This window comes from Rousettus aegyptiacus, unplaced genomic scaffold (genome assembly GCF_014176215.1).
Source record: "Rousettus aegyptiacus isolate mRouAeg1 unplaced genomic scaffold, mRouAeg1.p scaffold_m13_p_5, whole genome shotgun sequence".
Lineage (NCBI taxonomy): Eukaryota > Metazoa > Chordata > Mammalia > Chiroptera > Pteropodidae > Rousettus > Rousettus aegyptiacus.
Window position 1 is genome coordinate 119207813 of NW_023416308.1, and position 137324 is coordinate 119345136.

General features: G+C 62.3%; 3 protein-coding genes and 2 long non-coding RNA genes across 15 annotated transcripts in view; 4 read left to right on the plus strand and 1 right to left on the minus strand.

The window, feature by feature from the left end:
* Positions 1-23869: 23869 nt before the first annotated feature.
* LOC118602853 lies at positions 23870-28253 on the minus strand. The gene is made up of 2 exons (XR_004950910.1): positions 25989-28253; positions 23870-25687 (listed from the first exon to the last, which is right to left on the minus strand). It is a non-coding gene; the product is annotated as an uncharacterized LOC118602853 (long non-coding RNA).
* Positions 28254-29740: 1487 nt separating this feature from the next.
* On the plus strand, positions 29741-101693 carry ANO1 (anoctamin 1). Of its 2 annotated transcripts, XM_036221005.1 has the most exons (26): positions 29741-29913; positions 36280-36612; positions 47151-47249; positions 47951-48102; positions 49531-49585; positions 51656-51707; positions 53764-53829; positions 54327-54382; positions 57480-57521; positions 62716-62780; positions 63551-63685; positions 67608-67768; positions 75165-75247; positions 77199-77210; positions 77802-77873; positions 81044-81118; positions 84255-84456; positions 84626-84737; positions 85826-85883; positions 87506-87606; positions 88186-88331; positions 90321-90473; positions 94802-94854; positions 95707-95891; positions 98652-98757; positions 100444-101693. In XM_036221005.1, exons 1-26 carry the CDS (start codon positions 29806-29808, stop codon positions 100684-100686), a joined length of 2925 nt encoding a protein of 974 aa, XP_036076898.1. In that variant the 5' UTR covers positions 29741-29805; the 3' UTR covers positions 100687-101693. The 2 variants fall into 2 exon arrangements, with proteins under 2 accessions (XP_036076898.1, XP_015987047.2); XM_016131561.2 differs by lacking the exon at positions 53764-53829.
* A 5939-nt stretch (positions 101694-107632) lies between these two features.
* On the plus strand, positions 107633-113023 carry FADD (Fas associated via death domain). The gene is made up of 2 exons (XM_016131576.2): positions 107633-108062; positions 110522-113023. The coding sequence occupies exons 1-2, from the start codon at positions 107777-107779 to the stop codon at positions 110866-110868; spliced, it is 633 nt and encodes a 210-aa protein (XP_015987062.2). The 5' UTR covers positions 107633-107776; the 3' UTR covers positions 110869-113023.
* Positions 113024-124287: 11264 nt separating this feature from the next.
* On the plus strand, positions 124288-130766 carry LOC118602920. The gene is made up of 2 exons (XR_004950998.1): positions 124288-128190; positions 128414-130766. It is a non-coding gene; the product is annotated as an uncharacterized LOC118602920 (long non-coding RNA).
* A 3138-nt stretch (positions 130767-133904) lies between these two features.
* The window catches only part of PPFIA1 (PTPRF interacting protein alpha 1), a 73941-nt gene continuing 70521 nt past the window's right edge, over positions 133905-137324 (plus strand). For 3 of the 10 annotated variants that reach the window (XM_036220495.1, XM_036220492.1, XM_036220494.1), the window contains exons 1-2: positions 133907-134091; positions 135330-135593. In XM_036220495.1, coding sequence (XP_036076388.1) covers positions 135330-135593 — 264 coding nt within the window. In that variant the 5' untranslated portion in view covers positions 133907-134091. Of the gene's footprint in view, positions 134092-135329; positions 135594-137324 lie in introns of all 10 variants that reach the window. The other 7 variants (XM_036220489.1, XM_036220493.1, XM_036220491.1 and 4 more) reach the window with 6 other exon arrangements.

A 137324-nucleotide genomic window follows, 5' to 3' on the forward strand; every position in this document is an offset into this window, starting at 1 on the left:
ACGCTGAGCGTCAGCTCCGATTCGTTTATTTCCACGAGCAGCCGACCCCACCCACCACCGGCAGCAGCTTCATCCGAGGCCTCGCTGGGGAGCGGGTGAGCCGCCCCTCCTCTCATGCCCCTGCCATGCTCCTCCTCCCTCAGGCCCCCCAGTTTGAGCCCCCAGGCCCTCCAGGGCCAGGACCACCAGCCTAATGGTCTTCTGGCTCCCATCTGGGATGGGCGTTTGGAGCTGACTCTCTTGAGGATACTTGTATGGGTTTTTTAGACGCTGGTGTAGTGAACACATCCCACCTGGGCTCCTCACACCCACCCGGAGCGTCTGCAGCTGTTAGCACTACGCGGGGTCCCTTCACTCCTGGCCGGCTCCCCACTCCCCAAAGGCTCATTTCTGGTCCCTAGAACCTCTCTGACAGCCGTGCCCCCTCCGGCCCACATCCCTGTGGTTAGCAGCGGGCAGTGCCCACGCAGCACAGACCCCACCCCACTGCCCAGGGTCCTCCAGCCAGTCTGTCATCAGAGAGGCATTTGAAGCTCACGTTGGAGTCTGGTCCACCTTCCCCCAACCCCAGGGACCTGAGCCAAGCCCCGCGAGGGGTCTCCTTGAGTCCCCCCAGCCAAGTGAAGGAGGGACACCTCTTCGCTCAGACAGCTTTCCCCCAAGAAGCCCTTTCTCCCGGTCACTGTGACTTCATCCCCTCTCTACCCCGCGGAAGGTGTCTAAGCTGGTCTCCTCCTCAGCAAGCGACACCTGGCCGGGAGTCATCAGACCAAGTCAGAACGAGGCACAGAAACACATCATTGCTTGCGCATGAGAAGACATGACTATTTAAAGAGGCCAGGAGCTATCCGGATTAGGAAAGCGGGCTGGGTTATCATAATGGCGACAGCCGAGCCCGCGGCTCGGAGACGCAGAGCTGGGCATGGCGCCGAGTGCGTCCCTTACCGAGGTGTCCGTGGGAACCAGCGCGCGCTTCTCAGAGAGGCGAAGCCCTGCCCGAGCTCGCTGGGCCGCTCAGGGACAGCGGGACTCGAACGCCCACCTTCCCGATCCCAAAGGCTGTGCTTGTCCTCACCGCGTCACCGCGGAATCGTCTAGAAAAAAAACAAACAAAAATGCCGAGCTGCGCAAAGACGGAGAACGACGGGACGTCCACGTGTCGCAGGCTGTCACCCCTCGTCTGGGCTTCGTCGTGAACGGCAAGCTGCAATCTGCTCGTCCGTCCGACGAGCGTTCCCTGGGCCCCGTGTGCGCGGAGGACGGGGGTCGTCGTGGGGGGCCGTGTCGACCGACGCGTAGCCTCCCTCCCCCCTTTCTTCTTTTTTTAAACTATATTTAAATTTCAGTTTTTAGAATTAGGAGCGTTTCTTTCCTCTCTCTCTCTCTCTTTTTTTTTTTTTAAAGCTCTCTCAGAAGAGATTAAACAGACACAGAACGGAAAAGAAAGTGTATTTTTAAATAAACCAACGGCTCGGTTCGCATTCTCGCCGGAACCTGTGTCCGCTTAAAGCGCGGCTCATTCTGCCCGGTGCATCCGCTTTGCTGGCCCGCTCAGCTCTCTGCTTTTCCCATGTTAACCCCGTGGGAAACCCCGGCCAGCGGCTGCCCGAGGCCTCCGGAACCGGGCCCTAGAAGGCTCCGGCAACGGGAACCGAATCAGGAGGGCCCGAGTGTTTTAGACCCGCGATGCCATCACCTGAGAGCGTCTTCCCCCAAAAAGACGGAGTGGCAGAAAAAGCAAAAGCTGGGACCGAGGACAGGTGGGCCGCGCAGCGTTCTCGGCCACGCACGCAGGCTGAGCCGCCCCGGCCCCGGCCCCCCGACCTTGGCTCTGAGGCCCGACCGCCAGAGGAAGGTGAGGCTTTCAGAGACGGGGTCGAGGGTGCCCTCAGGGGAAGGGCACACGGCAGCTCGGCCTCGGGGATGCGTTCAGGCCGGAACCCGACGTCGCGTCTGGGCCCCTCGCTCTGAGTCAAAGACCCCGCGAGGGCAGGGCCTTGCTGTCCCTGCTGCTGTACCCATAGGTGCCCGCAGGGGCCTGGCACGCAGTCGGTGCTCGGTCAATACTGAGTGGACGGCTGCGTGAGCCAACGGCTCGTGCATCCTCTACTGGTTTCTGTCCCCCGCGTCGGGACGTGTTCCCACCGAGTCGGCGTGGCGGGCAGAAGGGCAGACCTCGTAGATGCCCGCACGCTGATCCCGGGACTGCGGCTGTCGGACCTCACACGTCGGGGGCGGTGAAGGTCACAGCGGGAACGAAGGCTGCCGACCTTGACCCGGGGAACTGAGCCCGGGCGACGAGGGAGAACCACAGGGTCGGGGTCAGAGGGCGTGTTTGACGGGAGCAGGGGCTGCCCTGACGCACTGCTGGCTCTGAGGGTGGCCAGGGGGCCGCCGACCAAGGCACCCAGATGCCCCTGGGAACTGGAGGCGGCCAGGAAATGGGTCGCCCCCAGGAGCTTCCGGAAGAAGCATCCGGCCCTCACCTCGAGTCCGGCCCACGTCAGACTGCTGGCTTCCAGCACGCAAGACAATAAATGTGTGTTATTTCAAGCCACCAAGTTTCTGGAACTTGTCACCGCAGCCCTGGGAAGCTCCTGCGGCCTCAGGAGTTGAGGGGAGAGGCTCCCAAAGGCTCCGTCGCCAGGAGCACGGCAGACCCAGGCCCTGCGCTCGGGAGCTCACTGGTTTGGGGCACCTGCCGTTCAATCACATCGAGTCGATCTTTCTTTTTTCCTTTTTCTTTTCTTTCTTTTTTGAGTCGGTTTCTTCACAATGTGTCTTCTCACCGCTGACATACACAGTGAAGGCCTGGGAGGAGGAGGCGTCAGGGCGAGGCGGGGGTCCCTTCGTTTCCCCCCGGGCGTGAGGCTGAACCGGGACTGAGCCCCCAACCTCAGGGTGAGGGGAGGTCACCTTGTGTTCTGCTCTGGTTGTGGAGTCACAGCCTCGCGCCCAGACTGCAAGACGACCCATCTGGGAAGATGTCAGTTTATTTTAAGAAATGCCAAATATTTAAACCCTCGCTAGATGGCTTACAATAATAAAGGCTCTGTTAGCGAGTTCACGCGGAGCCTCGCTTCCCAGAAGCGACCTAGGAGTGTGTGCCTGTCCCGGGCCATCCGGGGGCGGCCGGAAGGAAGATGAGGGGAAGGCGGCCCGCGCGTGAAGTGCCTGCTTCGCAGCTGGGCAGTCGCCACGCGGAGGCCGAACGGCGGACAGCAGCCGGGGCAGCGTCGCCCACGCGGGGCGGAGCTCGGGTTGTAAGTGGTGGGCAACCCGAGGCCGGCTTCCGGCACAGCCGGACCCAGGGGCCCCCGTCCCCACCGTTCGCTCCTTCACCACCTCTCGGCTCTGCTGTTCTTCGGCGTGGGTCCCCGCTCAGCCCCCCACCCCGCCCCTCCGGCCTCTGCCCTGAGCAGCCGCAGGGGACCGAGAGCACTCGTCCAGACTTGGGCCTGCGATCATCCCTAAGTGAGTCACCGTGGCCTGGGGGAGGCTAAGCCGTGACCGTCCAGAAGCAGGCTCCGTGGCCACTCCTGGAGCCCGGGGGCACCCACTGCCCCTGACCCTGCGGGTTGATAGGGGACGAAAGCGCCAACGGCGAGAGTCAGGGGGCAGCCGGGTCCGCCCCGCAGAAAACAGCATCGAGAAGCCCCTCGGACACGGACACGCCGGCCTTGCTTCCTCCTGGACGCCCCGCACCTGCTGCTCCCCTCGGACACGCCGGCCTTGCTTCCTCCTGGACGCCCCGCACCTGCTGCTCCCCTCGGACACGCCGGCCTTGCTTCCTCCTGGACGCCCTGCTCCCGCCGCTCCCCCTGCCCAGACTCGTCTCCTCGGTCAGCCGCGCGGCTCACGCCCTCCCCGCGTGCCGGTCTCTGCTCAAATGTCCCCCGACACGGCCACGCGTGACCGCAGCACCCCGATTTGCACCACCGGAGACGGGCCACGTGCCGTTCCTGCTCTCCGCCGCCCTCGTCACTCCGAGACAGGCGCATGGTGAGGGCCCTATCGTCTGCCGCCCCCACTAACTCGTCCGCCGCAGGAGGTGGGGACGCTGCTCCCTGGGCACGGCGAGCCCGCGGTCTGCGCTGAGTCCGGTTTTTAGGGCCTGGAAGCAAGGGCGCAGACAGACGGACGGCACCGCTGGGGTCCTACCCGTGGGGGGCGGACGTGCCCGGCGAGCACCACCGGGCGCGAGGGGGCCAGCAGCAGCGTCCGGCGGGAACCGTGCTCGCCGTCGGTCACACCGGTCGAACCGCCGGCACCGCCGCTCGCTTTTAAGTCACCGCGAGGAGCGCACCACGAGAACCCTGGCCTCTCTGCGTGGCGGCTCTCTGGCATCTGCGTTATTTCGAGTCATCTGGGCCTTGACCGTCTACGTTTTCCATGTGTATGTAAAGTGATGACGTTAAACGCATCCCTGGGGTTAAAGAAAAGGCCGAAAGCGTTTCTGTTTTCTTGGAAAATGGCTTGTTTCGTCGGAAGTTAAGGTCTTCCCCGGAGATTCCAGAGGCTCCAGAGGCGGAAGGAAGTGGGGTGAGGGGAAGGAGAGGAGACGAGGTCTGTCTCGCCTTCGGAGACGCTGGCCACGGCAGGGGTCCCGGGGTCTCTCAGTGCAGCCACATTGTCCCACCGGTAAAGCAGCAAACCAGCACACGTGCCAAAAAGTGCATAGTTCATTTCTTCCCCGGGATTCGTGCATTCGCCCATGAGGCGCAGACTTCCTGGGATTTTGAATAAAAATCTGACTGTTTTGGAAGAACCAAAAAAAAAAAAAAGTTAGGGTCCGGCGAACTTCTCTCAGAAGAAATGTGTCTGAATGACGCCGCTGTTCACCAGAGACAGTCGGGCATGCTGTGAGATCTGTCGGGTGTGAAAGGAAGTGTCTTGAACGGCAGGTCGGCCACGTTGGAGCCCTAACCACAGGGTGCCGTACAGTGCCCGGGCGTGAGGGGCACCAGCCCCCCTCTGAGGCCGCCATCTTTCTCTCGCTTCCAGATGCAAAGCTGAGCGGAAGGGCAGGTGTGCGTGCCCCGGGTGGTCAGTCGGACCACCACCGCTCACCAGTGGGGAAGCTCCGGTATGCACAGCCCCAGGCACCCCTCCTGGGGCTCAGGGCCCCAGCACCCTTCTCCAGGGCTTCCCAAAGCCGAGAGCACCCCAGGGTGGGGGCTCCAGGCGCTCCCGGGCTGGCGGCCGCATCCCTCCAGCTTCTGCATCCATCCGTGTCAAATCTCCCCCTCCTCTCTCTCATAAGGGCACGTGATGGCACTTGGGCTCATCTTCGTTTCAAGAGCCTTAACTTCATCCCATCTGCAAAGCGCCTTTGCCACATAAGGCGACGTATTCACAGGTCCCAGGGATTAGGACAGAGACATCCTTGGGGCCATTATCCAGCTGATTGCAACCACTGCTCCAGCTGGACAGGACCCGCTGGAGCAGAGAAGGGGGCACAGGCGGGAAAGGCCCTGTCGACAGCCCGGCTGGCGGGCACGGGCAGAGGCGGGTGGACGCGGGGTGTATCTGAGGGTCCGATCCACAGAACCTACCAGATTGGGGGCGGAGGGTCCGCAGGGCTCTCTGAGTTTCTGCTCCGCGGCACCGAGGGGGTCAGCTGACTCTGCGGCTTCTGCTTTTTCTGGAAAAAGAAGGAACAGTTTCAGGATCTCAACCCAGGGTGTCCATCCGGGAAGGAAGCAGTTGGCTTTTCTTTTTTCTAATTAGAAATCGGTGGGGGGCGGGGCGGGGGACGGGGTGCAGGCTCATGGTAAGAAAAAGAAAGAGGGAAGGGAAGGGAAAGGAAAGATGGAAGGAAGGAGGAGGGATGGAGAGCGAGGCAGAGAAACCGACCTACAGCATGCGTGCAGACTGCCGCCTTCCGGACTTTTCTCCGTGTCTACGCGAATACAAGCCGGGCCCTCTGAAGCCGTCTCCTCGTGTCTCCCACGCTCCGGCCCAGCATGCTGGACGTGGGGAAGGACGGAGACTCGGGCGACGTGCGCCCGGCGTCGGCCCTGGGCTCCGAGCCGGACTCCCCCACTCGCTCCTTCCCCTCGTCCCTGTCAGGGGACCCGACGCCCAAAATATTTACCATCTGGTCCTTTCCAGAAAATGATGGCCAACGCCTGAAATGGTGGTCTGGAAATAAGAAGAACACCCAACTCATGACAGATTCAAGGTAGACAGAGGCTCACGGCATCCGGGAGGGGCAGGCACGGTGTCTCAGGAGCTCCGAGTGCAGAGAGCTTCCTCCGGGCTGAGGGGTCCAGAAAGCCGCGCCCCCCCCCCCCGCCCCGGCCCTCGGTGCCTGCAGGATCCAGAGTCTGAGGGCCGTGGGAGGCAAGTGAGAATCAACCACGCCGTCAGCTGGGCACCGCCGGGCCCAGGGAGAGTCACCTTTCCCGCCCCTCCGATCGATGCCGTGTCCAAAACCAACATGAACTATGCATCGTGAAAGGCAAAGGATTCCTGTCCCCTCCCCTGGCAAGTCTCCTGTGACGGCCACAAGCTGGGGCGGTCTCACTGCGGGACAGGGGCTGCTGAGGCTCTGCGTTTATGGACAGACCGGACGAAGGGGCCACGTCAGAAGGGAAAAAAAGAAAAAAAAACTCAAGAAGTTGAGCAGGGAGCAAACATTCTTCCCAAACCGTATGCAGAGAAACGTTTTCGGCACGAGCAGTGGTTCGGAAGGTTAGGGCTTTCGCGTCGCCTGCGGGGCGAGTGTGAGGAGGTAACAGGGTGTGGAGCCCCGCGAGGCCGGGCCCAGCAGCCCGGGGCGGCTCGGTCAATATTTGCTAAGCTGACAAATGCGCCGTTCTTGCCACGTCCCAGGCCGGGACAGGCAGGATGACAGGGTCTGGTGGCCACACCTCCCCCTCCGCTCCCAAGCGGCCTAATGGCTTGGATGGTCTGTGACCAGGGGTCCAGCGGGGCCGGAGCCCATCGGCTGAGGCTCCTCGCAGAGAAGGGACGTGGGGCCCACCGTCCAGCCAGCAGGGGCTGTGCCCCACGCAGAGCCGCCGGGCACCTGGGTGGGAGCAAGTGTCCCAGGTCCTGCCCTCCACGAGGCTCGTGACCACTTCCCGTAGATTTTATCACTGCTGATGGCCGACTTGAGTCGGGAGAAGATTGAGGGCTGAGGACGAAGGGGAGACCACGAGGGCAAGTTCTTCTGCCCCTCGGGACCGTCTCACTGATGACGACCCCGCTGTCGGTGTCCTTGGGCGGCCGGAGCAGATGACCGCAAACCGAGGGGCTTAAAACCACAGAAGCGTATTCTCTCGTGTTGCTGGAGGCCCAAAGTCCGAAATCAAGGTGTGGGCAGGGCCTGGGGAGGTCCTTCCTGCCCCCTCCGGCTGCTGGGCGCTCCGGACGCTCTCAGGCTTGTGGCCACGTCACTCCAGCCTCTGCCTCCATGGCCACGTTGCCGTCCCCTCTTCTCCTGTGTCTGTCCTCTGCGTCTCCTGCAAGGCCACCTGTCATTCGATTAGGGCCCACCTGCCTAATGCAGGATGACCTTAGAGGGCCTTGCCTTAATCAGATCCTCAAAGACCCTCCGAATGAGGCCTTCGCAGGTCCCAGAGGTCAGGGCGTGGACGTATCTATTGCCCATACCATGCAACTCGGTTTTTAAGATGTTCTCTCTCTCCCAGAGGCCGCGAGCCACAGGTGAGGCGAGTTGGTGCCCCAGCTTCTAAGGTGGTGATCGGTGCTTTACAGGTTCTCGGGGAATGTCAGCTCAGGGCCCTGGGGAGGCGGGGGCTGCTCACAGGGCAGGTGGGCGTGGACACGGGGGGAGCCATGGGGGGCTCTGGAGAGGGGGCGCGCTGAACAAGAATTTGAATTTGGGGTAATTAACATATAGGGTGGTTAGGACAGTGGGCAAGAGGCGATGCCCCAGAGAGAACGTACAAGCGGAGGGTAAGGGGGCCAACCCCGGGGACACCCACAGCCAGGGCGCAGGCGGGAGGGGAGGGGCCGCGCATGCGTGACTCGGCGGCTTAACCTGGGGACACCCACAGTCGGGGCGCAGGCGGAGGGGCTGCGCATGCGTGACTTGGCGGCTTAGCCTGGGAACACCCACAGCCAGGGCGCAGGCGGGAGGGGAGGGGCCGCGCATGCGTGACTTGGTGACTTAACCTGGGGACACCCACAGTCGGGGCGCAGGCGGGAGGGGCCGCGCATGCGTGACTCTGCGGCCCAGTGGTGAGAGCGTGTCTTTTGGGGTGGAAGGAGCGTACGTGAGCCCCGCCTCCTCTGCAGGTTAGCTGTGGGGCCCTGGGAAATTTACATGCCCCCCACCGGACCCTGAGCCTATTTTAGCTTCTGAAAAGGGCGTCTGAAGACTTGGAACCACACACCCAAAGCTCATGGCAAAGCGGACGCCAGAGCCGCCCGACGCCGGCCCGCGGGGCGCTCGCTGGGCGCTGGAGGAGGGCCGGAGGGGGGCCGGGCGCTGCGGGGACGTGCTGCGGCCTGGCTCGACACCCCCTTTAGCCCCGGAGGAACACGGGCGCCCCCGTTTGCAGACGGGGAAACCGAGGCAGTCAGCGCCACGCAGAGGCAGGTCGAGGTCGCGGAGCGCATCCCGTAGCGAAGGCGCGGGTCCCAGCCCCACGGGAGAAAAATAGAACGTTGTGAGTTTATGGGGAGCAGGGGGAGCGTGAGGCAGAGAGGAAGGAAAGATTTTTCTTACAATTGAACATCAGACGGTAAATACAGCGGTAGCTAAAGCCACTATTGGTAGTGAACGGTCCATGGGGAACAGCGTTTGCACAGTCGTACGGCGTCTCCTGACCCACTTCTTGCTGATCACGAAGGAAAAACGAGTGACCGGCCTGTTTGATGACTGTCGAGACCAAGCATGGTGAGGACGGGCTGGGGAACCGGTCCGGATTGGACAGGACTAACGCAGTGTGACAGCTGAATGCGCGCTTGGTCTCCGATCGCGTCCGGGATCCGAGGGTGTGGAAAGCGAGTGACGACGTTGCTGGGACAGTGACCGGATCTGGACGTGGGCTGGGACGAGCTTAGTGGCATTGTGTCAACGCGGAGTGTCCTGGTGAGGGTAACCGTACCGTGGCTGTGCGAGACGACGTCTTCACTCTCAGGGACGCCGCCGGAAGTACGGAGTGTCCGCCTGACCTTCAGGTGGTTCAGGAGAGAAACGACTTGTAGATTAAAACGGATGGAAACAGATGGACGCAGGCAGAGACGGAGGGGACGGCATGGGTGGGCCCCAGCAGCGGTGACAGCGAGAGGGACAGCACACGGCTGTTCCTGCCACCACCCCTGCGACTTCTCCACCTGTTCGAAACTATCCAAAGTCGTTATTCTTATTTTCAAAATGAAGACGGCAGAATCCAACACGTTGGAGCTGGCCTTCCCTCTCTCATCCATGCCGGTTCGTCCCGAGCACACTCTGAAAGCAGAGTTTCTGAAACGGGCTGCATGCGAGGGGCTGCGTTCACGCGGGAGGAGCGCAGGCCAAAGGCGGTCCACGGTCCGCGGTCCGCAGCTGGGCTCGAAAACGTCACGACCGGAACACGGACGACGGCAGCCGAAGAATCAGCGACCGCGCGAGGCCAGGCCGCCCGGCAGGTGATCGGCCCGCCGGTCGACTGACGAAGCTGCTGATTCATCTGCCTGGGACTCACGCAGCGGGCTGGTTTCCCACATCGTGGAAGAGGGATGCGAACAGGAAGGACGCTGAGGCCTCGGGGACCGCTCCCTGCCACGCCCGCCCCTGTGCACAGGCGGTCCGGAAAAAGGCCTCCACCCCGCAGGAGCAGAACCACAGAGCCAGCAGACCACGGGCCGCAGCGGGCAGGGAGGCTCCACGGGGGTGACAGGGACATCGGGACAGATACGGAGGCAAAACGTGAGGTTTTCCCGCACCGGGGGACTGGCCTTCGGAGAAAGGAAGGCCCTAGAGTCTTGTCTTGTCCACGAAATGTGATGTCCGCTTAGATGATGCCCCTAGGGAGCCAGGGGCAGAGGCAGGGACGCCAGTCCCTGGATCGCTGCGACCCTCTCTGTGAGTCTGGCCACAGTGCAAACTAACGTTGCCGCACAGGGAGGAGCGGAAAGGCTCCGGTGCACGAGACAGGGCTGGTGGGTAACCGTGAGAGGAAGGGGGGCCACCGCCGGATTCAGCCACAAACACCCCGGGCTCGCCCCACCTGCCACGCCCACCTTCTGCCCTTTTAAATGACTGGGAAGCACAAGGGGTCCCCCCGCAGAGCAGGGCACAGAGTTTCTTTTTATTTATCCAAGTGTCAGCACACAGAGTGTAGGGGCGGCACATGGCGACTGACCGACACCCGACATCCATCCAAGACGCCGCGCATGTGGCTCGGGGACATCGTATCCCAGAGAACTTAGCAGAGATCCACCTGGGCAAGAACAGGCCAAGAATATCACAAAAGCAGATAGAACATCTGGAAGATGTAAACACAACATGGCTCGTGGGTATTTCTAGCTTTTCCGGAAATGTGGCAATTTAAGGGCCACGAGACGACCGGGAGGCCGGGAGAAACGGCGGGTTCTAGGTCCCGGGGCGCGGCAGAGCCTGGAGCAGCTGGCTGTGCACGCACAGCTCACGGGGTGGGTTGGGAAGTTCATGCACAGGGGCTCCTGTTGGCCAGAGATGAGGCCACTGGAGCATCAAAAATAAATAAATAAATAAAAATAATAAAAAGATGATGTCATATGGTGCCTTGGTGGGATCCTGAAATGGAAAAAGGAGGTTAAGCAAAAACTAAACACCCGGATGAAGTATTGACTCTAATAACAATGTGTCAATATCGGTTCATCGTAAAGAATGTCCCATACGAACGTCGGCTGCTGGTAATAGGGAAAATCAGGGGCCAGGAAGATGGGAACTCTGTCCGTACGACCTCTTCGGTTTTTCTGAAGAGCTAAAACTAGTCTTTAAACGTTTGATTCTATGGGGAAATAAGAATAATGGCCACAGTAGGCCGAAGCACATCAAACGTACGCGAACCTTGGAATGATCAGAGACAGAAAGCTGCCGCGCGAGGCCGAGCGAGACCCTACGGGGGCTGAAGAGGACAGCAGGACAGAGCGAAGGACTCTTGTTCTGCAGTTAGGGTGGAAGCGGAAAAAAGGACCAAGGAAAGACTCCATTAAGAATAACTTCTGTTTGCTTTTTGGGTCCCTGAAGGCGTTCTTCTCAACCGAAAACACAAGACAAAAGGCAAACTTTCCCGGAACAGTGGTTTGAATTACGATGACCTTTTTGGTCATTCGGCATTCCCAATGACACTCTTTAAAATCGTCATGAGGACTACGTCTACAAGCAGCCTCATTAGAAAGACCCAGGAAGAACTCAGACATGAAGGACTGGACCAAATCTGTGCCCTATGTGTAAAGGCACAGGACCTGCCTTTTTACCTGAGATCAAGTGGGCTGAATTGGGGAGGATGGAATTTCCCCCTAAGGCCTGGGGATTTTACAAGCAGCAGCTTTTACTGGCAGTTTCTGGCCAGTCTGACACTTTTTGAAACAAATCGTATCTGTGTGCAATGGATGTTTTAAATAATAACCAAAGCCAGTTTCCAGATATACTCCAGCCCACAGGATTCTACTGAGAGGTCCCTTGCAAAAGTCACATTGAGCCTAGGTATCCGCATTAAAAATAAAATCGCTTTTCCAAATATTTTGGTGAAAATAGAAACTTTCCGTTTTATGAGATATTATTTTTGTCTTCCATCTGTACTCAAAGTAAAACAAAATATTAAGGCTTAATTCCATTTTATTTCAACTGTTTAACTTTGCCCCTGAACTTTTAGCTAAACATTTACCCAATGGATGAACTGGTGGATTTGAATTTTTGAAGCATAGTAAACATTTTTCTATTTAATAATCTATCTAGTTTCTCTAAACTCTATCAATTTATTAGATGTTTCTGCTTCTTCTGAGGTTGAACAAAGTTTAAGGTTCACGCAGGATATTTTTTAAAGATTAGTTTATATTCTTTTGTCTCCCCTCTTACTTCAAAAATGGCTACAGAAGTCATCTCTGCGTGTGTTGAATCAACTTTTCGAGGTTAGGCGGCGAGGGGGGTGTGGTTTATTGATTAGATGTAAGACTGCATGTCAGGAAATCCGAGATTTGAAATAAACTCTGTCCTTGGATTTCATTTTGCTCCCCACCCCTCCCTCCCTCCGCCTCCCACCTCCCTCCCTCCCAGCCTCTCCCTCCCTTTCTCCCTCTGTCGTCTCAGAGGTGGGCACCCCATTACCTTTCGGGCTGCTGAGTGCACTTTAGTGCATGCTGTGGACCTCCAAATTGGCACTTGGTTCCTGCTCGGCAGGAAACGATATACCTGGGGACCTCGCGGCCACCCCAGAAAGTAGACGGACAGGATTCTGTGTTTGCCCGTGGCAAACAGGTTCTTCCTGAATGTCCAGGCCTAGGCCTTGTTTCTTCGGGTTTGGCTGTGTGTCCTGTGAGCCCCTGGGCATATGCTTCCCGGACCAGCAGGATGTATTTTCTTCCTGAATCAAGACTCTTTCTTACCGCAGTCGCCACCGAGCTGGCCTTCGCTTGATCGATTGCCAGAGGCTTACGCTGGGCGTCGGCTGCGACACCTTCGAGGTCCAGCAAGCGCCAAAAGCCCAGCTCAGCAGAGTCAGCCGCGACCTGGCATGAAATGGGGTCAGGGACCTCCGCCCGCTCTGCCTGTGCCCTCCACTGCTCCCCTGTCACCCAGCGGGGGCTGCAGCTGTCCTGGGTGGTTTTGCTTCCCTGTGCCTCGCCGTCCTCGTCTGTCAAATGGGGCTACGAGCCCCTGCCTGACGATTTTCTCAAAGGCGACCAAAACAACGGGTATAAAGTACAATGTTTGTCACATAGGGGTGCTTTGAGCACCTATGTGCCAGGCACTGTTACAGGTGCTGAGGGTGGATTTTCTTTGCCTCGCTAGACAAGTGCTAAAAGGTAGAGATCAGGATAACTATTCTGGAAAGTGAGGGAGTGAATGAATGAATGACTGAATGAGCAATACGCCCACCCCGTCTTCAGTCTGTGTTTTAAGCAACAGGGACGGCACGTGGGCTGCTTCACGGCTGGGTCCCCCATCCCTGCAGAAGGCAGACGGCATTCTGGGAAAATCACTTAATTTTCCTCCTGGCCCCGGTCCCTTAATGTGGAAACCAATATCGCACTTGGGGTGCAAGTTACATCATGACGAAGCTGGCCTGATCCCCAAACCCCAGCAGCTGTGACAACACGGCTCTTTCTCTACCTGTGACAGGTGAGGCCTCAATTGCATGACTGTTGACAAAGACTGCTGGGAAGCTCGGGCCTCGGGAGGCGGGGCCTGGCTCCTCCCCACTGTGGGGCAGCGCCCAGCGCAGCTGCCGGCCACCCCCGTATTCCAGCATTCCACGTGGCTCCTGCTGGGCCCTCACACGGCGCCCCCTTCCTCTGGTCCCTAGGCAGCCCCAAGCCCAGTCCTCTGCCTCCTCCTTCCAGAACCTTCTCTGACTCTCCACATCCCCAGTGCTTCACCTCTTTCTCTGGTGACCTCAGCCCATGCAGGGCGCCCTGGCGCCCACGTCTGCACCTTGCTTGGCCACCGCCGCCCCATCGTGTGGCCTGGGTCTTCTCTCCTGACGGCCGCAGAGTCCACCTGGCAGGACCCACCTTTCATTTCGGGAAACAGGAAGTGGGCGCCTCGCAGGTGCTTCGTGCTGAGATTGGCAGGTGCCCGAGGCTCACGGTTCTGGCTCCGCTCCAGGGGGTTTCAAAGGCAGAAGCCCCGAGTTGGCGTCCTGCGCCTCCATCACCAGCTGGGTGACCGTGGGCGAGTCCCTCGCGTCTCTGACCTCAGACTCCTCATCTGTGAAGTGGGGTCACTAGCATGGCCAGGGAGAGGCGGAGGGAGGGGACGTTATGGAAGTTCTTAGGGCGGAGAAGGCGTCGTCCGTGGCGGGTGACGGCCGCCAGCGTTACCCGGACCCCTTCGCGCTTCTGGAGCCCACCGCCGTCTTCCGCCCGTGTGTTTCTCGGGGGGATCACGTTCCATTGATACAGAGTTGGTATTAAACCGCACAGACCCCGAGCTCACGGTTGATGGATTCGTACCAAGTGGGCGCCCCTGGCGTCTGCCGCCCCGAAGCCCTTTGGCGACGCCCCCAGCCCCCGCCCCCAGCTGTACCTGTGCATTCAGGTCACCTGCCTCGGGACGCAGTGCAGCGTGGCTTCTGCTCAGTGTCACGTCTGCGAGATTCGCCCACGCCGTCGAACACGGCGGCGGTTCACGGTCCTCGCTCCGGAGCGTCCCGTAGTGCAAAGACACCCAGTTCTCCTGCCAGCGGGGAATCGTCATCTGCAGTCGGGGGTGGACGCACAGCGCCGCTGAGAGCACCCTGGGCCTGGGCTCCGGCGGACGCCCGCCCAGCCGCCTTCCTGGCGGGCTCCTCCTCGGAGAAGTGCGAGGTCGTTGGACACAGGGACATTCGGCTTCCGTCCTCACTGCCAGTTTCCCCAAGTGGTTGCTCCAGTCGGAACTGACATCGGCAGCCTGTGAGATGTCCGGGAGCCCCACACCTTGGTGCCACATGGAGTCGTGAGGCCTGCGGCTTTCGGGGTCGCTGCGCTGTGCTCTGAGCCGGTCTGGTGCGGGCACAGCGGACTCTCCCTGAGGTTTCCATTTGCGTCTCTCCGAGTGGGTGTGGCTCCCTGCCCCCCCCCCACACACACACACGGGCCCTGGGGAGAGCCCGTTTGGGGGAAGTGCTTGCACAACTCTCTCTAATTGGGCTGTTTGTCTTTTTTATTCCTTCGTAAGAGGCGAGTGCGTGTGTGAGTGTGTGTTTTAATTTTAGGTACAAGTCATTGGACACGTGTGTTGCAAACATGTTCTCCATGGCTCACCTTTGCACTGACTTAGTGCTGTCTTTTGATCAAGAGACGCTCTAAACTTCAACAGAGGCCCCCGTAGGAATCTTTTCCTTTACGGTCACTGTTTCCTGTGTCCTGTTTAGGAGACGTTTGTCCCTCTCAAGGTCACAAACGTCGTCTGCCGCGGTAGCTTCGAGAAGCTTTGCTCCCTCACTCACTTTCCGTGCTGGGAACTGGCCTGTGTACGGCGTGAGGTGGGAGGCCTTTCTCCCCAGGGCTGTCCACGCCGTTGCCGATGCCACTCCATATTGGCCAGGCGATCCCAGGGGACGCTTTGCGGTTAATGGAATAACAGCACGCACGTAGGTCTGTCACTGGACTCTCTGCCTTGCTGCGTTTGTCCTTGTACCTATCCATGCACATACGACACTGCTAACTTCTGAGACCACGCTGGGCCACGCCGGCTCCAGAGATCCTCAAACGCCCCCAGCCCACCTGCAGAGCCCACACGGCCTCCTCCCTGGGCTGCCCCTCAGAGGCGGAGAGCTCGGGCGAGCCGTGCAGGCCCCAGGGGTAGCAGAGGGGCAGCTGTCTGTAGGGTCCTTGTCAGAGCAGGATTGCACAGGCTTCCCGTGGTATGAGATGGGGCGGGGTGGCCACAGGGGGTGGGCACCATGTCCCCGTCACCCCGTCTGCTGGCACAGATCTGCAAGGAGTTTACGACCTCTGGATTTGAACCTTACCTTCTCTGTTGTGCGAAGGAATGCTTTTCAAAGTAGGAGGAGAGAAAACGTTTTGTATTTTGTTAGCTTGATGCACAACTTAAGTATTAGGTGTAAGGCACATGGCCGACTCTTGTTAGGGGCAGGCCTGGGTCTCGAAGGAAGTTTGTCCCTATCCTGAGTCTTTTCAAAGAACTAGCTTTTGGTTCTGTTCATTTCTCCGTGACATATTCGTTTTCTAAATCACAGACACACGCTCTTTCCTATTTGCTTCCTTCTACTTTGGGTTTGATGGGCTGGTTGTTGCCTTGCTCTGTGATTTGAGCACTTAAATCATTGGTTTTCAACCTTTCTCCTTTTTGATTTTGTGCTTCTGAGGCTCTGCAATTATCTTCAAGCACAGGTTTTGCTGTGTTAAGTAATACAACATGGTATGAGATATCTTTATCATGACCAGTTCAAAAAATCTGCAAATTCTCATGATTTCTTCTCCGATCTATAGATGATTTAGAAGACTTACACCTCACTTCACAATATTTGGGAATTTTTATGCTTGTCTTTTTGTTATTGGTCTTTATTTGTTTCCACTGTCATCAGAGTTTAGTCTTTTGAAACACGTGGAGACTTATTTTAAGGAGCAACGCAGTCGCTGGGGTCAATGGTTTACATGCACTTGAAAAGTATCTGTATTCTGTAATTTAAGGTTAGTTTTTTTCCTGCAATTCTACCATTTACTAAAAGACTCTTGTTGAATTTTAACATTTAAGATACACAACTGTGATGGAGGATTTATCTCTTATTTTAGCTCTGTTTTTGTTTTTTTCTTTTTTGAGGTAAGTATAATTTAGAATTCTTATGTCCTTCTGCTGAATTGCCAGACCATTATAAAACCTCCCTTTTATTCGCGGGGAAAACTTCTTACACCGAAATCTACCTTATTTGATATTAGCATATCGACACCAGCTTTCTTTCGATTGTGTTCGGGTGGTATGTATTTCTTCCGACCTCTACCATGTCACTATCCGGAGTCTTTGTATTAAAGTGTGTCTTCTATCAATAGTATAGAGTTAGTTTTAAAACTTCTAGTCTGATAACTTTGTCACTTAATTGGAGTAGTTAGGCACTCTATATTTAATATAACTAATATTTAATATAACTATGTTTATATATCTGGGTTTACACCCACCACCTTACTCTTTGTTTCTATTTGTCTCGTTTGTTTTTCGGATATTTTGACTTCTTTTTCTTTAATCGAACTTTTTAAAATTCAATTTCTCTTCTATTGTCCGGCTAGTTATACATTCCTTTATTATTCTCGCAGTGGTTAAACTAGAAATTATCCAATGCATCCCTGGCTTTTTAGAGCATGTCTTAACATAGTGCTTTTACCACTTTGGACGATGCGGGAAACCGTAAATGTCTTTCACGTCATCGAGCCCTCTTCCCTTCGGTCATACGTTAATTCTATTTATATCTTAATTGCCATGAGGCGTTATTGTTGCCATTCGGAACAATCAACATTCCTTTGGCTTTTCCCGCGTAGCTACCCTTTCATTCTGAAATATATTTTCTCTAGGGATAGACTCCCAAGCCAGCCGACACTTTCAGCACCTTAAACAGGCTCTTCTGTCGTCTTCGGCTCCCATCGTTTCCGCGGAAACGTCCACCGTTCGCCTTGCTAGTGTGTCTCTCTCCTCTCCCCCTCCCCCACCCCCGGCCGCGTTCAAGAGTCTTTTTTCTGGGCCTCCGTTTACACCCCCCCCTTCGCCGTGATGTGGCCACGTGCAGCTTTCCCGGTATGCGTCCCCTCGGGCTCCTCCCATCCGGGATCAAGCGCCGCCGGGGGTGTCTCGCGGGGGGTGGGGCGCCCTGGCTCACGCGCTTTTCGAATGCGGCGTCAGACCCCTTGCTCCCCCCGCCTCTCCCCAGACGCCCGTGGTGCGTCCTCTGGGCGCCCCCCGCCCCCCCCCAGACGCGCACGGCCCCCCCTGCTCCTCCGTGTCGACGTCTCTCTTTTCCTCTCTGCACTTCCAATCGAGCATTTTCCGCTAAACCGTCTTCCGGTGTACGGATCTCTTCCACGCGCTCTTATCCGCCGTCCTGCCCGCCTTTGGAAATTTTGGGTTCGGCTTTAGAATTTCCATTCGATTCTGTTTGTCGGCTCCAGCCCTCCAGGGAAAGTCTCCATCTTTTCATTTATTTTCTTCAGCAAACGAATGTATCTGTCCGACCCAGTAGCTGGGTCCGCTATCGGCCTGTTTCTATGGCCGTTCGTCTGGTTTTTATTCGTTCGTTTTACTCGAGTTTGAATTGTTGGACCCGGCTGCCTGGCGCTGGTGGTAATTTTTCACTGACTCGTGGATAGCGTGCGTGAAAAACGGGGCGGTTCTGGAGGATGCTCGCTTCTTCCCAAGAGCGATTTCGGTTTCTTTGGCCGGCAGGTTATGCACCGGGCGGCTTGCTTCTCTCGGGGTTGGAGATGATTTGAGGGTAGCCTTCAGGACTGGGGGGAAGGCGAGTCTCTGTCTGGAAGGCAGCTTTTCAGGGTTCTCCAGTGGAAGCTGGAGAGTTTCCCGGGAGCCCCCCGCCCGCTCCCTGGCGGGCCCCGAGCTCCTATGCGGGCTTCCCCAGCCGCTGGGGACTGAGCTCGCTTCCCTACAGCGAGGCCCCTCGGCGCCGGGGTCTCGGCCTTGTCCTTCCCACCCCCAGCTTCTTCCGTTTTTGTCTTTTTCCCGCCGTCTATAGTTGGTCTTGGCAGAGGGGGCGCCCTGCACAGTCGCCCCTCGGCCGTGGCTGGAGCGGGGTTCCCATCGTGCCTCCTGCAGACTCTGGGTGCCTGGGAGGGCGTGGCCGTGCGAGCTGGAGCTGCAGGTGCGCAGCGGAGGAAAAGCTCGCTCTCGCGGGTCTAGCCTTAGGGGACGGCCCTCACCTCTGCCGCTTCCACCCGCGGGGCCTGGAGGAAGCCGCCCGCCCTGCCGGGGCCTCGGTGTCCTCGCCCGCGAAGTGGGCCTCGCGGACTTCGTGGGAGGAGTCTCGAGGGACGGGCCGTGGAGGACGCAGCTGAGGGCGTGTGGAGAATGAGGAAGCGGCTTTTTGGTTTAACAAACGAGGTGCGATGGGCCCCAAATAGAGGGACAGCGTCAGAACAGAAGCCTTTTGCTCTGTGAAGATGCCACACCCCTGACGGACATTTACAAACATCTGCAAAGGATGGGCGTTTCCTGGGGGCCATCTTCCAGAAGACCCTACAGCCGACTCCCAGAGTGACAGCTGAGAATAACGCGTGTTCCGGAAGGTCAGAGGGTCGGAGTTACTCCCTGCGGAGCCGTGTCCAGCGTCAACCCCTGGGGGCGTCCGTGGACCCCCTGCCTGTCTCAACAAGGGGCACTGGGCCCGTGGCCCTGCAGTCACCTGTGCGCATGTGTCACCAACGGGGCGGGTCCCACACCCGGCCACCCTCGGAGTTCCTGGGGGTGGCGGGAGCCTCTGAGTGCGACACCCACATCTGCACTCTACACCTCCCGGGCGAAGCAGGGGCTGTCTGGACCTTCCTTTCATAAACATCGGCCAAGCTGCCGAACTTCCCGGGGTGGGAGACATCCACAGCCAGGAGAGTGGCTGGTGCTGTACCTCATCAAGCGAAGGGTCGGGGGGCGGAGGGGGCAGTGGCGGGCAGCGCACTACGAAAGCCGATCCCGGCTCCTGGGGCCCAGACCCCCCTCTGCGGCCAGTGGCCTCGGAGCTCCTGGCTAAGCCATTCCTGCCTTTCTCAGAGATAAGACTTAACGTATGTTCATGCAGGGCTTAGCCAGGCGGAACCGGCCTTCCCTGAGCATCTGGGTGGTAAGGACACCGGCCACTGGGGAGAATGCCGCCCCTCTTGCTCAGAAGGACAGGCATGCCACGCCCCACCCGCCCGGCCCCAGGACCCCGTTTGTTCCGGAGAAATCGACCCGGGTGTAGCGCGTCCCTTGCGGTCGGTTTCTGATGAGGGACAGTCAGGCCAGCACCAGCGACGTGACAGGGAGGGTGGAGAGTCAGCCCCCGGCGGACGCTTTTCCCAGAGACCCAGTTCTCGCCGGGACTCTCGGGTCTTTGCCTCCCTGGTTCTCTCGCTGCTCACGTCTTCCCTTCCCCGATTCCTCCTCTTCGTCCTCCCCCTGTGGGCGTGGACTGGTGGACGCGGTGGGGGCCGCAGTCCCCAGCGTCATTAGCTCCCACGTGGCCTCGCGGCGGGTCCGGCTCAGGCGATTCCCGAGATGGCCCGTCGAGGGAAGGGCACGGAAGCGTCAGGGCGTCCTGGGCACGGGGATGGGCAGAGGCCCAGCGCGCAGGGGTCGCTCTGGGGGGCGGGGGGCTCACGGCCAATGCGGAGCTGGCGCGAGTGACCTCGCGGCCTCTGCCCTCTTGGCCCCGGCCACATCTGTGGGACGGGGACAGCCCCATGTGTCTCTTTCAGTCCTGCCGCCTGCCCTGCCCTGACCCGGGTCCTCTGGCCTCAGCCTCACGGATGAAAAAGAAACTCTGCGACGGCCAGATGCTTATCTGAGAGACTGGCTCCTCGGCCCCCACGCGGCTCCGTTGCTCTGAACCATTTTCGCCTTTGTTCTTGGTCTTGTTTTTGCTCTGAAGAGATTTTGCAGATGGACGCCCTGGACTGAGGGGAGCTTTCAAATCACCCGTCAGGGATCGGACAGATGCCGAACCCCTCCCTGGCTGTGCCGGCCTCCGAAGCCAAGGTGGTGGCCAGTGGAGGGCTCCATCAGTCCAGGCAAGACCATGAAATCAAGGTTTTCCTTGTCCCCCATGCCTCTTCCTTCCTCTCTTTTCCTTTAACCGTGGGAGTTCTTTCCCTTTCTCCACTTACCCCATCTCCAGACGTCCGTGGGCCTGATGCTGTCCGCCAATCAGTGTTTGGGAGAAGAAAGTCATTTACACCTTAGCATAAATTAGACGAATGGTTTGCCTTTTCCTGAGATATTTGGTCTCTACGTCAAGGAAAAGTTAAGGACTGCGGTATGGACAGAGGCTGGTCTTGGAGGTCAGAACCAGAGGCTGACTCTCAATCTTTCGTTTTCGTTCTGAAGGAGTAATTCTTTGTGAAGCGCAGGAGCAGGGCCCGGTTTGTAGACGGGGGTCCCTTTGAGGCACGCAGAGCTGCCCCAGGGGCAATCAACTGCCCCCCACACACACACACAGAGGCAGTGAGGTCTCCGTCACAGCGGTTAGGGTCTCGTGGGGTCAGCCGTCACTACCGGAGGCCTCACATGTTGTCAGGGTTTGTGCTAGATCGGGTTCCTGGGGGGCCTTGGCTGAAACGCACTTCCCGGGCCCAGCCATCCTGCCCCCACTCGGTGTGGGACAGCCTGCCGACCCGTGCTTCCGGCCCCCGGCGGCCATCACACTCTGCCGTTCCCGTCTACCTGCCCCACTGTCTACCTGCCCCACCGGCAGGCCGGCTCGTGGGGGCGGGGACTTGTCCGCGGTGTTTGCTTCGGGTCTCCAGCACCTGCCCTGCCCTGTGCCCGGCACTCAGAAGTGCTCAGTGAGCAAATGAATGAGTGTCCGTCGCGTGAACCAATGAATGGCTGAGAGGCCAGGTGTGGGCGTGGCCGGCCCAGGTGTCCGAGGGTTCCTTCTGTGCCGGCCCCCTGCACCTGTGACAACGGCGCCCGCGTGGCAGCTGTGACGGGTGCGCGAGGCCCCTTCCCAGGGGCTCCCCTCGCGTCCCCCCGCCCTCCGGCCGCCCCACGCCTCCCTCCCCCAGGCCGCAGGCACCCGCGACTCCCGGCCTTCCCCCTCGTGGGAGCAGCCATCCCTCCCCTTCATCGTCCTGGTGGCCGACCCTCCAGGGTTCAGCTGTGAAGCCACTCCCTCTGGAGAACCTTCTGGAACCTACATTCCGCGTACCGTGGCCTGCTGGTTCGCTCACCTTCCCAGGCGGCTGTGCAGCCAGGCCTGCCTTCCCGTTGCGGCCGGCGGCTCACGGCTCAGTGGCCACGCAGAGTCAGGCCTTAGTCCACATGCTGGTTGCCAGGCGGAGGGGCAGACGCCCTCCTGCCTGGGGCACCCGCCCCCTCCCCCTCCCCACGAGTCAGAGGGGGCGTGGCGAGGGCGGGTCAAACAGGACCCAGCGGCCTCCCGAACTTTCTCCAGAGGCCCCATCAGCCGAAAAACGGCACAGTTCTCACTCCGAGTGGTAGGGGACCGTCCGCCTCCACCGGCTTTGCCTCCCCTCCCCCGCCCCCCCCCCCCCCGTGCCATCGGTTTCTGTGTTCCCCTTGCCTCCCTCTTGAAAATCGGGGCTCCGACGTCCTCCCCGAGGAAGGCCAGGGTGGGTGGGCCCCGTGAGTTCTGCAGACAGAGGAGGGGGAGGAGGGGCCTGAGGCTTCGTTGCGCTGCAGAGTCAGAGTCCAGTCGGTGGCCTCCCACCCGCCTGGCCGGAGTGGGGAGGGACAAGCAGCAGGGGCCAGGAAACTCAAGGCGACTGCGCCGAGAATCAAACCTGGAATAAAAACCAAGTCGTTCCGCCTCCCACCCTCCTGCTGCAGAGAGCGGGGAGGTGGGGGGAGGGAGGAGACATTAGGTTTTCTAGAAAGGCTGATTCTAGACCTGCTGGTTCCTGCGTAGGAAGCAGGGACCTGGACGCAGGGCAGCTCCGGGGCGTGGCCGGCGCCAGGCGGGGTGCGGAGTGGCCCACGGCCCGCAGACCTGTATGAACGGAAACCTCAGGTAATCTGGGCGGTGATGAGCTGTGTCCCTAGGTTCGCTTCTGGATGGATTTCGGGACCACAGATCATGTGTGCAGGAAGGAGAAGGGCACACTTTGGGTCCATTTTTAACCCTTTATGGATGAGTGTGCGTGTGTGCACACGCGTGTGTGCACGCGCGTGTGTACTTAGTCTGCAGGACGCAGGCCCTTTGGGTTTTGTCTGCGATTGGAAAGGCCGAGTTGACTCCCTGTCGGCTACGAATGCATTCTGCAAAGACAGACAGACTCCTCCCTCTCCCGCGCTCCCCTCCTCCAAATAGTTTACTTCTCGAGACGCGCAGGAACCCACATCTGTTGGATACCTGGCCCGATTCCGTGCCCTTTTCCCGCATCCCTACAGTTCGCTTCCGGTGTCATTTTCAGGCGTGACGATCTGGAGCCATCAAATCGCGACAAAACGGTCTGGAGCTGAAGTGGGCTGGGGTGGGGGTGGGGGTGGGGGTGGGGGCAGACGACAGTCCAGATAATGACGTGAATTCCGCGCCAGACGGAAGGCGGCAGTGTAGGGGGAAAAGCACAGCCGGGTGCGGGCAGGTCTGAGGGCGGGCAGAGGGCGCGAGGGGCTGAGTCCACGCGTGAGTGCGCGGCCGAGCAAACTGATGCGCGAGCGAATGAACGAGCAATGAGCGAATGAGCCAAGGAATGCGCGAGTGAGTGAGTGAGCGAATTAATGGGTTAACGAAGAAATGATGGGTAAGCAAGCGAATAAGGAAATGAACGAGTTAATGAATGAGTAAATGAATCGGGGGTGAGTGAATGAATGAACCCCACCCAACTAGCTGAAGATGTCTCCTCGGGCGTCCACCTGCTGGAGCGTCGGCCCGACCCCTGTGTCCAGGAGTTCTCGGGGGACACAGCTCGGCCAGACGCCTCACCGCATGCACGCGGCACGTCCTCCCGGACAGCCTGCCCGCTGCAGCTTCAGTGAGGCAGATGGTGGCGAACTCCTAACGCGGCCGCGACCCTCAGGGGGTCCAGGTGGCTGCCTTCTGGTCTCCAAGTAGAGAGCTCGCTCCCCACCTGCACTGAAAGCTCGCGTGACCAGCTGTGCCATCAGATAGCTGGAGACTGCTCGGTCAAAATGGTTTAGGGACATGCATCCGATTGGCCCGTGGGCAAAGGTGGTTTTCTCTAAACTGGTACCATATAGATAAAAATCCGATAACTTGGCCATTTTTCCTTAAACGATAAAAAGGTCTAATGCACGCCTGCAGTGCTTTCAATAATAGCCACCCTTTTCCTGATGGTAAAACTCACCTGTGTCGCTGCAGAAATCTCAGAGAACGCAGAGAAACATACAGCAGACAATAAAAGCCGTCCGGTCGGTGTTCCTCCGGTGTTGACAAAGGGCTCTGTGGCGAGGCCGTCCCGCCCGCTGTCCCTGGCCACGTGTGGCCCTTGAGACCTTGAGATGCGGCTCGTCTGACCTGGGGTGTGCCGTGAGTGTGATACACACCGATTTCGACTCCACAGCAGAAGAGAGAGAATGCAAACGACCTCGCCGATAATTTTTATTATCAGTGAGACAGATAACATTTTAGAATAGTAGGCCACGTAAAATAGTTTATTAATTCCACCTGATCACTCTGTAACGTGGTTGCCGGAATAGCTCTGATCGCCCGTGTGGTCACGGCCGTGCTGGGAGGTCCCCTCAAATGTCCCCTCAGGAGGGTGACGACTGAGGCGCACAGACTGGCAGACTCGAGGTTCTGACCCCAGCGCCGGGCCGGGAAGGTCCGCTGACTTGCTGGTGAGGTCCCGGTTCACCGGCTCCCTCATGTCTCCCACAAACCTCGGGCCGTTGCTTCGGGCTGGGTGCCCAGCGGGCAGGCCCTGGGAACACAGGACACAATGTCCCCCCGAGAGAAGCTGGCAGCCCAGCAGCTCGGCTGCAGGGCGGAGACCTGAGACCTGGCAGAAGCCCTGACACACACGGGACAGAAGCTGGCCCCGGGTCCGATGCACACAGGGCCCGAGTGAACGCCGAGGCTTCCAGACGAAGGCTGCCCACGGCCCCCCAACCCCCAGAAGAAGTGCTACCCCAGTTTTGGGGTCTCACGGGAAAGCGACAGGCTCTTGCCGTGACGATGCCTGAGCCTCGTTGTCTGACCCCGGAGCACAGGCTTCGCTCAGTCTCCGGGGAAGTTGCTTGAGGCCGCGCTGACGCAGCCGGGTCCCCTCAAGCAAGACACGGCTGCAGCCAGTGCGCGGGACGCAGAGTCTCCGGCCTCCTTGGAAGTGGACGTTTAGGGGAACTGAGGGCTGCTCACGGTCCCGGACTTCAGGGGAACAGTAATGCGGGCGTGGTGCGCGCACGCCCCACCTCCAACACGCGTGGGGGCTGCGGGGCCGGGAGCCGTGTGCTGAGAGCCACTTCATTTGTGTGCACAGTCTCCACCGGGCAGGGACCCAGGTGCCATCCTGGCTCTGAGCCTGGGGCCTCAAGGGGCCTCCAGCCGGAGGGCTGGTCCTGATCTGTCAGAGGCTCCTGGGCCAGGGGAAACAGCCCAGGGAGGCCCTGCCCCTGTGGGGTGGGCTGAGCCCAGAGGGCGGACACAGAAGTCCTTTGTTCTCCTGGGGGCCTGGATGAAAGGCGAGCGCTGAGTCTCAGAGCTGGGCAACCCTGAATTCTTTCATTCTGTCAAGCGCCTGGAAGAAGAATTAAACCAGCGGACAAGGCTTCCCTTTCGAGAAACGTGGAGTCAGCCGGCCGTGACGCAGACTCTCCACACTGTGCCGGGCAGGGTGGTCCAGACGCTGGCTCAGCCTTGTCCTGCTGCAGGGAGGCTGTCCCCGTCTCCCACCTCCATCCCCCGGGCTGGCGGGGTTTCTTTCTTAAGCGAGACCCCCACCCCCTGGGGATTGATGCTGTGATTCTCAAAGGGTCACTGGGGAGGAGGAAGCTGTTTGAGACACAGTCTGGACTTCTCCCCCTACCTCCAAAGAAGGGGCCCCCCCACCTCCGGGGTGGGGGGGGGTCTGTGTGAGGCCACTTGCAGACGGTGATAATCATCATGAGAACGTGAGTTAGAATGGCACGCTTAGCCCCATGCGGCCGGGGCAGGCGCCGTACCGCTGATGTTAAAAAAACAAACGGCAACGGGGAAGCGTGCAGTGTGCCAGGGCGGGAGGGGGCGCGGGGGGCAGGAGGGAGCCCGGCGGGGCCAGGAGCGGGGCCGCAGAGCAGACCCGAGTGACGCAACCCAGCCGGACCAGGAAGGCTTCCGGGAGGAGGTGGCGGTGGCCAAGCTGGCGGGCGTAGTCGACCCCGCGTGTTTGCTGAATTCTCAGGAATTCTCAGGAGGCGGGCCCCTGGCTAGGAAAACGCAGGGAAACCCTGGGATGGAAACGGCATCCGTAGCTTCTGTTGGGGGAGGGGGGAGCGAACAGCCCCCCAGACGGGGCGCTGTGCTTTGGCTGCGGTCCAGGAGGCCGGCCGGCGGTTTCCAAGCCCACAGAGTGTCCCCGGCCAGCCGCCGCTCACAGGCCTCTGCCCGGGCGCTGACATCATGCCGCGGAAGGAAATGAGTGGTCCCGCCGCCCGCCCACCCCCTGGGTTATAAATTCCCCGGGCGTGATGACGCCCCGCGTCCCTTTTAGCACGTGAGGTCACATACCTGTTTGGGGCTCGTTTCTTTCCGACACGCAGTGCCCACCGGAGACGCTCGGGGGTGCAGAGCCAGGGCGGGCGGCTGTTGGTGCTCGCGGCCACCCCAAGTCACGCGCTCCACGCTGCCTCCCCGCCCGGGGTGCCGCGGCGTCAACAGCATCACTGGGGAGAGCGCTGCCCTGTGCAGGGGGGCGGCCAGAACAGGGGGACAGGGCTGTGGCCCCTACCACGCCCTCCACCCCCTGCGGACAGCCCCGGGGCAGCTGTGTGCTTTATGATTCCGTGTGTGTGTGTGTGTGTGTGTGTGTGTGTGTGTGTGTGTGAGAGAGAGAGAGAGAGAGAGAGAGAGAGAGAGAGAGAGAGAGAGAGAGACAGGCACAGAACGAGCCCTGCTTTGGGGGAGCAGAGTTCAAGAGACCCAGGTTTACAGCCAGAGCTACCATCTCCAGACTGTGGCCTTAAGCCAAGCATGTCAGCTCTCTAGGCCTCGGCATTCTTATCTGAGAAATCCGGGGTGATAAGATCAGCCCCCCAGGTCTTCCCTGAGAGTGCAGGCCATTGTCCTCATGTGGCAGTATCTGGACACATTTTCTCACACAGGGAGGGGGAATTGCTCCCCTGCTGGAAGCCACAGGCCGGCCCCCAGGATACCTGCTGTCAACAGTGTGGGGGGCGGGAAGCCTCCAAGGTCACCGCAGGAAGAGAGACCACTGCCGGGGTAACCCTTGACCCTGGGCCACCAGGGCCGGGTGAGGAGGGCCTGGCCCTGCTGTGCTCTGCACGGCTTGATTTGTGGCCTTGTCACGAAGTCGCCGATAGCTCGGCGAGGGCCTCGCCACATTTCGTTGGGCAGGGAGCAAGGTGTTCTCTCTCGCGCACGCGCGGGCAGCCGAGGAGGTGAGACCGATGTGGAAAATACACCGCGGTTGGGAAGGGGCCCCTCCTGAGCCCGGACGAGGGTCGCTCACTCGCCTCCTGGGTCCCTCGTCACCCCGTGTCTGTCCTCCTGGTGAGTATTAGAATGTCGGCACAGGGACAGGAAAGGGTGGCAGAGTAGGGCCAGATGCGCGGCCCAGAACTTCCCGTCAACACCGTGCCGTTCAGACTAACGAGACCGGTTCTCACTCATTCACGTGCCAGGGATTCATCCCTCTGGTAAAATCTGTCCCTCTGCGTTTTTAGTGATGAGACTCATTGAGTCAAAAAGGAAATTCCGTCTTAAGGCAGCAGTGGATCTTCGGGGCCTGTTCACAGGCCGTTAGAGACTCAGAGGAGAGACAGGGTCCCGGCTCTGTCTGGTGGCCCACGCGAGACAGCCACAGTCACCACCGGGACGCAAGGGACGCTTTAAAGTCTTCCACTTGGGAAATACCTCAACACAGAAGAATCCTGTTCCCCCTCCTTGATTATTGGGGAATGTCGTTTTTGCGACCTTTTGTTCATCCCTGAGATCTCAGTACCCAGGAACCCCTGGCCCAGTGGCCTAGGGACAGAACCGAGCCTCACTGGCCCGTCCTTTCCCCTGCTCCGTGCAGAGGCCACCCCGCATGTCCCCTCCACTTGCTGAAGCATTTCCACTCTGTCCACCTGGGAAGGCTGGGGGAGGGGCCGGAGGAAGCAAAGGGCAGGGAAGGAGGGCAAAGCAAGGAAGTCTAGGGACATGTGGCCAAGAGAGCGTCGCCTCACAGGCAAGCAGATGTCTCGAACATCTGGCTAAGGCATCAATCACAGAAAAGGAGGAAGTAGGGAGCTGCCAGGCCCAAGAGACTGTCCCCCACCCCCTAGTCCCCCAAAGGGCTCAGGCACAGAGCCCCAGAGCCCGCTCAGGGTTGGAAGTCGAGTGTCACTTCCCAAACACTGGGGAACGCACCCAGAATTGGGGAATTACATATTTACTCTTTTTCACAGATTATACCTCGTAGATTCCTGCAAGACTCTGTTGCCGCTTGAAAATAAATTTTAAAAGATGACCGTAGGGTTCCACGATGTTGTTTACCAACAAGGGTCAGAGAAGAGCGTTGCACGGTCCTCTGTGTGTGTGTGTGTGTGTGCGCGCGCGCGCGTGTGTGCACATGTACGCTTTCAGGAGTGAGCTCTCCCTGGCACGGCACAGACCGTGGTCGGCCGTTTCCGGCGGGGACTTGGCCAGCCTAGCGCACTTCTCACTGTCCAAGGTGCAGACAAAGCGTCCTTTAGGGCCACTCGGCGCCTGCTGGCAAGGCCAGCCCAAGGACAGAGAAACCGTCCTGCACCGCTCCAAGTTCAAGAAATGCACAAACCTGAGCCTAAATGGGGGGGGGGAGGGGGGAAGGGAGGTCACGACAATGAGGAGATGACAGCAGTGGTAGCAGCGGCCACCACTGCCCAGCTCCCCCCCCCCACCCCCACCGTGCTGGGTGCTGAGCTGCGGTCCCACACGCTGGAGCTCAGGGGCTTCGGGCGCCTGGGGAGCCCCCGCCCCCCAAGGTCACGGGCCTGAGAAGTGCCTGAGCTGGGACCACACCTCGTCCCATCTCCCCCAGCCCATCCTGACCCTAGAATCCACCCTTGGCACCACGTCACGCTGAGGATATTATAACTGCCCCTGGAGGCCCGGGATGTTCGTCAGGGGCCACTCAACAAGCAGTTGCTGAATGTCAGCTGTTTGGACGCGCTGTGGAACAGGTTGGCATGAGGGAGGCACTGTATTTGACGTACAGGCAGGTTCTTGGGCCTGAGTGCTTGGGCGAGGTGAAATCCAGGGCAGCTTCCCGGAGGAGGCCTTTGGCTTGCAGAACAACAGGACGTCCAGAAGCAGAGGAAAGGGAGATCATTCCCATGTGTGGCCCCTGGGGACTAAACCTGGTGTGGCTGCCCCTGGAGACCTTCACCCTCTTCGCAGCAGGAGCAGAGGATTAAAACCTGTCCTGAAGAACCCCTGCCCTGTGCCCAGCCCCTACTGTGTGCTCCGCCCCTGCTATTCCTGGGAGGAGAGATCAAAGTCATGGCCCCTCCCTCAGGGAGGCAGTAGAGAGCCCCGCCAGGAGTGCGGGGGCGTGGACCTCACGCCCCCTCCTTGGCCTGGAAGCCCCCACCCCCTCCCACAAAGCGAGGGCCAGGCTGCGGGGTTACATGAGATGAGCTGTGTGAGGGACTCTGTTGGGGCCGGTGGCAGAACTCCAGGCATTCCAGAAGGGGGGCCGCTGGCAACATTAGGGGGCCTGGCGAGAAGCTGCGCCTGCACCAGGGCCCGGACGGGCCTGCAGCGAAAGCAGGGGAGGCTCCCCGGAGGAGGAGGCGGACCGAGTGACGGCGGGAGTAGCCAGCGGGCGGGCGCAGAGGCAGGGGCGGGGAGGCCGGGCCTGCCTGCATTCCCCGCAGCGGCGTCCCCTGCAAGGCCACGGCCACAGAGGTGCGGCGTCCGGAGACCTTTATTTAAGGTGGGGGCTGCTGGGAGTCTCCTCCCAAGTATGAACCCTAGGCCGCCCTCAAAAAAAAAAAAAAAAAATCCAAGGGGCACTTTCTCCGGATAAAAATAAAACTTGGAGGGGCCCGCCGGAACGCAATACTTTCTTCCTGTGTTTAAATTTCTACGGAAAGTCTGACCCGCGGCCGCCGCCCCCGCCCTGAGCGAGCGCGCGGCGCTGACAGCCCCGAGGCGGCGAGGCGGGCGGGCGGCCGGGCGGGGCGCGCGCGCGGGGCGCGGGGCGCGGGGCGCGGGGCCGGCGGGCGGGGCCGGGAGCGCGCCGCCCGCGCCAACGCTGCCCTGTCCGCTCGCAGAGGCGGCCGCGGCCGTGCATGGGGAGGGCGCGCCGCCCGGCGGCTCCGACGCACCGGCGGCCGCGATGAGGGTCAACGAGAAGTACTCGACGCTCCCGGCCGAGGACCGCAGCGTCCACATCATCAACATCTGCGCCATCGAGGACGTCGGTTACCTGCCGTCCGAGGGCACGGTGAGTGCGGGCGGCCGCGACCGGGCGGGAGGGCGGATCACCTGCGCCTCGCCCGAGGGGGGCGGCCCCGGGGGGCAGGGGGTGCCGGGGCGCGAAGCGGACGCCCACCCGCGCACGTGGAGCCCCGGGCGCCCCGGCTCGCACCGGGTCTGCGCTCTGCGCGTCCCGGGCGCGGCTCCCACCCACCAGCGCGGCGCCCCCGCCCTGGCCGGGAGCCCCACCTAGCCTGAGCCCACGGCTGGAGGTCGGCTCGGGCACACTGTTCCCGTGGGTGCCTGTTGGGGCAGCCGGGTTGAGGTGGGGGTGGGCAGTCTTGCTGAGGGAGGGTAGCAGCCTCCAGGCCCCACCGTGATTAGACTAATGAGCCACCCTCTGGCGACAGCTGCACGCCCCCTCCGCGGTTCAGCCCACCAGCCTCTCCCTCACCTGCCCAGGGCGCGGGAAGGAGTTCCCGGGGCGCGGAGTTCCCGGAGCGCAGAGTTCCCAGGGCGCGGCTGGCCGCACGGGAGTTCCCGAAGCCCCAGGCAGCAGGCAGACTCTGGTCCCTGTCCCAATCCAGCTCCCACACCCTATCTGGTGGTAGTTGGGCCACCTGGGCTAGCGCCTATCAGCCGCGTGGTGGAGGACTCCTATCTGGGTCCCCACTGGCCCCACTGCTCTCTCTCCCCCGGTCTCAGCGGTCAGAGGAATCCCCCAGGGGCAGAATTCGCCCATGAGGAGTTTGGCTTAACAGTTGGAACAAAGTTTGCCCAAAGAGGGAAGGGCTGAGACGGGTGCCCTCAGCTGGGGGAGCCCCGCAGCTGCTCACTCTGGGACCAGAGAGCAGACTCCCCATTCCCCCGCAGCCACTGCCAAGCCCCTCCCCAGGCGAAGCCAACGCCCCAGCCCAGTTGTCTGCCCTGACCCAGCGGGAGATAGCCCCGGCATGCCTCTCGCCTCCGGGCTGGGCACTGGCATCCAGGGACGTGCCTGCAGGGTGGGAACCATGCAGGACAGAGACCAGTCGAACTTGACCCCCCCCGGGGTCACGACTGAGGCTCCCTGTGGGCGTCTGGGGCCTCCTCTGCAGCTGGGGTGCACAAGGGTGCTGGGAGCATGGGAACCAGGGTTGATGGAGGGAGGCTCTGCTTGTGGTTGATGTCGGTGGCCTTGAGAGCTTCCGGGCCGTCATTTCGCAAACGCTGTGTGCCTGCCGTGTGCCGGGCGGGCCCTGCTGGGTCCTGGGCACCCCGCAGGAAGCCACACCCATCTGGGACTTAAAGACAGTGGTGGGGCCTCACCCAGGAGAGTGGCAAGGGACATTTCCAGAACCCCGGGCCCGTTGCTGTGTATTAGCTCATTTAAGCCTCACAGCTGTATGGGGTAGGTGGTCTTCCTCTAGACGAGAAACAGAGGCCAAGAGCGGACAGACGGCTTGTGTTTAGTCGCCTGCCAGCTGGGAGGAGAGCTAGAAGGAACCAAGACACAAAAGCGGGTGACCGCACGCAGCCCGAGGGAGGAGCGGACCTTCTGGAGAAGGTGTTAGTCATACCTGTGCTGGGATGTGGGGGGGGGGGCGGCTCTAAGAACTCAGTGTGTGAAGACCCGGGGGTGGGAACACGGATCCCCCGTTAGGAGCCGTGAGAGAAAGGCAGCCAAGGGCACGGAGAGAAGGGGCCACCCCGGAGGCAGGGCAGATGTGACCTGAAAGAAGAAATGGAACCTGGCTCAGGAGTCTTAGTTCGGGGACTCCTCGCTCATCCGGATTCCTGAACTGTCCCCCAAACCCCGGTGAGGGCCGCAGTGTCTGCGGAGTGGCCGCTCGGCCCTTCCCTCAAGGTCTTCGCTGTCCAGAAACGCCCCGAGGAGGAGGCTGCCGTTCCGCACACAGCTCTCACTACGGGCAGGTGTCAGCCGTGGGCTCGGAGGGTGTGAGGTGGGGGCTGTGCAGGGGGAGCGGTGGCCGCTGACCTCAGGGAGCGGCAGCACTGGGAACCGGGGGGGGCCTGTCTGTGCAGGGCAGGCAGCGAGCGTGACGGGAGAACCTTCCGGGCCGTCCCTGGCACAGCCGAAGCCAGTAATTGTTGCTCGGTCGTTAACCTGAGTCACCCAGCGACAGCGGCTCTGAGCCTGCAGAGGCCACAGGGCGTGGGCCGCTCGTCAGAAAGTTCCTATCCAGTTCCCAGACAGGCACTCCGTACCGCGGGGTGTCCCCGTCATTTACATCTGCCAGCAAAATGAGCCCGTCCCATGTAGGCTGCAGGTCCCCGCCCGCGTCTCGGGGCCTCTCCTCTCTCCACCATTCCCGGGTTCAAGGGTAAAAGTCATCTCGGGTTCTGTAGAAAGAGGTGTGAGAAGTGACCCGAAAGCCAGAGGCCAGGTTGGAAGCAACGGATTCCATTAGGTGTTGTGTGTGTGTGTGTGTGTGTGTGTGTGAATCTTTGAGTGTTTCCACTTTTCTTCCTTCAAACTAATGTGTGTCAGTGGCCCTGGATCCGTGTGCCCAACAAGCCCAGACACCCCAAAGAGGCACCTGACGCCGGGATCTGCCTGCCTGCAAGATAAGGTCCCTTCCCTGCTTATCTGCAGTTGGAGGCGTTCTCTCTGTAGAGCATGAATTACGCCCGATCATCAGGAATTCCTGTGTAGTGCTAGTGGTTAAATTTAATCCCCTTTATTGGAGGGGAGGAGGAGGGGATAAAATGAGGTCTGAGCGTGATGTGTCACTTGCGTCTGACATTCAGAACTGAAAGGAATTTCGCAGGTCACTGATTTCATTTCCCCCTTTGCAGAAACCAAAAAAAAAAAAAAAAAAAGAAAAGAAAAGAAAAAAAAAAAGTGAATGTAGGTGATTCCCCTGGGATGGTCACAGAGCCGTGCCTGACTTTGGCTATTTCACAAGAATGTGTGGCTTCAGCTCCTGAAGCGCCAACTGCCAGTTCAGAAGCCAAGTAAATGAACTCGCGGGGTCCCAGTTCAGCCCCCCGGGGGTGGACACAGGGTCCCGGTTCCCCGTCCTGCCCTTTTCTTGGGCTTTGAGGAGGGCGTCTAGGGAGGCTGCCCCCTCACTGTGTTGCTAGAGACAGGGTAGTCCCGCCCCGCGGGACCTCTGTCCCCTGACATCTTCTCATGGGACCTTGGGGCCCTTTCTCTTTCGCGCTTTTTCTGTCTTCCTCGGGAAAGCTCTCTCCGGAGCACTCTCCCCCCAAAGATTCTGGGGGCCGATCTTCAAAATCCTTTCAGGTCTCCCGGCACACTTTGTCCTCCCAAAGAGCGCTGTGACCCATGTCGAGGAGACGTTTTGCCCCTCATCTTGCTGATGGGAAAACTGAGGCTCGGAACTGGGGAGTGTCGTGTTTAGTTCGCTGGCCTGGCCGGGTCTCGGCTTCTGTATCCTTGATCTGGGGGCCCCCACCAGGAACAGACCTGGGGGCGAATGAACATGCCTGCCCTGTTCATTCATTCAGCCACAGTGCCCCGAGGGGTCTCCTGCCCCTTCCTTAAGGATGGGGACCTTTCTGAAGCTTTTCCAAGCCTTTGAAGTGGGAAGTTATGCACACAACCTAAGCCATATCCTGCCACTGCAAGTTAAATCCGCCGTTTCTCCTGTCCTGTGAGAGAAAGGCACCCACCACACTGCTCCCTGGAAGGGCCCAGAGTCACACGGCCCGCCGCCGCGTCCTCGTCAGCCTCGTCAGCCTCCGAGGTCCGCGTGGGGCGGCTGCCTCCCCAGCTCCCTCTAGCCCGGCTCAGCATTCCTCCCCAGAGGCCGAGGGCCTCCCAGCCCATGCCCAGAGTGGCGGGAAGCATCCCCGCGCTCTGTGTAAAGGTCGCTGACTCAGGTAGGGTCGCCCCCAGCTTGCCTGGGGTCATGCAAGAGTTCGGGGACAGGGCCAGGCCTGGCGGGGGAGGACCTGGGCCTCTCAGCGGGGCTGGGCGCTGCCCCCTGCTGTCCCAGCAGCTCATCCAGCTCCTTTTTGTAACTTTAAAATCTAGATCGGGCACTGCCACGGTCGGTCGCTCGCGGTCACTTCGACCGAGAGATTGTTCTTCCCTGTCCTCCCCTAGTTCCTTCTTTCTGCCATGTCTCTAATCCCAAGAAGAGCAAACTCCCGCCGAGGGTTCACCCCAGGCCAGGCCCTGCTGTAAAGTCTATATATAGTCACAAGTTTCACCCTTCCAGCGCCCCTGTGAGCGGGGGTCATAGCAGATGAGGGAGGTCTCGTTTTTCCCCGGGCCCCTGTCAGAGCGCGAGAGAGGACCATGCGGGTTGGGGGGACGCAGCTCGGGTTGGGGGGACGCAGCTCGCAGCTCGTGCTGGCTGGGCTTGGAACGCAGGCGGGAGAGCGCACACTCGCCCAGGCCTCTGCGCTCTCCCCCAGGGGGGAGGGGCTGTCAGGCCTTGAGGGTCCTCGGTCACACCCGAAGGGACAGAGTCCTCCTCGAGTGCTGAGCCTGGAAACCGCTTCCTGTCTTGAGTCGAGGGGCTGGGGCAGCGCCCCCCCAGGTCCGTTCCCTGCTCTCGGGCCTGACGGCCACTTTGAAGTACCCTTCCGCTCTCCAAGGGTTTGTGGGTCCGCCTTGTTGGGTGTCAGCCATTATTCCAGCCGGCCAGGGGCACCCATGGGGCCGCGCCAGGTGCCGAGCCCGCCGTGAGTGCAGCGGGGTCTGGGTGGAGGTGCGCCAGGCCTCGGGGGTCCTGCCGCCCAGCCCAGCGGCCCGTGTGCGTGGATGGGAGGTTCTCAGCACACAAGACCCGCACAGGCTTGAGTGGCCAGGGACCCCCGGGTCATGGAGGTCTGTGCCCTGCCCTGGAAGCAGGCAGGTAAGGTTACAAGGCACGGGGGGGGGGGGGCGTGCCAGTGGGGAGCGCAGCGTGTGCAGAGGGGAGGAGGATGTCAGCGAGGCCCGGGGAGGGGGCGGGGCGGGGCGCTGGAGCTGGGGGTGCAGGCAGGGCGTGAGGGTGACCGCTGGAGCCCTGGGAAGCCACGGCACCGGGCTCGGCTCAGACGCTTGCAGTCCCCCGTGGGGAAAGTAGGGCCGAGCCCCTTGTGGAGACGCTGAGAGTCTGGAGCGCCCGGGATGTGCCTCGCGCCCTACCCTGTTTCCCCCCTCCCCTTCATTCTGCCCCAAAGGCTGGAAACCCGATCACACAGGGTCCCCTGCTCCAGATGTCCGGGTGGCACTTCAGGCCGCCACTGGAGTGAGGGACTCCGGCCACTTCCCCTGAACAAGCACATGGCAATTCAGTGGCCCAGCGAGGCAGGGGACCTGGACGGGAGACTCTCCAGGCCAGCAAGGCCCCCCCGCACAGCTCTGCCTGCAGCCGTGGGGCTTAGGCCTGAGTCCAGCCCCAAGCCGGCCTCGCCCCCCTGGGGGATAGGGCCTCATCCTGGGCGACGGCTCGAGGACAGACTGCAGGAGCGGGGAGCACCGGGAGGGGTGGGGGCAGAAGCCAGGAGGTCAGGCGCAGGGCCGGGGCTCAGCTCTGCGGACTGTCCAGGGTGTGGAGTCGCTCCTTAGGCTGCTTCTCAGTGCGAATTTATTTATTTTCTCCAACTTCCGAAGACGGCGCGATGAGCCCCCACGGGCGGCTTGGGAATGCGAGCTTAGCGTTAGCAGAAGCCCAGGGTCACCGCAGCCGCCGGGGGTCTCGCTTTTCACCCGCCACCCCACACGCCTCCCTCGCCGGGTCCCCCAGGGTCCCGCGGCAGACAGGGAAACCGAGGCAGGGCCGTACACGCAGCAGCCCGCTCTGCTCCCCATCTCTGTCAGCCGCCCCCCACCTCACCCTCACTCTGCCCCCTGAGCGCACCTTCCAGATAAACCACTGAACCCCAGCGCTCGACTTGGGGTCCGCCCTGGGGAGAAGCCAAGCTACCCCGGCGCGTGCCCGGCCTCTGACCACGCCGCCGGTGGGTGGGTGGCAGACCCGGGCCCGGGTCTGCGGCCGCCTCGAGGCGACGTTGCAGGCGCGCTGGCCACCGGGGGCCGGGGCGCATCCCGAGCCCGCCCTGCCTGCCTGTGTCCTCGGCGCCCCGTGTGAAGGGCGCTCTCTGGGGGGCGGGGCCGGCCCCACAACCTTGCAGTGGCCCGTCCACGCCGCCCGGTCCCTCACCGTGTGTAGGACCAGGAGGCCTCCCCAGGGCCGAGTGTCCAGCTTGGCGCCTTCGCCCGTTGCCGGCAGCGACTCTCTCTCTCTCTCTCTCCAACGTCAGCGGCATGGGGGCCGGGCCGGCGTGCGGTGCCCTCACTGCCTCGGCCCCTGGCGGGCCTTCGGTGTTTGTCGCATGACTAAGGGAGCGCGGGACAAAGCGGTTGGCTGTGAAACGTGCCCCTCCCCGACGACGCGTCGGAGAGTGGCTTTTCCCTGTCTTCCCCCCTCAGCTGCTGAACTCCTTGTCCGTGGACCCTGACGCCGAATGCAAGTACGGCCTGTACTTCACGGACGGCAAGCGCAAGGTGGACTACGTCCTGGTGTACCACTACAAGCGGCCCTCGGGCAGCAGGACTCTGGCCAGAAGGGTCCCGCCCAGCGATGCCGCGCTGGCCGCCGCCCGCAGCGTCAAGCAGGACCAGCCGCTGCCCGGCCAGGGGCGCCCGGTGGGAGCGGACGAGCCCGAGCCCCCGGCCGACCTGCACGAGGACAAGCAGTCCCGCAGGGAGGAGTACGAGGGGAACCTCCTGGAGGCCGGCCTGGAGCTGGAGCACGACCTGGACGTAACTATCCCGCTCCCTGTGGCCGCGGGGCGGGGGGCGGGGCGGGGCGGGGCATGGGTTTCAGAAGGCTGGGCAGAGGGTCCGCGCTGTACCCTGTTCTTAGCTGTGGCAGAAGGGAATGCTGCTCGTTGGGTGGAGGTTGCTCCTCGATAGCTTTGGGGAGCACCAAGCCGGCCCCCTCGGTGGCCGTCTGCTCCCAGGCAGGGGCTGACCTCCTAGCAGTGACCTTTGGGGACAAGGCATTTCCTGCTCTGGTCGGTTCCTTCCCTGGTCAGAGGGACGGGGGACAGCTCTCCTGAGAGGCTTCCCGGTGGCCAACCTTGGCCCTTCTTGGAGGGAAGGGCTTGGGGGAGGAGCAGAGCGCCCCTCACCTGGCGGGCAGGGGCGCCCTGGGAGCCGAAGGCGCGGCGGTGTGGAGGGAAGGGCCAAGAGCCCTCGGTTTGCCGGTGCTGCCCCCGACCCCGAACCTCTCCGTGCACGGGGGTCCTGCCTTCCGCGAACGCTGGGGGACGGGCCCCTAGCGCGCAGAGCTGTCGCCGTGCGGGTTAAGGAGAACCGGCAAGTCTCCGCAGCATGCTGACGGCAACGTGGCGGGCTGGCGGGCGGGAAGCCAGCGGCCGCCGCGAGGGTTCACCGTAAAAGCTGGTGTTGCTTTGTTCTTTAACTGATGAGAACTGCCAGGTCCTTGAAAAATGAAAGCTTCGTGTCCGGCGACGGCTTTGGGGTGGATCACGGAGCCCGGGGGGTGTGGGGTCTGTTCCGTGACGAGTCCACAGCGCGAACGCACAGCGGGGCCGCGCTGTCCCCCGACCTCGTGGTCGTGGGGCCATGTGTTCAACACGGAGCGTCCCCCTGGTTCTCGGTCCCCTTCGGGGGTTGGGCCGCCTGCCTGGCAGGGTGGTGACTTCTGCCACAGGGACGCTGGCGTGTCGAGGGCACGCGAGGAGCCCTAGAGCACGCGAACGGTCTGGAAGCAACGCTTCGGTCCTGACGAGGTCGCGGAGAGCGTCCGTCCCCCACGGTGGGCCGCAGCGGCGGGCAGGGGTGCGCGGCGCGTCCGAGTCCCGGGACCCACTTTGTCTCGGACCTGAGCTGGGGCCACCCGGAGGAGAGCAGGCGGTTCTCGCCGACGTTTCGCAGGGTTTGTGGGGTCAGTGCTGCTGCTCGGCAGACCTGACCCCGACATGTCACTGTGTCCATGGAGGGAGATGTAGGCTCCACCGGAGGCAGGAGGTGCCCCTGGCGGGAGCTGGGGCATGCGGAGCCGTGATCCGGGGCCCGGTGCGACGTGTGCCTTGTCTGCTGACCAAGGGATTTACTATCTGTCGCTGTCATTCTTTCCTAAACACAACTATCGAAATCTCAGGCCTGACAGGGCCCCCGAGGCCTGGTGACTCGCGCCGACTCTGGTCGGGTCCTGGACCCTCCACCCGTCCTTTGCGAGATGTATTGAGCTGCTTAAGGCCTCGGTTTCCCTGTGTGTCAGATGGAAGTAACAGGAGTGTTCACGTCGCCGGGTTTTCGTGCGTAAAGTGCAGGGTGCGTAACTCGGGGTACGGCGTGCAGCCGTCCTCACCGGTGGCGCTGAGGTTCGATCCGACGTCCGTGTAGAAGTGGGAACAGCGCCGTGATGGGAAGGCAGGTCTCTCGGGAAACTTCCTGCCCTCCATCGTGACTTTGAGGTAGCAAGCAAACATAAAGACGTGGGCTGTTGTCACCAAAAAAAATCTAGTTTCCCCAGTAAGTGACCCCGAAACGCCATTGATAATTTGGCTCTGTAGCTAAAAGAGGCTTTTCAGCTGTTGACCGGGCTGTTTTTTAAGCAAAATGTTATGGTGACGTCGTCGAGACGGTTGAAGTTTTTCGGGCAGCTGAAGTGGAGTGTGTGCCGTCTTCCGGGGGAGTCCCCACGACAGACTATGTTTTACGGGGGGCCCTGTAATTCCGGACCTCTCACCTGGGGGAGCCAGGCCCAAGGCGGTTAGTGGAAGCTTTCGTGTGCTTTGGCCTGGTGCCCTCGCCTGGTCTCCCTGAGTCAGGCGGGACCAGAATCTACTCAGAGGCCGCCGGGGCACGCAGCATCGGGGTGTGTGCGGGCCCTGCCGGCGAGGTTAGAGGACACCCGGAGTCGTGTTTCTTTCAAGGGCAGAGACGCCTGTATGGTTAATCAGTGCCGGGCGCACCGTACACTCCGATTACAAAGAGCAAAAGGCTTTGAAATAAGATAGCGTCTGCCAGAGCCCAGTTGCACAATCTCACCCAATTCGATGCAGAACGCGGGGCTTACGTGTACTTTCCTGGGGGGGGAAATCCATGCAACCCATCAGAGACCCGAACACTCAGTGGCCCCAGACGGGGGGGGCTCGTTGCTTTAACCAGGTGTGCCCGACCTCGGCGCTGTCGGCGTTGATATTTAGTGGCCTCCCTGGTCTTCCTCTCTCTGGCCATTCGCACCCCAGGTCATGCCAGCCGAAGCGTCCCCTGGGGGCCCACACTGAGAGGCCCTGCTTTAAAGGCTGGTCAGGGGGACAAATATACAAGGCCTCCTGGCTGCCCCCTCCTGAACTGCCTGCTGGGCCAGCCTTCCGCAGCCGTGACCAGGCAGCTACGTGGCGGTCACCTGCCGTCGCTCCCAGAGGGGCCTGTGCTGAGCTGCTCCTGGCCCGCACGGACCGCGAGCCCTACACAGAGGGGGGCCCTCCGTGCCTTCCCCCCGAGTCAGGAGGTTTGTTGTGGTGAAAACATCCCGTGACGACGTGTGGAAGGCCAGCCCAGCTGCGGGCACAGTGGGGCCGGTTCTCAGGGACACTTCGTCTCCTGGGGCTGCCTTAACAAGTGGCCACAGACTGAGCTTAAACATCACCAGGTCCTTTTCTCCCAGTTCTGGAGGCCAAGAGGCTGTGACCAGGGTGTTGCGGGGTGCTGTCCCCAACCGAAGCCTCCAGGAGAGGGTCCTTCCTGCCTCTTCCATTCCTGCCTCTTCCAGGTTCTGGGGCCCCAGGAGTCCCTCGCCCGTGGCTGTGGCACTCCAGTCTCTGCCTCCGTCTTCGCACGGCCTTCTGTGTGCACCCCTTCTTCTTATAAATCACCAATCATTGGATTTAGGGCCCACCCCAACCTAGGATGACTTTCTCTTAACTTGGTGACAGCTACAAAGACCCTACTTCCAGTAAGATCCCATTTGGTCACAGATATGGGCAGTTAGGACACCGACATCTTTTTGGGGGAGACCCCACTCACACCCCCTACAACAGTGGTGATCTCAGGAGTGGGGTGGCTCACGCTGAGCCCCTGGAGGCCCCAGCAGTGGGTGGAGGAGGCGTGGTCCTTGGTTGGGTCCTCGGTGATCTGGGGGACGAGGGATCAGCCGTGGCCTCAGCACCCGGATGTGCCCAGGGGACCCCCACTCGGTGGGCCCAGGACGGTCTCCATCCTGCTCCCAGCGCGTGGGAGGCACGCAGGCCTTCTCCCCACGTGCCGGCAGAAGCACCGTCAGAGGAGGGCCCCCAACGTCCAAGCCCCCCATCCACTGTTTAATGCCCCAGAGGTGGCCCCGGACAGAGCCGCCCGCGCTGGCCGCCCTGGGCTGAGCACCTGCGCACGGGTGAGGGCGGGCGTCTAAGCAGCGTGCTGGCAGCTGGACGCTGAGGGACGACCCTCCTTCTGTGCCCCCCGGGGGACCCCCAGGCCAGCACGTGTGAGGGGCAGTGGCGGGAAGAGACGAGCGTGGAGCAGGAGGCCCGGGTGGTGCTCCCTGGGGAAAGCCCCCCACTCGGACCGCATGGGGTCAGCGTCCAGGGTTCCCATCACACGGACACAGCAGCCTGTGGCCAGCACGCCTCCTCACAACTGAAACCCATCAGCATTCTTCAAGTCCAGCCTCAAAGTCGGCTGGACGTTATTTATGTCCATGGGTCATTGCAGGGAAGGCCACACACTAAAATCCCGGCTGTGTGTGCCGCGGGGGGTGGCCACGGCCCACACTGCCCTGGGGTTGAACCCGACCTCAGCTTTGGCGGCCTCACGAGGGCCAGGGACGCTGGGACCCCATAAAGTCTGTTCGCTTTCATGCTGCCGTCCGGGTTCAGCCGAGCGCCTGGCCGCCCCTCCTCAGCCGCCTGCCCCAGGGAGAGGCGGGCGCCCTCGGCCCAGGCCGCCCCTCGCCGCTCCGTCCTTCCCGCCAGTCGGGATCAGAAGGCGGATCTGGGACGGGAAGGGTCTCCTTGCTGTGGAGACACCGCCAGGTGATGGAGCAGGAGGGGGAGGGGCAGGACTGCTGGACTCGTGGTCACAGGGAAGGGCACGTTTCCTGCATTTAGTTTCCAGCTGAGGCCTCGAGGGCGTGGGTAGGTGTCCCAGGCGGTTCTCGGCTGCCCGTGGCCATGAGCTTCGCCCTTAGCACTGGCGAGGATGGGGGCGGCCCTGCCTCACAGCCCTGGGTTTTGGGGGTGGGGACGTGGGGACGAGGGGTCTCGGACATGGAGGCACCTGAGATCCAATCCCGATATCTCCTTATGTAAGAACGAACTACCGACAGATGACAGACGTTCTCAGGGGACTCGGCGGTCTACCCCGCCCCACCCGTGCGGACGCCCGAACCCCGCCAGGAGTAGCTCCTGCAGGAATCAGATTCCTCTACAGGGAGAAAGAGAAGATCCGAGGCTCCGAGAGAGGGAGCAAGGAGACTGAGCCCGCAGGGCCTGAGGAGGGCGGGGCCAGCCCTGGAACCCTGGGGTCTCTAGCTCCCCCCAGCTCCACCCGCAGGCCAGGCCGAGCACCTGCCCAGTAGGTCTCTCATGTGACTGGACGTTAAGAGTTTCTAGTCTAGTTCTACAGCTGTCATTTCTCCACTCGTAATTCCACCATTACGCATTCATTTCTTTGGCACAAAAGGCTTTACGTCTCTTAAGTCTTCTGCCGAGGCTTTTACGCGCCCGCCTGACTTCCTCTGGGCCTGTCTCGGTTTGAGGAAACACTTCTTTGAAAGTGAATTCTGGACATTCTTTTTCAAGCCAAGTCTTGAAAGTCCCCCCGAAGACGGTCGCACAGCTCCGTGTGGGTCCCAGGTGTTCGGGGCGAAGTTCGTGTCCCTCCGGCTGTAGTTCTGCTGTCCTCGTGTGTCTCGGGCCCTGGTGCCCCAGAGCTGGCTCTCGCTGGCTCTTCAGGACTCTGCCAGCCGGCCGCTCGCACCACGGTCACCCGCAGTGGCCTTTACCCCGAGGCAATGGGCCGAAGCCCCGGCTGCAGAGCAGGTGGGTAGTTTTCTTCTCTCTGGACAGCGAGGTTACCAGTCTGCCCCCCGCCCTACCCCACGCTACGCCATCTCGGCTGAGTGTTTTCAAACGTGTGTTGAGTGTTTAACTCTCGTTATGACACGTTTTTATTTCTGGAAGTTCTGTCAGGTTCTTTTCCGAGTTGGCTGCGTCGTGTTTTAAAGGTTGCGTTCTTCGCGGACCTCTGTGTCTGTCCTCAGGTCTATTTCTGTAAACGAGGTTAACGTGGCTGAGTTATCGTCTGTCTTGTTCCCGCGGAAGCCCAAGGCCGAGGCTCACTCCTGGGCTTCTCCTCCCGCCGACTCAGGTCGTGGGGGACCTGGCTTGCCTGTCCATAGGTCTCTGCCCTCATATAACCCACAGAGGGGCTGCCAAAGCCTGGGGGCAAGGTGCCCTTGTCCAGAAAGACTTGGCCTTGTGGCCATCACACCTCTGAGGGCATTATAGATGGAACTGCCTTGAACCAAGGTCAAGGGCTGAAGTCCCCGGGCTCGCCGTGGCCATGGCCTTCGGGGGCCAGGACTCGCTGGGTGGTGGTCCTCAGCTCCTCTGCCTTCTGCTCTGCTCCTCCCCGGACCATCGCCCTGCCGTTCTCAGGGTCACCTGTCAGGGTCCTCTCCAGGGGGCCTGGCTCCCTGGGGGTCTCCTCTTAGACGCCCCGCCTTGGGTGGGCCTGGGGCTGAAACGTCCATCCCCCGCCCAAGTGGTGGCATCAGAAGACGCCCTGGGCCGCTGCCCGGGGCCTGGCAGTGTTCCTGCTGCCATCCCGGGTCCAGCATGGCGTTTGTGTTTTTACCTTTTAATTTTGTTTTATCCGGCGTTTTTTGTCGTTTTCCTCCGGAGGGCGCACCTGAGCAATCTCCCCGCCCAGCACAGAGCGGCCTGCGCATGCATGTTCTCTGCCGGTTTACCTGTCATTCTCTCTTCGACCAGACGGGCCTCGGGGCCGACTCTGTGCCGGGGGGCTGGGTGCGGACGCCGGCGGCCGGGGCCCCGCGTGTGCTCGGCCCCCCGCGGAGACCGCCTCCGCCGGGTCCCCGGTGCGCTTGAGCTGAGACACGAGGTTCGCTCGCGCGCTGCCGACGGCGTGGTGCTGGCGCCAGCGCACAGTGTGACCGCGTCCGGGCGATCGGAAGCCGCTCCTCCCGGGCGGTGTGGACGCGGCCGACCTGTCCACGCAGACCACGCCGTGCCCGGGAGTGTCTCCCGTCTCCCCCGGGCAGCCGTCTGGGTGGCAGGTGGCTGTGAGCCAGCCCCGGGGCTGACCGGCTGGCCTCCCCGGGGCCCTGGGCCTCGTGTGTGAACATGGGCACAGGAGGCCAGGGAGAGGACCGTGCGAGTGACCAAACGCCAGGGCCGCGCTTGGCCGGCACACAGCAGGTGCTCGGCAGGGGCTGTCCCTCTGCTCCCTTCGCGGCTCAGTCAGCAAATAGCACCTGCTCCACGCCAGGCTCTGTCCTGGGGACACACCGGTCAACTAAACAGACAGACCAGCCCCCAAGCCCGCACCCCTGGTCACAGCCGCGTGGGGAGCCAGCGCCAGCAGGAGGAGCGCGTCTGGCCGTGAGGAACCGACGCGGCACGAGGCACTGGGCGTCACGCGCCGTGAAAACCTGCCTGTGGCGGGAACACGGACCCTCCCAGAGGGCAGCGTCCAGAAGCGGGCCACGCCCTCCTCCTCTGGCCTCACGACGCTCCCGGGGGGTGACGGTGTCCTCATGGGCGCCGGGGAAGCTAGGGACAGGGAGCCGGTGGTTTGCCCCGCCCTGCAGTGGTCAGGGCTCCGGGTCCGAGCGCCCCCTGGGCTGCTTGCCACCTGCCTCAGGAAGGGTCCTCGCGTCCCTACCGTGTGCACAGCACATGCCCCGTGGCTCCCGCCTGACCGTAAACCAGGGCAGCTACGCCCCCCGGGACGCTGTCCAGGGAGGCCGGTCGCAGTGGCACCACGAACTCGGGGCCCCGAATCCCCTGAAAAGGCGCCCCCTGGGGTGCGAGGCGGCCTGTGGGGTGAGGGTGGGCAAGGAGGAAGTGCTGCTGGGTGCCTGGGAGCCCAGGGCCACCAGAAACGGCCACGCTCGGCCCGTACCGATGGCCGTTTCCAGGCCCATGCCTCCACCGCGGGAGGCAGCTGGGGGCAGAGGGAGGAGCGCGAGGTCCAGCCTGTGCCCTGGACGGTCCCGGCTGTCCGCGACGACCAGGAGTGCACCACATGGACGTTTGTTTGTTTCGCTGTTTCCCTTCTTCCTTCTGAAAGGAGGATGCTGGGAGCAGTTCCGGTGACACCAGCCTTTGTGAGGTGGGCTCGGGGTGGGGCTTAGACGACTTCGGTCTGTGCTGGGATGGCCGCACCCAGGGGAGCAGCCCCCCTTGGCCGGCCCTCCCACCCCTCTGGCTGCGGGCCATGTAGTCAGGACCCTGCCCCTGGGCCCTCACGGGGCCCCCACACCGCAGCTCCCGGCCCCGGCGGATCTGGGGCCTCCAGGACCCCAACGCCGGGCCTGGAGTCAGGGCAGGGCTCCCTGCCCTCCCATCCCCCACATCCCCCACCCCGGCTCCGGCCCCCTGAGTCCCACGGTTCCCCCCCGCCCCCGCGGGGGCGGGCTGCGATCATGCCGGGCACCCCACCCCCACTCCGGCCCCCGAAGTCCCACGGTTTCCTCCCGCGGGGGCGGGCTGCGATCATGCCGGGCACCGCGTTTGCGAACGTCCCGCGTGTGCCCCGCCCCCTGGTCCCATGACCCCTTTCCCAGGCCCGCCAGATGTTCCCTGGGAGAGACCCCGTCGCTCTCGTAAACAGAGCGGCCTGCGTTCCCAGGGAGGCCGCCCGGCACCAGCGCCGTGACCCGCGTCAGGAGACATCTCCATGGGCTCGGCGGGAGGTATTTTGGGTCCTTGCGTGCAGATGAGCAGCACTGGAAATAAACCTGGCCTGCGACAGGAAGAGGCGGGCTCTGCCGCGTGTGGGCTCAACTCTCCCTGCTCAGGGCGCCCCATGAGGGGTCCCATGCCTCAGCGCCCCCCAGGGCTCCCCAGGGCTGGGGAAGTGGCTTCCAGCCTCTTGGCCAAACGAGTTTGTGCACATCGTAGGAGTGGCCTCAGCTGCCTTACGGCCCCGGGGGAGAGGTGGTCCCAAGTAGGGGCAGCAGCCCCTCACCGACTGACCCCTCCTGCCCGCTGAGGGGCTGGGTACCAGCGGTCCCCCCGATTGTGAAGCGAGTCCTGTATTGCCCAGGTTTGCAGATGAGGATGTGGTGGTGTGTGTGTGTGTGTGGGGGGGGTGTGCTCAGAGAGGTTGAGCGACTCGCTCGAGACCACAGAGAAGCTGGGCAGGACCCCCACCCTGGCCACCCAGTCCCAAGGTCTCTGAGTCCTGTGGCCTCTCCCAGTGCCCTCGTGACCTGGGTGCCCCAGCCCCGGGCTGCTGTGTCAAGGCTCCAGGCCCCACAGCAGCCCGGCTCTGAGCCCTTGTCCATCGGGCCCCGTGCCTGAGCTGTCCCCCAGCAGCCTCGAGCCCCAGCTTCCACGGCAGCTTGGCTGGGCAGCCGGGCACAAGGCCCTGGGGGGCTGGGGCTGCAGCCTCGTGACGAGCATGGCTGTGGGAGGGAGCGTGGCCCTGTGGCGCCTCGGTCACAGGCCCCGGAACGGGGAGAGGACGCGTCTGCGTCGTTCACGCTGCCCCGCGTGTGGCCGTTGGTCACAGCAGCCCCCGGAGCCTCACACGACGCACTTGAGCGCGGTGCATCTCTGGGCCTCAGCTCCCTCAGCTCCGAGACGGGTCGGCAGAAGGACCGGCCTCACGGGCGAAATGAGCCGCCGTGTGCGCATGAACGCATAACGCGGGGCTGGCACGCGGCGCTCGGCGTCACCGTGATCATCGTCGTCATTGTCATCGTTGGCTTTCGTCCGCGCGCTCGACAGCGGGGTCTGGGGCCCTGGGAGAGGACAGCGCCCTGTCCCGTGGGGGACAGGCGTGGGGGGCCTCCGTGTCAGCGTCCTCAGAGGAGGGACGAGCCCGATCCACCCGGGAGGCGTGAATTTGCCTTTCTGTCTGAGACGGCGAGGAGGCCCCCGTGGAGCTTGGCGGCAGGGAGGGTCCCCTTCCCCAGCAGGCTTTGGGGTGGGGCTGCCCCCACCCGGGTTCGGGGGCTCCTGGGAAGGACGCTCTGCTGGGCTTCCGCTCGGGCTCACGCCGGGTGACTGCAATTGGCTCACTTAACTTTTTCTAAAAAGCTATCCCCAAGTGACTTTGGCTATGTTGCCTTGTGCCAAAACCCTGCAAAGAACCCACGTGCTGTGCCCGCGTTCTTAGGCCGGTGACGCGCCGTGGGGCCGGGAGTGAGTGGCCTGGCACTGAGTCCTGGGCGTGCCCCTGTGCTGGCCACACCCCCTCCCTTCCGGGGCCTGGCTTCCTTTGGCCAAAACCCTCTGTCAGTTCCTTCGTGCCTGGGCCTCGTGGGAAGGACAGGCAGAGGGGCCGCAGTCGGGGGGCCGGCCTGGGCGCCAAGCCCCTGGGGGTCCCCTCGAGGACCTTGGTGGACCGTGCGTCCCCCACCCCCACAGGGCAGTTCCGGGTGGGGACGCCCCGTGTTTGTCTGCTTTTGGCTACAGTGCCATGATGCTGCAGGGCACCCCAGTTATCTCAGGGCGAAAGTCTGTTGATGCTGCATTCGCCTTTGATGGGGAAACGCTGCTCGCTCGGCGAAGGGGCTCCCCGGCGCCCGAAATTCAAGGGAGGAAAATGAGAGTATAGGGTGGGCGGGGCCATCTCGGGCCTCACCCGCACTGCCCGCACTTGGATGTGGGCTCCCACGCCTGCTAGCGGTGAGATACGAGGGGTGCGGCCTGTCCCCCCCCCCCCCGGAAGCAGGATGCGTAGTGGGGCCCGCCGCACCATCACCCCTCGTCCCTGCTCAGTGACAACGGGGCACCCAGGTAGAGGCCTAAGGGCCTGGGCGCTGCGCTGTGAACGGTTCTCTTTTGTGTCCGGGCTGCTTTGGGGGCCCTCGGCTGAGCGCCTTGAAAATCTCTCAGGTGTTTTGGAGTCTGGGGCCTCCCTCCGGGCCCTTCTGCCTCTTCGCCCCTGAGGCTAAAGCCCCGAGCGCCCTCCGGCCATCTGCGCGGAGGGCGCTCGGGGCTCTGGCCATCTGCGCGGAGGGCGCTCGCCCCCCGCGAGCGGCCGCTCCTGGAACGTGGCAGCGGGCCCCGCAGGGGAGCACGGTTTCAGCCCGAGCGCCCGCCCTCGCTGACCGCGAACTCCTCTTGCAGACGAAGATCCACGGCGTGGGGTTCGTGAAGATCCACGCGCCCTGGAACGTGCTGTGCAGAGAGGCCGAGTTTCTGAAGCTGAAGATGCCGACCAAAAAGGTGGGTGGCGACGTGTCCGCGCCGAGGCGGGTCTCCGGGTGCGAGCGCCACGGGGACGCCACGGTCACGTGCCGTCAGGGGGCTCCGCGTTGCCATGACAGCCGGGGTGGGGTCGGAGCACCATGCAGACGCCATGGTCACGTGCCTGGAGCGGGGGCGGGGGGGGGGCCTCCGTGTTGCCATGGCAGCCGGGGGGTTGTGTGGGGAGTCACAACAACGTGTTGTAAATAGAAATACAGTCCAACCTCGTCCTCTGCAAGTTCGTCACTCGTTTTCCTTGCATTTCCGAGCTCGCCGGCGTTTCTTTAATCTCTGAAAATGTCTCAGCTCGGACGCGGTCTGACTGCGCGCTCCCCGAAGCTTAGCTGGGTGTGGGGCTCAGCTGCCGCGCACAGAGAGGAAAGCGGGGGGCTCGAGGCTGTGCCCGGCGCGGGTGGCCCTGGCTCCTCAGAGCCACCAGGATTCTTTGGATTACCTGTTTTGAAAACAAAGTGGCGTTCGGGGGAAGTTTTCTGGAACATGTTGTGATCACTTTTAGCTGGGCTTTCCTGAAACCACAGGGTTTGGGGGTTTATCTGGGACCCCGGGTGGGGAGAGGGGCGTCCTGGCCTGGCACCCTGTCCCCAGACTGTTCCGTCTCTGTGGGGCGGGACTGTTGGCTCAGCAGGTGACACGGATTGCCCATCGGGTCTCTTCTGCAGCTGTATCACATTCACGAAACCCGGGGCCTCCTGAAAAAGATCAACTCCGTGCTCCAGAAAATCACAGACCCCATCCAGCCCAAGGTGGCAGAGCACAGACCCCAGACCATGAAGAGGCTGTCGTACCCCTTCTCCCGGGAGAAGCAGCATCTGTAAGTGGGGACCCCCAGCCCCTCCCGGGGGGCCCCGCCATGTGGCGATCTCCTCTGTCCATCATCCATGGCGTGAGATATGCAGATCACGGGATGAAGTCCTCTGAGGCCAGAGGGACTCCCCACCCCCCAAAGACGTGGCCACGGCAGCCCCTGGAGCCTGACCTCACAGAGCGTGCCGTTCTCGAGCACAGAATGGAGAGACACTTTCCAAGGTCGCTGCCGACCGAGGGACTAAGGGGTCAAAGAGTCTTGTTCTTCCGCCAGGGGACACGGGAGAACAGCGCGGGCACAGGGGAGGCCAGGCGTGGGCCTCGGACTGCAGCCCTGGGGCCGCGGTCTGGACTCTCCCTCCGCGTCTCTGTCCGTGTGTCCGACGGGAGGGGCCAGTTCGTGGCCTCCCGAAGGCTCCGAGCTGCGGGAGGCAGTGACCATACACCAGCCCCAGTGCGTCCCGAGTCCCTGGCAGCGCTGCACCTGTTCTGGAACGTTCCCTCCTCCTCCCTCGCTCCCGGTCCCTCGGGGCAGCGGGGCGTAGCCACCTGGGTCAGTGGCTGCTGCGAGGCCTCCGTGGGGCCTCGCGGGGGAGAGCGAGACCGTGGGCAGCAGTGGGAAGGGAGAGCACGGGCTCCGGGCCACAGCGGGACTTTGCAGGCGAGCTCCTGGCCGCCCCGGGCCTCACGGGCTGTCGAGAACCGGGGTTCCGCCTGGCACACGTTAGTCACCGAGCAGAGGCCGTGCGCCTCACTCCAGTGTATTTCCTGATCCCACTGGAGATAAGAAGTAAGGGAGGAGAAAGTGGCCCCAGCGTACCTCCCTCACCAGTCCAGCCCCGTGACAGAGCTCTGGGCATTAGAAGGAGACCCCTCCTCCTCCTCCTAGGACCCCCGGGCCCCGGCCTCCCTCACCCTGCCCCGGCCAATCGCCTTGCACCCCACCTTGCCAGGCCAGGCTCGCCTCCAGGCCCCATGGGGCTGCACCTCCCTTGGAGCCACTCTCTCCAGCTCTACTTTGAGGAATGGGTCCCCTGTCCCACAGATGTTCCTTGTGTCCTCAGGAAGCCTTAGGCAACCTCTGCGTGGCCCCAGACCTCAGGACCGAGACTATTTGGAGGTTACAGGGAGATCGTCTTAGACGTTGGGCGTGCAATGGTGGCATGATACCCTCCCCACTCCTGAGACCAAAAGCCACCAAGGGTGTTTTCAGGAGGCAGCGTCCTGGAGGGGAGGTCTGAGCACAGTGCCCCTGAGGCCACGCCCCCCACCCCCCACCCCGGGGAGAAGAGACTGTTCCGAATGCCCGCGCCAGGTCACACCTGGCGGGCAGAGGCGTTTCGCGGACGTCAGTCACACTTGCTGCTCGTGGTTCCGAGGGCTTGGGACGACGGGAGAAGAACCGTGTCTCTTTCTCTTCCTGATGTTTCAACAGATTTGACCTGACCGACAAGGACTCCTTTTTCGACAGCAAAACCCGAAGCACAATAGTAAGTGTCGCGGGTGGGAATCGCTGGCTCCCCGGCAAGGTGGCCCCTGGGAAACGGATGACAGTTTCATTTCGGAGAAACTCCTCCGGGCAGAAGAGGCTCTAATTGTCTGTGACAGAAATAATTAGAATAATGAAGCAGAGAGAGCTGTGAGGACCCAGGGGGTGGCCCGGCCGGGCTTGGGGGGCGGGGGCGCAGGTGGAACAGGGGCGCAGCACAGGGCTCCCAGCCTGCTCGGTGACCGCTGTCGGCAGCACGTCTCCTCAGCCTGCCTGGAGCCTGCGCTGTGAGAATCTCCACACCCCCGACCGTGGCCCCCACCCGGAGGTCGCTCAGCAAGCAGGCGGGGCGGTGGGGACAGAGCCTGCGGGCTGGGGCGGACATTGGGACTTTGCTGAACAAACAAACCGAGGTTTTGAATGTGACCAGGCCGCCCTGCCCTAGTCAAGGTATGGGTTTAATGTTTATCCACGAGCCGCCAACCTGTCCTGTCCGCCAGCCAAGCCGGGCCGTGGTCGGCTCAGGACCCAACATTTATCTAAACAAGAAACTAACCTCACAGCCCAGCCACTGCCGCTGCTGCTGCCGCGTGCTCCTCCCGGCCCAGGAAGCCCGGCCTGGCGGGGAGAGGCGCAGGCCTTGACCTTGAGCAGATAACGGCCCCTCGCGGCCACATCCTGAGACTGGCAGGTCGTGGGTCGGGAGACAGCAGTGTGCAACCCACTAGCTCCGTGTACGAGTGGGTGAGAGTCAGGAACGGCAGCCCGTGTGCTGGTCCTGGGGCTTAGGCCTTCAGCCGCTGGGCACGAGGGAGCCACAGAAGGTCGTGGAGCAAAGTTTAAGGTGAAGTCAGATCCGTCAGCAGAGGCCGCTGCCAGGGGCCGGCCGTGGGAGGATAGGTGGGAAGTGGGCAGAGTCACAGCCGTGGTCGGGAGCAGCACTGTGACCGCACGTGGCCGGGAGGAGCTGGCGACGGGAGAGTCGGCGCGGTCAGGGAGAGGCCGCCAGTTAGATTTGGGGTGTGATGGGCAGGGAGCCAAGCGAGCGGGCCGTTCATTCATTTATTCATTCATTCAGTTCCTGAGCGCCTGGCTCATGCCCACGACCGGGGGGCGGGGGGAGGCCATAGGTGTCTATGATGGGGCAGGAGGTGGGGCGCACTCCAGGTCAAAGCTGCCGTTAGATGGCAGAGGGACGACAGGGTGCTCTGTGGCCTCTGCGGTCCCCCCGACTGATGATTTAGATCTGAGGGGATGCGCTTCTGGCAGAGGGAACAGCCAGGGTGCAGGCCCTGAGGCTGCAGATCAGGGTTTGCTGAGCGAGAGGAGAAGCCAAGAGGCCTGGGTAGCCGGGGCAGAGCAGGCTCGGACGGAGGGCCAGCGAGTCGGGCCCGGGGGCCACTGGGGGACTGTTGACCTTGCCCGAGCAAGTGGGAGCATGGAGGGTTTCGGGGGCATTGGCATGCTCTGACCTGTGCCTCTGGCATAGGGTCCATTATTTCCACCGCATTTGGCATGTGGGGAAACTGAGGCATGGGGGCATAAGGCAGTTTGCCCAAGGCCATACAGCTGGTGGTGCTGGGGCTCAGGCCCAAGCAGGCCCACCCCCGACCGGAGCTCCTGGGGCTGCCAAGCAAAATGTTTCGTTAGTAAAGGAGGCACAGAACTGGGGTGCTGTGGGCTCTGCAGGGGGGCTCCTGCCGGGCACCGCACGCTCCGCGGCCTCTTGGCACAGTGTGAGGTGGCATCCTGAGACTTGCCTAGCCTGGGACAGCGGTCCCGTGGGACCTCTGAGATCCGACTCGCCTCTCAGCCAGCGGGACAGGAACATGTCCCACAGGGCGCGTGGGACAGCCGCTCACCCCGAAGCCCAGCGTGACGTGGGGTCGGTGCTCACAGAGGGGACCCCTCCGCGACAGAGTCGCTTGTCCCTGAGGTCACCGGAGCCCTGTCACCGCTGACCGAGCCTCCTCAGGAACGCGCGGCTGTCCCCTCCTCGGCAGGCCCCCGACGGCGTCCGCGGGCCGAGCCGCCCTGAGTGACCGCCCGCCCCTTCTTGCCTCCGCACTAGGTCTACGAAATCCTGAAGAGAACGACGTGCGCCAAAGCCAAGTACAGCATGGGTGAGGACATTTTTGGGGCGCGGCTTTAGTGCTGTTTTTCCCGGCGGTAATCTCGCCTCAGCATCGGCACCGTGGGGGGCGGGCGGCCCCCCAGGGGGTGTCGTAGAGGGTTTTGATTTAGGCCTGTGTGACAGTTGCAGACAGCAGAGCCGGTCTGGGACCACGGGGCAGTGTGACGGCCCAGCGCTTTCCAGCTCCAAGGTCTCTTCTTTGTCTCGAGGCGTTTGGGGTGTCCTCGGGAGCCCCTCACCGCAGAGGCGGTAAATCTTGGCAGCTGGGAGCTGGAGGGCAATGAGCGGCCCCCACCCCCGGGACTCTCTGCAAACCTCCCTTGACCCTCGCAGTCCGGCAGGAAGCAGTTAGGTTTCCGGCCGGGGCGATGGCCTGCAGCAGCCAGACTCGGTCACAGCTCAGAGTGGAAGGCGTCCCTCAGGCCAGTGCAGCCCCACTCCAGGCCTTGCTGGAGGGCGCCCCCCTCGATGCACCCAGATTCCAGAGCCTGCCCCCCAGGGGCCCCCCGGCCCGCAGCTGCTGGAGTGGAGCATTCGGAGCAAAGCAGTGCCTTTGCTAGCCTTGCCCTTCCTCTCGAGCTGCGGTGTACCCTGCTGGGAACCGCGCTGACCAGTGTGCCCGGGAGCTCTAGGAGCCCCCGGGGGTGAGGCTGGGCCCAGTAAGGGCCGGAGTCTGTGCACGGGAGCCTTGCGTGCTCGGCGTCACGTGGAGGCGTGGAAAGGAAGTGGATCGCAGGAGTAGATGCTCGGCCGCTGAAGGCCCGGGACGGGCCCTGGGTGCGGGGAGGAGGGGGTGTTCCCTCCAGGGTCAGGCGGGCTGCACGTCCCCTAGCCGTGATGGCCGATGGCCAGTCACAGGGGCGCCCTTCCAGGCCTGATGTCTCAAAGCCACGTCCTAAGGCAGTGGGAGTGAGGCTCATTCAGGGGTCAAGAGAGCCCAGAGGAACTGTCCCCGGAGGCCTGGCCCACCTCCACCAGGGCGAGAGCCTCTCCCCAGAGTGGGGAGGAAGCATGTCCCAGGCCCCGTGCTGTGTCCCCGGGGTCCCCACCAGGCCCCTTGCCGAGGACATGCGCGCGGCTGCCGTGGAGGCTTGCAGAGAGTCCCGGAGGTGGGGGCTGCTTGCTGGAGCCGACACCTGCTCCGAGTGGTCCCTAGGGGTCGGCCCTCTGTCCGTCCCGGCCCGTTCTCTGGCAGAGGGGTCCCCAGCATCTGGCGACAGGGCAAGTAGATCTGGGGGCCTTCTCCACACCCCCATTTCATGTTGGCGCCTCCTCAGCACCCCTATTTCACATTGGCGCCTTCTCTGCGAGCTCGACAGGCCCCCGAGTCATTCAGCTTGCAGCGCGTGGTGGACTCCGTCGCCCACCACGCCTCGTCCTGGGGCTCGCTGCCCTCAGCCGTCTGTATCCGAGGGGAGATGGAGAGTGAAGAATCAGATGAACCAGGACACGATCTTGCCCTTGGAGGGGGATGGGGATTCTGCGGGGCAGGGGGCGGGGCGGGGGGGCGTGGGTAGCAGCAGGGATCTGAGAAAACCATGTGACAGAAGCCGGCCTGGAGGGCGGGGCGGGGGCAGGATGGGGCACCCCGACAGCTCCGTGCTGATAGCATCCGAAGCCCAGTGAGGGGCCGGCTGCCTGGACCAGACCTCATGGCCCTGCGCGTGTGCCCAGGCTCCTCGCTCACGGTGACGGTAGCCACGTGCCCTCTTGTTTGGATTGCTAAGCACCCCTCAGGCGGCCCGACCGTTCCAGGTCACCCCTCGAGGGGACGGCGTGTTTCTAAGTGGGTTTCATTCGGGAAGTCACCTGCCCTCCGGCCTCACGGTACTGCCTTCCAGGGCACCTCTAGGGCCCAGGGGGTGCGGGTGTGGTGCCGGTGGCGGCGGCGGCGATCACCCAGGGCAGGGCCTGGGGTCTGCAAACGAAGGCCTGGCACACGCCCACTGCCTGGGAGCCCTGGGCCCGGTGCGCGCTGCCCCCCAGATGCGGCTTCGACCCTTCCAGGCCCTTTTGCATGTAACTAATAGCCGATGTATGAACAGGCCAAGGAGGGGGAAGAAAGAAGGAGTCTGCCCTTTTAAGTAAAAGGCGGAAGTGTGGTAAACACGGTAAGTGCCCCGCCCACGCGGGCACGCGGGCCGAGGCCTCCTCCCGGCTTTCCCAATCAGCCTGAGACCTAATTCCAAATTGTATGTGTGTTTCTGACACCATCAATTTTCCCATCCACGTTTCTCTCGTGATTCAGCTTTTCTAACCCCTTAAAATCCGTCTTTCGGAGCTGCAGGCTTGCCCCCCTCCGGCAGGCGGGGTAGCTGGTGAATTGCAGGTTTGGGGGCTCCTCCTTCCTCTCGGAACTAACTTCCTCTGGGGGCTCCCTCCATGTCTTCCTAATTCTGCCAGTAGAGCATGATGATTGCGTCATCTAGTCGAACCCGGGGAGGAAACCCCAGGACGGCGGCCGGGCCTGGCGCAGCCGGGCGCGGTTGGCGTCGAGGAAATCCTGGGCGACGGAGACGGACGGTCCAGGGACGGCTGCGATGGGCCGCGGGGCCGCGTGCGGGCGCCATGCCCGGTCCGTGATCCTCTCTCTGCTTTTGTTTTTAAGGCATCACCAGCCTGCTGGCCAATGGCGTTTACGCAGCCGCCTACCCGCTGCACGATGTAAGTGACCTCGACACACACACACACACACACACACACACACAGTTCATCTCTGCGTCACTTGACTCCCCGAACCCCCCGCGGGCCGCACTCCCCCGGGGGAGCTCTGGTTACCCTGCGGTCTCACTTCCTGCTCCAGTTCTTTTAAATGTCAGCTGCGCACAGGCCTTCCCTGGTCCCCTGCGTGGGGACCAAGATGTCACACGCGGGCCGGCTTTTCTTGCAGAACGGTTATCCCCAAACTGGGGCGTTTGTGGCAGAAACTCTGCCCCAGCTTTCGCTGAACCCCCTCCCGGGCCCGCTGGTCCGCAAACTGCCGTCCCCAGCAAGTCTCTGCTGAGCGAGTGGCCAGCTTCCTGAGCCGAAGCTCCAAATCCCCCCGGGATCCCCCTGACAAATTTAGCTGTGGCCGCGGCCGCCTGTCCTCTTGGCTCGGGGCGGAGAGAGCGAGATGATGTTCTTCTTCTCGTCCCCATGGAAACAGGAACTAGAGTTCAGCAGGGCACTGGGAACAGGCCGTGCGGCCGGTGCAGTGTGGGAAGCCCGGACAGAGGGCCTCTGGAACTTTCCAGATGTGCAGAGACAAGGAGTCAAGGAGCCGGGGGAGAAAGGGAGGGCCCGGGGCCAGGGACCGAGCTCCTAGTCCTGGCCACTCATTTCTCTGTGTCGGCGGCCGGGGGGCTTCCCCTAGTTCTCTGCGAGGCTGTGTCCCCACCTGAGTCGGGGGTGGTACCTGCCCCACGTGCTGCCAGGGTCACAGCGGGTGGCAGAGGGGATGCGGAGCGGAAGGGCTTCCGGGGACGCTGGCCAGGACGGGCGGCGGTGCCGGGACGAGCCCTCCCCCCGCCACGGCGACCTGCTGCCGTCCCCCTCCCCCCCCCACTGCGGGAACCTGGGGCTGACGGACCGGCCCTCCCACCTCTGTGCCTCCGCCTGCGGTGCCCTTCCCACACCCTCCGCCCAGACCCTGCCCCCGCCCCGCCCCAGGGCAGACACGGCGCCGCGTCCCCTCCGAGCCCGCCTCGTCGCCCCTTCCCGGCACGGCGGCTGGCTTCCTGCCGCCTCTGGGCGTCCGACGCTCCCCGTTTGGCCACCGTTCATTGAGGATGCACCTCGTGGACACCCCACGCTCGCACCTAGTAGGTGCTTTTCGCCTACGGTGTGGCGTTGGGTTGGGTGGCGTCAGGCTGCCTCGGTGGCTGAACGCTTCCGGGGCGGGGTTCGCACCCTGGCCATCACTCCGGCCCCTCCCATAAAGTCCTGGGTCCCCGGGGGCCTCGCTCATGGCCCCTGTCACGCTGTCCAGCTGTGCCTCTTGGGGACGCTCAGTGTTCGGCCCCATGGGCACCGGGAACAGCCGTGCCCAGCGCCGGCCACCCCGTCAAGATGTCAGGAGACACGGAAGCTGAAATGTTTACCCCCCCTGCCTGCTTCGAGTCTTGAAAGAGAAAGGGGAAAAGTCAACATTTCTGTCCTCCTACTACGTGCAAAGAACTACGTGTAGTAAGAGCTTTATCTTATTGAATACAGGGCAGACCCAGAGACTCAGAGAGGTTTGGTAACTTCCCCGAGGTCACACGGCCCCTGGGGCGGCAGGGCCAGAAACCAGGCAGAGTAGACCCTGGGTCGTTTTGGGACCACCACCCCATTTCCTCTTGGAGGCAAAACGTTCCCCTCTTCCCAGTCTTCTTATGTCATTCGTACCTTACACAGCAGTGGGGCGCCGACGGGCATGGGTGGGGGGTATCTGTTCCCACTTTACAGATGGGAAACTGAGGCTGGGGATGCTCAAGCAACTTTCCAGGGGCACACGGCCAAGGAGTGGAGCCCAGATCCTGGGACTCCACTTTGGGGCTTCTGAGTCCGTGGACTCGGAGCACCTTGAGGGAACATGGACTTTTTCAAAGTCCGTTAATTTTCGTTGAACGGCACCCACCTCCTCGAGTCCCGAAGCTGATGTTTGAACAGCTGGGGAGACACCTGGCTCCTTGGGGCCCCGTGCACCCCGTGCTCTTGAGCAGAGACCACCGCCGGTGGCGAGCCCGGCCCCTGGCCCCCGGTCGGCGGCAGGCTCTCCGCGGCGTGCCGCGTGGCTCCAGCTCTGAATCTTTCATCGCCACTAAGTGGTCCGAGGTCAGCGCTCCCCTGGCCTCCGAGCTCGGCCTGTGGCGTCGCCGCCCCCTTCCGGGGCCCTGCTCGTTGCATTTGTTCGTTCCTTCATTCATTCGTTCAGGAAGGATGTCTGTCAGCGAGGCGAGGGTGCTGGGAAGCGTCCTCTGCCTTGAGCGGGACCCCCGGGGGGCTCTCCTGCAATTAGTGTGTCAACGACAGAAAAAGGGTCTTGACACCTCGGCCAGCCGTGGCCGCGCGGTGGTTTTAGGGTGTCCTTCCTGGTTGGCATCTACCCACCCTGAGGTCACCAGCAGACAACCGTGGGGTTGGCTCAGCCATGACAGGAAACACGGGAACGCTAGAAGCGTGGGCGTGGCCAGGGGCGGGTCCCCGAAGACGCGGAGGGAATTGGGTAACTGCTCTCAGAGGGTCTCCATTCTGAGACCGGGGTGTCGGGGTGTCAGGACCTGTGGCCGCGCCAGCCCCGCACAGAACCTCGCTTGTGGCTTCTGCTCAGTCGCTGGTGTACGGGCCGCACTTCAACCTTGAGATGCCCCCCGCGTCCCCTTCTCCTTTGGACTCGGGCCTGGGTCAGGTCCCGGCCCCAGCCCGAGTCAGCCCAGGTCCTGGGGAAAGGCAGTCAGTTAGCGTCTCGGGGCCTCGGTGTTTCACGGCATGGCCCAGGGGAGCCGGGCTCACTGATCTCTGTGAGGTCACTGTCACCCCTCCAGGGACACCGAGAGAGAAAGGGGCACCACCTGGACAGGGCACTGGGGACCCACACCCTGCGGATAGGGCTCCCCCAGCCCTAGAAGCCCCCCTTCCATGTCGCCGGTTCCCAGGGCCTGGCCTCGAATCCGGGGAGGGAGGCCCGGCCCCCCTCCCGCTCCGTGAGGTCTCGTGCCGGGACCTCGCGGAGGTCTGAGGTCCGCGTTGCTCGAAGGCCTCCTCGGATGGTAAAACGTCTGTCTTCTCCTTTGAACAGGGAGACTACGAAGGCGAGAGAGTGGAGTTCAACGACAGAAAGGTCAGTGGACGGGAGCGGAAGGCGCGGGCGGGGTCGGGCCGGGGGGCCCGGGGCCGGCGGGGGTGGGGGGGTCGGGGCCCACGACGGGACCGGGCGCCCGCGGCGGGCTGCGTGGGGACACCTGCCCCACGCCTTGGAGGCGGGGCGCTGGCCAGCTCATTTTGGTCCGTTTTGCTCCTTCTGATTCTCGGAAGTGTGTGGGGCGGGTTATGGGGAGTGCGTGGGAGGGCGGGCTCTGCATGCGCCGCCTGTCCGCCTGTCCGCCTGTCCGCCTGTCCGCCCTCCAGCGGGCCTGGCCGGGTCAGAGCCTGCGTCGTGGCTGCGATGGCTACTCGACCTCCAACGGTCTTTGCTGATCAGGCTGCTTAGCTGATCCTGGCCGGCCCCCGGGCAAACAAGTCTGGGAGCCGCTGTGGCGGCCGCAGCGGGAGCTGCGGACCCCAGGGGCACCCAGGGGCGGCTTGTTGGTCGGTGGCCCGCCCAGTGTTTCTCAAACTTACTTAACCTGGAACCCTTTCTACTGGAGCCGGTATCGAGCTGGTGTCCTGTGGGGTGCACTTTGGGGAACACTCAGCGTTCCTTCTGTTCTTCAGTGGCTGGTCCCGACTCCGCCCACCCAGGCTCCCCAGGAAGCTCCGTCCCCCCAACCCCACGTGAACACCCCCCACCACGGCCATTTCCCTCCCTCGCCAACGCACACTCAAGGAGGCGCCCGCGGCCGATCCCCGCCTGCTCCCTGCGTCCGCATCAGCCCCTCTCGATTCCCCTAGTGAACGCGGTCGGTCCTCCCCCGCCTCGGGGAGCAGCCCTCCCCGGGCCCCATGTCCACGTCGGCCCCCCTTCCTGCCCCTCGGCCCCACCAGGAGCAGATCCCCCCGAGGAGGGTGGCGCAGACGCTTCCCTGACAGCCTCGCAGGGTGTCCCTGTCTCAGACTGCAAGGCCGGGGACCACTGTGTCCAGAGTATTCTTCGTTGCCCCCGCCCGCAGACCCCCGAACGTGCTTCTGAACCTTCGGTACTTGACATGACTTGCCAGCTCGGGAGCCCAGCTGCGGACGCTGTCGGGTTAGCGCAGGACTCACGTGTTCGGTTACTGCGGGTGGAGCATCCGGCATCTGCCTGAGACCCCATAAACAGCCCCATCCCTGCCACGGGCCCGCCGAGCCAGCTCTTTGCGCCCCTCTGCCACTCATGGGTGCCCTTCCTCAGGGCACCAGGACCCCCCTCTGGCTCAGTTCAGTCCTCCGGGGCATAGCTCCCTGCACCCTACCCTGGCAGCTTCCCCCGCTGCTCCGGCCACGCTGGCCGCCTTGCTGACCCGAAGACCACTCCGCCGATGGTCTTGTCAGTGCCGGGACGATCCCATGCGGTGACGTTTGCAGGAGCTATTTCCTGGGCGCTACTGTGTGGCAGGCCCAGTGAACACAGCTCCAGGTCCATCCAGACCCATCCGTTCTGCCCAGAATGCCGCCCACCCTGTACCCACCCCCTTTTAATTTCATGTCCCAGTAGTGCACCCAAGGCCTGGCCCCTGGGGGTGCTCAGGGAGCATTGGGTGGGTGGATGGATGGACGGATGGATGGATGCATGGATAGGTAGATACACAGATGGGTGGATGGGTGGATGGAGTAAAGGGAAAGAGGGAGGGAGGAGAGGGAGAGAGAGGATGCCTGCTTCCTGACTCAGAGCCTCAGAGACCTTGTCATTCCCTCACGACGACCCCACCTTGAGTGAGCCAGTTCTGTGTGTTTTGCCTTTCTGATGACAAAACCTGTGGCAGGAGCTCCAGGGACCCGACGCACGGTCCCCCATGGGCAGAAACGGGAACACAGCCGAGCCAAGGCCGTCTTCCTGTGCGGGAGCGCAGGCAGGAATGTTTGAGCAAGAGGCAGGCCCGGCCGCCGTGGGGGGAGGGCGGGGAGACCGTCCCCTCCGAGCTGCGTCACCGCCTTTCCGTGTGGCCAGGAGCTGCCCCGTCCTGAGCCGGCCCGAGCGTCGCAGGCCCCGACCCATCATCCGTCCATGCATCCACCCCTTTGGCTGTTGCTTTCCTGTCCCCTGGCCCCGGCTGTGTTTGCAGTGTTGGGGGTAACACGGGCTGGACAAACCTGGTCCTCCTGGGGGGAGGCGGCGAGGGACGGGTGGGCGCGGTCGTGGAGGACGGGCTCAGGGCCGTGACGGTCTGCTCTGCTCTGCACGTGGGCCCGGGCAGGAGGGCTGGGCGGGCGGGCTGGGCGGGCGGAGCGCAAAGGGGTTGAGCCGAGACCCCGCCAAGGCGCGGGTGCCGGAAGGCTCCGGGTCCCTGGCACTGGTGCCCCAGCCCCCTGATGGGCCCACGCGGGGCCCCGGCCCCTCCCGCCCTGTGCGCGAGGCTGGGGTGCACCCTCGGAGTCCCGCCAGCTGAAGGCGGCTCGCGTCACACCGACAGCTGCAGGGTGGTTGACGCTCTGTTGGTGACGGAAGGAAAACCCCACCGAGGTGAGGCGGCTTCCGTGGAAGCCGGGCGAGCCGCCCTCTGTCATGCTCTCAGCAGGCGGTGGCCGGCCCGGCGTGGCCCGTCCCGCCGGCAGGCCCGGGAGCACGGCGACCAGCGTGTCATGGCCGCGTCTTCGACGGCCTCTCTCGTGGCTTCTCCTCCGTTTCTTCGCCCACCCCCCCCCCCCCGACACCCCTCCCCGCCGGCCCACAGCAGAAATCGGTGACTGGATTCCCGCTGGGGACAGGAAGCCGCCCAGGGCAGCGGGGACACCACGTAGCTTTTCCAGAGGTGCAATGTCGTCGGCATTCGCTGGCCAAGATCTCCGTTTGCAGAATAAAACTGTGGGCTTTTCGTTGTCTTCCGCATGAGTGGGCAGTGAGGCGCAAGGAGCCGCCAGCCCTGTGCCTTTCACGAAGCTCTGTGGCGGGCACGAGCCCGTCTGAGTTCACCCGGTGCCTGGCAGGGAGGGCAGCACCCTTCAGGGCGAAGGAGGCGATGGGGCTCAGAGGGGTGGGCCTGGCCCAGGTCACCCACGCAGGAAGGACTCAGGGGTCAAGGTCTGCCCACGACCACCCGCCAGGGGCTCAGAGAGGGAGCGTCGGCCCAGGATGCCCACCCCAGCCTGAGCAAGGCTAGAGTCCCAGCACGGGAGCCGAGCTCTCGTCCTGGACCCTCTCGCCTCCAAGACAGCACGGGAGGCCCTGTGTGTCCGGCTTTCTTAACCGGAAGCTGCGAAGGCTCACGTGCCAGCCGCAAGCCTTGCCGTTAGCCTGTCGGAACTTAGAATCCTGCTGAATACACGCCAACTGCAGAAGGACTTAAAATCTAAAGACAGCTGGAGACCGAGCCAGGCAAGACCCAGGGCTCTGACAGCAACGGGCACTTTGAGTTTATTGAGACTGCGTTTTGCTCCTCTGAGCTGCTGCTCTCGCTGCTTCTTGGAGGCGTGTGCGTCGTCGGCCTTTGACGAAGCCCAGTGCTCGTCTTCTTCTGAGCACGATTTCTCAGAGCTACAGAAGGAGCCCGAGGAAGTGGACTTCACCAGAGGGCCATTGCTGGGGACCCCTGACTCCCCGGTCTGTAGGAGCTAGACCCCACCCAGAGAGCCTCGTACACGTTTTTAATTTTCCGAGACTCACGTGACGACGCCCTTGGGCATGGATGTGCCAAGAGCCGGTGGAGGGGGCCGTGTTCGCTCAGGCCGCTGTGACAGGATGCGGCAGAAGGGGCGGTTTCAGCCACAGACCTTGAGTCCTCACGCTTCTCGAGGCCGGATGTCAAGGTCGGTGTGTCGGCCGGGTCGCCCCCTGGCGAAGGCTCGCGCTCTGGCCTGCAGACGGCCACCTTCTTGCCGAGTCCTCGCATGCCTTTCCTCCGTGAGCGCTCATGGAGAGAGCAAGCTCTCGTGTCTCTTCTTATGGGGGCACCAGGCCTGTCAGACCAAACCCCACCCTTATGGCCTCACGTAACCTTAATTCTGTGAAGGCCTCATCTCCACATAGTCACGCGGGGGGTTAAGGCTTCAGCACGAGCTTCGGAGACACAGACGTTCGGTTCCTGGCCTAGAGTGTTTGGGGTGATGATGTAAGATAGTGCATGTTTTTGCGGGGCCATAGTGGAGGCTGAGTATAGGGGACCCCCCCCAAAAAAAATGTTAAGTCCAGTGTTAAGGAATAAAGTCACCAAACAAGCCGCAGTGTGCGGAAGAGACCAGGTGACCCTGGGGAGTCCCCCCGGGCGTCCCCACTCCCGCCTCCTGCCCGTTTCTCGTCCGATCCAGCAGAGACAGGCGGCCGAGGCGCAGGAGGTCCCGGGTGGTCCCAGGCGGGTCCCAGCTCCCGTCCGGCCAGCTGCGACCTTAAGCTTTGAGTTCAGGCTTGTGAGACACCGATCGTCCACACGGTTCCGCCTTGAAACCGGCCGTCCCGACGCGGCGGCGTCTTCCCCGGGACACCTCCGCGTGCTCGCACGAGGCTTCCGGTCCGTCACGGGCGTTCGCAGCCCTGCCCCAAGCCCGGGGCCGGCGGGGTGTGCGTCGGTCGCGTTCATTTCGCCGAGCGCGTTAATCACACAGCCCACCTCAGCAGAGACGTGCCGAGCTTTCTGCATCCCGTGAGATTATGTTCAGTCTCGTCCCTCGTCTTTCTCGGCTCCAAACCCTCGTGGGTTCTGTCCTTTATAAAGATGGTTTAGTGTGTGACGGGGACAAGCGGGAGACCTGAGTGGTAGAGCCTTACGGCGTCAGGCCATTTTAGATCAAATCGGAACGAAATCGGGAAGGGCAAGGATTCCGGAACGATGCCAGAAGCTTCTTTCTCATCCCTACCTTCCCCTAAAAACAGAGGCGCGTTGTTGCTAGGGGAGCCCCCTCCACCCCGCCCCCCGACCTCCGGCAACAGCTTGGCTGCCACCGAGCGTGGTTCTTGGGGACCCTTACGAGAGCTGAAAGTGACCCAGTGTTTAGCAGCCATCTCCCCGACCAACACAGGGGCTCAGGGCTCATGGCCGCGTCCGCCAAGCTCACCTCTGAAAGCCCAGCGCCCGGCACAGTGCCTGGCACGCGGCCAGCTCTCAGTGTGTGTTTGTTGAACGACTGAGCGATGCCGCCGTGAACTGAGAACATCTGTCCGCCGGTGTGCCGGCAGCTCCGCGGTCTGGGGACAGAACGGGGTGCGTCACGCGCTCACCAGCCCCTCACCACTTCCTCTCTCGCAGCTTCTGTACGAAGAGTGGGCGAGTTACGGCGTCTTCTACAAGTACCAGCCCATCGACCTGGTCAGGTGAGGGGGGGGCCCCTGGTCGGACGTCGGCTGGATGAGTGCCCCCGTGTGTCTCACCTGTGCTGACTGCTCAGCACTTGGGGGCCTGTTTGAACTTGAAGAGACTGGGTAGGGGACCCCAGGTCACGGGGGCCCCGGGGGGGGACGGCATTCCGGGTCTTCCTGAGTTTAAGGCGTCCCTTCCGCCCTGTTCACTGTCCCCAAATCACTTCAGAGCCCACTTAACTCGGCATGGTGACGGGTGGTGTTCTGTGCCTTGCTGTGCTGACAGGAACAGGAAGCTGCCCCCCAAACCCGTTCTCTCCCCAGAGGACCTCTGTCCCAAGGGAAGGGGGGGCTGGCCAGAATAAGAATGGGGGCCCTGCGGGGACGTGCAGACCAGTGTGCAGCCCGTGAGCATTAGCCGAGGCTCATCTGGGCGCCAGGAACGCGTCCTGTATGAAGCACCTGGTTTTCCCAGCTGGAGTTCACGGCGGTTCTTGGCTGGACGGGACTCGCAGTGGAGCCGGCGGCCGCCCGGCCTGAGTGTCGCAGACGGAAGTCTCCTGCCTTCCCCGGGGCACGGAAGGGAGGGGGCAGGCTTAGGAAATGCAGAGGGCACTCCCAAACCTGATGGCCTGGGCTCGGAGGCCTCCCCCCCCCGAGTTTCTGCTTCTGGGTCTAGAGAACCGGTGGCCCCCATCTGAGCCGGGAGGGGACGTGGCGCAGGTCTGGCCACTGGAACAGAACGAAGTCAAACTGGTCTGTGTTCGGCTTCTCCCGAGCTGCAGGAAGTACTTCGGGGAGAAGATCGGCCTGTACTTTGCCTGGCTGGGCGTGTACACCCAGATGCTCATCCCCGCCTCCGTGGTCGGGGTCATCGTCTTCCTCTACGGATGCGTCACCGTCAATGAAAACATCCCCAGGTAGGTGGTCCCCGTCCGCACGGAGGAGCCACGTCCCTCTACACGGTCTCAGGCCTCCTGGGACTGGGGCCCCCGGCCCCTCCCTCACACACGGCGCTCGGGGCCACACGCCGGCAGGACGGGAGGCGTGGTGCGAGCGGCTCGATGGGCCCCTAAAGGCTGGGCATCCTTTTTGGGCTCATAGAAGGCATTTTGTTGTCGAAAGGAGACAAAGCAAACATCCAGCTCCTTTGCATTCTTTGAAGTTTTCTTCTCCTTTTCATCTTCAGTCATGATCTGACAAGAAAATGCGGTCAGGAAGTGAGGCAGAAATGTCTGGGGCCCTCGGGGCAGGGGACTCAGCCTGCCAGGTCTCCCCCCACGAAGCGCCCCTTGTCGCCAGGGCTCTGGGAAATGTGGCCGGGACAGCAGATCCAGGCCTCTGAACGCGGTCACCGGGGGTTGGGGCGGGTCTGGGGGCCCCGGGGAGGGAACGCTGAGACCCCGGAGGCAGCCTGGCCCCGGCGGGGCCGTGACTCTCCTGGATGGCAGCCAGGACACGGCCGTCCTCGGGGGGTAGAAGTCTGTTTATTCCCTGTACCTGCTGACAGTGACCCCGAGGCAGGGGTGCCGTGTGTTAGGGCCACCAGCCCCCGGGCCGACAGGCAAGCCGGTGGCCCTGCCACTCAGAAGCACGCAGTCTCTCGGGAAGGGTCTAGGACAGCCACCCAGATGTGTTTCTTACGACTCAGCCCGGTGTCTCTCGAGCAGAGCCGTGCATCGTCACCTGGTTCAGTAGAGCGAGCGAGTCTCTCCCTGGCGAGGACACCGGCTCCTTACGACCCTCAGTGCAGAAAGGCCACATCCGGCCAACTTCCGTGTGAATGATGTTTCAGTCCGTGAATCACACCTAAACTGTCCCACCCGCGGAGTCAGACATTAGCAGAACCTGGCTGTGTCCCCTCCAGGGCCGTTTTGGGCACAGGCAGGAGAGTGCGTGTTTCTTCGCTCACACAGCACGAGGTCTCGGTGCTTGAGTGTGACTGTGGGAAGGACCAAAGTGCCTATCCGGGTGGGAGTTTAACTCCAAGCCCCGAGGGACGTGGCCGGCCGAGCCCTCACGGTCCCCCTGGGAGGCAGCTGGGGACTTCTCCACCTTCCTTCCTCCCTCCCCTGGAGGGGACTCGGGCCAGCGGCCTCTGCCAGGAGGCCCTGCCAGGCGGGCGCGGATCCCCCGACAAGGGCTCCGAGACCCCTAGGCCAGGCCAGCGCCACCTCCTGCCGTCACACGGTCAGCGAGGCAGACGGCGCTGACTAGGAGCGCCCGAGGCCGGGCCCACCTTGGCTTCTGCCTGGTGGGTGCCTTGGCGAAGCCGACCTACCCCTTGGAGGCTGAGCCACCCCTCCGCCCACTGCAGAGAACAGGCCTTCCCGTTCCTTGTCTTTATTTTGGCTGAAGACGGTGAAGGGAGAGGCGGAGGGGTTGAAACTGGCAGAAAAGGCTTTTTGTCTGGCTGGTGTTTGTGCTGGCAGGGAGCAGGGCCGAGGCTGCCACGGGGTCACACAGGCCGTGGCCCTCCCCGGCCCCTGACCGCGGGGCTCCAGGCCCCGCCTTCAGGCTTGGTGGGCACTGTGGCACCCGGAGGCATGCTGGCAGTGGGGGCCCCTCTGTGGGCCAGGCCCCTGAGAGGGGCTCGAGTCATTCTCGGGGGGATGTCCTGCCCCTCACACAGTGGCTCCTTCTGCCTCCTAGGAGAGGCCCCCGGAAACCAGGGCGCTCAGGGAGGAGCAAGAAACGGACCCCTCCAGACGGCTCCTGTGCCTCCGTTAGAGTCGCCGTAGCCGCCTGGTGCCTGGTTATCTCGTAACAACGATAACGGGGCAGGAGCACGGTGTCACCCGCGCTCTGTCTGACCCTCTGGGCAGCTCGGTAACGCAGGCGCCCTTCACTCTCAGCAACCCCATTCTACAGACGAGGAACCTGAGCCCAAGGAATTTGGGTCCGCGCCTGAGGCCACACAGATCTCGGGTGGTAGAGCTGACGTGCAAACCCAGAGTTGGCGGCTCCGGGTCCACGCTGCCCAGCCACGTACATGTCCCCGGGCCTCATGCATGCTCAGGGCCGCACACGTACACGTGCAGGCAGCGGTACACATACACAGAGGTGCACACGCATGCACAGGCATGCATACATACATGTGTGTGCATGCACGTGTGCCCACAGGTACACATGTGCACACAGGTACACATGTGTGCATCTCCATGCACACACTCGTGCATACATGCACATGTGTGTGCACAAACACATGCATGTGTGCACACAGGTACGTGTGCGCACACATGCATGTACACTGCGCATGCATGCACACATGCACATGCGTGCACTCACACCTACATGCACACATGTGCATGTATGCGCACATGCACAGGTATGCACGTGCGTGCACGCACACGTAAACACTGCATACATGCACATTTGCACGTGTATACACGTGCATGTACACACACTTCCCCAGGCGCTTGGAGCCCACCGCCTCGGTCACCACCCATCTTTCCGGCCCCCGTGGCTGACACAGTGCCTGGCACCTACAGCATGTGCGCGACTTTTTAGTAGGCGTTTAGGGAGTAGGTGGAAGGGGAGGATTGAGGCAGAACGCCCACCGAGCCAGGCAGAGAAGGGCCCCTCGGGGCTCTCCAGCCGCTGTTGAAACACTGACTGCTGTGGGCCGGGCACGAGTCTGCGCACAAATTTGTGCGCATCAGAAATTAAGAACAAAAACCGAAAAGGGAGCCCCTCTCCAGGCTTCTCGCAGACGACCATCTCACCCTGGGAGTGAGAACTGCTGGTGTCCACGTATACGTCAGCATCTCGTCCGAGTTCGTGGGGAGAAGGGCCAGGAGAAGCAGTCCGAGGTGACTGCGGCTGAGCGAGGCCCCGCCCAGGCCTCCCAGTCTCGGCCGGAGCCCTGCCATGGCCTCTGGGCAGCGGGGGCGCTGGGCAGGGCACGGGCCTTGCAGATCGAGACCGCACGCGGCCCCCAGTCTGCCGTGGGGCCCTGAGCAAGTCACGTCCCCGCTCCGGGCTCCTTTCCTCGTCTTTGTTGATGGGGCTGGGCCAGTCTCCACCCGGTCCAGGCCAGGTGGACGCTCTGCGCGGGCCGGAGCCCGCCTTTAAATGCTGGCCTTTAAACGCTGGCGTCTTTCGGTGCCGGGGTGGAGGGGGCAGGCCGCTGGGCTCCCCAGCTCCCTCTCCCGCAGTCCACGGCAGTTCCGCCCTTGCCCCAACTCCACGTCTGCTCAGCAGAACCAAAGCCTGCCCTGAGCAGGACCCGCCACCCTGGCCAGACGCCCCTCGTCTCCTGGGCGAGCCCCACGTGGTGGGTCTCCCCCACCCCAGGCGGCTCGTGGATGTGTTCCCTCCGCACAGCGCCCCCACAGGGCCCAGTGGAGACCTGCACGGTGCCCGGCACGCAGCGGGGTCTTGGGGGGCCACACGTCGCCCTCTTCTTCTCGGTGTTCACCGTTAGCACCGGCAGAGGCTGGGGACCCTCGGCTTCTCCTAGGGGTGGCTGCGGCAAGGGCCGTGGGTGCCACCGGTGAAGGGTAGCCCCAGGGGTGGATACTCGCGTGCCCCTCTGCGGCCACCCCGCGGGCCCGGGTGGGAGTCCGCGGAGCCCAGAGGCCGCGGGCTGCAGAAATGGCCCTTGCCGTGCAGAATGAAACCGCGGGACTCATCCGACACGCTGAGAACTTTAAGGTGGCGCTAGCCAAGCGCGAAGCCCCGCACGGGGGCCCGTGCGCCAGCACGTGCCACATTCAGCGGGCCCCGGGGGGGGGGGGCGTGGCACGGGCCGGAGCCGGCCGGCGAGGGCCCCTCGCGCCCCGCCAGCCCCTGCCCGCCCGGCCGCCGGCCCCGCGCCCTCAGCGGCCCCCTCTCTTGCAGCATAGAGATGTGCGACCAGAGACACAACATCACCATGTGCCCGCTGTGCGACAAGACGTGCAGCTACTGGAAGATGAGCTCGGCGTGCGCCACGGCCCGGGCCAGCCACCTCTTCGACAACCCCGCCACCGTCTTCTTCTCCGTCTTCATGGCCCTCTGGGGTAAGCGGGGCGCCCAGCCCCGGCGGCCGGCGTGGGGCGGGGGCAGCTGGGGGCGGCTCCCCTCGCCCGGCAGCCTGGGCGGGCCACGGCCAGCGAGAGCGCCGGTGGGAATCACCCCCGCCCCACCCGCGGGCCCCCGTGTCGCAGAGGCGGGCGGGTTCTTCCGACCCAGCCCGCGGGGCGCCGCGCCGTTAGGAACAGGACCTCTTCCATGGGACCGGGATCGTGGCCCGGGAAGGCGGCCGCTTTAGCGTGGGCGGGGGGCAGGGGCTCCGCGCTCCCCCAACCCGGCCTGCCCCAGGGCACGTCCCGTGCGGCTCCCCATGTCCGTTTCACAGGTAAGGAAGCCAAGGCCCTGAGAGCTGGCGTGGTTGCCCGGGCCACTCGGGCCACCGAGCTCCTGGCCACCAAGGCGAGGATCGAATGCCAGGCCAGGCGCACCCCGCCCCGAGCCTGCGCCCCTCCACGCCCAGCTCCGCACTCTGGGCCCTGCCTCCATCTGTCCCCGCTCCTCACCCCAGGCTCCCAGGCCCTCCTCAGATCCCAGTCCGCTCAGCTTCCTCCGTCCCCCCACCCCAGTCTGGGCCCAGGAAGCTCCGGCTGAGGCCTCGGGGTCGCCCTGTCCTAGCGAGAGGCTCACCTGTCTGCACACTCCCGCCGGGCACACGCTGCCCGCCTGACGGTTCGGCCCGCTCGGCTATCTCAGCCGCAGTAGCTTCAGGCTCAGGTCCCAGCTGTCACCCACCAGCCGTGGGACCACGAGTGAGCTGCTTGCGCCCTCCGGGCCCGGGCTCCCCGTCCGCGAGGTGGGGCTCGTAGCAGCAGCCGCCCCGGACGGCTGCTGGGAGCCTCAGGTGAGTCGCTGCTGGCGACGCCGTCCTCTGTGCCCGGTGCCCCCCACCACGTCGAGCTCGCTGGCGCCTCGGTTCAGCGAGCACTGGCGTTTGGAAGCGAGAGCTCAGCTCTAACGTGCCCCCCGTGCTTGGGGCCGCTCCGAGTCACGTCACCGCATCTTCTTCAGAAAGGGACGCGAGCTCCCGTGAGCCGGGCCCCGCCGCGGGCCAGGCACTGCTCTAAGCGTCCTGGGTGCGGTGGTCCCTTCCTTCCCCCTGATGACAGCAGGGGACGAATGTCCTCATCACCCATCCGGCCGATGAGCACCCTGAGGCGGCCTTCCCAGCCGACACCACCAGTGCGAGGCTCCCCGCCCCCAGTGCCCCAGTGGGCCCCGCTCCTCGCCCCCCCCCACCAGCGGCTCAGGCCGACACCACACCGCAGGCCCGCCCGGCTCGTTCCCGACGCGGTGACCTCACCTCTGTCGTCGCCTGGCATACCTTCCCCACCTGTCCCGGGAGACTCCCCTCCCCTTCTGGCTGTGTGCCAGGCCCCGGCGGGGAGCTCGGCACGGCTCCTCTCAGCCACCCCGCGGCTGAGAGGTCATGTGACCTATCCAAAGGCACACTGCTAGCAGATTCACAAGGGACGTGACCGGTCTGCGCCCTGGTCACACCTCTCTAACCACACGTCCTGCAAGCTCTGCCTGGTGGCCCCCTGAGGCAGGAGAGATTTACCCAGCCGGCCCGCGTCACCCTTCTTTATTGAGCACCTACTGTGTGCACAGGGAGGCCGCTTCGCGCCCTCGGGGCTGTCGGCCAGCCCTCGCCGGCGGCCCCGTCCCTGACGGAGTCAGGCGGCTCTGTGCCCGAGGGAGACGGGAAGAAGCCAGCCTGCTCTGGGCTGTTCGCCCCGAGCTCCCACGGTGCCCTTCCCACCACGGGAGACGCACACGTGCCTGTCTGTCAGCCAGCGTCAAGCGCAGGCTCAGTCCGCACACCCCCATTCGGGAGAGGAAAACGACGGGAAAGCCAGACCGCTCCCGCGAAGCCTTCGCTTCAGGAATAGAGGAGGTGATTGCGAATCAAGACGGAAGCAACAGGACAGAGCCCGCTGGGCCTGGAGGGCCGGGCGCTGCGTCCACACCTCCTGCCCGTGAGGGGGGAGGAGCAGGGGAGGGAGACAGCCCCTCCGTCCCCCCGGCCGTTCACACTCGCCGGCAAGGGTAATTAGCAGAGACCTCCCCGTGGGGGCCTCTAATCCCTTCCTCAATCACCTGCTCATCCCCGCGGAGTGCTCCCCTTCCCGCAGGTGTTTCTTTCCCCGCCGTCCTCCCTCCCCCCACCAGCTGGCGCCGTTCGCGCCCCCGCAGCGGGTTTTCATCGGGGCCCCCTCCCGTGCCGGCCTCGGCGACGGCGGCTCGTGGCCGGCGGGGGCCGGCGCCAGGTCAGCACCCCAGATGAGGGTCCCGTGCAGCGTTGCCGAGCCCCACTGAGCCGCGCTCCGGGGTCAGTTTTCTGAAATCGCGGCGTAATGACGGGGTTCCAGCGGCTCGCCGGTCTCAGGCGGCACAAAGGAGGGGCGTGATTGGAGCCCAGCAGCCAGGAGCTGGGGGGAGGCGGCCGCGGCGGCCGCGAGTGGCAGAGGCGCGGATGAAGCCCCTTGGGGGGCGGGGCCTGGATGGAGTTGACAGTTGACAGGTCACCTGCTGGGTCCCCTGAGCCAGGTGGGGACAGGGAGAGTCCCGCTGATTCTCCGCTGGAATCGAAAGACCCGGTCACGGTGGGGAGGGGTGGGAGGACTTGCGACCAAACACGTGTTCAGAGGACAGGTAAGTAGGGTGCCTGGCGGCTCGGGGAGGAAACGGGGGGCTGGCGGCCCCTGTGCCTGAACCCCGTCTCCGCGGCATGCCGGGCCCCCATCTCTGGTCTCCACGTGTGCATTGGGCGAGCATCTGACAGTGTTGGGAACCAGCGGGCACGAGACTGGCCTTTGCTGGGGTGGGGGGGTCGCATTTTAGGGAGGACGTGGCTCCGCGTGGATGGAGTCTGAGGGACTGAGCCCCACCTGCCCCCCCGGGCCCGGAGTGGGTGGCAGAGGTTTGGGAGATCAGCCCCCAGCCCCCAGCAGCCTGGGCCTCACCGCGAAGTTGGCCGTTCCGGGCTGCCAGCCGCAGAAGCAGCCGGCGTCGGTCCGAGCCTGGCCTCTGTGGCCTGAGACGTCCCCGCCAGGTCTGAGCGGCCGTGGTGGCCCTATGGTGATCCAGCCACCGGACCAGGGGCTTCCGAGGGTGTGTAGAAGTGGTTCAGGGGGAGGGAGGGCTCAGGAAGGGGGCTCGGTAGCCAGCCGAGGAGGCATCAGAGTTTGGGGCATCGGAGTCACGCGGGAAGACAGCTTGGGCAGGCAGAGACAGGGCCGAGTTGGGGGGGTGCGCAGGCAGAGGGGCGCGGGGTGCTGGGGGTCGGCAGCCCCTGACCTGATGGGGGGCGGTGGAGGGGAGGGCGGTGGGCGCGCAGGGCAGTGCTCTGAGACGCTGTGGCACGGACCGCACGACCGTCCCCAGTGCAGAGCCCGCGGCCCAGGCACAGAGCCCGGGAGGCTGCGTCTCAGCAGGTGCCCTGGGGGCTCCGGCACCGGGACCCCAGACCCCCAGTCTGAGGGTCGTTGGCTCTGCTCTTCCAGGTTGCGGCCGGCGGACACAGGGGACCCTGTCCCCTGGTTTTGCGGTTTGATTCTTTTTATTCATTGAGGTGAAACTCACAGAAATGAACCATTCTAAGTCCGCGAGTCAGTGGCGTTTGGTCCATTCATGCATTGGGGCATCGTCACCAAAACATCGTCATCGCCCCAAACAGAAACCCGGACGCACTGAGCCGCCGGTCCCATCCCCACCCCCACTCCCCCCATGCCCACCGCCCCCGGCCACCCCCCGCCTGCCTCCCGTCTCTGCGGATTTCCCTAAAAACGGTCCGATGTTTCCGATAAATGGAGCTGGCCCTCAGGTGGCCGTTTGTTCTGTGGGGCAGACGAGGCGGGCTGGTCACCTGCCCACGCTCCCCTGGCCTCGGCCCAGCGTAGATCCGGGGACTTCGGTGGCCCACTGCCCCCAGGCTCCTCCGCGGAGCCTGCTTGGCTCGCACCGTGTCCTTTAAATGAAGGTTTGAAGACAGGCAGAGACGAGCTCAACCGCCTGCTCCTGCCGCCGCCGTGGCCTTGGTGGCCGTCACCTTCGCATCCTGGTGCCGCGCTGCCCACCGGGCTCTGGGGTTCGGGAGGGCGAGTCTTGTGTCTTCGGCCCCCTCGGATGGCTCCTGAGGCCGTTTCGAGGCCATTTCTTCGTTTCTTTGTGCCACAGGCTTGGCCCGCAGCTTGTCCTCGCGTGGGTGGGGAGACCCTGCCCCTGACCCCGGCTGGCCTTCACGTCCTGGGTCCCGGTGTCCGGCGTTTATTAGCCAGTCACTTGACTCCTCAGAGCCTCAGTTTACCCATCCCTAACAGGAGTGTGTCACGCTCGCCTCGGAGGCTCGGGGGCAGGCGGATAGGTGTGCAAAGGCACCAGGCCCCGCTGGACGCCGCACGACATTTGTGCGACGTAGTCGGTGGCTTGACGAGGGAACCATCATGGCGGAGCCTCGCGGGGAAGGGAGAGAGAGCCCGCGGGTGCCCCGCTGTCCCCCGGTTGGTGAGAGCGGGGAGGGCGGCAGGGGCACAGTCGCAGAGGAGGGACACGTGGCCGAGGCCCAGCTCAGTGGGAGGCGGGGCCTCGTGCTGCTCGGCCGCCCAGCTCTGAGCTGAGACCGGGGCACGGCCCCCGGGCCAGCATGGACGTCACGGCGCCGCCCCTTAGCTCCAAAGCAGGCCCAGCAAAGTCAGTGCCACCGCGTCCAGACAGTGGGGCCCAGTGGGGCCTGACCAGGCGGAGAAGGTGCACCTAAACCGGGACAGGGGTGCTGCCCGCGCCTCACTGCCGGCCGTCTGGCGTCCGTGCAGCCGCTTTTTAAAGGAGAGGCAGGACATTCGTGATTTCATGTAAAATGTCTTTATCTCATGAGCAGAACCAAACCAAACCAGCCTTGTCAGGAGACTGTCTCCGCCCCTCAGGGCCCAGGCGTGGGCCTGGCCGACCCACAGACACCTCTGGAAGAGGGCCTTGTGTCTGCTGTGACACATTTCTCAGGACCAATTGTAAAGGAGAATGCCTGGGTTCAAATACCAGCTGCCCAGCTGCGCGCGTCTGGGCAAAACACTTCCTCTCTGTGCCTTCGTTTTCTCATCCATAAACTGGCACTGTGAGTTTTCCTCTAATGATCAGATCACACATCACGAGCACGACTATCATTCCCTTAGAGAACAGCAAATACCTGAGCCGAGGGTCGGTCAAGCACGGCGGTTAAGCATAGGATTCGGTTCAGACCTCAGGCCGTCAGCCTGCAGCTGATCTCACGCGGGGCACTTACCTCTCCGAGCTCCCGTTTGTAACGGAGCGAATGGACGTGCTCTCTGGTGCCCGGCATTTTTGCGAGGGCCGGCTCACAGGTGCGGGTGAATTCCCAGCACGGAATGCGGTACACATGAGTCCTCTGTGGAAGGTGACGTGTCACACTGCAGGCTGGTGAGCGGAGGGAGGGGGAGGTCCAGCAGGTGGGGGCGGGAGCCTGGGAACGGGGAGGACGTGGCAAGGCCAGGCCGGGGACGATAGACAGGCCAGCCCCGCGGGCGCGGATGGAGCCAGCCCTCCGGGGCGGTCCGGAATAGGGGTGTCTCTCTGCTCTCGCGTGACCCGAGGTCTGAGAGGCACCGCCGCGGGCAGGCGGAGGAGGACGAGGAGAGACCGCCATCGCGCCGCGGGAAGGGCCAGTGCGCCTCCCAGACGGGCTGCGGGCCTCCTCACAGCAGGGCGTGGCTCGTCCGGAGTCCCCGTCACAGCAGCGGTGCCCGGGACGCGTCTGCCGAGGACGCACCTGTACGGCCGGGACTGTGTCTCCCAGGCCCCTGGCTTGCCCGCATCCCCGCGGCTTCGGCCAGTGGCCGGTCCTGGCGGCAGATGGGAGGTGGAGGGAGGGAGAGCCAGCGTGCTCCTCCTCACCTCCCTCCGCCTGCCGCGGCCTCTGGCGGAGGCTTCGTCCTCTCCGGGGCCCAGACCCCCGACGTGGAAGCCCTCCGTCCCTGACCCGAGCTCCTGGGCACCTCCAGGCTCTGGCTCTGGGGACGCTGCCTCCCGTCGTCCCTCCACCCCTGACCCGGAGCCACCTCCTGCTGTTGTGACCGCCGGGCAGGCTCCCCCTCGACCACTGGCTTCTCAGCGCCTCTGTTAACCTGCGTGGCCAGGTCCCAGGATTCAAGTCCCCCCGTCTGGAAGGCCTGGAGAGGCTCCTGCCTCCTGGCTGGGCCCGGCCGGTGGTGCGCCCCGACGCACGCGCACTCGGGGGTCCTCGGCGGGGGGCGGGGAGGGGCGTTCTGCCGGGACCGCAGCGCCCCGGGCCAGGCCCGGGCCAGACTCCGCCCCGCTGCTTGCCCATCCTAAGCACACGTCCGTTCCCGGGGGGCGGGGGGACCACGCAGGCGGATCCGCTTCTCGTGTCATTTCCCTCTCGACGCCGCCCCTCGTCACGCAAACCCCTGAGGTCCTCCGAGCCTCAGTCCCCTGCTCCGTGAACGGCAGAGAAAGGCAGCGCCCCCCGCCCGTGTGCCGGTGGGGGCGACGGGCGGCTGGTACTCACGTGACAGCTCGGCTAACGCGACGGCCACACGCACGTCCTTCCGGCCCCCGGCCTCTGCCCGCTTTCCTTGGTGGGGACAAACTAATGACAGGCGATCCAGCCAGTGGCATCTCCGCTCGCAAGTTGTTCGCTCGCGAAAACCGGGCACTCACGCACGCGGCGAGCTCTCCTGAGTGTGTGTTTATGCTGGGCACTGGCTGCGTGCCAAGGATCCAGGTGAACGAGGCCCCACCCCTGCCCCACACACCAGAAGGGCCACTCGGCGCGACAGGGATCACCCTGGAAGGCAGTGTGGGCACCGTGGGCAGCAGGGGTCCCAAGAGGAGTTGGTTTCTTTCTGACCCTGCGGAGGAGGATCAGAGGCTTCCTGGAGGAGGCGGCATTCTAACCACATTCAGTGTGTTGGGCCTGCGAAGCAGGACATAGCGGCTGAGAGCTCAGCTCAGCGGTCAGGCCGCCCGCGTGGGTTTGAACTTGAGTGAGTGGCCTTGGCCCGCCTCTCACCCTTTACGACTGCAAGAAGTCCATCTGTGACCTGGGGTCCCCAAGGCAGGCAGGCACAGGGTCTGGGGCCAGCCCGCCTGTCCCCTCGCTGGCTGGCTAGGACCTGATCTCCCTGTGCCTCAGTGTCTGCGTCGGTGAGACGGGCGAGTGATCGTCTCTGCCCCACGGCGGGGTGGACGGGGTGGACGGGTTACTTCCCGTGACATTCTCGGTCCGGCAAGCCGCCGCAGAGTGAGCTCACTCATCAAGCGGGGCAGAAGGGGCCAGCGCGCTTATGTCGCCCCGTGTTCCGGGGGCTTCTCAGCCCCTAACTTTCGGGTTGTCCCCCCCGCCTGCAGCCGCCACCTTCATGGAGCACTGGAAGAGGAAGCAGATGCGGCTCAATTACCGCTGGGACCTCACAGGCTTCGAGGAGGAGGAGGTGAGTGAATTTGCCCCCCACCCCCCGTGCCCACCCTCGTGACCTCCTCCCCGCCCCGGCCCTGTCCCTCCTCGGACGCGCGCAGAAGCCCGAGGTCGTGAATCGCAGGCAAGACTTCTCAGTCCATCTCCCCGGTGTTTGACTCGCCCCTGGTTGCCAGGGCGACTGTTTGATGTCTGCCAGACTGTTTCTGATCTCCTTACTCACACCGACACGCCGCCCACCAGCACTCAGGGACGCAGGCCAAGGCTCGCCGCGCTGAGCTCATCACGTCTGGGGGAGACCGGGCGGGGCTGGGAGGGAATCACCGCCGGCCGTGAGGCAAGTCCCCAGAAGCCGCGGCCAGGCCAGCCTCGCCCCGGGTGCCAAAGCCCCATGCCTCGGAGCCAGTGGCCGGGCGTGGCTGAGCGGTGGGGACAGAGCCTTTCCTGCCGGAGGGAGGGCCAGATGCTGGGCGTCCACATGTTCCCGAGAGACGGGGGTCAGGGACGAACGCCCCCGGGGGTGGCAGCGAGCCCTCTCCCCACGTTTACCAGGGGGAGCCTTGCCACCGCCGCGTCCTGGCTCCAGCCAGAATCCCCCGTGGGCTGGAAAACCGGCCCCCACAGCGGGCCTCGCGCGGGGCGGAGCTGGCAGGTGCGGCTGCGGAGTCGCTGCTTCTCACGAAGCACGTGCTGGCGTGTAAGAGACCAAGCTCGTGCGTCTTCCCTGCAACGTGGGAACCTCTTCCGTTAGTTTTTTAACTTTCCTGCTGTATTTCCCGATGCAACACGCCCCCTCCCGAGGCCGAGCCTGCCGGATGCGCAGTGCGGTCAGCGAGGCGGGCGCGCGGGCGAGGGCCCGGGGTCTGCTGGTGGCCGCCTGGCCGTGCGGGGCCGGGGCCGGGCTGCCTCGGTTCCGTCCGGCCACGACGCTGCCCTCGCTGCGTGACCTGGGCGAGTCGCTCGGCCTGTGTCCTCGTTTCTGAAACGGGGGTTGGGAGTAGTCCTCGCTCGACAGGGTTTGAGGGTCCCCCAGTAAGTCAGGAGGTCTAACGCGTAAGGAGCAGGGAGGGCCCAGCCCCGGGACCCGCCACCCGGCCGGCCTCCTCTGGGCTCGGCCCCCGCCTGCAGCAGGCCTCGTTACCCAGATGTCCACCAACGCTGGGGACAGAGCCAGGCATGGAGCCCAGCGCTCCGTCCCCCGTGGCCGACACCCGGCGACCTGAGCAGGCTCCTTATCCCCGTTTCAGTAAGAAAGAGTCGAACACAGAAAGAGCGGTCACCGTCCTATTTTAGAAGACGACTTAGCATGAACGTCCTCGCCATGCTGGTCTGTGGTCGGGGGACAGTGGGAAGAGCAGGCCAGTCCCGTTTGTCCACCCCCGCGTCCATCCCGTGAGCTCTTCACCCGATGTCTGGGTGCTTGATTTCAGGGTGGCAATCGGAGCCATTGGTCCCGGGGCCCACAGGGCCTGAGCACCCCACCATGGCCGGCCAGGGCCTCTTTGGGGAGTTAAGTGCCTGAGGCGAACCCCAGGTGTTGACCTGGGAGCAGAAGGAGCCTCTGTCCGCTCGCCGGGCCTGTGTGCCCCATAGCCAAGTGCGAGACAGTTCAGCCCAGCACCCCCTTGGGCATTTCCAAAGTCACTAGAGCTACGGAAGCAGCAGCGTGCACGGCCACCCGCAGGTGGCCCCGGCCTTCAGTGGACCTTGGCCCCCCGAGTCCTTGCCCACCCGGACCCATTACCTTCATCTCGGTCCTTAAGAAAAGTGTCTTTAGAGGGCGTGTCCTGTTTCCAAAAGACAGCACAAGTAACAAAAAACAGCACAAGTAACAAAAACAGCACAAGTAACAAAAAACAGCACAAGTAACAAAAACAGCACAAGTAACAAAAAACAGCACAAGTAACAAAAACAGCACAAGTAACGGCATCTTTTTGTTTTGTTTCCTCGTCTCTGGTTCCCCGAAGGAGGCCGTCAAGGTTTGGAATTTTTTGTCACTCCTCTGTCTTCCCGTAGCCTCTCCCTGGGAGAGGGACCTCCTCGCGCACCTGACCCGTCTCTTTCTACCGTGCAGCCCCCCGCAGCCCCCCACCGCCGGCGGGGGTCTCCGCTTCCTCCCCCACCTCCGAGCCTCTCTTAACCCCTTTCTTCCGTTCCAGCGCCCTTCGCTGACCTGCTCTGGGCGCCCCGAGGCCTGGCGCCTCTGGTCTGCCCACGCTTGCTGGCACTGCCGTCTCTTCCGACCCCCACGGCCCCTCACAGGACGTCCTCGGGGCCAGTTCATGGCTGGGTGTTCACAGTGAGAAAGCGGCCGCAGGCCCCCGCCCGCCCGGCCTCCAGGACACAGAGCCAGCCTCTGTGGCCTTCCCAGTGGGCCGGGGTCCCCAGCGAGGGCTGGATGGAGCGCGTACGGGGAGCCCCAAATTGGGAACAGTACAGACAGCCAGCTACGAACTGGCCCCTGAGGGCACCCAGGACGAGCGCGTGGGCGGACTCCGCCACGCGTGCTCGTGCGAGGGCGTCCGACGCGCGGCCGACGGGGCTCCGTGCCCTCCCGGTTCCCTCCACAGGACCATCCCAGAGCTGAGTACGAAGCCAGAGTTCTGGAGAAGTCCCTCAGGAGGGAGTCCAAGAGCACAGAGGTAAGGCGGCGGCTGCCGGTGGTTTCCCCAGCGGTGAGACACTGTGTGGTCATCGGCGGTGTAGACGGGGGCCAGCAAGCACCGTGTGGTCATCGGCAGTGTAGACGGGGCCAGCAAGCACCATGTGGTCATCGGCAGCATAGACGGGGCCAGCAAGCACTGTGTGGTCATCGGCAGTGTAGACAGGGGGCCAGCAAGCACCGTGTGGTCATCGGCAGTGTAGACAGGGGGCCAGCAAGCACCGTGTGGTCATTGACGGTGTAGACGAGGGCCAGCAAGCACCGTGTGGTCATTGGCGGTGTAGACGGGGCCACCAAACACCGTGTGGTCATTGACAGTGTAGATGGTGCTGCAGTGTAGACGGAGGCTAGCAAGTACCGTGTGGTCATTGGCAGTGTAGACGGAGGCCAGCAAGCACTGTGTGGTCATCGGCAGTGTAGACAGGGGGCCAGCAAACACTGTATGGTCATCGGCAGTGTAGACGGGGCCAACCCCTAAAGGCCAGATAGTGAGTATTTAGACTCTGCAGGCCTCTGTCACAACTACTCAATGCTGCCAGTGTCACTCAAAAGCAACCATAGATAACAAGTTAAAAAGGTACGCGGGAGGGGGGGCTGGCTGTGTTCCGGTAAAAGTTTATTTACCGACACAAGCAGGGGCCGGCTTTGGCCGTGGGCTTGTGGTTCATCCAACGCGCTGCGGATCCACCTTCTTGCCCTGAGTGGGGTCTCACACCGCAGCCGACCGGGTGGCCTTGCGGCCTCTTCCCGTCGCCCTCGACACCCCACCATGTCGCGGGTGGAAGGAGGAAACGAGAGGGTCCGCCCTGAGCGCACGCGAGAGCGCGCGCGCGCCCGGTGGCGTTTTTGTGATGTCCTGGAGGCCACTGGCCTTTTTCTGACAGGTGCCGTTCTCTCTCCCCAAACCTCCCGTCGTCCCCGTCGGAGCGCCGCCCGAGGGCTCCCAGGTCTCTAGAGGTGCTTGTGTCGTGGGTTTGCTTTGCCCGGCGTGGGGCGTGCAGAGGCCCTGGGCCCTCGTCGGCACCCCACTGTGGCCGGGGAAGCGGGCGCCGGCTCTTGAAGGAGGGGGGCAGGCGAGGGGTGCCCGTCCGCGCTGTCTGCTTTGTGCCCAAACCCCCGGGTTTATCCGTCCTTGGCACCGTGTCCCATGGGCAGAGTCTGCTGGTTCCAAGTGGCCAGGGGTCGCGGTTGCCGCTCCCAGCTTGGGGGCAAGGTGGGGGCACAGAAGCCCCGTCTCGGGCCCCAGTCCCTGCCACACGGCGGAATCCAGCTCCGTCCTCACGCGGCTGCAGAGAGGGCGTGCTTCCCCCGACGCCCCTCAGTCTGAGCAGACTCGAGGATGCGGGGCAAACAGCCACCAAGGCAAGCGTCGTCACCCCTCAGCAGGCGACGGTCCTCCCGCTTCCCCCAGCCGCGTCCCGGTGCACGCCGCCGCGCGAGCAGCCACCCTGCGAGCAGCCACCCTGCGGCCGCGGCTGACTCCGTCACCCCTCCGGGCCTGGTTTCCCCCTCCTGCGGGGACAGGCACGGCCGCCTCTGCCCCTGGGTCCCCCCGCCGGCCTCCACCGTGGGCCGCCAAGGCCCGAGCTCAGCGTGGCCGCCCCGGCCCCAGGCCTGTGCCGCGGTGCGCAGCCCTGGGCCCGTCCGCCCCGCGGCGTTACGGCGGCACCTCTCAGCCTGAGCATGGGTGGGTGTTTCATCGCCAAGGGGTGAAAGAGGCTGTGGGCCGCCCGTCACGGCCATCTAGGTCAGGGGACATAACCGAGCCCAGACAGGGCCTGGGCAGCTGCGCCAGGAGCCCCCCCCCCAGACTCCCACGTGAGAGCAGCGAGGTGCAGGGGTCGCGCCTGCGGGCGCGATGGGGACCCAGGCCCCGAGCGCCGCCGGCGGCCGCATCTCTGTTGCTGCCTCTGCTCCGTTGGCTCCTGGGCGACCTCATGGTGTGGTGTCCCCCCCAGCTATGGCACCAAATCCGTTTAGAACGAAAATTTAAAAATCCCCCGGATCGGCACACCGGCTGACGGCCCCGGGTGCGGCCGCCCATGCGCTGGCGTCCGGCGCTCCGCGTGCACCGAGCGCCTCTGCGAAAACGCGCCCCGGAACCGCGGCGGCCCGTTCCCGAGGCCGGACGGACGTCGCGCGGCCCCGTGCAGCCGCCTCTGTTGCCCGGGTCACAGTCTTCCCGCTAGAACGGGGCCTCTGCCGCCCCCAAGGGGCTTAGGACACCCGGAGCCCGGGTCGGCCTCGGCAGCAGGCCCGCAGGGGCCGCCGGCCGCCGCCCGAAGTCCGGTGTGTGTTCCTCCACGAGCTCTGACTGCCGCGCGGGGTTTTGTGTTTTTTCCCCTTTAACGTTCGCACCTGCGTTTCTCTGCCTCCGTGCTGCACCCAGCGGGCTGTGTCGAGACATCACCACGTGGGTTGTGGCGGGTTCAGGGCGTTTGGTTGGAGCCCGTGCACCGCGTGCGTCACCCCCGCCTGCTGGCGGTGCTCGGTCTTCTCACTGACACGCATGCCGCCCGCCCCGGGAGCGAGTGGCCTCCGGCATCACATCCTCAGCAGCGTCCATCAACCTAACACATGCATTTCCCCATTCAAAAACCCGCCCGATCCTTGCAGCACCCCAGCCGAGTGACAAGCGCCTCCTGAAGGCTCCTCCAGACCCACAGAGCCTTCGGGCACGTTACCGCGGCCCGCCGTTGCCACCCAGCAAACAGTGTTCGAACCTGTCACGCTACTTGCTTGTTTCAACGTGCCCCGCGCAGGAAAATAACTATTATGGTCTAGGTGGCAAAGGACAAAGCGTCTCAGATCTCCCGGCCTTGGAAGTAGGCCTCTCAGCCAAAGAGATGGCTCACAGACGTGAGCTTCTCCCCGACGTGGGCCCGATGGGCTCGCGTGGAAAAGTGTCGGGCACTCGCGTGCCCCGTGTGCACAGGACTCACACGCTGAAAGGGCTGTGATTTCTGTTGTCCCGCGGCGTCATGTCAGAGGCAGCGAGACCCCAGACGTTTCTCTGACTGAGCACGAGGTGTCTGCATTCGCTCGGCACCTGCAGAGTTTTTTGGAAGGCGTTTGCGAGTTTGTCGTCCGGGTCCACACGTGTACACCACGATGGTGCCCGCGGGCGACTTGCCTCCTTTCGTGTTGTAGACCGACAAGGTGAAGCTGACCTGGAGAGACCGGTTCCCAGCCTACGTGACCAACCTGGTGTCCATCGTCTTCATGGTAAGTTCCGGAAGGCTGAGGCGGGAGGCCCTCTGGGAGCCCGCAGAGAGCCGTCACCATGGCAGAGGCACTCATGGGGCGGTGGGGGTGCAGGGCAGTCCACCATCACCCCTAAAGTGGGAGGGGCTGGGGCTCCTCCGTAACCCCCAAGGGGGCCCCCACACACACGCTTTCACAGGGGCCCCGATACGCAGCTTTTGTTCTGAGGGGGACACACTTAAGTAACTAGTCATTCCAAGCCAGGAGTTCACAGCTGTTGTTTAAGACAAAACTGAGGATTTTTTTAAAGAAAATCGTTAAATAAATAATGCACAGACAGGAGCGAAGTCGAGGCAGTGCCGCTCGGGGGCCGGCGGCCTGTGACTCCAGCAGCTCCATTCACTGCCCAGGCCTCAGCTCCTCGGCTTTCATCCTCCCCAAGAGGCCAGGGCCACCTGTGGTCACCGCACAAATGACCGTCCCTTTGTCAAACCCTGGAGCTTTAAGTTAGAGTCTTGCCCAGCCCCCAGCGCTGTGGCCTGGCACCCAGAGGCCCTGGCTTGGCTGCTGAGGGCCAACCAGCCCGAGGGCCTGGCAGGACGCGTCCTGGCCCTCACAGCCTGCCTGCCCAACGCCGCCCGCTCCTGATGAGGAAACAGGCCTGAATGTGTGGCTCCTGTCCCTGGCCACCAGCAGCAGTGGGGCCGGAAGCCAGTCAGGCTGTCTGCGCTGAGAGCCTGCTGTTCCGTGTGAACTTGGGGACACGGCGCCGGGGGCTTGTCTCAGTGCTCCAGGTCGGAGGGGGGCCAGGGCCCCACCCCGAGTGGTTAGAAGCAATGTGAAGACTCAGTTTCCCCTCATGCAGTAGGAGGGGCCTCAGCTAGTGTAAAGACGTCTGTGGGGACCCCTGAGACCATAGTGCCACTCAGTGGGTCAGGACGGCTGGCGTGCCATCAGGGCGACTGGGTGGCAGTCCCCAAAACGCATGAGTGACGATGAGTCCCCTCTGGCCAGGCACCGGGCTCGGTGCTGGCGGACAGCCTGCAGGCGGCGGTCCCTGCCAGGGCTCAGCCAGGGGGGACGGGGCGGAAGCAGGAGACTCAGGCGCCAGGGTCCAGCCCCGCCGGGCGGAGCAGCAGCAGGGTCACTGCGGTGTCCAGCGAGGGGGTGGCAGGGGGTGGGGAGGCCGCGGGGCCCTTCTCCTGCACCACAGCAGGGACTCGAGCCCCGAGTTCCACGTCGTCGCCTCGGACGTCTTCGCGGGGCCTTAGGTTCCGGGGGTGAGAGGCGACGGGGGTGGACGGTGTAGGGGTGGGCTCCATGGGGGGGCGGCGTGAGGCAGGGTGGTGGGCCCCTCCACGCCGCCGTCGGACTGGCTTCCCTGGTCTTCTCACCCATCCCACGTCCCCTCTTGGTCACAGCGTGGCTGCTCCTCCTCCAGCACCACCTCCGCCTTCCGGGCAGGAGGGAGGGGCGGGGCCGGTGGAGGCAGCCCCTCTAGGACGGGCTTTCCGGGAGACCCGCCCTTCACCTCTGCTTGCTGCTCACTGGCCCCCACCCCGCCCCCACCCCGAGCTGCAGGGAGGCTGGGAAGCGGGCACGCTGTCGCCCCCAGCGTAGGTGGGGGCAGTGGGCTGGGCATGAGCTGGCCCATGACGTACTGGTGACCCTGTCACAGATGAAGCCGTCGGTTTCGGCCCTCACTCGGGAGCTCCGTTCACTGAGCAAATGTGGGTTGAGCAGCTACGATGCGCCTGGTTCTAGAGACACCGGCTGGAGCCTGGCCCGAGCCTGGCCCGCAGTCCCCTGCTGCCAGGGAGCATTGTCCCCCCAGACGGGAGACTGCCGTCCCTCCTGTCCACGTCGTCCCTCGGGCTGGGAAAGGAGGGGCACCTGGCTGAGTCGCCTGGCAGCCCCGCCTGCAGGCACGAGGGCTGAGGGCCGGCAAGACCAGGGGCAAGGCCAGGGGCAAGGCCAGGGTGCGGGAGCTGAGCGGCCTCTTGGCAGGGGGCCAAGGGTTTTCCGAGGAAAGCCCTGTGCCCAGCGGGGTGCCAGCACCTCACAGCAGGGAGCCGGCCCTCCACCCGGCTTTGTGTGGCCATGGGCATTTCTCTCGGGCAGGGTGTGGTCACCCTTTAGTCACCCGCAGATGTGTGCAGAAGCCGAGTCACCGGCCAAAAGTGCAAAACAACAGCTTTCCTAGGAAACTGTGATCACTGCGGTCTGTCTCCCTTGGGGCAAGCCCCGCGCCTCCCCGGGACTGTCCCCACAAACACGGGGACCACCCTAGCGGGGGTGGGGCCCGCCATCCACACCCGTAACAGACGCAAATGCGCAGGGTCCCAGGACACAGAGGGGTCGGCGTGGTTGACAGCGGGGCCACCGTCTCTGTCCTAGGTATATCCTCAGGGTTGCGATTTGCAGGCTGCCACATCCCTGCAGCAGGCGGGGTGAGGGTGGGGTCTCCCAGTAGAGTTAGGATCTTCAAAGAACAGGGAAAGGAAGCCAGGCAGCCGGACAGCCCCACACGGGACAAACTTGGCACTGGGCGCGGCCGACTCCCTCCCCAGTCTCGCAGGCAACCGCCAGGCTGACTGTGATGGAATGTTCCGTCCAGCAGTGGGTTTGGCATGACGAGGGGCTCGCTCTCCGGGACAAGCCAGAGGGGGTTGGTGGCTCTGGGGAGCTTGGGAGGAGGGCGCCAGTCCGACCATCCCAGCCAGGCCTGCATCACTGACCACCCCCACCCCAGGGCAGCCCCGTGAAACAGCTACGATGCACCTGGTCCTGGAGACACCTGGTCCACCGAGGTCACTGCCTCTGCTCGAGGTCACCAGGGTCAGGGAGAAGCTCCTGACCAGCGGCCAGCCAGCCATTGCACAAGCGGGCTGGTAAATCCCAGCTTGTGCACTCGGTGACCTGGCCTGGTCACCCGACCTCTCTGAACTTCAGTCTCCTCTTCTCTAAATGAGAAACCAGCCCTCGCCCGTCTGCCCGTCCGTCCGTGAGGCCAGCCCCGTGAAGCCCCTGCAGGGGGCGACTCGAAGTGCCCGGCTCCTCTGTTTTGAAGCTGAAGAGCTGCAGGGTCGGGAGGAGCTGGGCTGGGGAGGCCCAGTGAGCCCCGGTGGCCCCGCCAAGGCGTCCCCTCCCCCCGCAGGTCGCGGTGACCTTCGCCATCGTCCTTGGCGTCATCATCTACAGAATCTCCACGGCCGCCGCCTTAGCCATGAACTCCTCGCCCTCCGTGCGGTCCAACATCCGGGTCACGGTCACAGCCACCGCGGTCATCATCAACCTGGTGGTCATCATCCTCCTGGACGAGGTGTACGGCTGCATAGCCAGGTGGCTCACCAAAATCGGTGAGTGTCCGAAGCCCCGGGCGGCCACGGCCCCGGGCAGCCCTGAGCCGCCTGCCCCCTGCTCTGGGGCCTGGGGCTGGGCACTTCCCTCCTCTGAGCCCTATTCCCATGAGAGCTGGACGCGGCGGTCAGGCCGGACGCTCAGCAATGTGCATCTCACGCTGTTCAGAGGTCCCCAAGACCGAGAAGAGCTTCGAGGAGAGGCTGATCTTCAAGGCCTTCCTGCTGAAGTTTGTCAACTCCTACACCCCCATCTTCTACGTGGCTTTCTTCAAAGGCCGGTAGGACCGCAGCTGCTGAAACTCGCTGCCTGCCCCGCCCCCTCCCCGCAGCCCCGCGGAAGGCTCCTGGCCCCGTGTCCTGCAGGCCGGGCCCCCTGGGCTGGGCAGAGCAGTCACTGTGGTTCCCACTGCCACCGAGTTCAGGCACCTGTTGGGTTTCAGGCAGTGGGGACCCTGAGCGGTGGGGACCCCAGAGAGCAAGGACTCCCAGCAGCGAGCCGCAGGTGCTCCCACACGGGGCGGGGAGGACTCAAGTGGGTGAGGGCCGCGGGAGAAGGCGTGAGTGCAGCCACGCTTGGTGTTCCTGGCTGGTGGCGGGGCGAACCCCGTGCCCGGACCCTCTGGAGCCATCCTGGGCTTAGCGAGGCCGTGGCCCACTCACCACGACTCTCCACCGCCACACCCCCTGCTGGGGCCGGCAGGTCTGATCCTAGAACCCTGCCAGAAGCCTCCTTTGCCAGCATCGTGAGGTTTATGAGTCCCACGACTGCCGTCCCCCAGGGTGCCAGAGCCCAGCCATGGGGTCAAGGCCCCCCGAGAGCACCTGAAACAGCGAAGCAGGCCCCCAGAGGGTCCCCCCACACACAGCCCACAGGAAGTGGAGAGGTGGCCCCAGGGACACCCCCTCCCACCCCAGCCTGACCAAGGCCCCGGGGACCACCCCCACCCCAGCCTGTCCAAGTCCCCGGGGATCACTCTGCCGCAGCCTGTCCAGGGCCCCCAGGGACCACCCCGCCCCAGCCTGTCCGGGGCCCCCAGGGCTCCTCGGCTGCCCAGTGGTGGCGGCGGCAGGTGGCATGGTCTGTGCTCTGGCACCTCGGCCTTCGCCCCTTCCTGGGCTCGCACCCTCCTGTGAAAGTCACATTTTTTGCCCCCATGTGGTTTTGGGCATCACACGAACACTCTACCAGCAAGAAACCCCGGGCTCACTTTTTAGCCGATGACACAGGCAGGGAGGAAGCTCCCGCTTCCAAACCCCGGCCGGGCACCCACCCTGCACCCTCCCTGGGCCCCGGCTGGGCGCTCACCCCGCGTCCTCCCTGGGCCCCGGCTCTGTTCTCTGACTGCCCCTCCCCCGACTGTTGCAGGTTCGTGGGACGCCCGGGCGACTACGTGTACATTTTCCGCTCATTCCGCATGGAAGAGGTGAGTGAGTGACACGTCCCCCCACACCTACCCCGCCACACGCGCCCTGGTGCCACCTCCCAGCTCTGTCCGCACAGCAAGCCGTGCAGATGGTGCCGACGCCGCGACAGGGGAGCCCGTCTCCCCCTCCCGCCAGGCGTGAGCTTTGACCTCACTAGGTGTGTCCGTCAGGATTACCCCTAACGGGGAGTCTCTCGAGAGTCAGTGGAACGAAAAAGTTACACCAATTTTTTTTTTCTTTTCTCTTAAGATCTTGAACGTTTTTCTCTTTGGTTAAGTCGAGTTAATGAGGGAAAAACAGAATCAGCTGTGTTTTATACTTTAACGTAGCAATGCCCCGCCTGTCCCCACGAACACCGTGCTGGTGATCTTGGCTTCCGCGCACCACCGTGGCCACTGCGGTCTGACGGGTGCGCCCGCCGCCCTCTGTCGCCGAGTCCCAGCCCATCGTCCGTGGCACAGGCCTCAGGGGACATGGTCGGCGTCCCCAACTCCCAGAACAACACAGCTTATCGGAAAGGAAGGGGGTCCCCCCCACAAAGACCCCGTGAACCCCCCAGGAGCAGGCGGCATCGGTGCCGGGCAATGTGACAGCCCGGGGTTCACCCACCCAGACATCCCAGGACGTGGGCGGCGTCCACGGGGCCGGACGTGTCCAGAAAGCCCAGACGGTGCTGTCCCGTTAGACACGCCCATTACCTGGAGGGCACCGTCACACTCAGCGTTTGGAGACATGGGGACAAAGTGAGGGACAGCGTCGTGCTCTTTTCTTGTTTTTTTTTACTGGAATGATGGCTCTCCAAGGCGTGTGTGTTTGGTGGCAGTATCAACAGGTTGGCTGGGGACGCACAGAGGGGTCGGCTGTGCCAGGGGCTTACCCAGCGCCCCTTGAGCTCTCTTCACCGGGACAGGTTGAGCTGCTCACCCATCACTCGCCCGCCCAGCCCCCAGCCTGAGGCAGCACAGCTCCCTAAGGACAGGCCGTTCGGCCTCTCCTGTCGCACCATGTGGCTTCCCAAACGCACGGGCCTGTGGACAGGCAGCCGGTGCCAGGGATAAGGGACTGACCCTGGAGTAGGATGGGGACCCCCGAGACGCAGCCCCAGCGCTGCCCGGTCCTGGCTCCAGCCCCGACGGCCCACAGGCCAGGGGCACGAGCTTTCTGGGGCCGCTGTAACGAAAGACTACAGACTGGGTGACTCGAAACGACAAAACGCTGTTCCCTCCGGCTCTGGAGGCCAGATGTCTGGGCTTGGGGTGTCAGCGGGGCGCAGGCCCTCCCAGGTTCCGGGGGCGGGTTCTTCAGGCCTCGCTCCAGCTCCCGGCGGCCACCCACTGTCCTACCTGCGGGTAGACGCAGCACTCCGACCTGCGGGTGCCAGTGTGTTGCTCTTCTAGGACACCATTGGCTCAGAGCCACCCCACTCCAATGGGGCCTCGCTTAACCTGGTCACAGCCGCCAAGACCCCCTTTCCAAATGAGAGCCCCTTCTGGGGGTCCAGGGCTGGGACGTGGCCCCGGCTCCATGGCGGAGGCGGGCTCCCCTCCCTGGGGCCGCGATTCCCTGGCGCCGTGACCCCGGGGAGCATCCCGGGGTCTGACCGCCCGCTCTCTGCCTGCAGTGCGCCCCGGGGGGCTGCCTGATGGAGCTCTGCATCCAGCTCAGCATCATCATGCTGGGCAAGCAGCTCATCCAGAACAACCTGTTCGAGATCGGCATCCCGTGAGTCACAGGGGCAGGGGGTGCGGCCATGGGGGAGGGGCCTGTAGGGCGGGGCCTGGGGCTGGAAAGAGAAGCGGACGGAGCACAGTGGGCAAGGGGAGGGAGGGGGTCCCCACGATCCTCTGCCCCCTAAACTGGCTGAGGACGCAGGGTGCCAAGGGCACCCCCACCTGCATGCTCAGCAGGTGGAAGCCGCGCCTCCTCACCTGACACCCTTCGGAACCGGGTCCCACTCCCTCCCTGAGGCAGCCGGCCCTCTGGAGTTGGGGACATGTTGGACGATGTTGGACGATTTCCCACGATCCACTTCCTGTCTCCCCCGTGGTGTCCACCTAGGGACACCTTCAGGGCCTCCCTGTGCCTCTCCGTTCCCTTATGTCGCAAGCAAAACAGCGACACTTGGCCCCGACTCTGGGGGAAAGGGCAGAGGGGACCGTGCCCAGAGAGGTCATGGCCAGCACGGTGGCCCAGGGTGTGGGACGGACGGCCCGGGGACAAGAGCCACGGCCCGGGGTGCGGGCAGCAGCCCCCAGACCCGCCCCCGGGGGCCCAGCTGAGGCGACGCCGCGTTCCTCGCAGGAAGATGAAGAAGTTCATCCGCTACCTGCGGCTGAAGCCGCAGAGCCCGTCGGACCGCGACGAGCACGCGAAGAGGCGGCGGCGGTACGAGGCGGACTTCACGCTGGAGCCGTTCGCGGGGCTCACGCCGGAGTACATGGAGATGAGTGCGTGGGCGGCGGGCAGGGGGGTGCCGGGGGGCGGCGGGGGCGGTGGGGGGGGCGCCGGGGGCGGAGCCTTCGGGAGGCGGGGCCTTCGGGAGGCGGGGCGGGGGGGGGCACCCTGTCCCGGGGCGGGCGCAGCCGGCGGCCTTGCACACAGCGGGCACCCAGTGACGGAGCCCCCCCGTCACCTGCAGCCGGGTCACCGGACGGGAGGGTGCCCACGGGGCCAGGGAGAGATACGAGGGGCCCAAGCGTGTGCCGCCGGCCTGGCGGCCTCCCCAGCCCCAGGTCCCCCTTCCCCACGCTCCCCCCTCTGCACCAGCCACCCTGTCTCCCGCCAGGCCTGCACAGGCCGGGCCCTGCCCAGAGCGCTGTCCCCCAATGCCACACGGTCCCCCACTCTTCCTCCTGACTCAGAAGGAAAAGAACCTTGAGGCTTCGGGAAAGGAAACAGTGTTGTGTTTGGGTGACATTCTCCGGTCCCACCCCCCAGTAAAGTCCAGGGGAACCTCAGGCAGGTGGGCTGTTCACACTCAGCCGGGGTCTGGGAGGGGCCGTCCAGCGTGTGCCTGTGGGCCACCGGACCAGCGGTCCTGACCCAGATTTTAGTTTCTGCGGTGGCCGGAGGTTGAGTCCCACGTGCCTCTCGTGTTAATGAAATTAGATCCTGGGGCAGGTTTCTCCTGCCCACCTGGGGGTGGCCGCCCGTGCCCCATGCCGCAGCCTACCATCCGGGGTGCACTCTGCACCTGCTGGCTTTCACCCCGACATGCCTGCTGCCCGTCTCTGCGAGGCTGGCTTCAGCCACGACCCCGGAGCACACAGGTGCCCACCGGCGGAAGGAAGGGCCCAGCAGGGCCATCCTACCCCTGCCCCAGCCCCACCAAGGCTCCCGCTTCCCTCCGGCGCCATTTCTGGCCCATTTATGCAAGAGACGTGGGGGACCCACAGCCTGGGCCTCAGCAGCTGCTCAGCCTGTGTGCTGAGCTTATCCGAAGCCTTAACCCCCAGGCCTCCACACGAGACCAGCGTTCACGGGAGCGGCCCACGGCCCAGGGGCCACACACAGCCCCCCGTGCACCGTGCTAACGGTGGCCACTCTCAGCCCGTCAGGCAAGGGCGACATTCCGTCACTTCCTTGTTTACCGCCTGGCACGGGGCGCCAGGGACGGTCCCGCTGTTTAGTTCCCGAACCAGCTGCCCCACGCAGTTCTGCTGAGCGGTGTCTCCCAGCCCTCTGGGGGGGGGGGGCCGGCCCAGCCCTGCTGCGGCATCCAGCAGAGAAGCCCCGCGGCCGGCCTGCCCGTGACGAGGACAGGGGCGAGAGGGTGGGAGGTGAGGCACAGGCGAGGGTGTCCTGGGACGGCGGCTCCCTGAGGCCGACGGCGGGGGACACAGCGATGCTGGCCCAGCTCCAGCTCAGGGGCGCCCACCCCCAGGCCGTGGACCGGCACCAGTCTGTTAGGACCTGGGCCCACAGCAGGAGGGGAGCGGCGGGCGAGGGAGCGGAGCTCCATCTGCATCTGCAGCCGCTCCCCAGCGCCGGCGCCGCCGCCTCAGCCCCGCCTCAGATCATCGGGTATTGGATTCTCGTAGGAGCAACGGTCCCTGGTGCCACAAAGGTTGGGGACCACTGTGCAAGCTGATGGGAGCCAAGGGCCCAACCGAGGCCCTCCCCAGCCCAGACATGGATGGCAGAGGCTGGCCTGTGTGCCCACTGGGGCCTCTTTCCCGTTACTGGTGTCTGGAAGTTTAGATATACGGGAATCGAGTACACGCCCATTGTTCAGGAGTTAACAGTGAGGTCCACAGCAAAATCTGGACTCCTCTTCCAGCCCCCTCCTGGCCCGGGGTCACCCCACACGTGTGCAGGGCACACACGGCGGGCTGGGCGCCCACCAGACCTGACGCGTTCGGCTCGGCGGCTCGGGGCGGCGGGCTCCCGTGGGCGGCGGGGCGCGGCGCGTGCTCAGGCCTCCGCTCTCCTCGCAGTCATCCAGTTCGGCTTCGTCACCTTGTTCGTGGCGTCTTTTCCGCTGGCCCCGCTGTTCGCGCTGCTGAATAACATCATCGAGATCCGCCTGGACGCCAAGAAGTTCGTCACCGAGCTGCGAAGGCCGGTGGCCGTCAGAGCCAAAGACATCGGTGAGCTGACCCGGGGGCGTGGCGGGCCGGGAGGGGGACGCGGTCCTGCGCTGCGGAAGCCGCGGCCAGAGCCGGCACGGGGGGGGGGGGGCGGGCGCCGGTCCCCACGGGCTCCTCGCTGCTCCCTGCCTGGACGGAGGCGCAGATGCGGGCAGGGGGCAATGCAAGACCCCAGGCTCCTTCCCCTCCCGCTGCAATCTACTGACTCCTGAGAGGTGCCAGCCACGGAAAGAGTCAGTCCCAGGTACCAGACCCTCACCGCCCCTGAGGCGACCTCCTCTCAGATAGAGGGTCCTCGGCACCCCTGCCCACATCGGGTGTGGGTCCCCCCACCCTGGCACACAGAGCTAGACCGAGGGGGAAGCTCGTGCTCGCAGCTTAACAAGCGCCTTCTGACAGAGTGTGTCGTGTGATCACTTAACATTTGCCGAAAGGAAAGGAGGGAAGGAAGATGCCCCCTTCCACCGACGAAGGCAGAGCATTGCCTGTAGGGGTCCAGGCCGAGGGGCAGCCCAGGTCACTGAGGGGCTCCTCCTCCATGCGGAGGGGAGGCTGGACCTTGGGGTGGCACCTCTAATGGCAGCACGAGGAATAATTTCCTCATAATAGTCAGCGTCAAAAACAGAGCCGCCTTCCTTATGGAGTGGTGAGCTCCCCGTCAGCAGGGGCATTCAAGCAGATGGGGGTGCCCATCTGGTGGGAGTGGTAAGGGAGCGGGAGATCGAGGGCAGGGCTCAGAGCCCCACGTGTGTGTGCCTCGGACCAAGCGGCCCGCACCGACGAGGACCGCGCCCACGTTATCTCCTGTATGGCACGGTTTTAGCGAGAAGGGCCCTCGTGTGCTCGTCCTCGAAATACTCGGGTGGGAGTGCACGTTAGAGACGTCAGCTGTCGCTTTACCAAAGCGAGGGTCAGGTGGCAGCGCCCCGTCGGGCCGGTTCTTCATGGCCAGGCGCACTCTTGCTGAGAGGCGGGGCCTCCCGCAGCCCGTCCAGGAGCCGCCGCAGCCCTGGGGGTGGGGCCATCCCCGTGACGTCCCCTCCCGTCAGGGTCCCTGCGTGGGCCTCTGCTAGTGGACGCCGTCCTCCACCGCCCGCCGCCAGGGTGGCCTCAGCCCTGGCCTCTGCCCGTGCGGCCTCCGAGGCCGAACTGCAGGAAACTGCCGTTTTCACGACTCAACGTGCTCGTGCACCGGGGGCGTCGGCCGGTTCACCCCGCAGCCCCGCGTGTAAGCGACGGGTCCGTGGAGAGCCCGCGGCCGGGAGGCCCTGGCGCTCCGTGGGGAGACGCAGGAGCCGGACCGGGGAGCGTGGCCCTCGCCCTGTGCTATGGCGCTTCGGCTTCCCACCGCCGCAGGCCATCAGCGAAGGCTCAGTGGGCTGAGGCCCTCCACACTGGACGTCCTGTAAGCTTTGGGTACGATTTAAACGGTCGCGAAGGCCCCCGAGCCAGCTGGCCCGCGAACGTCCCTCCTGGCCCCTGGTTTGTCCCACCCGTGGCCTCTCCCCTGCACGGGGTCGGGGCTCAGCGCCCGGTTTCCAGGAAGGGCCAGAGAGTCAACGTTTCGGTCCTCGGCGCCCACGGACCAAGAGGCCACGTGCTCGAGTCAGAGTGGCCGTTCTCACCAAGAGGCCAAGTCTCTCGTGTTTTTTCATCTTACACCTAAAAACGTGAGAAACCACTCTTCGCTCATGGGCCATCCGAGCACAGGCCGTGCGCTGGGTTTGGGCCGCCACCGGGTTTACAAAGCCCCTCTGAAGTCCAAGGTGACAGCGCCCAGGCCCCCCGTAAGCGCATCACACCTGCTCCGAGGATGGACCCCAGGGAGCGGTGTCCGGCATCGCACGTCGAACGTCTCCTGTGGGGCTCAGCTGTGGGGTCCCCGAGGAGCCTCGTGAGGGCTGTTGGTCGGATCCTCTGTCCCACCGTCTGGATGGGGAGACCGAGGCCAGGTGGCCGGCAGAGCTGAGCTGGAACCGGAGCGTGCCAGGCCGCGGCCCCTCCCCGTTCCCCTCCCTGAGGACGGGGCGGCCTGCCAGGCCTGCCCTGGGAATGCTGGAGCTCCGTGCCCAGTGGCAGCGAAGAAAAGGGCGTGGCCTCCCCGTCACTGACTCCTCACCAAGGCCGGATCCTCAGGTGCCCTGAGGCCCGCGGCCTGTCCCCGTCCGCAGTGGCCACGTTGTTTGCCTTGGCGCCCTTCGCCCGGCAGAGCCCTGGCTGTCCCCTGCGGCTACCTCCTAACTCGCAAGCTCACCGGGGTGAGAGTGAGCCCGGGGCGGCCGCCGGGCCTCCGTGGTCCCCCGTGGCTGTGTTCCTACCGCGCGCAGGGCTCGGGGACAGGGACGCACACCTGGGGCTTCTGGCTGCCGCCCCTCCCCGGGCCCCGCAGGTCAGCCGCTCGCTTCCTGGTTTCCGCCCGGCTGGCTGCAGCCACCACGCACCCTCTTTCACTGGTTTGTTTACGGGATCCTCGCCGTGTGCTTTCCTTGAAGAGGCTTTTGTATTCCTCCGGTGATCCGTGCGGGGCCTCCGGGGACAGAGGCCCCCGTGGCCCCCCATGACCTACAGGGCCAGGTGGCTGGGGGAGGCTCCGCCACAAAGCACGGCGTGGAGAGGGGGTGGGGCACGTGGCCCGGGGACCCAGCTCTGTGCGTGGGAACCGCCTTGGCTTCCTGGCTCTGACCTTTGACACCAGATTAACGTGCTTCCTGCTCTCCCCGGCCGCCTCCTTTAGAACCTCCAGCTGACAAACTTCTGCCTGCTTTCAGCTGCCGGGTACCGCGTGCGGTCAGGGGTGACCGAACCCCTCCCCGTCCGTTCTTAGAAAGGGGGCTTAGTGTCCCCGGCTGGCAGCCGAGCCTCCGAGAAGCCAGACGCTGCCCTCTGCGAGGTTTCCGTACGGGGAGCCCAGAGATGTGGCCCCCGAGCATTGTCCCCTTGTTTCTGGAGACCATCCGAGTGGTGGCTCTCACCCCAGACGGGGCGTCCCTGGGAGGGAGGGTCAGGACCCCGAGGGGCCGGTGGCCCGGCTTTGCGTTTTTGGAACACAGGGACCTCGCAGACACTGCAGGTCCGGACGGGAAGACGGCGCGGCGCCCGTGGGACAGGCCTCGTCGCCGGCTCCCTGGCCCCTCCGTCTCCTTCTGCCACCTTTCCTGGCCCGTGGGGCCGGTCACCAGGGCCCGCAGCAGGGCCCGGAGGGCCGAGGGCGTGGCCAGCACACACAAGGGCCAGGCTGGAGGGAACCGCGGTGGGGGGAGGCGGGAGGGGCCCACCGCCTCCCGCACGCGCACGCGGGTCTGCCGAGGGCGCTGGGGGTGTCGCAGGACCGTCGCCAGCCGGGGCCGGGGAGCCGGTGGCCCCGGCACCTCCCACGCCGTCCTGCACGCAGCCTGCAGCCTGCGGTGTCTAGATTCGGGGCTGTGCGGGCCTGTCCTCGTCTGTGCAGGCTGCCAGCAAAACGAGGCCTGGGGATGAGGCCTGGGAGGCACCCCACGGTGCTCACTGCTCTCCCGGCCTGAGCAGCCTCTGCCCTGCGTAGAGAAGCTCCACCCCGCCACGTTCTTCTGCAGTGACGGTGACCCCGTGACAGCCCTTGTCCCCTCCCGCCCTTTCTGAGACGTGCTGGTCATTCTCCGTCTGAGATCTGGGGCAGGGAGAGCGCGCACCCGGCTCAGGGTTCCGGGGCCGGCGGGGCTCGCTTAGGGTGGGGTGGGGGTCAGGCCGGGCCTCCTCCCAGGAGTCAGAGCATCGAGGGCCCACAGCGGAGCCCGCGCTGGCCCCTGGATAGGACGCCTCCTTCCTGGGCCCGGCCAGCAGAGGGACACGCGCTTCTCGGGGGACAAAGTGGGGAGCCCGCTCGCCTGGGGCCCTGCCGTGGGGGACGGACGCCAAGGGGCGTCCGGCGGGAGGTGGTTTGCGCCTCGCTGCTGTCGGCTCGTCCCCTCCACGACGTGAGCTGGACGCCGGCCGGCGCTCCGGCCCTGGCCTGTCCCGCAAGACGGCCACCCTAGCGCTAGAGCCACGCCACGCTCCCAGGACGCCGGACCTCGTGGGTGTGGCCTCCAGGCTGTCCGAGCAGAAGCTGCACCCGAATGAATCTTTGTTGCTTTGGGAAGCAGACGGCGTCCGAGCCGGTCAGCGCAGCCGCGGTCCGCGGGCGCTGGTCCGCGGCCCCTCGCTCGGGCCAGCTGTGCTGCAGAGGCTGCGGTCAGCCTGGCTCCCCCAGGTGCCCCCACGGAACAGCTCCCCGCTCTCCAGCGGCCGACCGCACCCCCAGAAAAGGCCCAGCCGGAGCGACACTCATCTGCGCTGCTCTTTCCCCCCAGGAATCTGGTACAACATTCTCAGAGGCGTCGGGAAACTTGCTGTCATCATCAACGTAAGTGACATCGGGACCTCAACCAATAGAAGACCTGGCCGAGCTGCTGTGGGCCGGGCGTCCCTTCCAGGGGAGCTAGGCAGGTCTCTGCCACCAGCCCGGGTACGGCCCCGGGCTGGCAGGAGTGTCTTGGTCGTACCGAGACGTTACGGCAAGCCCTGGGGGACAGTGATAATGGCAGCTACCATTTATTGAGCATCTAGAACGTTCCAGGCCCTTCTGCACTCGTCCAGTGCACCCACTCACTCGTGCACACACAGCTCACGGAGGCAGGGAGGTGTCACCCCATGTTGCAGGTGAGACAGCCAGGCACAGAGAGGTGCCCAGAGGACTCGCCCAAATCACGCAGCCAGACAGAGGCAGAGCCGGACGTCCGCCCAGGCCAGCAGGCTCCGGGTCCCTGCTCTGACAGGGTCACCACGCCGGCTGTTCCAGAGACAGCTCTGGACAGGATGCGCTGGGCGAGAACTCCAGTTACAGAGCACTGTCCCCTCCCCGTCTCGTGCCCTTTCAGACAAGCCGGGGAGGCAAGGCAGGTAGACTGGGTGTCGTTGGCCATTTGAGGAGAAGACAGTAGAGGCGCAGAGAGGTCAGGTGACTTGCCCGAGGCCACGCAGCCAGGGACAGCCGGTTGGCACTCATCCTCACGCCCTCCCTCTCCGGGCCGCCTGTGCCCAGCCCCTCAGGCTGCCGCGGGGCTGACAGGAGTGCCCCCAGCCCTCCGCCGGCCCTCCGGAGGTTATGGTCGCGTCTCCGGCTGGTGGGCAGAGCGTCCCAGGGCCAGGCCGCGGCGCTGCGGGGGGGCGTTCCGTGCCCCGCTGGGGCCCGCGCTCACCCGCTGTCCCCGGCCAGGCGTTCGTGATCTCCTTCACGTCCGACTTCATCCCACGCCTGGTGTACCTGTACACGTACAGCGCGGACGGCACCATGCACGGCTTCGTCAACCACACGCTGTCCTCCTTCAACGTCAGCGACTTCCAGGACGGCACGGCGCCCAGCGACCCCCTGGACCTGGGCTACGAGGTGCAGATCTGCAGGTACCGCGTTTGGGGGGACGTCCCCCGGCTCCAGCCGGGATTCCTTCGGGGCCAAGTCGCAGAGCAGCTCAACCTGGTTTTAGAAAGGAAAAAAAAAAAAAAAAAACGGTCCCGGGGTAAGGCTAGGAAGTAACTGACTAGGAAGTTCAGGGCAGCTGCAGGCACAGCTGGATCCAGGGCGTCGGCCGCCTGTGGCTGCAGGAAAAATAAAATAAAAATAAACAGGCTCAAGAAATGGGAAAACAGCACACAGTAGGGCGGCTCTGGGAGAGGCAGCCGAGCGCCCAGCAGCAGACGCTCCCGGCTGGCCCCGACTGGTCGGAGGGCAGTGACACCCCGCCCCGCATGCTCGGGGCCGGGGAGGGGACCGCACCTGCCCTGGGACCTGGCACAGCAGGCGAGGATCGAGCTAGAGCCAGGCCTGCTAACCGGCCACGCAATGCACACTTAAGAGGCCCACCGGTCGCACCTTCGCGGGCGCACACGTCGGAGCGAGGCCCTGAGGGTCTGCCCCAGCCCTCCATGTGGCCCCTGGGGCAGGACACGGTGTCGGCAGCCGGGAGCCAGGGAAGGGGTGGCCAGTCCTCCCCACCCGCCCCCCACCGGTCCTCCTACGTGCTCCAGGTGCCGAGGGGCACAGCCCAACCCCCGGGCTTCCAGTCTGGACTCCCCACAAGTCAGGCAGCACCAGGAACACACTTGCCCTTGACCCGTTTCGCTACAGGTGAATTTTAGAGGAGGAGTGTCCAGGGAAGGGCAGAGAGACGTGTGGTCGTCAGTGCTGGTGTTCACGGGGCGGGGCTCGGTTTGAGGACTCGGGTATCGGGTCACAGGCACTGGCTAAGGGAGCAGCTGCCTGTCCCGCATGTCGGCTGGGGTGTCCTGGCCACGTCGGGGAGAGGCCAGGGAGACAGGGCGAATCCCCGTTTGGAGCGTCTTGCGGCTTGTACTGCCGTGGAAGCGGGAGACGCAGCCAGGCCACTCTGCTCCGGGGCTTGGGGACTCGGCGTCAGCAGGTCCTCCTAGGCCACGCTCACAGGCTGCAGGTGCTGTGGGCGCCATGGCTCCACCCCGCCGGGCAGAGCCTGTGTCAAGCCGCCCCTGGAGGAGCTGGTGGTCGGGGGAGCCCAGCCCAGCCCGGGGCGGCGGGTGCCGGGGGAGGGGGCACAGCAGAGCCGGCCGTTTGCTCCTGGAACGGGCTCATCTCACCTCAGGGGGCGTCGTTATCCTCCCCAGGGGAGCCGGCAGGCTGCCAACGAAAGCCAAGGAGAAAAATAAGCTCCCCAGGTTAGAGGTCAGCGCGGGTGGCGACCGGTCCGTGCGCAGTGGGCTCCGAGGGGTGCACAGGAGTCTGCCAGGTGGGCCGAACACGTGCCCAGCCTCCCGACGCGGCCGGCCGCGAGCGCAGGGGCAGAGCGAGGAACAAACGTGCGTGGCTCCCGACGCTGGGGGACACGCTGGCCGCGGTCCCCGCCGGAGATCGGGCCGTGCACCCCGTGCGTCACCCTGCACCTGGCACGGAGCACGTTCCCAGCCCCATCCTGTCTCCGGGCTCGGCAGCGTGGCCCTCGGGGACTCCCATCCAGCTCTCTCCAGACGCAAAGCGCTGTGGGCAGCAGCCCCGCCCGGCACGTCCCCCCTGAATCTGCCCGGGGAGTGGGGCCCGGCGCGTCGCGGCCGGTGGACAGAGTCGGGGAATGCCCGGCGAGGCCCGGGGGCCCGTGCAGCTGCCCAGGGCCACTCTCGCCGTAAGACAGGAGCCGGATCTGGGTCCAGGCCCCGGCCGTGCCCACAGAGCCGGGTGCCTCCTCTCTCGGTCTCCACCCTGGGCCTCCAGCCTCTCAGTGACCGGCAGGGCAGAGCTGCGACCTGGCGGCCGGGAGCCGCCCCTGCCGGCCTTTCTCTGTCGGCTTTAACAATGCAGAGCACTTTCAGCCCCACTGAACTCACGCATCCCCCAAATTCAGGGAGCAGTCGGGGAGCCTAGGTGGAGACAGGACCCGGGGTTCTCGTCCTAGGCATCTCTGGGCCTCCAGGAAGGGAACGGGGAGACCCGAAGCCTGGGAGGTGTCCGTCACCCCACTGGTGCTGTAGGGGACGGACAAGAAATAAAGATCGGGGGACAGTGTGGTAGGGCCTTCGGGGAGGGCCTCGTGGGGACGGGTGGCCGGCGGGCCCCAAGCACGCCGGCCGTGTGTCTAACCTCCTACGCAGGCCGCTTTGGGAAAATGTTTAGTTTTTCCAGTAGCTTCCCCCACCAAGTGGAGAGAGCCTGGACCGGTGGTTTTCAACGTGGGTTTCGTGGAACGCGGCCTCGAGCTGTGAGGATGGTGGGGCTCGGGCGGAGGTCAGGGCAGCCAGGCTTAGGGAGCCCCACCCCGCTTCAACCAGGGAGGCCCCGCTGGCTTTGTGTGGCCTGCTGGGTCTCAGGCAGGACTCCTTTTCGGAAAAGGGGCTTCACCAGATGGCCTCAGAGCCCACTCGTGGGGGCCTAATGGCTGGACCTACGGGGGCACCCCCAGGGTCTGCATTTTCCACAAAGCCCCTCGGGCCCTGCCCAGCCCACGGTGGGTCCCGGCCGCCCTGCTCCGACACGGAGAGAGAGGCACCGGCCACCTGAGCGGCTGGCCTGGGGCGTCGCCCCCGAGGGAGGGCCCTCCGCCTGAGGCTTTCCTGACACTCTGTCCGGAGCTGCGGGGTACCGGGCAGAACCCCGAGTTCCTCTCGCGGGCCCACCCTGACCCGGGTCGTCTCCCGCAGGTACAAAGACTACCGGGAGCCGCCGTGGTCGGAGCACAAGTACGACATCTCCAAGGACTTCTGGGCCGTCCTGGCGGCACGGCTGGCCTTCGTCATCGTCTTCCAGGTGCGTGCGTCCCGCGGGGTCGGCAGCCGGGCCCCGAGGACGCTCGCTGTGCTCAGAACAGGCCAGGAGGCAGGAGCCCCCCGGCGTCGGGGCTCGGCGCCTGCACGGCTTGCTCTGGGAGCCCCGAGGGCCCGGCAGTCCAGGCCCATGCAAGGACAGGTCCCCCGAGGACCCTGTGAGCAAACGGGGCCGGAGGAGGGGCACCAGGGCTGGCGGAAAGGCTGGACCCCCTGCAGCGGGCAGGTCTGAGCTCAGCACAAATGGCCTTTATGGCCCGAGGCATGGCAGGAGGGAGATCCCACCTCAGTCTCCCCTCTCTGTCCCTCGCTGTCTCTGTGTAGCAGGGGACGTCCCCCGGGGACAGGGCCAATACGGGCTCCCAGAGGTCTCCAGCCCCTGGCCAGTAGCCAGGGGACTCGGCCTCACGCGGCCCATCTCTGGGGAGGGAAATGAGCTAATTCTGAGGCCAGGGTGATTCCCAGTGGACAGGGCCCCACAGTGCGGACTAGACTGGCACCCACAGTATCTGAGGCCTGAGGATGGGGTGCGCCCTCAGCCACATGAGCCCCGCCGGGGTTCCATTTGTGCGAGTCTCCCCAGTACCTGGAATCCCAGGGACTGGGTTCCAGCCCCAGCTCTGTCCCTTACACACAGCGTGGCTTCAGGCAGAACGTCCACCCCCCGAGGCCTCACTGCCTCATCTGTCGGCTTTTCGGAACACCCTGCAGTCAGAACAAGTGTCTGGGCCAGGTTCCCCAGAAGCAGAGCCTGAGACAAGGGTTCTGTGCAGTGGGTTGTTGTGGGAGGCCCCAGCAGAGGGAGGGAGCTCAGCAGGGTGGCGGTCTTGGCTGGAGACAGCCCTGCCTGACCCCGCGAGGCGCCCTGGGCCCGCCTTGAGGCAGGGGAGCACCTTTTGTCTGCTCGCGCTGGCCAGTCATTGGCTGTGGGCTGTCCCGGCAGGGAAGAGGGGCGGGAGGGGGTGGTTCCCCGGAGAGGGGGCAGCTGTGAGCATTAGCAGCCAACGTAGGCCACAGCTGGGGGCGGGGAGCACCGGCTGGGAAAGGGGGCCAGAGACACATCCGCCACCTGCGCAACACGGCACCCGAGTCACCGGACGTGCTCACAGATCGTCACCAGACGGGGGCTTTACAAAAGCAAAGACGTCGGTGATTTCGTAGAAGGCAACTCGTCTGCGTTCTGTGCACCAGGGACTTCTCTAGCGAGAGCCGCTCGGGGTGACCCCTGGAGGCCCCACAGACTGCGAAGCGGCCCTCGGAGTCATCGGGGTTATTTCGGCTCCATCCTTTTTTGCACTGTTTTTATCTTAATGGTTTTCTTTAAAGCCTCAATACTTGCCATATTGGGTGATACGTGACCGCTTGGATCATTTCTTAAGCCTTCCAGCCAAGGAATTTGGACTCCTTCAGAAAGACCTTCCCTGTTCGCTGAGCTCAGATTCTTACCAGAAAGCTGGCGAACGTTTCTGAAGGGCCTGTTGGCTGGTTTCCTGCCTCGTTTATACTCTCTGGGAAACCGAGGCCCAGGGAGCTCAAAGGCGGCGCCTGATGTCACAGGGCCAGGAGTGACGGGGCGGGGGGCAGGGGGGAGGTGCTGCAGGCGGGGAGAGGTGGCGGGAGCGAGTCCGGGGCCCTCCCTCTCACCCCCGCGTGCCGACTCTCTCTCCAGAACCTGGTCATGTTCATGAGTGACTTCGTGGACTGGGTCATCCCGGACATCCCCAAGGACATCAGCCAGCAGATCCACAAGGAGAAGGCGCTCATGGTGGAGCTGTTCATGAGGGAGGAGCAGGGCAGGCAGCTGCTGCTGGACACGTGGATGGAGAAGGGCCGGAGGAAGGACGAGCCCTGTAACCACCACAGCCCCAAAGCCGGCCCGGACGGCCCTGAGTACCACGGGGGCGTCCTGTAGAGCCCGCCCCTGGCGTCCCCACCGACGGGACCCTCCCCCGGGGCAGGCGGTTTCCAGCCCCATCAGGCCTGGTGGCTCCATGTGTATAGCAGACCTGGCAGACCACCTCCTGATAGGACTTTTTTCCTTGTCTTTTTTTTTTTTTTGGTCTTTTTTCTGTTTTTGTTTTTGTTTTTTTTTCTCTCATTTTTGCACAAACCCATTATGCAGGGACTTTTTTTTAATCTTCATTATTCAAGGTTAATCAAAATGATAGCTGGGATGGGATGATAACAGGCGTGAATGCCGGCGCTTGGCAGCAGCAGGTCTGGGGAGCCGGGGGCCCCCCTTTGCAGGGGACGGTGCTCCGAGGCATGAGGCGAGTGGAGGTACGTTGCCGCAGGCAGAGCTGCGAGGCGGATGCGGAACGAATGACGTTGAGACCGGTTCCGAGCGGCGCCGCCTGCCTCCGCGTCCGAAAAGCGAGCCGACTTGTCACCCCCTGTTCCTTCCGTAGGTCCAGAATCAGACGCAGGCCAGAAAGAGGGGTGGCCTGGCCCCGCCCATCAGAGGGCGTGGGAGCACCACATTTCCTCTTGGAGAACTGGAGGGGTGCGGGTGGCCCTGAGGAAGCAGGTGACCAGCACATGGGGGGTCCCCGCTGTCAGCCACACACCTCAAAATCGTTTCGTCCTCCCGGTGGGACAAAGGTTGACAGGACAGGCAGCGAGAGAGGCCCTCGGAGCCATTCCTAAAGATGCGAAAGAGTTTCACGAAGTCTTAAGGCTCCCAGGGGTCCACCCGCAGCTTTAGGATATTTATTGAGTTTTTCTTTTTTCAAATCGATTCTACGGTGGATTTGAGGGTTTTGTTTTGTTTTGTTTTTTTCCCTGTAGCTCAAAGGTGGAAGGAATTTATTTTATTAGTTAATCAAATATCATTGGGAGGAATTTAAAATACTGTTACTACCAAAGATTTTTCTTAATAAAGCCTTCTATTTTGGTAACACTTCTCTATATTCTTACTTTCAGGAATGTTACTGTCGGATAATTGTGTTTTTAAGAGCTTGTAAAAACAAGTCTCGCAGACGATGCGAATGATCTAAACTGGCAGCAGTCTAACCTGAAATAGTCGTCTGAAATTTCTCAAGCGCCCAGAGACGCAGGGGAGGGAGGGCAGGGGACAGGAACGTGTTTGTCTGGACCGGGGGGCGGGCGTGACGCCGACGGTCGTGTGCGCCGCCCCCTCCGATCGACGTCTGTCGGCGTCGGAGCCGCGTTCTGGGCGGAGATCGTGTGACCTGATGCTCCCGTTTTCTCTCGTAGAGCAAGTCATTTGAAATGGGGTTTTTGTATATAAAAATTGTATTAAAAATTAGGTGATTACCAAAATTCCTTTTTATGGAAACCTTTTTTTTTTTTTTTTTTAAGTGCATGTGTGCAAATCCACGGAGAGCCGTGGCTCAACGTTCATCTGAGTATAAATTTGGGTACACGACACTTTCCTCACTGAATGCTGTCCGGGTGACATTGGCCCAAGAAGCTCCAGAGGCCCCCCTAAAGTCCCCAAACCCCATGGTTGAGCTGCAAATTCAGGACAGATTTACAGGCCTGTTTCCTTTGGTGACAGACACATGGATTATTCTAGGTGCTCCTGGGACTTTCATCTTTCTGCGAGAATGTGCATGTGCATGTGCGTGTTAGCACGTGCCCATGTCTGCGTGTGCACACGTGTGTGCCTCTGTGCGTGTGCACATCCGTGTATGTGCTTGTGTGTACATGGGTATCGAGAGAGGGGTCATCACGCCTCCCCAGCAGCTTCCATGAGCCCCAAATCCCAACCCTGGTCACGCCGACCCAACAGTAGTATTTAAGATTCCATGGACCTAAAACTTCCCCCTAACCTTTTGGGGACCAACAGTGCTTTCCTTTGGACAAGCGGGAACCCCTTTTTTAAACCACCACTGAGACTCACCGTCGTCTGGTGAAAGAAGGGACATAGCTTACACCAAACGTCAGCAGAGCCGCACAGCCCTGTTAGCTGGGGACACCCGCCTCTGGAGCCACCCAGCGGTGGCCTGGACCTTACGCACCTCCGGGGCCTCGGGCCAGCGCCGAGCCTGGGGCGCCCCCTCCTGTTCGTGTGGCTGGGTCCCCAAGATCCCAGCAAGCCACAAGCTCAGGACATGCGGATGACCCGTGGCTAACAACGTCCTTCTCAAGCCTTGAAACTGCGTCCCTAACCCTGTAACACGGGCAGTCCCAGGGTCCAGGTCGCTGGTACCCCCCTCCCGGGTTCTCCTAGCAGCCCCTGAGGGCTCGCGTGGGAACTTCGGCCCCATCTGACAGACGAGGAGGCAGGCTCGGCGTGGGGAGGCGACTTGTCCAAGATCACAAGGCTCTTAGCGCCTAAGCCAAGACCTTCCAGAGACCTGTAGACAGTCATTTGTGCCACATTCCAACAGGGAGCAGTGAGTGAAGCAGACACGGCCCCCCTCAGGGATGACTTCTCGCAAAGGGCATCAGAAGCTGAACCCCAGAACCAGATAACCTCAGAGGAACAGGGGGGTGCCGATGAAGATCTAACAGGCGGTAGGACCGAGAGTGACCGAGGTTAGGGAGGCCCCCTGGAGACCTGAGCGGTGAGGAACCAGAATGGAAAACCCTGAGGAAGACGGCGTGCTGCGTGAGGTCTAGGAGCAGGGAGGCCCGTGTGGCTGGAGCAGAGGGCAGCAGAGGTGGCCGCGACCGACTCACGCAGGACTCCCCAGCCACGGGCAGACCCAGCTCGGTGCCAAGAGCCACAGCAGGGCCTGGGTGGTTTCACCAGGGCAGTGACGGGGTCTGATTCTCGTGCTGAGGCCGTTGCTGCCTCTGGGTGGGAAGCCAGAGAGGGGACTGTGGCCGCAATCCCGGTGAGCGGTGACAGGGCTCAGGCAGGGCGGGCAGAGGCGGCGGAGGAAAAGCAGCAGGTGATGCCCGACCTTCGACCTCGAAATGAAAGGACAACCCCACCCCCCACCCCCCCCACCCCCCGCCGCCCCACCAGAGGTCAGCCGGGCAGCCGGTGCCGTCGTTTCACAGACAGGCACGAGGAGGCCCAGAGAGGGTCAGGGCTCCGCCGTGGCCACACGGCCCCCCTCGGACCCGGCCCCGTGGCACGCAGGGTCAGACATGTTTCGCTTCAGGTCGCTGGAGCGGCGTGAGGGAAGGGGCGGCCCCTCCCGCCAGCGTCCGCTGTGGGACACGGCCACCCTCCCCGGACGTGGAGGCTGGCACCAGCGGCACCTGCCCAGGACAGCCTGCCTCGGACGACCTGCCTTGAGTAGGTCCAGTATCTGTCGTTTTTTTTTTTTAGTTAATTTATAATATATTTAAAAATAATAATAAAGTTAAATCCAAACAAACATCCAGATTTGCGCGTCCTCTAAAAATAACTCCATCTGACAGCACAGCGCCCTTTCTCACGACGTCACGCTGGCGCGTGCCACGGAGCCCGGCCGAGGCCGCTCTCAGCTGCCTTCCCCGGACGGGCTGGCTCGTCCCGCCCCTGCCAGGCGCCTGCTCGGGTCCACCCTGGAGAAAGGCACCGTGCAGGTGCTGAGGTCTCATTACCTCGGCTCTTCTGGCAACTTATTGACTGTGCTCCATTCCCACTCCCCCTCCTCTCTGGCCCCGGCCCCGAGCCCCTCTTCTCTCCCTCATCTCCCACATTTTTATTGAAATTTTACAGAAAACTGCACATACCGTAAGTGTACAGTCAACTTCCACAAAAATAAACACGGACCTCTGTAGCCTGGACTCAAACAGAATGGCACGGCGCCTCAGAAGCCTCCCTTGGTGCTCCCCTCGGGCCACCCCTCCTCACCCCCTCGGGCCACCCCGCCTCACCCAGCTGTCGCCTGTCCTGACCCCTGTGCTGACCTACCAGCTTCAGAAACGCAGGGCCCTGCTTTGGCCCGTTGGTGGCTGCTGCCCTCTGCTGGCTGCCTGTGGGAGCTGCACCCGAGAAGGAACAGACCCAGCCTGTGATGCCCGCGTGGGTTTTGTTTCTTGCCATGGCAAATGACCAACAAATTTAGTGGCTTAAAACAACACATATTTGTTAACTTACAGCTCCACAGGCGAGGCATCTGACACAGGTCTCACCGGGCTAAAACCAAGGCGTCGTCAGGGCCGGACGCCTTCACGGTGTCCGAGCCGGCGACGGCGGCGAGGCCTTCTCACGCTGCCCTCTCTAGTTCCACATTTCTGAGGATTTCTGATTATTTGGGGCCCCCGAGAATAAACTAGGATGATTAGTGTGGATTAGTCTCAAACTCCTTCATCTTTGTCACATCTGCGAAGCCACTTCTGCCGTGAAAACGAACTTAATCCCAGGTCTGGGGACTAGGAGGTGGGCGTCTTTGGGAGCCATCCTTCCTTCCAACACACACCTCTGCTCCCCCCAGCAAGGAGGCTTTTTCTTTAGGAAAAAAACTAATTACAACCCAAGCAAAGCCCAGAGTCCCCAGATAGTTGAGGAAAGACATCAGTGTGAGTGAAGGAGCCCAAAACAAACAGAAAAAGGAAAAGAACCCAGGAAACACTGAGACAATTAGAGAAGAAAAAGGGAAATAGTTCTGCTCATGATCCAAACAAATAAAGACCAATGTGCATCCATGAAAGCAGTACAAGGTGCTCTTCTTTATTTTTAAAGATGATGCCACATAAGCTGGACTTCATCAGAATTTAAAACTTTTGTGCATCAAAGGACACAATCCGCAGAGTGAAACGGCAATTCACGAAATGGGAGAAAAGTTTTGCGAATCATGTTTCTGATAAGGATTCGTATCTGGAATAAAGAACGCTTTTAACTCCACAACTAAGAGACAAGCAACCTAATTAAAAATGGGCAGAGGACATGAACAGATGTTTCTGCAGAAAAGATATACAAATAGACACACACACACATACCCGGGCTCAGTCACTGGCCCCTTTTTCTTTCCACTCTCCCTCCATAGGTGACCTTATTCATTGGGCGTCCCAAACACATTAGTCAGGGTATTCCAGAAAAACAGAACCAGTGAGATATATAGAGGAGATTCGTTACAGGAACTGGCTCAGAGGTAACAGAGGCCGAGAAGTCCTACCGTCAGCCATCTGCAAGCCGGGGAACCAGAAAAGCCAGTGGTATGAGTCCCAGTCTGAGTCCAAAAACCCCAGAGCCAGGAGCGTCGTTGTGTGGGGGCAAGCGAAGAAGGGGTGTCCCAACGCCAGCAGAGAGAGCGGATTCGTCCTCCCTCGGCCTTTCTGTTCTCTGCGGACCCTCAGTGGGCAGACGAGGCTTTTAAAGATGATGCCACATAAACTGGACTTCATCCCGCACTGAGGAAGGACAGCTGCTTGACTCAGACTCCCAATCCCACTGCTAAACTTTTCCAGAAACACCTCACAGGCGCCCCTGGGAATATATTTTACCAGCTGTCCAGGCGGTCCTTGGCCCGGTCAAGTGGACGTGTAAAATTAACCACCACATTCACCATCTATCTACAGAATGCTCCCAAATTCACCTCTCCCGCCCAGATCTCTGTCCTGAACCCCAGTCCTGTGCACCCACTGTCCAGTCAACGTCTGTAATTGGTCCTCCCCTATGCCCGCCCCACCCGCCCCTCCTGTGTCAGTCAGCGGACACTCCATCCTTCAGTCCTCACGAGCACCCTCAACTCCTCTCGTGTGTGTACACCCCAAAATCAGGAGGCTGCTCCCTTCTCATCCCCTCTGCTGCCCTCGGTCCAAGCACCCTCCTCTCTGGAACCCATAAGAAGGAAGGACGTGATTCACGTCGTTGCGGACAAAGCTCGAAAACATTCTGCTCAGTGAAAGACACTGGGCTCAAGAGGCCACATGGTGCATGGCCCCAGTCACACGGAAAGTCCATAATAATCAAATCCAAAGAGAGAGAAAGTAAATGAGCAGTTAGTTGCTAGGGGCTGTGTGGGGAGGAAGTGACCGCTGATAGGTACCAGGTTCCTACTTGGGGTGATGAAAATGTTCTAAAATTAGATAATGGTGAGGTTGCACTAAAAACCACCGAATTATGCACCTTAAAAGGGTGAGTTATGTAGCCTATGAATGACCTGTGTGTGTGTGTGTGTGTGTGTGTGTGTGTATTTTTTAAGGTAACTGGTGTCTTCGCTCCTCCTCTCACCCCTCCAGGGCCTCCATCTCAGGGGCGGAAAAGCTGGGTCTGTCCCTGGCCGCTGAGGCCCCTCGTACTGTGTCCCCACCCCCTTGCCGTCCCTGGAACCTGGCTCTCCTCTGCCCCTCTGCCCTGCTCTTGCTGCGCCCCGCCCAGCACGCTTCCCCCCAAACCTGCACACCTGCCCCTCACTCTCTGCACCTGCGGTACGAGGCCTGCTCTGACCACCTCCTAAACGTGCGGGGGGCCCCACCTCCGCACCCCCATTCCCTGTCGTCTTTGTCCAGGCTGTACCGACTTCGGGAACACTGCGCTTTCTTATCTGTTCTGTAAGCTGGTGTACTGATGACTAAGCTCTGGCAGACGGGGACTTCCCCAATTTGTTCTCGAATTTGTCCCCAGCACCTACTGCCTGGCACACAGTAGGCGCTCGGTAAAGATTAAAAAGCAAAGCATCGATGACGACGACTTTAAAAGTCAAATGTTAATTAACCTTTAACACCTTCCTAAACCTGAGTAGTCTTTTCCGCACAGCGGCACCAAAGTTTACGCATTTTCACAAATGTTAACAACAAACGCATTGATTCTCGACATCAGTAAGCAGCGTTTCACCGGAAACCAAGGGAGGAGGTCCGCAGGGCGCAGGCGCAGAGGCGGGGCCTCGCGCCGCTCGCCTCCCGGGCGGAAACGGCCGCGGCGGGGCGCAGAGCGCATGCGTGGGACCCGGAGTTGTCGCGAGACGCTGGATGGGCAAGTCCCCAGGCACACTTCCGGTCGCAGGGTCCGGGTCGTAGGGCCGCGGCCGTGGCCGTGCGAGGAGGGGCCCCGGGCCGCTAGCGGGCGGCGGGCGGCGGGCGGAGGCCGGGAGTGGCGGGCCGCGGCGAGCCCCGCCCGCAGAGGGCCAGCTCCGGGGACCGCCGCGCCCTGCGCCATGGACCCGTTCCTGGTGCTGCTGCACTCGGTGTCGGCCAGCCTGTCGAACGGCGAGCTGATGGAGCTCAAGTTCCTGTGCCAGGGCCGCGTGAGCAAGAGGAAGCTGGAGCGCGTGCAGAGCGGCGTCGACCTCTTCACCGTGCTGCTCGAGCAGAACGAGCTGGACGCTCAGCACACCGAGCTGCTGCGCGAGCTGCTCACGTCCCTGCGGCGCCAGGACCTGCTGCGGCGCCTGGACGACTTCGAGGCGGACGCGGTGTCCCAGGCCCCTCCGGAGGAACAGGGTGAGCGCGCGACGCGGCCCGGGCTGGGGGGCTGGGGACCGGGTGAGTGCAGTGGGGACAGGGGCCGGAGGCTGGCACCGGGACGGGAGGCGGGGCCAGTTTGCCCAGCAGTAGCTAGCTGGTGGCGAGGCTGCCGGGCCCCTGACCTTTACCAGGTTGGATTTCCGTGCGCTTTGTCCAAACAACCCTAGGAGACGGGTGACGGGCCGGCCTTGCAGTTAGTAGAACCAAAACTCAGAAGAGCTGACTTTCCGTCGGCCCCAGAGCAGGGACAGCCACCCCCAGAGCCTCGGCATTTCTTCCCCACCCCGCTCCCTCCGGTAAATTAGAAAATACACGTAAGAAAAGGGCGTTGCTAATGGCCTCTGGGTGGGGAAAAGTGAGGGCGGAAGTAGATGTGCCGGTGCCGCTGCTGTTACTTCCTGCTTCCTCTGGGACTATGTCCAGCTAGTGGCGGCCACCGCTGTCTGAAAATAGTACTATGAGCGATGACTCGTACAGGGGCGTAGCGTGTGCGGATTACTAGTCCAGGCACTTTGCGTAGTCGATGTTCACAGTAACCGCATTAGTTAACTACTGTTATCCATCATCGTTCCCTTTTTACAGGTGAGAGGACTGGGGCTCAGAGAGATGTTAAGTGACTTGCCCAAGTGACTTGACTTCATACGGAGCTGGGATCCAATGGAGGCAGTTTGGCCTCAGGGTGGCCGGTATTAGTCACTAAGCTGCCCCCCTCTGGTCAAGTCCACTGTGCACCAGCTTCCTGCCTTGCCCTCAGGCCCCGCCTTCCACCCTCTCCTGTGGCTTGCGCAGGCCCCCAGGAGTAAAAGCGAGACCTGACTACAGCAGGGTTTCTCGGTCACACCCCTGTGTTCCCACAGCCTGGGGGAGGGGGAGGAAGTGCTCCGGGGGGCACGCCACACGGGCTTCAGCCCGGAATGGCTCATGCGGTCACTGAACCAAAAAGGATGCAAGTGTGGCACCACGGGTGTCACTCTGGAAGGACTGGCGCTTACCGGTGGCAGGCCGGGCGGCACAGCTCTGAAAGCAGACGGATCGAGATTCTACGTGTGTTATACACACATATACACGCAGTGCTTGGCAAAACAGAACCCAGGAAGATTATATTTTTAAGGTTATTGGGGGGGCAATGCTGATATATGTGTAAGAGGTGGCCCCCAAAATGTAGATAACAGTCTAGATTGATGTGTGTCTCTGTGTTCTTGTTTGTGTGTGTTGGAGGAAAGCACACCGGCAGGTTAACGGCAGGTACGGGGGGCCGATCGGGGGCCGCTCTGTGTCACCCTTGTACAGAAGACAGTGCAGCCCGATGGTTCCGAGTGGGCCCTGGCTGCAGGCTGGGGGGGGGGGGTGCGGCGCGCATTTTGGCTCTGCCTTCATCTAACTGTATGACCTCAGGAAAGTTACGTATCTCTCTATGCCTCAGTTTCCTCATTTTTGCAAATGATTGTGGTGGCACAGGTGACCGCCTCACAGGGCTTTCAAGGCTGGAGGGCTTGGCGCTCAGGCTGGCAGTATCTCGGGTTCGTAACTGGAGATGCGAATTTGCAGGAGCCGTCCGGGCAGCATTTTGTCCTTCCTCTCTCCTCGTCCCCCGTTCCAGAAACAGCCTTGTCTGGTCTGGAGCACCCAGCTCACTGATTTCCGTAGTGTCTTCGGCAGATATGGACGTGGTGGCCAGGGACCGGAGACCAATGGTCCATCAGGGCAGCTTCCAAAATAAGGATTGGGATGTGCTTAGTTTCCCAGGGCGGCCACACAAATTGCCACAAACTTGGTGGCTTAAAGCAACAGAAGTTGGTTCTCTCGCAGTTCTGGAGCCAAAGTGAGAAATCCGGGTGTCGCAGGGCCACGCTTCCCTGGGGCTCTAGGGAGGCACCCGCCTGCCCCTTCCAGCTTTCACGGGCTCCAGTCTGCTCCTGGCCACGTGGCTCCTCTGTGCATGTCTCATAAGGACACTTGTCACTGGGTTTAGGGCCCACTGGGTAATCCAGAGCGAGCTCACCTCGAGTCCCTGGGCTTGATCATGTCTTTGAAGACCCTTTTCTAGTGAGTTAACACAGCCCCAAGGACTTGCCAAGGATGTATCTTCATAGGGGCCACTGTTCAGGATTTGGGGGGAGCAACCCTGTTTCCCTCCTGGGAGCTCCCAGCCCCTCCCTCAGTGGATAGCTCGACCACGACCCCAGCTGATCCCAGCCATCAGCCTCCGGCAGCCTTGCCTCTGGGGTAGTGTTTTGGGGTGGGGTTGGCTGGGTAGGAATAGAGGCCAGTCTTGGGCCTTCTGTGACCTCCTGGCCCCTCTGCTACTGGGCGACTTTGCCCTCTCCAGGAGGACCACTTGGGTCAGCACCAGGAAGCCCACTGGAGAGTGTAGGGATCCCTGTCTTCTGAAGGGCTCCCCACACGTCTGGTAAGTCATTTTCTGCCCCACCCAGACCTGCATGTGGCATTCGATATCATATGTGACCACGTGGGCAAGGACTGGAGAAGACTGGCCCGTCAGCTGAAATTGTCTGACAGCAAGATTGACGCCATCGAGGTGAAGTACCCCCGCAACCTGACCGAGCAGGTGAGGGAGTCGCTGAGAGTCTGGAAGAGCAGCCAGCGGGAGGCCGCGGTGGTGTCCCAGCTGGTGGAGGCGCTGCGGGCCTGCCGGCTCAACCTGGTGGCAGACCACGTGGAGGAGGCGCAGCAGGCCCGCGGCCTCCAGAGCGCCAGCCCCAGCAGCTCTGCGTCCCTGGTGTCCTGGGGCTCGGACGCGCCCGCCTCCAGAGCCTGCTGATGGCCCGATGCTCTTCCCCGGGGACCAGAGGGCATCGGGCAGTCTGAACTTCAGGTCCCTCCGCCACGAAGAACCAGATGCTTCCCGCGCGCCCCCGCCGTGAGGACTAGCAGCGAGCCGGGGGAGGGACCCCGTGTGCATAGCCACAGAGCTACTCAGAGCCAGCGGTGACAGCCTTGCTCCGTGCTGGGCGGGGCCTCAGGCACTGCAGAGACTTCCATCGCTCCTCGTGAGCACCCTCCTTAGGGCACTCTGGTGTCCCTGTTAAATGAGTTCTTATGGAGAAGGTTCGTAGACCCATATCTGGCACGAAGAAGGGATCTGTGAAAACCGGCCTCGTTACACTGTAATTCTGCAGGACAGGAAGTGAGCTCAGAGCTGGGGGCTGGAGGGAAGCGCGTGTCCCCTGGCGCCACCCGCACCGTCGGCCAAGGGCTCTGAGGCCATCTGCTTAGACCGCGGACCCGGGCAGGTGGCACAGGGCGGGGCGCCGGGGCGCCCGCACGCCCGGCTGCAGCTCTCGGCCCTGGAGTGAGTCGGGGGTCCCAAGGAAACAGCCGCTGCGCTCCGGGGTGACGGCGCACAGCAGCGCTCTGCACGGGCCGATTTCCAGAGGCGGCGCTGCTCCTGCAGTTCCACAGGGTCCTACTATTTTGTATCAAAATCACTACTTTCTGATGACAATGAGCAAGGGTGCTAGATCCTCTGATTTTAAAAAGCAGTCTTCTTCCCTGCTTCTGATCGAGCCTATTAAAGCAAATCTTTTTCAGCGGAATCTCCTGGTCACAGAATTCTTCCAGTTCCCTTGGTGATGGTCTCACTTCACATATTCTCAGAAGTCCCGTGGCAGCCGATCACGGGCTCCGCCTGTGACTGAGTGGCTGGATTTCCTGACAGCCGCGCTGACCACTGGTGGGGCGGCTGTCGCCCCCGGGAACCACGGTCTGCCCAGGGGCCGCTGTCACCCGCTTGGGCCCTGCAGACCTCCAAGAGGCGTCGGAGCCAAGTGGCCGTCCCTTGTCCGGACCCTCCAGCTATGACTTTGCCTCACGTGGTGGATGTCATGCTGTGCTGCCTTGACCTTGCCTAAGACCCTAGTACACTGTCCCCGCTAAGCTATGGCACGGCCCTTGATCCCATCCACACCCTCAGCTGACACTTCCTGATGCCAGGCGTGGCTGGCAGCCGGGGCCAGAGCAGCGCGCCGCACAGGCGGGGCACTGCTCAGCTGGCCTTGAAAGCCTGGCCCGGAGCATGAGTGCGACCCGTTCCTCACAGGCGTGGGGCGCTGCCAGTCACTGTGGCCTGACCTTGTGCTCTGCAGGACACGTCCCCACCCGCAGGCAGCACCTGCCTCTTCCAGCCCTGGGTCAGGGCTGGTTCTGTGGATGACAGGATGACACACGTCACCATCCTGAGTCGCTTGGCGAGCGGGTGGCTTTGAGAATGAGGCTTTCTGGGAAGCGTGCCCGTGTTTCTCAAGCAGAGGTTCCGCCTCGCCCTCGTGGTTTGTGGCGAACACCGCTAAAGCGTAGGGGAACCTGGCACCACGCGCCAGTCCACGCCTGGAGGGGCCCCCGGCCTGCGTCACCCCAGCGCTCTCACGGGCCTCGCCATGCTCACCCACGCCAGGTTGGCCGTTGCCTGGGAGCGCTGGGCGGGGCTCAGGCCCACAGGTGAGGCACGGGGTCGGCCTGGGCGCCGGCCCCGGGGTGTCCCGGGAGGGGGCTGCTGTCAGGGTGGTGACGGAGGAGCCCAGACTTTGGAGCAGCCTCGCGTGACCCTCCCTATGACCTGAACTCACCAGCAGAAGGCTGGGACCTGAGACGAGCGAGAAAGATGATGGACGGCTCACCAGAGTTAGGACCTCGAGGGCACAGGCGGCTACCCCGGCCCTGAGTGGGCAGCCGCTTAGGACCTCGAGGGCACAGGCGGCTACCCCGGCCCTGAGTGGGCAGCCGCTTAGGACCTCGAGGGCACAGGCGGCTACCCCGGCCCTGAGTGGGCAGCCGCTTTAACTTCCGGACGAGGATTTCTTACGGGAACTTCACACACACACACAAATCCTTGTTCCTCTCTATTTTTTTGCAATCATGTAAAATTTATATTTCTAATAAAGTTACAGGCAAGTCATGTGGTTTGCTTGAAAGCCAAAGAGCCTCATTTTGGTCTCTTGATCCTTTTCCCCTAAGAAAGAGATGCATTTTGAGGAATGTTCCAGGCCAGTGAAGGCAGATTTGACCAAGTGCTTCCCAGAGCACAGGGTCGCCCCCCCAGCCCCACCGTGTCTTCTGGCCCCACAAGTTTCAAACGCGCACGTGGCCAGCCTTCTGCCCCTCCCCACACTGCGGCCAGCCTGGGCCCTGGACGGGGCCACACACAGCCCACCTCCAGGGTCCCCAGCCACTCCGGACTCTTCTGTTGGGGATGGGGGGTCGTGGCAGGCCCTCACCGGTCCCTTTCTCTCCCCACTCACCTGATCCACATCGCTGCATACTCCCAAGAACCCGCAAGGCCACCGCCCCCACACTGCGCTTGGCGAGGTCACAGGTTGCCAGAGCCACCGTATCCCTGTCCTGTCATGCTCAGCCTCAGGGCGTGTGACACCTCCTGAGCACTCGCCATGAATTTCCCCATGAATTTCCCCTGGCTTTCCTCCCTCCTGCGACCGCTCCTGCACACCCTCACCCATCTCAGGTCCCAGGTGTCTCCACGTCTCTCCCCGAGGCACCAGACCCATATTGTCAGCCACCAAGGGCCAGTGCCTTTTGCCATGCAAGGGAACATAGTCACAGGCTCTGGGGATTAGGACGGTGTACCACAGACCTCCAACTCGACACCCCCCCACCCCATTTCTGCCCGTTCCATGCCTGGCACCACTGCACCCAGTGACCTAAGGTGCAGACTGGGCCCCCTCCAACCTGGGGCTCACTCCCTCCTGTGTACTGGGCCCCCTCTGGACTACCTCACACCCCCTCCTCCTTCGCCCGCACCCCCAGTGAGCCTCAGCCCCTCCCACCCCTGCCAGCCCGTCCCCCACCCGCAGACCCCGAACCGTATTTTTAGAAACCACAAGCTCTACACATATCTTTTAGCTTCGTGTTTTTGTTTCCGTGATGACTTCTGAGTCATCCTGCTGACTGCTCCGTAGCCACAGGATTGCTGTGTGCGTCGCATCTGGAACCGGAGAGGCCGGCACGCTGGGGTCGCGTGTGCTCATGCAGAAGCAGCCTGTCCATCTGCTGACACAAAGGCAGAATTTGTCTTCTGAAGGGAAAATTTGCAATTGAAATCCGTTCCCATCAAAGCAGCCCTCAGTGTTTAAGTCTGAGCAAAGACACTGGCAAGAGTCACACATGCACGCCAGCCACGTTAGTCGTCACCAGGGGACAGAGGCCGATTCAGCGGGCGAGCGGAGTCCTCACCGAGTGAGAGCATGTGACGGGGGCGCGGCTCTCCTGGCGTGGGTCGAAGGGAGACGCCGCAGACCCCCGGCGGGCCCGGGACGCTCACCCTCCCAAACCCGCGATGACAGCGCAGACACGAAGTAACGACCTTGACCAGACTTCACGTGCCGTTTGCTGGGACAGAACCCTTGTTGGGAGAGGTGACGAAGTTCTGGGGATGGATGGCGGCGATGGTCACGCAGCACTGTGAGCGTGCTCGGGGACACTTACAAATCGTTAAAAGGGCAAATCTTGTGTACACTTTACCACAATTAAAAACTCATGCTTCACACGAAATTAATTGCGTTAGGAATGTAAATGGTGCCCCTACTTTGGAATGCAATTGCCATTTAAGTTCACAACAGCTAACAACATCACAAGTAAAACCTTGCTCATCACGGGCGTCCGGGTCAGTGCTACTGCTTCCAGAGGGGACTCCAGCTGGGGACACCCGGCTCCAAGGGTGCCCAGGCCCTCGAGGTCCACCCCAACCACGGCATCCTGGTCCCTGGGGCGATGCCCGGCAGTCTACCCAGGTTTCCTCTGCCTGGTGCAACCGTGCCGACCCCACTCCCCGCGGTGGGCCCCCTCCCGCCCCACGGGCCCGGTTCCCTGAGCGCTGCGGCCAGGGGCAGCCTCTGCCGCTGCTTCCCGTGTTGTCCGGCGGCTTCGCCAGGAAAGGCTAACTGGGTTTGCTAAGTGGATAAACAAACCGCAGTAGTGAGGGGCCAGGTGTCCTGCGGCCGGGAGTTTCCTGCAGGCAAGAAAGCGCGGCATCCGAGGGGCTTCGGGTGCCCGGCGCTCTGCTCTGGCGGGCTCCGGCCCATCAGGCCGTGAGAGTTCCTGCCGATGCCGATGTCCAGTGCCCTCAGCTGCAGTGGCCGAGACCCAGTCCCTGGTCCCAGCAGGTCCGGCCAGGGCGCCCAGGGAGGTGCCCCACCCCCTGAATCGCCACTGGCCACGCGGAGCCCTCCTCCCCACGCAGAGGCGATGCTCGGAGCTGTGCGCGCTGTTCGCGCGACCCTCTGTCCACCTCTGTCCAGCCGCGGCGTGGGCTCCACGCAGCAGAGTCTCAGCAGCGGGTGTGGCCTGCGGCCGCCCGTCCACTCCCCAGTGGAGCCCGTCCCCAAGCTCCCTGGCTCACCAGAGGACCCTCCCTCTCCCAGGGCTGCTGGAAGGTTCCGGGAGAGCATGTGGGAGTGATTGCACGTGGTAGAGGTCACTAAATGTCACTGTTTTCACTGGTCCTAGGGGCATGTTTTTATCGACTGGCCTTTACACCTTTACAGCTTGACTGGGCATGAACTCCCAGATGACATGTTTGTCCCCAGAGCCCTTCAGAGGCACCCGGCGACAGCTGGGGGACCAGCCCCAGTGCCTCTCCCTGAGGGGCACGTGACCCAGGCCTGCCCACCAGGTCCTACCAGGGGATTTACAGGTGGACAGCACGAAAGGGGACTCCTCTGTCATCTGACCCCACCGATGGCATCTGTAGCTCACACCACAAACCAGAGACCAGACCAGAAGTCTGCCCCGCGCAGACGAGACTGCGGGGCCAGCTCGTCTTTCTCCGCACAGATCAAAATTCGAGTAGCCGAGGAAGGGGACCTCACAGAGGGGAGGGACGACCGCAGGGTGGAGCCAGTAGAGATACAGTGAACGATACCACGATACCACGGCGGCCTGGTGTCCCCGACTGCCCAGGTTCGAATCCCAGCTCTGCTACGGAGCAGCTGCCTGTCGGGAGCAAAGGAAAACACCCGGAAACGGATTATTCTCATTCCTGCCTCCAAGGACGCCGTGAGGAGTCTGTGGCCCGCTCACAAGGCAGAGGGTGACCGCACAAGTAAGGACACGTCCCCCTCCACTGCCCCCGGCGCTGTCTCCCAATCACAATGACAACCGTGAGGCTGACAGCCGAGCCCAGAGACCAGCAGCACTGAGTGGCCGCATCAACGCGCCAGGCCTCCAGGTGCCCTGTCAAGTGAGCTCACACGTGCCTGGGAGCCCTCCCCTCCCAGGGCAGAGCACATGCATCCCCCCCCCCCCGCCCCGCCTCCCTGAAGCTCAGAGTTGGCCCAAAGCCCGGGACCCAGGCAAGGCTTCGAGTCAGAAGCTGGCAACCCGAGCAAGCCCATTGCACGGGCTGGAGCAGCATGACAGAGGTCTCGTGGTGGCTTTGGGTGGCAGTGCCACTTTAAGGTTCCGAGGGCGCTTGTCCTCCTGAGACCTGCGGGCCACCTGCCGTCCACCTGCTTTGCTATGTCAACCATTCCAACCTTTGCTCCATTTTTTTCTGTCTGTTTTGCAACTGTTTTGTCACGAGTTTGATTTTGTCCCAAGAGCAAGGGGGAAGGCCCTGCAGAGATCCGGGCAGAAGGCGGAGGCGGTGCGATCAGATTTGCATCTTTCCGCTGCTGCGCGGCTGCAGGTGGGCTAGAGGGAGTGAGAATGGGAACCCGGAGCCGGCCAGAGGCGCTGGAGTGGGCCAGGCGGGGGACGCTGCAGGGGCCTGTGTAGTGAGCGCGTGGTGATGGAGTGCGGGGGTGTTCGGGGGCAAGGGAGAGAAAGGGGGCGGCGCCAGGAGGTTCCAGGGGAGGGCGTGGCCTCCTGAGAAGGGGAACCGTCGGCTGGGCATGGGCGGGGCGCCCCACGAAGGGATACTGGGTCCCGATGACGCTGAGTGGGAAGGACCCTCAGCTCCATGGAGGTGTCCAGTAGGCAAGGAGGTGTATGACTTCATCCGTGTGGGTGCCAGCTGCCAGGGAAAAAAGGGCAGGAGCACCTTGCCCTCAAGGAAGAACCTTCTGGAAAGGCGTTCAAACTGCAGAAGCCCAGGAAGTCTGACTCAGTCCTCGGTAGAGCCCTGAAATTGCCCCATCGCTGCCCCGGGCAGGCTGGCCAGTATCTCGCCAACAGACACCTCATGAATGCCCTCAGCTCCGACCTGGTCTCCCCAACATGATAGCTCAGGGAAGGCTGAGGCCATCATAACCCATCTTCCGTCCAGATGCGAGGGAGGCCCAGGGCTGGGCGGCAGGGGCTGCTGCTCCAGAGCCTCCCAGCAGCCTCGCCGGGTTCCCCCAGAACAACGCGCTCAGGGGATGGGGAGGGTGTTCCCCAGAAGACTGCGGTCACCTCCAGGGGAATTGAATGCTTGAATGGGGTGGGAGCCTGAGATTTAAAACCTGTCCTCCTCTAGGCTGAGAATGTCCCAAGTGATGGATTTGGTTTTTTGGTTTTTGTTTTGTTTTGAGGTTATTCAGAGAGGCTTTGCCATCCAATTTGTAAAACAAAAGGGGGCGCGAGGCCCCTTCCTTTTTCCCTGTCTGGGCTGCAGAAGACGGGGGTGTGGTGCTCACAGCCTCCTGGGGAGGGCGACCTCGGGCTGCCTCTGACACCGGGACCTATGTACCCAGTGGGGGACCCACTCTGAGGGACGTGGCCCGGCTGCCCACGAGTTCTCACTATTTGCTGATACTGAACCCCCCAACCCTGTACTTCCTGTGAGTGACATTGGGGACACCTCTCCTTCTCCCAGGGCTGTCGTAGCGGAGGACAGTGCCCAGCTCGAAGCACCACGAACTTCGTTGCTGATTTGTTATTCTCATGGGCTCACGACTGCGTTGGGCACTGGGGAGGAAGGAGAGGACGTGAGGATGAAGGAAACGTGGCAGCGGATATTCGGGAGCCCGAGGTCTGAGGGGACAGACAGAGGAACAGTTATACGTGAAGCGACTGAAGTCCTGAGAACCAAAGTGATCGGTCAGGTCACAGAGTGGAGCTCGGACTGGAACTCAAGCCTGCTGACTCCAGGGCCCAGCTAACTGTGTTTCAGAGAAGGGGCCTTTTGAGTTGGGTTTCACAGGATGAGTAGGAGTTCCCCAGCTGCCGGCGAGTGCAGGCACAGAATCGGCAAGTGTGAAGGCCAGGAGGCGTGAAATTAGAGGGCGTGTTCGGGAGGAGGAAAAGCAGATTAGTGGGGCTGGTTCCAGGGAGGCTCAGAACAACGTTTGCAGCCCGAAGGCCAAGGAGAGGCCTGGGTTTCGTCGTCTTCTGGACCAAAAGGGCCAGCGACATATTTTAAGCAAGACGATGACATGATTAAACGTCTGGCTCATTTTATTAGAGATCCAGTGAATGTGTTTGTTCATCAGAAAGTGAGGAAACAAAACAACAGCTAGATTCCAAAGGATGGTACTTTAACTTTCGGGCTGAGTTACAAGGAAAAGCATGTAACATATCATCCCTTAGGAAGAGCTGGCCCACTCTGGAAGGTGGGGAGCGGCTGCGTTTTTCCCAGGGCTTTGAGGGCTCGCCCTCACAGGAACCTCAAACTGTAGCTAAGGGAGGTTGTTTCCCCTTCTGTCAGGTAAGGAAGAGAGGTGCGGAGGGGTTCGGTGACTGGGTGATAGACCCCGGGGGGCCCCCGCTAGAAGATGAAAGAATGAAGTTGCTTCTCTTTGCCAGACTGAGAGCAGGCCCGTCCTGCAGAACCTTCTAGTTCCCAGACAAGCCCAGCCGGCCCAGAAAGTGGCCCAGCTCAGGGTGTGGGGAGAAGCCCATCCCAGCCACACGCCGTTTGGGGGTTCCCATCTCATAGCAGGCAGGCAGCCTGGGAATGGCCAGGCATCTCTGGCCAGCACTGGAGCGACCCTGAAGCTAAAATGAGGCCTGTGTGTGCTCCAGAAATAGTCTACTGAACGCGGCGGCCAGCGCTGGAAATACACCCACCCGTCCCCTGGCTCCCTGCCCAGAGAAGGCCGGGTGGAGCACAGAGAGCCACGCTTCCGGTCCCCACGCCCTTTTATTTTGGGAAAATCGAATGCTCCCCACCAGGAGCTGCCTGCTGGAGGAGGGGGCGGCATTGTCCCATGAGACTCTTGCGAGAGAATGCTTGCGCGCAGCAGTGGGCGCGTGGCCCTCCCACCCATTTGTTCACTCGTTCATTCGTTCACTCATCCACCGGCATGTCTTCAGGGGCCCCCGTCACGTGCCCAGCGCTGTCTGGGCATCAGGCCGCAGCCCGGAGCGTGGCAGGAAGCCACCGCCTCGGGGTGGACCTGCTCTGCCGTTCACAAGCCCGGAGACAGTGGGGTCGGGTGGGGGCCGGTTCACTGAGCTGTGAGGATGCGATGAGAGTGCGCAGGCGCAGTGGGCGCGGGGCGCGAGAGTTCACCGCCCCCCCTTCATGCCCCGCTTCCCCCCGCCCCCCGTCCCCATACCGCCAGAACCATCGCTTTGTTCCCGCGCTCGCTCACGCAGGAGCACCTGTGGGCTTAGCGGGGTGGGGGCAGCTGGCACCCCCGCATCCTTCTCAGTGGGCAGGTGGCCGCCTTCCTCTACCGCGCCGCGACTCGCTCCTGGCCTCCCGGCTCCCCGCCTCCCCGCTCCCCTGCCTGGCTCAGACCGTTTCTGTCTCTTCCCGAACAAGCAGTTGCCCCTTCGGGGCCCTGCCCCACATCGTTCCCGCTCCGGGCCCCTCTGCACACTGGGGGCAATGCGTCCTAAAAGTGACACCCGACCTCATCTTGGTCCTTCCCTTGCACGCCTCACGGCGCGCTTCCCAATCTCAGCGAGCCCAGGGCCAGCCTGGCAAGCTTTGCCTTCGTCAGGCCTATCTGTTCTTTGATTTACTTAGCTTTTTCTTTGAAGGGACGCTCTTTCCTCACTTAATTTTAAATTAAACAGGAGACTGGATGTCTCCATCGGGAAAGGAAAGCAGCCGGGGGCAGACCTTGTGCGTGTCTCCCGGTTCCCCCGGTCCACCTCCTCTCGCTTTGCGAGAGACCTCTGCTGTTTGGTGAATGGATGGCTGCCCAGAATCCAGGCCGCTTCCCAACCTCCCTGTGCCCAGGGGTGCCCACTCGATGAAGTTCTGCACCTGAGCAAAAGTGGTGCAGTATCAGTGCGAGGAAGCAGAAGGCGACCATAGTGGGAAAGTAATATTCTGAAACCGATCGATCCAGCCAGCCGCCCTTCGAGGCTCTGAACCTGAAGCTGCTCTTTTTGTTAAACTAATAGTAACAACAATATGCGAAAAGCATTAGTCATCATTAGGACTGACAGCTCATTGGACAGGGATGGGCGTTCTCATCACGCGACTCCAGGCTGTTCAGTGCCAAGGGGCTCGCCTGCCACTACCTGAAGTCACTGGCGGCGTGCGCCCCACGGGCTGAAAGCAGCCGCAATAGGATGAGGCCGGCCACCCTGGGTTGTGGGGGCCTCGACTGCTCGCCTGGGCCCTTTCCATTTCTCCTCCCGGAGCCCAGTCCGCTCGCCACACCGAGCAGCTCCGCGTCTGGCAGGGGCCACGTTCGTTCAGGGAGCCGGCACGGGGCGCGCGAACGCTCGGTGAGGGTGGGCAGGTGGCGCCCAGCGCAGGGATCCGCGCTGCGGCGTCGGGCGCTGTCTGGCGAGGCTCCGCGGTCCGTCGCGGAGGGGGTGGGCTCACGCGCCCCGCGCCATCCTTACGGCCCCGCTCGCCTCCTCCGCTTCCCGGTCCTGCCCCGGCCTCCTGCCCCGGGCTCCGAAGAAACCAGATCTGCCCTTTCCCTCTGCCTGGCCGGTTGCTGCCTGCTCCTCAGCCTGGCGTCCAGGCCTCGGCGCTGCCTTCAGCGTCACCGGATTTTCGGACATGACCCTCTGCTCTGGCCGCAAAGTTCCTGCCTCCGAGCCTTTGTCCAGCACCCCGCGGCCAGCTCTGCGCCGGCCTCCCGCCCCCGCCCCACTCGTCCTGATGGGCCAGCGTCACAGCTGCTGACCGGGGCGCTGGGCAGGTCCCCGCACCTCCCTGAGCTTCGGTGTCTTCATGCGTAAGACGCTCATTCAACGCATTTTGTTGAGCTCTTACCATGTCTGCAGCAGTCCGGGGTCAGCGGTGGGGAAAGCAAATTTTTTACCACTTGTTTTTTTGTACCTTATAAATCCCGTATCAAATGCAGCTGTTACTTATGTACCTTTTTTATTAAAATAATAATTACCAATGAAACGAGACTTAGGAAAGGAGAAGAAATCTCACTCCAAGGGCTACCATGAGGATGAAGGGGGGGGGGTAATACATGTCACGTCCCGGGTCGGGGGCCCCGCAAAGGGGAAGCTGGGCTGTCACTTGTCACCCGAACACTGCCCTCCTGGCTCCTCTCACAAGCCGCCTTCAGTGAAAACTGACCCCCACCTTCGCATGGCACATTGTTTCTACTAGTTCATCCATTCATGTATCCACCACCCATCCATCTGCCTATCCGCCCATCCACCCGCCCGACCACCCACCCACCCACCCACCATCCACTCATCCACCCACCCACCCACCCACCCACCATCCACTCCTCCATCCACCCATCCACCCGTCCAGCCATCCACCCGTCCACCCACCCATCCACCCATCCGTCCACCCACCCACCATCCACCCACCCACCGTCCACCTGTCTGCCCGTCCACCCGTCCACCCGTCCACCCACCCACCCACACACCCACCCACCATCCACTCATCCGCCCGTCCGCCCGTCCACCCGTCCACCCACCCACCCACCCATCCACCCATCTGTCCACCCATCCATCCATCCACCCACACACCCACCCACCATCCACCCACCCACCCATTCACCCACCCACCCACCCACCCACCGTCCACCCGTCCGCCCGTCCGCCCATCCACCCACCCACCCATCCACCCACCCATCTGTCCACCCATCCATCCATCCACCCACACACCCACCCACCATCCACCCACCCACCGTCCACCCGTCCGCCCGTCCACCCGTCCGCCCGTCCACCCGTCCACCCACCCACCCACCCACCGTCCACCCGTCCGCCCGTCCACCCGTCCACCCATCCACCCATCCACCCACCCACCCATCCACCCACCCATCCATCCACCTGTCCACCCGTCCACCCGTCCACCCACCCGTCCACCCACACAGTCATCCACTCACCAGTTATTCACCGCACACTCACGACGTGCCAGGCCCTCTGCCAGGTGCACGGGAGATAACGGCGGTACAGTCCTGGTCCTTCCCCTGGCGGGGATAGCTGTCAGGGGATAACTGACAGACACCACCAGAAAGAATTGGCTTTGCTAGATCACGTACAGAGCAAATGGGCTCCACGGAGCAGATGGTGCCGGCACGTAACTTACAGAAAAGAGTCACCTAAGTCGAGACCCGAAGGCGGCAGAGGCAGGTGCAGGCAGGAGGAGGAAGTCCCAGGGAAGGGGACGAGGTGTGTATGGGCAGTGACGGCATGCGGGTGGAGCGTTGGGCTCGATGTTAAGAACGGTCTGGGCCTGGAGAGGTAGCAAGGATCTCGCAGGCCACTTCAGGAATTTGAACTTTGTTCCAAGAGCAAGCGTGGAGGGCTCCGAGCCAGGAGGGCCACGATGAGGTTCTGGTTTCGGAGAGGCAAGTCTGGCTGCCACGTGGACAGTGGCTTGGATGGAGGTGAGGGCGAGCAGGAGTGGAGTAAGGAAGCCAGCCGGGAAGCTGGAGCAGAGGCGACCTGGGCAGGAGGGGGCGGTGGGAGTCCAGGGCAGGGCACGCAGCGGGCTCAGATCAACGGAGTCCACCCTGCACTTTTTATTATGCAGATTTTCACCTGCTGAAACCTGAGTGCCAACAACTCTTAACAAGTTTCCCCTTAGATTCCGCTCCCGAGGTAGCAAGACAGGCAGACCCTCTTTTCTGAGCCATTTCAGAGTAAGTGGCAGATGGGAAGATGCTTTGTCCCTGAGTCCTTCAGCTGCACCTCCTTGAACACGGACCGTTTCCTTCTTAGCCAAAGACCAGCATCACACCAGAAGTTCAGCGGGAACGGCGTCTGCTGCCCGGTCCGCGTTCGGGGCTTCCGCGTTATTCCAGGAATGCCTTTTATAGTTGGGTTTTGTTTGTCTTGAAAGCCAAGGTCCAGTCAAGTTTGCGGAGTTGCGTTTGGTTGCGTCTGTTTGGTCTCCAAGAACAAGTCAGGAGGTGGAATGCGCAAGGCTGGATGAGTCACTGGGTGGCCAGGCGGGGGCAGGGCAGGGTCTGGGTGATGGCAGCCGGGAGGTGGGCCAGCAGCCCAGTCCTCTAGCAGAGGGACTTTGAAGTGGGAACAGAGCTTGGGAGAGAGTCCCGTGGGTCGTGAGGAGGTACAGATTGGAGGCTGTGAGCATCCTGGGGCCGCCATAACAAGTCTCTTCTCTCTTAGTTCTGGAGACCAGAAGAGTCGGAAGTCGAGGTGTCAGCAGGGCCAAGCTTTTTTTTTTTTTTAATGATCATTATGATTATTATTATTTAAGCCTATAGCACCTGGTCTTCCTAGCGGGTCTCTCATCCAAGTACTAACCAGGCCCGACCCTGCTTAGCCTCCGAGATGAGACAGCGGGCTTTTTCGGGGTGGCGTGGCTGCAGCTCCAGCTGGGGCGCGAACCCAGGACCTTCTGCGTGGAAAGCGGATGCGCTCACCGCTGCGCCATGGCGCCATGCTCTCTCTCAAAGGGAAGAACCCTTCCTCAGTCTCCCGGCTCCCGGCGGCTTCCGGTGTCCTTGGTGTTCCCGACCTTGCAGCTGCGTCATCCAATCTCTGCCTTGTCGTGGCACGTGGCCTTCCCCCCTGAGTGTCCTCCTGCAGTCCCCTTATAAGGACGCCAGTCATTGGATTTAGGGCCCACCCCACTCCAGTGCGACCTCATCTTAACTTGCCTACTAACTTCTGCAGACTTAAGCTCACGTTCTGGGGTCTCAGGTAGACATGACTTTGGGGAGGCCATCATTCGACCCGGTTCAGAGGCCATCAGCTTCTAGACGGTCACTGAAGCCTCAGGAAAGGGTGCGCTTGCCCAGGGAGCACAGATGGGGAGGACAGGAGGCCTTGGGACGGAGCCCTACGGTGTCTCAGTGTTTGAGGGGTCACCACGGGGCGAGGAGCCCTAAAACAGAACCGGGGGCTTTGGTCACAGCTGCGGGGGAGGGCACGGGTCAGCAGAGTTAGGTAACGGGAGGGCTGGGCTGGGTTCTCTAGCTTTCGAGGAGAGGGCTGTTTCGGGGGCCCCTTGGGGAAAACCCAGACTGCACAGAACTGTGTAAGTTTCACACACTGGCCTTGGAGACTTCTTTCAGGAAAGTGGACAAATGGCTCTTTTAACACATCAGTTTTGCCAATGGTGTCACCTCTTCCCATAGGACCGAAGCCCCTCAGGGTCGGGGACACACCCCGATTTTGTTCACTGTGACACTCCCAGCCCCCAGGACGGCACCCTGCATGTAGCAGACATTCAGTGAATGCAGGTTAAGTGGACGGCGACCGAGGTCTGGCTTCCCGGCTAGGGGGGCACCTCTCGCCGCTCTGCACCCCGATGCCGATCCCTTCGCTCTCCCCCAGGACGAGGCCGTGCGTGAAGCCCCTGGGAAGCGAACCCTACGCCCCCGCGACCCGCTCCTCCATGAGGGAGTCCTCAGCCCCAGGACCCCGAGCGCAACATGGAGACGGCCCGCCACGTCCACGCGGGGGTGGGCGCCACCTGCCCCCGCCGGCCGCTTCCATTTCTGCTCCGTCGTCTCTCCCTTCACGTGGCGAGGCCCTGGTCCCCAAGGCCACCCTCCGATTCTCAGCCACAGTAACAGGGCCCCTTCGGAAGTGCCCGCGCTGGGCCTGCAGGGCACGCGGTCTTAGAGCATCTGGGCGCCACGGCCCCCACGCCGTGCCCAGAAAGGGCAGGGAGGGGCCGGTGTCAGCGGGCGGCTGCCCACCCTGCACGGTGTGCGAGGCACGGCCCTGCATGCTGCGCGCCTGTGGGCTCACTTGCTCTTCACGCCCGACGGCGACCTGGGGTGCGGGGGTGCCAGAGTACCAGAGCAGTAACAGTACTGCGGGGGAGCCGCTGCCACTCCCACGCTGCAGACCGGGGGACCAGGGCACAGAGGGGTAGAGCCGCCCACCCAAGCTCACACAGGAAGTCAGGGAGCCAGGCTCCGCGCCCAGGCTTCTGTCCCCGAAGACACAGGGCCTCCCGAGCCATACGCCTGTGGACTCACTGCTGCCACTTGCCATCGAACCGGCTGGTGTATCATCAGCTGATTTCAGGGCCCCGTGGAAGCCGTCTTGGCCAGGCCCATGGATCTGCTCCGGGGGTTCCCCGAGAGGACCGGGCTCAGCACGGGGGTGCGGAAGGGCAGGTGCGGACCCAAAGCCAGGCGCTTCCAGACCTCTGCATAGCTGCTATTGTCCCGCATCCTCTGAGCAAGGGTCCCCGGATCCAGGACTTTGTCCCCATGGTCAGCCTGCTCCTCCCCACCCCTCCCCACCTTGTGATTCGGACGGGCTCGTTCAGCCCTGGGGAAGCCGTTCCTGCTGCTCCCCGGATCGTCCGCGCCAGCTGTGAGGTGTTCTGGTTGGTTTGGTTTTTTTGGTTTTTATTAGAGGTCTTCATTATCTTTCTCACGAGCGACTGAAGCTTGTTCTCCGCAGGCAGGTTGCTGCTTGGCCGATGGGTGGGTGGCTGGCTGGGAGCCCGCAGGGTCCGTCCCCCTCCCACACGCCCCTGGGGCCGAGCTGGCACCTCTGGGCGGGGAGGAGCCTTTGCGGGCCGTGGGAAGGGGGCAGGAGCGGCCCCTCAGGGAGCCCCAGAGAAGGGGCCGGGAGGGAGGAACCCCCTCTCCCTCTTGCAAGATTTCTTTTCCCTCAGGCAGAGCAAATCTGAGTGCCCCAGATCTCTGGGGAGAGGGGACAAAGGGTTGAGTGGACTCCGGCCTCGGTGAACAGCGGCCTCCCAGGCTTGCCTCAACCTTCTTCCCCTCCCATTGCATGATTGACCCTTGCTCTTTCTTTCTGTCCTACCTTCCACGTTGCTTCTTCCAGGAAGACCACCCTGCTTTCCCTGGGCCCCAGGCAGTGACTTCCCACCCTGTGTCCTTGGCGCCTGGCCTCACAGGACGCCAAAGGCTTGCAGTAGCTGGAGCAGGAGTTGGCCTGGTTATTTCTCCCCACTTCCCCTCCCAGGCTTCACTGCCCGAAGCTCCCGGCTTCTCCCTTCCCCGCTGGGACCAAGGCCAGCCAGGGGCAGGGCGTGGAGGGAGCGGAAGGAAAGGCAAGCCGGACCATAGGGGCCACCTGGCCTGGTGACTTTGCGGAATAGGTGACGTTATGGGGTGAGAACTCAGTGACTGAGAGATGGCAGCCACGCGAAGGGCCAGGTCAGAGTGACAAGCACAAAGGCCCTGGGGTGGGGACCGCTCGGCAGGTTCGGGGGGCCGCGAGGAAGCCCGGCAGGAGTGGAGCCGTGGATGTTATTCCGAGCGAGCTGGAAGCCAGGAAGGATGTGGTCCGACACCCAGCATGCTGCGGGCACGCGCCCCCACCCTCCACGCCCGGGCGGCTGTCGAGCCGAGGCTGAGGGGCCGGGGGGCGGGGGGCGCAGACCTCCCACAGCCTCCGCCGCCCCGGCCGCCAGCGCCGTCCTGCAGACGCCGGCCATCGCTCAGAAACGTCCACAGAGAGCAGTGAGGAAGGACGCGTCCTGTGGGTGGGGATGCGCTCACCTCCCGGGTTCCAGTTTCCAGCACCTGGGAGAGAACCCGTTCCTCAGGCACCCGCGGGTGGAGGCAGAGGCGCCGCGAGAGTCGCCGGCTTCGAGCAAAGGCAGTGCGGCCGGGTTTGAGGTATTTACGAAGGGGTAAGTGGCGTTATAAAAAAGTGTCCAGTTATATGACAAAAAGAACCGTTCTTTTTCGGTCTTATTGGAAAGGACTTGAACTGCCACAGGGACCGAGCTGCATGTCCGGGCGCCACCCTCCCCACTGGGGCCCTGCCCTGGTCCCTGGGAGACCCACAATTCCTGCCCCCCTCAGCCAGGCGCTCCCAACCGTCCACTCTGTAAGGTGGCGCCGTCACCTACTGTGACCAGTGAGGACGCTGAGGCTCGGAGAGCTCTGGAGACCTACCCAAGCCACGGGCCAGAGTGTGCGGCACACGACCCCAAGTCCAGGCCCTTTTGAAAACCTTTTATTATGAAATAGATCCTTCAACAAAAGGACAGAATTGAAGAGAGTAAGGTGACGTGGACGCCCGCGTACCACCGCCCGCGTGACAAACACAGCGGGCCAGGACCAAGCGTCCCTCCCGTGGCTTCTGGCCCCCTGTCCCCTGCCGCCAGCCCTCCTCACAGGGGACCAGGTGTTGGCTTCATCCTCCCCCCTCCCCCTTCCTGTGTGCCTCCCGCTTCCTGCCTTGTGGGTTCAGAGTGCACATAGGATCTTCACGTGGAGTACTTATGTTCGATGTATAGACACATAAGCAGACATATAGTAGAGCGTAAACCTTGACTTGTTTCCTATAACGAACAAACCGGGTCGCTTAAAATGACAGGAATGGATTCTCTCACAGTCCTGCGAGGTCAGAAGTCTGCAATCAAGGAGCAGGCCGGACTGGTTCTTTCTGGAATCTCAGGGAGGAATCCATGTGGCCTCTCTCCAGCTCCTGGTGGGTGACGGAGGCCTGGGTGTTCCTGGCCCGTGTCCGCGGCCCTCCAGTCTCCCTCTGCCTTCGCGTGGCCTTCCTCCCTGCCTGTGTGTTCCCTCCTCTTTTTGTAAGGACACAGGTGTTCCATGGAGGGCTCAGGGGCTGCCATCTCGACATTCTTAACTCGATCCCGTCTGCAAAGACCCTTTTTCTAAATCAGATTACATTCGCAGGTCCCAGAGCTTAGGGCATAGACTTTATCTCTTGGGGGCCGCTATTCACCCACGGCAGAGAAGACGGTGCTCAAAAGTTGCTTGGTGATAGGGAAGCTTGATCTAAAAGTGTAGGTTCCCCTACAGCGTGGCTATGTCTCGGGCATTGGCTCTCCCGGCTGCTCAGTGTGATGGAGAAGGGCTCTTGTCCCGGCTGCTGGAAGCATCCTCAGGTCTGTTAAGATGTGGCTGAGCATGGGGAGGGCCGGGGGAGGAACGGGGAGGGGGCAGTTCCTCCCACGCACCTGCCACGCCCACACCCTGCTGTGCCCCCCACCCCCCCCACAGGCCCTCAGACAGTTTGCACTGCTGTGAGTTCCCCTGCACCCTGTCCTGTCCTCTGGGGCATGTCTCACCTTGTGATTAAAGGAATGACTGGTTAATGACTTGTTTCAGGCTTATCTCCTCCCCAGGATCCTGCCTGTCCTGTTCCTTCTTTCCCGTGAGAGATGTGAGAGATCGGTGTGAGCTGAAAGAATGAGGTCCCCGAGGGCAACGTAGACCCTTCGTGGCCTGGACCAAAGGAACCAAAGGAGCCTGCAAGGCGGACCTGGTCACTGGGAGGAACCCGGAGGGCTAGGAGGAAGGAGCTACTCCCCGAGGTCCCTCTGAGGCCCTTCCTGCTTCTTACAGCAGCTGGATGCACCAGGCAAATGTCGCCGTCGCTGGCCTTGCCACCTTGACTGGGCAGCCAGGAGGCTCCACAGGCAGCAAGTGCTCCACAAATGATGACCTAGCACCTTGTTACGTGCCGGACCAGGACGGAGACACTGAGAGAGAGACTGCTTCCCAGCCCTGCCCACGGCCCCTGTCCCACACCTGCCAGAACCCTCTCTGCGCTCAGATTTGGGGAAGGGCCCGTTCTGGTCCAAGGGGCAAAGGATCTGCCCTACAACTTCCCACGGTGGGAAACCCAGGTCACCCGGGTCATGTTCTCATTCTGCCAAACTCTCAGGCACTGGAAGCCAATGTGGGCTGTCAGAGGAGGCAGCTCCCGGCCTGAGCGCTCCCAAACCCGGTCCCAAGCCCACCTGGCTTCTCTCTGGGGGCCGGTTCTCAGAAATGCCTTGTGCCGGCACCTCCCGGAGCATCTCTGGGGCGATGCTGGCTGATTGATCAGACAGGCCCTCGCTTCGTCCAGAGCTGGTGATGCCTCGTGCCTTGCCTCTCCCAGCTGCCCCCACGCCTGCTTCAGGCTTTCTGGGCTTCATCAGAGTCCAGAAGGCTGCTGCCTGGCTTGTGGGGCGCATGACTCAGAGCTGAATATTTCAACCCAAATTACAAGAAAAACCCCACCCCCACCCCCACCCCGCCGAGAAAAGGGCCTCACTTCCGCTTCTTAGCTCTGAGTCACAGCCAGCAGGTTCTGAGAAGGCTGGGCTGGAGGGGACAGTGACAATGTTCTCATCGGTCCTGGCCAAGCTGTGAGTTGTCATTCGTCATCTCAAGGCTGAGAGAAGGTACAGGAAGAGAGGGTGCCTGGGCAGCAGGCAGCAGGGGGACCCAAGGGCAGGTGAGGAGAGCGGATGGGGGCGGGGGCCACTGACCGGGATGGCCAGAGTGACCCACCAGGGCTCCATCCGTGGGAAATAACCTTGCCTTATACATGAGGACGGTCTTCTTCTCACTTTTGATATAACCCGTCCAACCATTTTGACCTAAACTCACACGCCACATCGAGACACGGCCCTCCGTAAGCATCGGAGGTGTGAAAATCTATAAAGCACAAGAAAAGTAATTTCCTCCCTGAGCATGGGGCGGATACGCGCAGCGAGAGAGAGACAGGGGCCAGGATGAAGACACCTCCTGCCAGCTCCACACGAAGGCTCATCGCCGTTAGCGACTCACAACTCCACGGCTGTGGAGCGAAGAAGCGACTCAGGGAGTCCTCGGGCACGGGAGTGGAACATAGAATTTAAACGCGGAGACCGAAGAATCGACTGGCGGCTCGAGCGTTTCCAGCTTCGTTTCTGAAGCCCTCGGTGAGGTGAAGGGATTTTGTGATCCTGAGTCCGCCCGGCCGCCCCAGCCCAGCCTTGTTATGAGTCGGCTCTGTCTGCTAACACAGTAAAGGGGTCTGGGGAAGCCACTTGCAAGAAGCTCACGACTTGCTCTTAAAACATAATTGTGCAGATGAAGGGAGCAGAACCCTGCAGTCCTGCGTGGGAGGCTGCGAGGTGCCCTTCGTGCCCGGCATTTGCTGGAGGGTGGGCTGCATTTCAGGCGGGAGGGCCGAGAGGCAGCATACACCCTCAGTGGGCATCAGGGGCCAGTATCTTGGTGGCCCAGAACTGGTCAAAAGGTTTTTCCCCCAGCTTTGGGGACCTGGGGACGCCTTTGGATGTAGCACCAGGATCACTGGTTCTGGAATCAGTCTTGGGTTTGAGCCCCGGCTCCCAGCAGATCACAGGCAGGTTATGCCATCTCTCCAAGTCTCAGCGGTCGTTATCCATCAAAGGACGTAGGATCGAGTGAGGTTTTATGGGTAGAATGTTTCTGTAAAATGCTCTGCACACGTGATTTCGGGGACCGACACACACTGATCAAGCTCCTGACCGCCTGTCGACGGGCCAGCATTTCAGTTAATTGGTTGACCGCGGGCAACAGCACCGCCGTGGAACCAGAGCGCTGGGCTCCCCTGCTTGGCGGCCACTCAGACCTCGGTTTCCTCTTCTGCAAAATGGGAAGATGTAGGAACCTGCAGAGGGAATTATTTGAGAATTAAATGAGATGCATCAGTAAAATGGTAGCTCTCTCTTTCCCTTTCTCCTCATTTGCCCCCACCTCCCACCTTAGCAGGGGTACACGGCAAACCCAAGCAGGGTGGACTTAGGACCCAAGGCCTCAGTTCTTTTAAGGCTCCGGTCCCCTCTCTGCCCCAAACCAGCTGATGCCTGTGGGCAGATCCCTTTGCCTGTCTGGCTTCAGCCTCCTCCTAAAGGAAGGGTCACACCTCCTGCAGCACTCCCAGCTCAGAGCCTCCTCCAAGTGCACTGGCCTTTGGGGGGCTTACGTATTCCAGACCCGACCCACTGATCCCACGGGAACCTCCCTCCTTAGGCTACTTATGTCTCTAGAAAGGAGAGGTGGCCCAGGTCATGCTCAAGGTTGACAACTAACTACGTCATCTAGAGCGGAGGCTGGCGGCACATTTGGGAAGACATAACCCTGGGGATAGTAATGAACTCTTCTACCCATATTGCCTTATTTCCTTTGTCAAAACTTTAATGAAGAATTGGAGCAAAAATGTTCTCCATGTTCGAAGCGTAGAAGGGTGCCACCCGATCTCTGCCATGTGGTTCAGATAAATACTGGGAAACAGCTGAGTTGGGTGGTTTAGATAACTACATCTAAAAGTCATTTTAGCTTCCTGGTTCATTCTTGCCTTGGTTTTGTTAGTGACATTTGTGGGCTTTTCCCTTTCTAATAATAAAAACAATGCACATTCACCATAAAGCATCTAGAAAGTACAGACGAGCACAGAGAAAGATGTGAAAACTATGTGCAGTCTCACTCAGAAACAACTGCCAACATTCCGATGTCTCTTTCCAGGAAGATACATACATCCGTTTATAGAGAGAAATATAGAACAGTAATTGCATACAGTAACTTCACGTATGGACATGCATGTTTTTCTTTTACAAATTTGAGACTTAAAATTTAATTTCAATTTTCAAACAGGTTTCATTTCATGTAAAACCCTTTCTTAAAATCCTATCACTTTAATAACATTCTAAAGCTTTTCATGCACAAGATAAATTTTACATAACACACGCTTCATCTAAACAGACTGCTTTCTTTTTTGGATTTGGGCTCACTGCATACACTTCTTTGTAACTCGCTTTTTTTACAAAACGTTTTCCCCCCGTACTTTACATATTAGTGTGTAGGTCTGTGAGTTTCCACCAATGCATATAGTCTTGTAACTAGCACCAGAATCTGGTTACAGAGTTTTGCCTGTCATTAGCTAGTTATTTGAAATGTGATTGTAGATATCACCAAGCTTTCTGCATTTGAAAGTACGATGACTTAACCAATCTCTTTTTATTGGCCATTTAGGTTGTTTACCCATGTCTTCTTACTGATTTTATAATCTGGAGGAATTGAATGAATGAATGAATGAATGAAATGAGTGAAATCTAGGGTCTCATTTCCTAGAGCTGTACCTCATGGGCTTCTCCCTTCTCTGCCTGGGAAGCTGCTTATCCTTCGAGACCCAGCTCAGATGTTAGCCCCTCTGTGAAGCCCTGGTGAAGCCTGCTGCAGATTGGCTCCGCCTTCTCCTGTGGTCCCACAGCACCCGGTCACACGGTGTTAATAGTCTGTTTCTCTTCTCCCATCTGGACTGTGAACTGGGGAGAAGTGATATCTTAGCTCTGTACTCGCAAAACCTAGGCCAGGCCTGGTTCATTGGGGCCCTACAAGTTGTTCATGGAATGAATGAACATTCTATCCCATCGAACTAAATTTTGGTATTTTAGCAATTTTTTAAGAGACTGGTACCTTATGAGCATGGTGCAAATGTGGGCTGGATGAATTAAGACGGTACATGAGAGGAGACTGGACACTTTCCTTTGTGCCAAGACCCTGGGTCATGGGTGCAAATTCATACATATGTGAACTCGCTCAACGAAAATGAATACATGAATGGAAAGGTGTGGTCCTGGAAGCCAATCACAGGGAGCACCTGCTCTCAGTGAGCTCAGAGGGGGAATCAAGGAATCCATCCACCTTGGAAGGGCTCACCCACCCTCCATGCAGACTTGATTAGTTCAGGGGCTCCTAGCAAGGAGCCTTACCACAGCAGCCAGATAGTAGCCAGTGGCTCCTGGCAACAGTGTCCTGACTTTGTGTCCTAGGAGTCAAACCCTGAGGGGAGAACACCTGCTTTAATTTACTAAAGGTGTATTTATTAATTTCTGTAACTGCAAGATCTGGCACAGGTCTTGGCACAGAGCTGGTGTTTTAAAAAGTTTGAGTGAGGATATAATATGAATATGTATAATAAAAATATTTGAGACGGATAACAATGACCAGCATTCCGCAGAGCTCCTCCCCGGCCAGGTTCTCAACTAGTTGCTCGTCGCACGTGTTTTATTTTTTCCAACATCCCTGAGATAGGTCTGTAGCATTTTCCCATCCCAGAGATGAGGCGCTGAATCCCAGACGAATTCCTCACAGTTGCCCAGGCGCACATTGCAGAGAGGAGTATCTGCTGGGAGTTGAACCAGGTATGCCTGGCTCCAAAGCCTGCATTGTCGAAACGGGGCCCAGGAGCCTCGACACCAACGCTTCCCATCTCTGCCAAACACCGCCCATCACCGCCTCCCCACATATAGCAGGTAAAGCACGGTCAAGAGGCTTGCGTAGAAACCGCGTCCTTCGAGTCCTGTAAGGATCGGTTCCCAGGAGGCTCCGGAGGTGACACCCAGGGTTTCGACCGGTTGCCAGCAGGTGACTTCCGCCTAGGCGCGCTCCCCTATAAGGTATGCAGACGTGAGGTTGGGAAGTGTCTGACTCAGGCCTCGACGCGTAGTAGACGCCCGACAACGGCTTTGGCGTCCCCGCGCCGTGGGAGGAGAGCCTTGGGAAGACCGGAGGCGGAAGATGCGGTCCGGGAACCGCTGCTGGGCCCACGTGACCCCACCTGGCCCGGGCCGGGAGGGGGCGGGGCTCCGACGGCGCCCAGCCAATCGCCGCCCGGGAGGCGCCGCCGGCCCCACCTGAGGAGGCGGCGCGTGCGCACTCGGCTGCCGCGGCGCTCCCTCGACGCCCCTCCCAGGGGGCGGGGCGGGGCGGGGCGCGGCGCTCTGCGCTGACGCTGCGCCGACGCGCCCGACGTCGGGCACGTTGACGCCGGCGACGCGCAGCCGGGCCCGCTCCTCCTGCGCTCCGCCAGAGTCCGGCCGCGGGCCGGCCTTAGTGACTGGGGCGGCGGGCCCGGGGCCGCGGGCGCGGGGCGGGCAGCGGGCGCGGGCGCGGGCTGCCTTCGTCGGGCCCCGAGCTCGCCTGGAGCGAGCGGCTGCCCGCGAGACGCTGCGGAGCGTCCTCGCCCGCTCCCGCCGGCGAGCAAGGTAAGGGAGCGGGAGACTGAGGCAGGCGCGGGGCGGAGCGGGGCCCCGGGCGTCGGCCCCTCCTCGCGGTGGCCGCGCGGCCCCTTCGTGTCAGCCCCGCGGGAAGGGCACTCCGGGGGGCTGGGAGCGCGGCCGCGGCGCCGAGCCGGGCGGCGGGGCTCTGCGAGCGCCCGCGGGACCCCCGGCGGGCCCCCCGGGAGGACGCGCTCCTGCCGGGAGCGACGGGCCCTGGACCGCGCGCCGCCCCTGCCCCTGACTCTAGCGCCCCGGTGACTCCAGCGCCGGGCGTGGAGGGGGGGGGCGAGCACCTGTGGTCGCTGGAAGCCCCGACCGACCCCGGCCGGGCTCCCGTTGTAAACGATTCTCACCACTCGGGTCCGGGGACCGCAGCACCTGGTGCGGGCGTGAGCGGTCTAGGGCATCTCCCTCCCGGGGGGTCCGCGCATCCCGGAATACTGCGGGCAGCCTGGGGTACCGGCCCCCCTCCCCCTCTCCCCTCTTTGGATTTGGGACACTTAATAGCCTCTCATAATCTCATCTTTCGCTTTTCCTTCCTTCCGATCCGTCCACGGCTGTGTCGACCTGTATTTCCACTGTGGAATTTTTTTTTTTTTTTTTGGTCTGTTAAATTACATAAGTTAGGTTGTCTGACCAACCATTGCAGCGGTTGAAAACACTTCCAGCTCTCAGCGAAGCCGGCCCTTGCAGTGTTCCCTACATCCAGCCCAAGGACTCAGGGGGCCACCAGTCCTTCCCAAGAGCTGACTGCACACATTCTTGCCAGATGCCTGATGGATTTTGTGCTTGTCAGTGTTACTGGCTCTATGCTCCTTCTGTGCTTTTCCTGAAAAGGGCTTGGGTGGCATGTGTTTTGACTTTCCCTCACCAGGAAATAGAAAAAAATAAACGGGTTACAGAAGCACGCTTGTTTTCCACAACCAGAAAGTACAGCCTTGCCAACGACACCAAGGGTTTGTTCTCCACGCGAGGGGGAGTCTTGGGTCTTCACCCCGTCCCGGGATTCCGGTGTCCGTGTCTTCATCGTGTGCGTACCAGCACCTGGGATTTGCATGTGTATCTTTTCCCAGCTTATTTATGTTCAGGGTGTAATAGTCAGATCTGAGAATGATGTGGCTGTCAACCTTTCATTTATTAGCTACAGATAGGTATAAGGTTGCAGATTTGTGGGAGCCTGCATTTCGCACTTAATGACTGTAGTCTGGGTCTTTTATTTCGAGATGATGTGCGAGGTGATGCCAACCATCAGTGAAGCAGAAGGCCCCCCGGGAGGAGGCGGGAGCCATGGGTCCGGCTCCCCTTCACAGCCAGACGCGGATTCACATTTCGAACAGCTGATGGTCTCCATGCTGGAGGAGAGGGACCGTCTTCTTGACACACTGAGAGAGACTCAAGAAACGCTGGCATTAACCCAGGGGAAATTACACGAGGTTGGTCACGAAAGAGATTCCTTGCAGAGGCAGCTCAATACGGCACTTCCACAGGTATGGATGCTTTTCACCTGCAGTTTTACAGACTTTTCCCCACTAACTGTTTTTCTATACTCGTATTTTCTATGATGTTGATATTTTTAGAGGAGTATTTTGTGTGGTCGTTTGTGAAATGGTTCTGGTATTTGTACGTCATGTAAATGTGAAGTTCCTGAGGATTAAGCTTCTCGGAGAACAAACTGTGGCCCTCTAGAGTCATGTGAAAACACCTTGTAACTCTCCCTCCTTTCTCCGGGCCAGCTGCTTGGACCTGGGGTGGTGCTCCAAAGTGTTTGAGAAAGGGCCGTGAAGCAGCTGAGCTACGTGGTGCCTTTCGATCTGTTGTCTTAAGACATTTCTTGCTAAACGTGAATTTCTCATGGATTGCATCATGTATTTCCAGTTTCCTAATGAAATTTAATGAACAGATAGGATTGATTTCACAGGAAAAATATTTTCACAGCCCATTTTTAACAGAACACCTGTGTTTTATACGTCACATTTCTTTTAGGGAATAGAAGACTGGAGATGGAATCCTTTGAAACTTTTCTCCTTGGCAGATGAGAATTATAAGGTTTAGAATTGCACTGAGGTTGTTAATCTAACATTTGGACCAATGTTTCAAAGCCTTTTCTTATGGAGCGGAGTGAGGATTTAATGATAGGTGAAGGGAGAAAGTATGAGCTGGAATGTAAAGGAAATGGCACAGAGCATAGTGGGAGATGTGAAGGTTACTTGGGTGTTTATGAGCTGTCTAGGTGCCATTTTACTTATTCATAATAGGTGCCTTTATGATGCTTTCAGGTAGATGAAAAAGCATACGTTTATACTCTCATGACAGGTCTGCAGTGGTAAATTAGGAAATGAATAATTACTAGCCTTAATGCGTTTCTTGGCTTTAGTCTGTTCTCCTGAAAGATTGATAAGCCAAACATTTGGAGTTCCTTTTTAGCAATGATAATTGGATATTAGTGCTATAACGTTCCCCTTTTTTGGATTAGAGAATCACTAAGATTTTTCTCATCTGATCTAAATTACCAAGTTTGTTTAGATCACATTTTCTTACCAGAAGCTTAAAATGATTGGCCAGATTATATTTTACGTGTTTAAAAATCTTTTTGGTGTACGGGTTTTATTTTTTTGTAATTGTATTTGTTTTAATGTAATTCAAGGACAACATACTGAAGTGTATGTCAAATGCGCATTTGATAAGGTAGCTTTTTGCAAGAAGGAGCACGAGGACATGCCAGGAAAGGGACAGGAGTTTTGTGTAGCAGTCTCGTCAGTGGATGTTGTCACACCAGCGGGGTGAGACAGTTGCTCAATGATCTGTTTCTAGCTGCTGCTCAGTGTGGTAACCTGGCAATGCCTCATCGAGTCGAGAGCATGATGATGTCACCCGTTCACCTCACCGCCTGAATACCTGAGTCCAAGATTTCAGTAGCATGGGAACATTAAGAAATCTGGTTTTGGACCCTTCCCTTTCTGGGCGTTTGTCTCGTCTGCTGGCTGATAGTGTAACCCGATAGGCGTGTGAGTAAAGTAAGTGTTTTTGCACCCCCCCCACCCCTGGCGCATTATGTGGGCAAGTAATAACACACTTTCAGAGATTTAGAAAAATTCACAAATCACAAGTGTACGTCTCAGTGGAGTTTTCACAAAGTGAACACACACTCATAACCAACACCTAGATCAGGAAAGAGAACGTCACTGAGCGTCCCAGGAGCCGCTGTGCCCACTCCCAGG

Excerpts from the sequence above, each read along its gene's own strand:
- ANO1 (XM_036221005.1), top strand. The coding sequence starts at position 29,806 with ATGAGGGTCAACGAGAAGTACTCGACGCTCCCGGCCGAGGACCGCAGC. Across the intron at positions 36,613-47,150 it reads AGCTGGAGCACGACCTGGAC|ACGAAGATCCACGGCGTGGG; the intron begins GTAACTATCCCG and ends CTCCTCTTGCAG. Across the intron at positions 53,830-54,326 it reads GCGGAAGTGTGGTAAACACG|GCATCACCAGCCTGCTGGCC; the intron begins GTAAGTGCCCCG and ends TTTGTTTTTAAG.
- FADD (XM_016131576.2), top strand. The coding sequence starts at position 107,777 with ATGGACCCGTTCCTGGTGCTGCTGCACTCGGTGTCGGCCAGCCTGTCG. Across the intron at positions 108,063-110,521 it reads GGCCCCTCCGGAGGAACAGG|ACCTGCATGTGGCATTCGAT; the intron begins GTGAGCGCGCGA and ends TGCCCCACCCAG.